At 42.9% G+C, this 143,763-nt stretch overlaps 1 protein-coding gene, 1 long non-coding RNA gene, 14 other non-coding genes and 13 pseudogenes across 17 annotated transcripts; 22 read left to right on the top strand and 7 right to left on the bottom strand.

The window, feature by feature from the left end:
• The first annotated feature begins 1,864 nt into the window (after positions 1-1,864).
• On the top strand, positions 1,865-66,392 carry LOC148668459 (uncharacterized). Of its 2 annotated transcripts, none has more exons than XM_088632548.1 (5): positions 1,865-2,125; positions 64,634-64,734; positions 64,822-64,935; positions 65,041-65,085; positions 65,636-66,392. In XM_088632548.1, the coding sequence occupies exons 1-5, from the start codon at positions 1,870-1,872 to the stop codon at positions 66,101-66,103; spliced, it is 984 nt and encodes a 327-aa protein (XP_088488674.1). In that variant the 5' UTR covers positions 1,865-1,869; the 3' UTR covers positions 66,104-66,392. The 2 variants fall into 2 exon arrangements, with proteins under 2 accessions (XP_088488674.1, XP_088488675.1); XM_088632549.1 differs by lacking the exon at positions 1,865-2,125 and adding an exon at positions 62,517-62,609 and having other exon boundaries at positions 64,587-64,734.
• trnaw-cca (transfer RNA tryptophan (anticodon CCA)) lies at positions 18,241-18,312 on the bottom strand. The gene has a single exon. It is a non-coding gene; the product is annotated as a tRNA-Trp (tRNA).
• Positions 19,482-19,569, bottom strand: trnay-gua (transfer RNA tyrosine (anticodon GUA)). The gene is given in 2 exon segments: positions 19,482-19,517; positions 19,533-19,569. It is a non-coding gene; the product is annotated as a tRNA-Tyr (tRNA).
• Positions 26,058-26,129, top strand: trnaw-cca (transfer RNA tryptophan (anticodon CCA)). Its single transcript has one exon. It is a non-coding gene; the product is annotated as a tRNA-Trp (tRNA).
• LOC148668463 (5S ribosomal RNA) lies at positions 45,645-45,763 on the top strand. Its single transcript, XR_015938817.1, has one exon. It is a non-coding gene; the product is annotated as a 5S ribosomal RNA (ribosomal RNA).
• LOC148668464 (U1 spliceosomal RNA) lies at positions 46,381-46,545 on the bottom strand. Its single transcript, XR_015938875.1, has one exon. It is a non-coding gene; the product is annotated as a U1 spliceosomal RNA (small nuclear RNA).
• On the top strand, positions 48,028-48,136 carry LOC148668465 (5S ribosomal RNA; annotated as a pseudogene).
• Positions 48,674-48,792, top strand: LOC148668466 (5S ribosomal RNA). The gene has a single exon (XR_015937186.1). It is a non-coding gene; the product is annotated as a 5S ribosomal RNA (ribosomal RNA).
• LOC148668467 (5S ribosomal RNA) lies at positions 49,330-49,448 on the top strand (annotated as a pseudogene).
• On the top strand, positions 49,986-50,094 carry LOC148668468 (5S ribosomal RNA; annotated as a pseudogene).
• LOC148668469 (uncharacterized) lies at positions 61,070-62,550 on the bottom strand. The gene is made up of 4 exons (XR_015936957.1): positions 62,503-62,550; positions 62,249-62,395; positions 62,050-62,136; positions 61,070-61,572 (listed from the first exon to the last, which is right to left on the bottom strand). It is a non-coding gene; the product is annotated as an uncharacterized LOC148668469 (long non-coding RNA).
• Positions 66,393-67,695: 1,303 nt separating the features above from the next.
• Positions 67,696-67,814, top strand: LOC148668470 (5S ribosomal RNA; annotated as a pseudogene).
• A 538-nt stretch (positions 67,815-68,352) lies between these two features.
• On the top strand, positions 68,353-68,471 carry LOC148668471 (5S ribosomal RNA; annotated as a pseudogene).
• A 538-nt stretch (positions 68,472-69,009) lies between these two features.
• Positions 69,010-69,128, top strand: LOC148668472 (5S ribosomal RNA; annotated as a pseudogene).
• Positions 69,129-69,665: 537 nt separating this feature from the next.
• Positions 69,666-69,784, top strand: LOC148668473 (5S ribosomal RNA; annotated as a pseudogene).
• A 536-nt stretch (positions 69,785-70,320) lies between these two features.
• LOC148668474 (5S ribosomal RNA) lies at positions 70,321-70,439 on the top strand. The gene has a single exon (XR_015938749.1). It is a non-coding gene; the product is annotated as a 5S ribosomal RNA (ribosomal RNA).
• A 537-nt stretch (positions 70,440-70,976) lies between these two features.
• Positions 70,977-71,095, top strand: LOC148668475 (5S ribosomal RNA; annotated as a pseudogene).
• A 537-nt stretch (positions 71,096-71,632) lies between these two features.
• On the top strand, positions 71,633-71,741 carry LOC148668476 (5S ribosomal RNA; annotated as a pseudogene).
• A 537-nt stretch (positions 71,742-72,278) lies between these two features.
• LOC148668477 (5S ribosomal RNA) lies at positions 72,279-72,397 on the top strand (annotated as a pseudogene).
• A 537-nt stretch (positions 72,398-72,934) lies between these two features.
• On the top strand, positions 72,935-73,053 carry LOC148668478 (5S ribosomal RNA; annotated as a pseudogene).
• A 537-nt stretch (positions 73,054-73,590) lies between these two features.
• On the top strand, positions 73,591-73,709 carry LOC148668479 (5S ribosomal RNA; annotated as a pseudogene).
• A 537-nt stretch (positions 73,710-74,246) lies between these two features.
• Positions 74,247-74,365, top strand: LOC148668480 (5S ribosomal RNA; annotated as a pseudogene).
• Positions 74,366-74,902: 537 nt separating this feature from the next.
• Positions 74,903-75,021, top strand: LOC148668481 (5S ribosomal RNA). The gene has a single exon (XR_015938464.1). It is a non-coding gene; the product is annotated as a 5S ribosomal RNA (ribosomal RNA).
• Positions 75,022-84,891: 9,870 nt separating this feature from the next.
• On the bottom strand, positions 84,892-84,964 carry trnaa-ugc (transfer RNA alanine (anticodon UGC)). Its single transcript has one exon. It is a non-coding gene; the product is annotated as a tRNA-Ala (tRNA).
• A 3,174-nt stretch (positions 84,965-88,138) lies between these two features.
• trnal-uag (transfer RNA leucine (anticodon UAG)) lies at positions 88,139-88,220 on the bottom strand. Its single transcript has one exon. It is a non-coding gene; the product is annotated as a tRNA-Leu (tRNA).
• Positions 88,221-91,721: 3,501 nt separating this feature from the next.
• Positions 91,722-91,809, bottom strand: trnay-gua (transfer RNA tyrosine (anticodon GUA)). Its single transcript is given in 2 exon segments — positions 91,722-91,757; positions 91,773-91,809. It is a non-coding gene; the product is annotated as a tRNA-Tyr (tRNA).
• Positions 91,810-111,208: 19,399 nt separating this feature from the next.
• trnaa-cgc (transfer RNA alanine (anticodon CGC)) lies at positions 111,209-111,280 on the top strand. Its single transcript has one exon. It is a non-coding gene; the product is annotated as a tRNA-Ala (tRNA).
• Positions 111,281-112,357: 1,077 nt separating this feature from the next.
• trnak-uuu (transfer RNA lysine (anticodon UUU)) lies at positions 112,358-112,430 on the top strand. Its single transcript has one exon. It is a non-coding gene; the product is annotated as a tRNA-Lys (tRNA).
• A 2,443-nt stretch (positions 112,431-114,873) lies between these two features.
• trnat-cgu (transfer RNA threonine (anticodon CGU)) lies at positions 114,874-114,945 on the top strand. Its single transcript has one exon. It is a non-coding gene; the product is annotated as a tRNA-Thr (tRNA).
• The last annotated feature ends 28,818 nt before the right edge of the window (positions 114,946-143,763 follow it).

Genomic DNA, 143,763 nt, shown 5'->3' on the forward strand with positions numbered 1-143,763 from the left:
TCTAAAAAGTGTTTAAAAGACCGAGCGCTTGCCAACAGCAAGCGTTTGTACATAAATAAAAGAATTAAACTGGCAAAAGCATGTTTGTTGCGTCGTCAAAGATTCAGAGAGAGGCATCAGATTTCCCAAGGGCCGCCCGAACCACGCAATGAGAATGCCGTGGTAGAAAATAACTTAAGGCCCGAGGTTGTTGTAGCAGAACAGGATGTCGGTAACCGAGAACCGGTTGTACTGAACGATCTGAATCAGGTTGGTAGCGGTGCAGGGGCGAATAGAGACCCCTTAGTTTTCCTGGACCGTATACGTAGTTATAACAGGTCTTATAATAATTTTAGAGCAACAGAGCACCATGAAGAATTTCGTTTTGTTAATCTCGACAGAATAACCTCGTATGTACAGGCTATAGACGCTGTGCATGGTGCAGTCCAGAGAATATTGGATGAACTTTCTCCAAACATCGGGGCGAATGATTTTGTACAGCTGCGTTTGACTGCGGGTGGTTTTAACAAGCCCTTGTTCTCACGCAGGAGACACCCCGGAGAATTAAATGCTGCCGATTTTTTAAGCCACATCTCGGACCTCTTACAGAGCCACACAGAGGTTCTCACCAATGACAGCCACCGCTTAGTGGTGACGATAGTTAGGAATATGCAGGGGGGTGCCCGCTAAACGAATGCACAAAGAGTTGGGTTTTCCAGAGAATCGGAAAATTAGTTTGTCAGACATTACCGCTTTTGAAAAACATTTAAAGGTGGTCATTAAAATTTTGTACCACGACCAGGGTGATTGGAAATATTTTACAACGGGACCCACACCACCAAATTTCTAAAATACTTTTTGTTCTACTGCATGAAGAGCATTTTTATGGGGTTTTAAATATTAAAGCTTTTGTGGGGGCGGCGTATTTTTGCACTAACTGCCATGTGGCGTATAGCCACAAGAACGCACACGCCTGTGTTAAAGCTTGTAAAACCTGTTTAGATCCCCAGTGTTGCAAAATTGATGCCGAAATTCAGAATTGCCCGGCCTGTAAGATCTTTTGTCGTAGCTCTCAGGGGTTGGCAAGACACTTGCGGAATGCAGCGACGGGTGTGAGTAAGTGTGAGCGCAGGGTCTTTTGTGAGAAATGTCGGGTTTATAACCTCGCAAGTCACAAATGTAAAGAGAAACTGCTCGCGTTGTAACAACGTGATCGACACCCCAGACACAGATTTGTGCTACATACCGCCTTTGGACAACCCCAAAATTTCAAACAAGTACATTTTTTTCGACTTTGAATGCATGCAAGAAACAGGGACACACATACCAAATTACGTCCATGCCCTTCATATTGACAAACGAAGCTGGGAATTTTATGGTGAAACTTGTCTAAAGGATTTTGTGTGTAAATTTATCGATAGACGTTTTAAAAACCATACGTTCATATCGCACAATGGCAAGGGATATGACAATTACCTAGTGATCAGACAGTTGTTAGCTGAAAAGATGGACGTTGAACTAATTAATCAGGGTGGCAAGATAATGTGTATGACTGTAAAAGCTCTGAACATCAGATTTATCGATTCTTTAAACGTTCTACCTATGAAATTAAGCAAACTGCCGGCCGCCATGGGGTTCCCTGGGGCTAAGGGGAATTTTCCACACTTGATGAACACTTCAGAAAACCAAAATTATGTCGGACCGATGCCGCCGCCAGAACTTTACGGCGTTAACTACGTGCTGCCGAGCAAGAAAGCCGAGTTTTTGGTTTGGTAAGAAGAATGCAGGGGAAGTGTATTTAACTTACAGAGAGAGTTGAAACGTTACTGCCAGTTGGATGTGGCAATTCTAAGAGAAGGCTGTATCAGGTTTCGGGACGAGGTCATGAATATGACCAGACAGACACGCGTGACTGAGTCAGGGGCCGCCTGCGTTGTCTGCATCGACCCCTTTCAGTTTGTGACCATCGCTAGTGTCTGCATGGCCATGTTCAGACTTATGTTTTTACAGGAAGAGACGATTGCGTTGCTACCCCATGAAAATTACCACCGCCAGCAAAAACGATTTTCTACACCCAGCATTCAATGGCTTATGTACATCGAACACACAGAGCCCATTAAAATCCAACACGCGTTAACCACGGCCGGTGAGTTCAAGGTTGGCCCATATTTTCTGGATGGTTATGCTGTAATTGACGGAGTGCCGACAGCCTTTGAGTTCAACGGTTGCTTTTTTCACGGTTGTAGCGTTTGTTATTGTAAAAACGATTTTAATCCGCTGACAAACACTACTTTTGGTTGGTTGTACAGAAAGACGATGGTGAAAATTAATTTTCTCAAAATGAGAGGTTTTAACGTGCGTGTTTTGTGGGAGCACGAGTTCAGAGACATGCTTGTTGAAAATGGAGACTTGGGTAAATTTCTAACAGCTGCGCAGTTACCAGAGGCCTCTGCAACCGCGCGAGTCGCTTTTTGGGGGGGAGAACAAATGAGATTTGTTTGCATTACACAGCGCAGCCCGGTGAAAAAATCCATTACTATGATTTCACCAGTCTGTATCCATTTGTGAACAAAACTAAAAAATACCCACTGGGGCACCCCCGAATAATTTATAAAAACTTAAATTATTTAAAACAATATTTCGGTTTAGCAAAGGTGAAAGTTTACCCACCCAGATGTTTGTACTTTCCAGTTCTTCCAACCAAAATTGACAAAAAAACTGTCAACACTGTCGTACATGTGGTGAAACAAAACAGACCACCCCCTGTGAGCACGGTGATGAAGATCGCGCCTTGACTGGTGTCTGGTGCGCCCCTGAATTATGGCCTTAGATCTGGGGTATAGAGTGGGTAAAATTTATGAAATTAGGCATTTCGAAAAGGCCTCACACGATCTTTTTACAGACTACATCAAACTGCATCTGAAAGGGAAACAGGAAGCTTCGGGGTTTCCAGAGGGGTGTACAGATGTCGCGAAACAACAAAGATATATCAGCGAATATTATGAAAAAGAGGGTGTCCGGCTGGACCCCAGCAACATTAAAAAGAATCCGGCCAAAAGACAGCTTTCAAAAATTGCCTTGAACAGTTTGTGGGGGAAGTATGGACAAAGAGACAATTTACCACAGACCACCATTGTGAGAAACCCCGATGAATTGTTCAGGTACTTATTTACGCCATATCTTGAGGTGTCAGCCTGCAAGTTTATCAATGAAAACACAGCCTGTGTTATGTGGAAACACACTAAACACTAAACACCACTATATAGGCCATTCAAACACTAACATTTTCATCGCTAGCTTTACAACCGCCTTTGCCCGCTGGGAGTTATACAATCTGCTAAATGCTTTGCAAGGCCGCTGTCTGTACCACGACACAGATTCCGTTATCTTTGTGAGCCGGGAGGGTGAGTGGAATCCGGGGCTGGGTGACTATTTGGGTGAGCTGACCAGCGAAATCGATGCTGGACAACACATCACCGAGTTTGTATCAACAGGACCCAAGTCGTACGGGTACAAGCTGTCTGGTGGGAAAGCCTGTTTAAAGGTGAAAGGCATTACGCTCAATGTGAACAATTGTGAAAAAGTTAACTTTGAGAGTCTGCGGGACTTGGTTTTTGACTATGGCGTTAACCCTTATGCAGAGTGCCGGGAATTTAAACACATTTCTATTCAACAGCCGATGATCGTGCGTGTTAAAAAGGATTGGCGCAGTGAGACCCGGACCTTAAAGAAAACCCAGAAGGTGGTGTACGACAAGCGGGTGCTGCAAGAAAATTTGACATTGTTGCCCTACGGATATTAACACGATGGATGTCAGGTTAAAACACCCTTTTTCATGCATTTTGTCCTGACCCTCGAATTGCGGTAAAAGTTATTTTATAAAACAGCTCTTGGAGAACAGTGATACCGTTATGACTCGTAAACCCGAAAACATAGTCTGGTGTTACAGCTGCTGGCAACCTCTATACGCTGAGTTGCTTGTGAAATTTCCATACATTCAGTTTATAGAAGGGCTACCGACGTCGTTTTCCGACGACCAGCTACTGCCACCGGATAGAGTAAATTTGATTATAGTTGATGATTTGATGGAGTCTGCGTGTGAAAATAATGAGATAGAAAAAGCTTTTACAAAATACGTACACCACCGAAACCTCAGCATCATGTATATCGTCCAAAATGTGTTTTGTCAAGGCCGGAAAAGTAGAACCATAGCGTTAAATACAAAGTACATGGTGCTGTTTAAAAACCCTAGAGATAAACTACAGATTCCAACCCTGTCACGGCATATGTATCCCGGTAAAGCCCGATTTTTTTGGAAGCGTTTGATGACGCTACTAAAAAACCTTTCGGTTACTTGTTGGTGGATTTAAATGCCGACACCCCAGATGACTATCGCTTGTGAACAGGTCTTTTCCCCCCAGATGTACCCGTGGCTTATGTATTTAAAGAATCTAAAAGTCGGTGATCTCGCAACCACAGACTCAGTCAAAAAAACACGTTCGGGCCGTCGTCATGTCTTCACGCATTCGGAGAAACCTGACACTTACATTTTCTGGTAAAAGCCAGCCCCAGTCACCGGAAAGCTATTCTCTGTGGGGCTTCAGATGATCTTGTACAGGGAATAGCTAAGCCTGCTAAGCAGTTTGGGACCCTGAAGAGAAAGCATAAGCTTTTAAAGACTTTGAGTCAAAGGGGTCTTTTTCTTAAAAGAAAGAGACTCTTGGTGAACCAGTCCGGCAGTTTTATCGGGACACTGTTGAGTATTGTAGTACCATTGATTACGGAGCTTCTACAACACCGATAATGGACCACAATGAAAAAAAATGTACCTTGTACCTCAAAAACAGCTCGATCGACTCCTAGACTGGTCCGGCAAAGAAACCGATGTGAGAAAAATAACAACCCGCAGGTTGGATGACGAAATGAGAGACATTTTTTAGAACTCGCATCTGCCTGAATATGAAAACGTGAAATTATATAATCAGCTGTTACAACGGTATTTGACATTAGTATGCCAGGAAGTTTCTGAAGAGGGGACTTTAACTGTTGTACGACCCGAAAATGCACCCGCCGATCTATCACACGCATTACCACAACAGCCGTCATCGACCGACGCTGACTTTGGGTATATTTTAGACAGTGCATCTCAGTGGTTCCAGAGAAATGCCGAGATATTGTTAAAGACTGTGGCACACAATAAACCGTTAATAGCCGGGAATTAAAGAAAATTTGTGTACAAGGGGGCACCCGTTGAGGGCTCTCACATGATTGATCTTGTCAGGGCTCTCACACAACAGCAATCAGTTGAGGCCGGTAAGAAGCTAAAAGATTGGGATGTGTTCACAGGGGCAATGGCCGAAATCAACGTACCGGGCACCTTGCTAGCCAATGCTGGTAACTGAGAGCTACTAAAACTCAAGTCTGCCCCACTGTGGTGTGCAGCGTCTGTCAAAACTTTAAAACCCCATGTCCCACCCCCTTTTCAACCAATGGTGTTGTTATAGGGTGGATGTCCCTCCTTCCCCCACAGAGCAGTAGTGTGATAGAGAGGTTTAACCAAACTATTAAAACAAAAATGTGGAGGTACCTGACACACAAAAACACCTTTCGATATATCGATCTGTCTGATCTTATTTACTTTTATAATCATAGTTACCACATGACTATTAAACGACCCACGGCTTCTGTTACGACTGATAACTCCCTTGAGATGTGGAGAACCGTCTATGGCGAACACTTTAAGCGAAAACCGTCAAAGTTTTCATTTAATGTAGGTGATCATGTGCGGGTGTCCAAAATAAAAGGGAATGTTTGAGAAGGGGTATGAACAGACCTTCACAGATGAAATTTTCATTGTCAAAGAGCGGACCACGGCTCTGAGACTCTATTACAAACTGCAGGACTACGCAGGCGATGACATTAAGGGCTCTTTCTACACAGAACAGCTACAGAAGATAAACCCCAATTCTGAGAGCGTCTTTCGCATCCAAAAGATTAAAGCAGCCAGGGGGCATGAAAAAAACAAACAGATTTTGGTAAAGTGGCGCAGATAGAGCGATAAATTCAATAGTTGGGTAAAGGCTTCCGAGGTCAAAGAAATATAGAGGTGCTGAAAAATGAACCCCAATGTCTTCTAGGTTACGCTGGCCAGTAATTCATCCTCAAAGATGTTTCCAAAGAACACCAGCGCGTGCTTCACAGAGCATCTGGCAAAGGCGATTGACCTGGACAGGGGCTGGGAAGTGGGTCTGGTCGAGCTGCACTATCCGCATACGCTAAACACGTTTGATCAAGATGAAGATTTTCTGTCCATATAGTCTAATCGCTGATGAACATGTACCTTACCTAGAGGGTACTACTGCAATATCGATCAGCTCATACATGAAATAAAACGTGCTGTGGAAAAAGTTCTGTTAAACCTCTCTATTACACTAACCTTCACATCACTGGCCATAATGAATTGTTCAATATTCTCACATTTGAGAAAATTTTGGAAGGTCCTGTTAAGAAATTCTTTTCTGTCATCAGTTTGTAGCATTTTAGGAGTACGACCCTCTTGAAATATATTTCGGAAATCACTTGTCACGACACCTCCAGACTTATAACATGTCTATATGTGAGGAGATGTAACAGAAACCATCGTTGAACTCACTGTAGTCTCTCATGTTCACCAAGTCGGCCTGCCACTGCCAGTCCATTTCAGGTACCAGCGTCCTGCTTCTCTTAAAGCTCACACGTGCTGGCTTGTGTAGAATATAAGCCAGCTGGCCGGACAACCAGTCTGATACCCGGCCGCGGCTGGCGCTCACACCCCGGGAAGTTGTGGCCCTCACCAGACTCCCCACGCTGCCGTAACTTAGTTGGCAAGACCTGGGTTCAAGCCTATACAGTGAGGCACGAACTAGGGCGGGAGCGGCAAGTGCACAAGCCCTAGAACCTGAATCCATTACAATAACAAAAGGACAGAATTAAATGGGGTTAATTTCGAAATCGCAAATATGAGATACCATAGCGCGTTTTTTTTCCACTTCCTGGCGGAAACGGGCTTCCGTAGTTTTGTGTATTCTTGATGCATCACAAGGAGGTACAGATGCAGCCATTCAAAGTGCGCGGTACAGACACGTACCGGAAGTAATTGGCTACGGCGTCGCGCATCGTGACGCATGATGATGCGGGGTACCGCGGTATGTGATTGGTTGACCGACAGGGGCACTCGTAGTCCGTTGGTCTGTCGTAGAAAGACTTACAGTACAGTAAACGTCTTTACTGTGCCCGTTGTAGATATTGAATTTTACCACTGAAGGGAAATCTTAGTAGCTGAGCATAAAAAAAATAGGAGCTCAGTCAATTCTTATGGAATGTGTTTCCTTTCTTCTTTTTTTCAGCATGGAATAAACCTGTTACTTGATTCATATGGATGCCTGGTTCTGCCGGGGATTCAAAACATTTTTTATTTTATTTTTTTAAATCGGGTATCAAAGGGAATAGGCAGTATAACCCTGTTCATGCACAAACTGTGGCATGTTACATTGATTTGGGTGTCTCCTCTTGCCAGAGAGCTCTAAATTGCATTTTGAGCGCGGTTTTTGACTTTTTTTAAAATTGCATTTTGGGCACAGACAGCACATACAATGGTTAATGAACTGCGCCAAGAAATTTAAAATAGTATTCTTTAGGTGTGAGGGTAGGAGTGGACCGCAGCAGGCTTAATCAGCAAACCAGGAAAACAAAGAACAGGACAGGTGAGATGTGTATCCAGAAAGCGAGTGATCAGAAAAAGGAAATGGTGTTACGCCCAGGTTTTCGACCCAATTGTTTTAACTTGCTAATGCATCAGACACATTTCCTGGCGTATTGTGTTTTAAATAAAATAGGAGTGTCTTTCCCTGGCATTAGCTCATCGGTATAGTGTAAGTTTTATCTGTACCATATCATACAGTATATAGGTACAGAATTCAAGCTGCACCACTGTATCGCTTTGGTAAGGAGATGGACAATGACCAAAATCACGAAGACTCTCTCACACCAAATAATGAAGATGAAAAGAAACGGGAAGTCAACACGGGACATTGTACAGCAGTTGGCTTTGATGGACATCTTCGTTTCTGAAAGCACAGTGAGAAGGCATTATAAAGGGGAGAGGAGGCAAAGAGAATCTAAACCGAGGACGATTCAAAGGTAAATACATTTCTAAAAATACCTTTCTTGCATGTAAATACAACTACGCACATTATTTTTAAAACTAACTGTTGATCTCTTTTTTTTCAAGTCCTATTGTGCGAGCTATCGACAAACTGACTGATGAAAATGATGAGCTACCGGCGATGCAAGTCCAAAGACGGCTCTGGGCTGACCTCGGTGCGACCATTAGCCCGACATCGATAAGAAGAGTACGCAGGAGGCTTGGATGGAGATACAGAAAAACCAACACATGCCCCATGATAAGACTAAAAAACAAAGAGGAAAGACTCAAGCAAGCGCTCCAATGGATTGAACAGGGGGAGGCATTTCAGGATGTACTTTTTACCGACGAAACAACAGTGGCTCTGGAACAGTTTTCAACAATGGCATTTTGCAAAAAGGGGAGACATGTGGACAAGCCAAAGCCCAAACATCCACTGAAGGTTCACGTCTGGGGGGGTATATCTAGAAGAGGCCCGGGACCACTTATTTTCGAAGGAATTATGGACCGTGTATTCTTCGAGGAAGTCGTGGTCACACACCATGCCGCCCCATATATCAGGGAGCAGTTTGGATCAAGGCACCGTCTCTTTCAAGACAACGATCCGAAACACACAGCAGCAAGGGCGAGGCTTATAGCAGAAGGAGTGAACTGGGTGAAAACTCCAGCCGAATCACCAGATCTAAATCCGATAGAGATGGTTTGGCATTCGTTGAAAGACTACGTTCGGAAAACTGCTAAGCCCGTCACAAAGCAGGAACTGATCGATGCGATCTATAAATTCTGTGAGGAAGAACTGACCGAACAAAATTGTAACAATTTCATTAACAGGCTGTTTCGTGTTCTTCCTAGGATTGTTGACCAGGGCGGAGGACATTCGGGAATGTAAGTCTGAGAAAGAGTCTCACATTTGTGGACAGTCTGTCCACAAACAAAACATGTAAAAAAAATGTAAAAAAAACAATTACTTTTTGTCAATGAAAACCGGTGTGTGTGTGTCTCTCTCTGCTGGATGTCCCTCTCACTCTCTGCTGAATGAATAAAAGCATTTTATTAAAAACGCATTTGCGTTTGTCTGGTATTTACTTTGGTCCCTTTTAACTGTTTTTCCATCTACTTTATTGCTTTGAGATGCCACTTTTAAAGGTGAAATGTTAAATAAAGTTTATTATTGTTATAGAGAAACATGATCAGATTTTCCCTGGTTCAGAAAAAAAGATCTAAAGTGCTACACATAACTTTCTTAATTCGATGTATTTAAAGCAGTGAACTACTGTAGGTGTAACATAACATTCAGACGTACAATCGAGAATAGTTTTGTGGTGTTTGTTTAGATGAAACGTATAACGTAACAAAATTAAAGACGATTAAAATCTGTAATCTTTCCACTTGTACTGTATGTCATCGGAAAGTTTCTGCTTTGTGTAAGGATGGTATCAAAAAGCAATCTTAAGTGGTGAGAAAGCTGTGCTCAATGTATTTAAGGGACTTAAAAGTAAAAGGAGATGCTTCATATTGCTTGACTAATTTTAAAAACTAAGTTTTAAATGCAGACGCTCCCTCGGTGCCGCGCCGGGTGTAAATATCAAAATATACATTCGCCCCAGGCAGAGGCCGAAGAGCGCCCGGCTGGGGTGCGTGGGGAAGAGCATTACAGGAATGAAAGGCGGGGTATAGGAAGGCGTTCAGTCTGGGCAGGTATAGATTACACTTTTCTAAAACGTACTTGAAAAATAAAAATGATTACAATCTAATCCTTCCACGTTTGATCCCAAAATCCCAAGAGATATAAATCTAAATGGGTAGAAAGTTATGCTGAAAGTTTATTAAGATACTTAGAAGACAAAGATACTGTATCAATTTATGTTGCATTAGCCTGATTATGATAAAAAAAACACAATTAAACACACGTTTGCGATTTAAATCAATATAAATGTTTATATTGTAACGCATACTGTCCAGCCTCCATTTCTCTATAAAAATTTACTCTATTACACACACACACAATAGAAGCAGGAAGCAGAAGCAGGGACCGTTGTCAGAAGGCAAGAAGGTGACTATTCATTGTTATCAAAAATGACTTAGAATCGATCATGTTGTGATATTTTGAAATAAAAAAAAAGTCAATTGACTGTCCATACTATCGCTATTCTATTTTTTTGAAGTAATGTTTGTTAAGAGAAAAGTCCAGCACCAGCTGGATTTGAACACACAACCCGTGAGTTGGTAATCGGGCACGTAGACCAGTAGGCTACAAGGGAAGTCACATGAAGAGAGAGGCGAAACAGCCCTACACAGCCCTGTCGCAGTACACGAATATAATCATATCGTTATTCAATTTTTTTGATACGCGATTCCATATTATATTAGCAGAAAAGCTTAAAACTACCACTTTTTCACATGCTATTTCACATGCTAGTTAAATACTTGGATGCTTAAAATCGTTAGGGAGAAATGGAATACCAGTGTGTATTTTTCCTTTAAAGTACCGATTCCTGGAATCTGACTGGCTGACACCCTTCTGAAGTGATTCCATAAAATCTGGTATACGGAAAAGAAAGCGTTGATACATACAAGTATCTTTTAATACAGTCTTTGCTGTGCTCTTGAGGATCCTTGTGATATTTTGAGCTCTAGTTGAATGATAGGTGTCGCATTTTAAATCATTTTCGTAGTTAGAAATTATGAAACGCCCTGTTAAAAGCAAGGGAGTTTTTATGCCCGTTGAAGTAAAACAAAATGCCTGACAAAGTATGGCTTGGACAGATTCCAAGTGCTTGTACAAATGTGCTAAAGAAATTATACTTTGAGTATACAGCTTGTCCAAAATCATTCATTATTAATACTATTAGTAACATCTTCGGTAAAGGCTTTGATGCATAAATATTTCTGATAAAGGTAGGTTGTGTATTTTTGTCCAACTGAGCAATCTTGCTTTAATAAAATATACGAACATTTTAATGACTGATGATTAACATGCTGTAATACACAGTTCAAAATTAAAAGCTCAAATGCTGTACATGAGAGGTTAAGCTCCCCCCGGCGGTTTTACAAGGTGACGCGGATAGTTTCCGGCATGGCATCAAATGACGCGATTAACCGCGTGATACTGCGTGACACCGCGACACGCCTACCGGGGTATGCTGCGGAATACCCCACCCATTTTGAATGGCTGCATCTGTACTCTTCTCTTTACCGCACGTATGGAGTTTGGGTCTGATCGAGCTCGTTACTCGTCACTCACGCAATCTACTACCTAATCCAATACAGCCCTTTATTTGGCTTTAAACTCCACCTGTTACCCCTCACACTCAATGTTTCAGAAAAAGGGTTTTAATTTAAACTTTGCCCAGCAGTGTTTGAGCAGACAGAAGAAATAGAAGCGCCATTCGCGCCAGTTTAGCATAGTAACCACTAACTCCAATAATCCACTAATTATTATTATTATTATTATAAAAGCAAAAGAATCCCAGCTTCTGCATAAAAAAAAAACTATTGATATAGTGCATCCCCAACACTGGCTGAAGACGCTGTGTGTGTCAGCGGTTATATAGGACAGGACTCGGCGAGCTGCAGGTGAAACTCATTGCTCTGCGCTCCCCGTGCGGAATGCGCGTCTCCTCCCTCCAGACTCGTCACACCGCCTTCTACAGCGGGAAAAAAAACTCCCCTTTACTGTCTTCATACATCCCTCTTAAATCCCAGGAACTGAGTCAGTACTGGGTTTCTCTGTTCGAGATTACAAGCGGAAACAATTAAAGCGCTGAAAGCAGGAAGTTATTTCTGCTCGTAGGCATAAACGTGTAAAAATACATTTTCTGATTCCTAAAACCTAATAAAATCCATGTAAGTCTCCCTTTTGTTCCCAATGCACATAACTGAATATAAACCAGTCAAGTTCAGGTACTTTTCTGATGTATATGAATACACTAGTTCTGGCGCAGCTGTTACAACAAAGATACTTACGAACTATTTTTTTCATACGAGCTCTTGCCGTTTTAAAATTGAATATTTTTTCATTTCGCTAAATCACACGAAACACCAACAACACTCATCATAAGCATCTGACCAATCACATTCCTGAATTTTAAAAGTATTTAGTATTTATTTTTAACTTGTTTTATTTAAAAAAAAATGTATACACCTGTTTTACATATCCTTGCCATTTTTGGCATATTGTAAGTGGATTGTAACTTCAAATTGATAATTCCTGATCTTTATAACTGTGTATCATTTCTTTTTACCTTGTTTTAATATGTTTTAATTTTTTTTGCATTTTATAGAACTTTTTTAATATATTGAGCATTTTAGCATAATTTTAAAATAGGACTATCAATGCTCCTGACTTCTAAAATCTGTATTTATTCTGACATTTTTCTCTCCAACAGCAGATGAGGAGGGATGCATTTGATTTTAAATTGGTTGATTTTAGGGGAAAATGTACATTAATTTCTTTGTACGTATCATCAGTGGGAAACTTGGCATTTTGGGATGAATTGCAATCTTTACTGCGAGACTGATATAGAAATGACGGGAGATTTAAATGACACATTTGATAAATCAGACAGGCACAGTACAACATCTAAACTGGCAGAACCCTCTAAAGTACTGAAATATTTTAGGCACAATCATAATCTATGAGATGTTTGGTGGTTACTGTGTCCTGCTACCCTTTCATATTTTTTAATGTGCATGAATCTGTCCCACTTCTTTTACTAGTTTTTAAGGAAGATTCTGAAATATCTGATTACGAGATCAAGCCAGAAAAAAAATGATGACAATTAGTAAGAAGAAAGATACAATGTATTGACAATGTAATATGCTTTAAAGGATTAAAAGGAAAATAAATACTTTATCTATGCAAACTAATTCAACTGAGCTCCTCTTAACACTATAGCCTGAAGAATTGCCAAAGCACAATGTATCACTTTGGGTGACACTAAGGGAAGAGGAACACAACACTCAAAACCACAAACCACTTATTTTCAACAGCAAAAATATGCTTGAAAATATTTGACAAAAAAAAAGAAACCTTACACGCATGGAAACCAATATTTATCTGCTAGGGTAGAATGCAGCAGAGAACAGTAGGGCAGAAGGTTAGTGTAACTCTATAGTGCATCACAGAGGCCGGTCTCTTTCCCTCATTATGCAGGCTGAGTTGTTCACAGTGAACTGTCCTCCAGCAATAGTCAGCTGCAATCACTGACATCAGACATGATGTTAATACTCTGACAGCACTTTGGCTGATTTGGTTAATGCGTTTTCCTATTAAACAGGAGATCTTGAGTTCAAATCCCAGTGGTGTCTTTCTTCCTGTCTTGTCTTATAGAATGTATCACTATGGATGATCACGTGCGGCTTGATTTTGTTAAATGCAAGTTTTCATTTTCTTTCTAGAACAACTTGCTTTTCATGAAATTCATACAGCTTGCGAAAGATGAAACACAGATCTTGCTTATCAGTGCAAAACAAATATCACAGGCCGGCAAGAATAAAGTATTTTTTTTTACAAAAAGCTTGCAAATGGAGAAAAGGGATGCACGTGAGTCTCTGGGAGCTGTTAATTGAAAGGTTAGTGGTTCGAGCCCATTTCTCATTATTCTACTTAATTGGATTTCTTAGTAAAACCTTAACCCACTTGATATTTGCAGGAAATGCAGTTTTTTTGTGTGACGAACTACAACAAGTAAACAAGTGAGTACATTAGTCATTATCACTGGGAATGACCAGTCATGGCCAACATTCAAGGGAATCGTATTCAGTCACGGACTTTGACCTTCAAATGGTTGGCGGGAGAATTCATTTATACTCTCGTTGCACCCTTAGTTAAAATATTTAAAATTACAACACAGATTTGTTGGAGAACTTGAAAAGCAAAAAAGACAGTTGGACAGCATGATTATGTTAGGACTGTACATTTGTATTTCAATACTTTTGTATATTTATCTTAATTTTAATATAGATGTAACCATAAATGCTGTTCTATATATATATAAAGATTGTTGTATTTTATAATATTTTAGCAGAGGGCACAAGGGGGTCTATTATACCTTGCGAAACATCCAAGACAACTATAATAGAGGCTCATATTTTAATAAAATTTGCTTTAAAAGAAAACCAAAATTTGTATGAAATCATCCCTCAATATCGACGTTCAGTTGAAGGATTTGAAGAAGCAACAGCGATAGGTGAGTACATTGATTTTGGACCCATGTTTGCATCTGAATAATCTTTCCTCCTGGAAAGAATTAAAAACAGGTCTGTTTTGAGTCTCATGATGATTCTCTTCTGGATCTGAAAAAAAAAAAACAGTGCAAATTTGTTTCCAATGTATTTTTCAATTTTATCAGATTTTTTCAGGTGAATGCAGTCGATACGTTCAAGTTTTTATATGATGACAGGACCTACACTTAGGGCTCAGTACTGATAACACTGCTGATATTGATGGAGTAGAAAAAAGTGATGTATTGGCAGCTTTATCTGAGGCGAGAAGTCCTAGAACACCTACAAAAATGTTAGGATTCAGAGGAAGAAATATTTTTCTACCTCACCCAATCCTGCTGCATTAACGAGGCTGAAGTTGGCTGCTTATTCGCCAGCTTCTTATTCGCGTTTTTCGTTCCACCTTAAGTGCTGCTGCTGTGATGTTATGCCGCCTTTCGCCTGTAGATGGCTCTCTATAGTCATTTTTAAAAATACTAATCCGAGTTGATTACTGCACATATCCCCAGTAAAGGGGAATATGTAAGTAATGATTATCCAAATTGCATTTTTGTATGAAACACATTTCAGAAAATCGAAAACCAATTTTCAAAACTCACAATAACACAAACTGGCATGTTAGACAACAAGTAAATAAGACAAAGGCAAAACGTGAATTCTCAAAGTCTCAAAATCTTGCATTTTGCAAGAAATGTTATTATAGCAGTTTAAAATGGGACATTTAGAACATGGCATATGAGAATATATGGTTAACGGAGGATGAGCAAAGGGTGATGACACTTTCTGCTTATTGCTATGACCCTCCCTCCTGATTATAAAATCGTCTCATAATTCTGCCACTGAGGTGTGAGACACAGTGTAACAGACTCTCAAAATCCTGAACTTCAGGAAATGTTGCTGTACCATTTTTAAAATATGACCCTCTGAATGTGGCATGAGAGAATTTATAGGGAAAAGCTAATTGCTCTTTCTGTTGTATTGTGATGGCCCCTGTTTAGAAAAAAACATCTCAGAATTCTGACACAAAGGTGTGAGACACAATGTAACAAATTATGAAAATCATGAAGCATAAGAAAATTTACTGTACCATTTTTTTAATATGACCCTCTGAACATGGCATGTGAGGATTTATAGTCAACAAAATAGCACCCCTTCTGCTGAATTACTTTTTCCCTCCTTCCTCGTTACCAAAACATCTTAGTATTCTGACACTAAGGTAAGAGAGACAAAATCACTCATCACGAACATTTGTAATTACAAAACTTCACTGTTGCATTTCTGCGTTGTGACATTCTGAACATGGCATGTTAAAGTATATAGAAAACCTAGATCAGAACAGGTTAAATGTAATTCATAGTGATTTATATTTTTTTAATTCTTTCTAAATGAAAAAATATGTTTTTCAGTGATTATGACACTTCAGTATTACATAAAATATGCTTCAATGCCAAAATAAATAATAATGGAAAAAATACCCACAGTGGACATTCATAGTTGTGATTATAGGAATGTTATATATCAGGTGGGTAGCTGTGTCAGCATGCGTAGGCTGCATAGGAAAAAGTAAAGGATTATTCCATGCTGAAAAGAGAAGAAAGGAAACATAACGTGTTGGCCGTGGAGCCTTCTTCAGGTGTGAGAAAGACAGGGCTGTAAGCAAAGATAATTTCCTTTATCTTTGCTTACTGCAGTTTAAAGACTTTAGGAAGTTTTACGGCTAACAGCTCCACATCAACTTCCTTTTATAACTAACCTCATCAGATCCCTCAACTCCCAACTCTTCCAATTTCTCACTTCAGAGAAGGATAAAAAACTCAATCATCCTCTACAGAGAAAAACCATCAACACCCCTACCACCTCCACCAATCCTAACCTAATCCTTGTTTTTACTATACCCTCTGACCTTTCCCTTTCACCCCTTTACATCCTCAGCTAACTTATTTTAAAATTACAATAGACTGTATAGTATGTATGTTTAAAATTAAGGTAAATATGTCAAAATATCAAAATCCAACTGCACAGTGCTATCGTAACAATGCTTGTCAAGTTATCAAACAAACCTGCATTGTATTTTTAAAATATTTCAGCAGAGGATTCAACTGGAGTATAAATGAAGATTCGACGATAATTTTTTCTGGGGAGTTGCAATGTTGGGCATTATTGGACATTTCCCGGTGACCCTGACACGTGTTAAACACTCGCATTTCCTGCATATATTAAAATGGTTATGGTTTCGCTGAGAAATCCAATTGACTTAAGACAACGTTTATACTGCAGAAGAATCCCATCCCTGGGTGGACTCGAACCACCAACCTTTCAGTTAAAAGCCAAATGCGCTAACCGATTGCGCCAAGTTTTCGGTTAAAAAAAAAAGCTCTCTTACCGTTTATTTTGCCAGACGGTAATATTTCTTCTGCACTGATAACCAAGAATTGAATTTCAGTTTTCGCAAGCTGTGTGAATTTAATCAAAAACAAGTTTTCCAGAAAGGAAATGAACACATGCATTTAACGAAATCAAGCCCTTTGTGATTGCCCGAAATGATACGTTCTGTACTACAAGATAGGAAGAAAGACATGGCTGGGATTTGAATCTCGGTTCTTTTGTTTAACAGAGAAGCGCTTTAACCAACTAGGCTACGGTGACAGGACAACCATCCCCTTTTACAGCCGCTTGGACACACCGCTCTGAGACATCTGCGTTCAGTAAGCGCTGAACCTGCGCTCAGAACAAATTGCCTCTTTTACATAGCAGCCCCGACACTGAGAAACGAAGAGAACTGGCTTTTATCTGGCATTTTCATGCCCAATGCGTTTGATATCTCCCAAGGGCGACAGAGTTCTTTTGCGACACTAGCTTTGATAAAAAAACGAGAAATCGTGCAAGGGAAAAATGTCTTTTTTTCATAGAGAAAACGTGCACCAGGAAATGTTGTGTTGAGAAGAAATGATTTAACATGATACGTGACCTAATTTATCGGAGCAATTGCTCAACCAGCAAGGTCTGGAGAGGTTGGAGAGTCTGGTGGATGTGATAATTATACGGTGTTGTGAAAGAAAACAGTATTTCTTTGAATTCTCAGTCAATCGGAATTTCAGTGCGAAACATAAACCCCTTGTCTGATTTAAAGAGATTATATTTTAAAACTCATAAAAAATCAGAAAACACATGTTTCTCACTTTGAAATTTTAGACGGAGCGGTGCATTACTAGTAGCGGCGCTGAGCACACTATGGGGAAATTCAGGGTATGTGAAATCCCAGCGGTTTAATAAACAACGCGTCTGATTTCGGATCATAGGATTGTAGGTTCGACTTCTACCTGGCTTGTGTAAATTTTATTCAAGCTCCTCAGTAATAGATGTATATTATGTAATGAACCGCACCTGAAAGCAAACGTTGGGTCTGTTTCCTTTGTTTTCCAGCATGAAATAGCAAATCGTTACAAAAAGCACCTGCTAATGTCCAATAGCGGTTTTTTTTTTCAAATTACATTTTCAGGCTTCAGACACTTTTTAATAAAACAAAAGTGTCCGGAAACTCATTAACTTTCAGGTTTGCTTGAACCTGTATTAAAAAAAGTTATCTGAAACTTCCGGGATTCCATTATCTGATGTAGCTGTCTCTAAAGTTGGACGTGATGTTAAGCAGATGTGAACTGTGCCTTTTCTCTTAAAAAAATACAAAGTTCTTTTTTTCCCCTTCACTCCAATGCTGGAGACTGTAAGCCTCTGTGAGCTCCACACTGCGTGTCCTGTACTGCTCTATGTACTAATCTATGTGGTGTACAGATAGAACTCAACTGCATGGTGTGAATTCCGTGTTCAGGACCAGCAGAACCTGAAAAAGTAACAGCTGACCTCGACGTGATTTGAACACGCAGCCTTCTGATCTGGAGTCAGACGCGCTACCGTTGCGCCACAAAGTCACGGCTGTCTGTGCCTTTGAATTCCCCAAAGGAGACAAATCAGCTTCACAAAAAAAAAATCTCATGTGAAGTGCGCAGCTCTTCCGAAGAGAGTCTTTTCTTCCCAGACCACATTTTATTCTTCCTGCGCAGCTCTTGTGCAGGTGTTGTTCTCAATTACAGATCCAGGAACACTGATTGTTTTTTCTATTTTTTTAAATTAAGTACCCCATGGTGCAACGGTAGCACGTCTGACTCTAAATCCCCAAGTTCATTTTCAAAGTATATCGGAGTCAACTGATACTGATCAGGTTCTGCTGCTACTGAACCCGCAGTCTTCACCTTAAAGTTCAATTCCCCAAGCCTTTTGACCTTATATGTCCATCCCTTCTCGTCAAAACTCGTATTTTCACAGGGTACCCTTCAGAAATCGCAGTATAGAATGAAAAAACTCCAGTAGATCTCGGCCGCTGTTGGTGATTTTCCTTTTAAAATAAATTAATCTCTGGAAATTTTACGGAGTGTATCACTTTCACTGAGACCGAGAAGTGTTAAGCTGTACATGCGTCTTTGTGGCTCAGTTGTTAACCAAAAGGGTGGTGGTTTGAGCCCTTCCAGGGACGCTACGAGCCTTTTAACGTACACACCCTCCTCACTTCATTTCTCCACGGCCGGTCTTGTATCGCTAACAAATACAGAGCCCGTAGGAGGCAGTAAGCTCGCATATATATAGCTCACTGTGTATATAATGAAGAAGCAGAAGTTAGTTTCTCATCTGCGCGTTACAGAGCCTTACGCAACTCGTAGTGTACCAACAGCTAGGGTTTGATCCCTGCACGGGCTATTAGTTGAAAGGCCATTGTAAATGACGTAGATAGATAGATACTTTATTGATCCCGTGAGGGAAATTAATAAAGCTTATCCAGCTGGCTTTTATGTTTCACACTAAATTGCGATCTTGAAACCAAAATGAAATTGACATTTGTACTGTATGTTTTTTTTTTAATTACAAAGCAAACAGAGTATTCCCTTAATTCAAAGATCAGATATTGGCCAAAACAAGACAATCAGACGTGGGCTGACTTTGGAACAGGAGCCTCTGCTTCGTCGTTTATTGAGCTTTTGATCAATGTCTGAGAGAAAAAGATTCGCTCTTTTTACTCTTTGATTAAAGTACACAAAAAGCACCTTCCTTCGAGCCGGAACCGAACCAGCGACCTAAGGATTCCCTGCTGACTCCACTACAGTCCTCCGCGCTACCAACTGAGCTATCAAAGGGTTGTCAAATGCTCCTTGGCACATACTGCCCAATGTAGTGAAATGTTCCGGGTGATTTAAATCCCAGTTCGACATCAAGTTTCCAACTCGTTTCCTTAGTCTTGTTTACCTTGAATTTAAGCCACGAACCAGGATTCTACTGTATAAACTTCCGGGGATATTACAAAATGTTTGATGGGGCATCAATCATTCCAGGCGGAAATGGACTCCTTTTTGTTTCTCGAGGGATCATATTAAACATTGCATTAGTATCGAGAGGAGGATCACCATGAAACACAAAACAAACAGTTTCATTCTGTCTTTTTTAGAAAGTAGCGTTTGTGCTACATTAATTATATTTTCGTGGAAATATAGAAGTTGTAAATGTTAAAATTTATATTTGAATCGAAATGTGGTTTTGAGTTAAATATTAGCGGGATCATGTGATTAGTTTGTTTGTCATTACAATATATATTGCCATTTTACTAGAATTTGTAACTGAAATTTACTAGTTGTGTTTTTATGATGATTAGCCATTTGTTGATTACAATATTGTATATAATGTATAATTTGAACTACATATTTTTCAGGTGTGAATAATTGTATATTTTAAGAATAAATTTCTAAAACAAATCATTGGCTTTATTTACTAGTTTCTACACCTATAAAATATTTATTTGATGTATAATAGACCTTTAACTATATATGTATATTAGTCCTCTAAATTTATCCGTATAATAGAACTCCAACCATTTATATATAATCATAGATGTCTAATTGACATATAACAATATACGTATACTAGAATTTCATTGTAGACCAGTTACGGAGCACATTTATACGTCTAAAGTATGCGTTTAATAGTCGTATATTCTACTTCTTTTGCCAACTGGGATGTGCCGATTTTAATTTAACAAAGCTAGATACACAGTTTGTTTCTCGAAAGCGTGTTATGTAAAAAAGATACTTTGCTAAGGATACAACGGGTGTATAAATGAATTCTCCTGACAGCCAGTTGAAGATAAAATTCCACACGTGAAAATGGTTTTCTTGGACATTGACAGGTACTTAATTGTTTACTTGTAGTTCCACATGAGTAAAATAGATATTTCCTGCAAATTTCAAGAGGGCTTGCGAAGAAATCCCATCAAGCTTTAGCAGAGATTATGGTTACAGCGGAACAGTCTGAAGCTCGTCCCTTAGTGGGTTTGAACCACCAGCCCTTCATTTAACAGCTGCACAGAGACACACTCCCGTTGCTTTTTGCTGTTCACACGTTTGTAGTTAAAGAATTATAAAATACTGACATTTTCCTGCCAGCCGGCAGTATTTCTTCTGCACTGACCATGAATAACCAATAACTTTATTTAATCTTTCGCAGTCTGTAATCCACAGAAAATGAAGTGAATACTTGTATTAAGCTAAATCAAGCCGACGGAGATGCACTGCCGTTGTTTTTCTCCACTTTTCGTTAAAAGGAGAAAAATCACTGACATTTTCTTGCGGTATTTCTTCTGTCCTGATTTGCAAGACTTATATTTTATATAAGTTGTATGAATTTCTTGAAGTTCAGAAACAACTTGTTCCACAAAGGAAATGAACACTTGGTTCAAAGTAAATCAAGACGTATGTATCTCTCGCTGCGTGTGCTCTTATCTGTCCATCTCTCTACTTTTCTTTCACTCTGACAGTCTGTGCAGAGTTTCTGAAGGGGATGTAACACCACTTGGCAAACAGAAAAATTATCAGAGGCAGAATAAAAAATCATTATTCTCTTCTCAGTCAGATTCACAGCTCAGAGACAATCGGACAGAAGCTCCATACTTCTTTTTATCCGTCAATCCAGAACCAGAGGACATTCAGACAATCAGTGCTGTTACATGAATAATATCAGGCAGAACAGCCTGGACTCAGGTTACATCTCCCCATTTTCTCCTTCCTCACAGCCACTTAGAGACAGAGAAGAGCTCCTGGTTCTCCTCTCTGTGAACTGGGCTCAAGACTCACTGATCTGTCAGCTGTGGACTCTGTTCCAGGTCAGAAGCAAGAAGCTTCTATTAACCCTTTCCAAGACCTCCAGCCCTTCAGTATTACTTTCTTTACTGTATGTCAGTCTCCAAACATGTTTTATAAATGTTTTATAACACACGTGAGTGTGGAATTATCTTTTTATGTAATAAACACAAGTAGTGACACTTTGGTCAGTACACTGTATATTGATTATTAGTAGCCAATGGGCCGATGGTCGTGTCTACAGTAGTGACCAGTTGACCAGTCTGTAGCTCTCAGCAGTGGGACTCAGATCACACAGAAGAAGGCCTGTCTGTGTGTGATTCCACACCAGCCCAGGGAATCACCAGCTCTCATATGTCTCTCACAGGTGTCTCACAGTCTTATAAATTTACAATTAGATGAATTATTGTAACAGGTAATCAGACTACCTATGGAACTGAGAGCAGGCTGGAAATAAAACCTCCTGGCTTCTATACTCTGATGATTCGTTTAAAACATTTAAAAGCACTTATTACAGGGACTTGTGCTCGTTCTCTACTGCTCCACACGGGTACGCCTTGTAACACATTAATCTGTGAAGTAAACTATTTTTTTTCCTGTTTAATGAATTTCATTCCTTGGTTTGTCGCTCTCCGTTTACAACTGTTATGATTCGCTTCTCTTCACAGCCCGGTGTGTTCTTTTTTGGGGGGGATGTTATATCTGTAAGAAAAGCCCCCCAGGCTCCGGACAGGAGTCTCCTCCAGCGGAGACGCGCTCTGCTCTGTTACAAAGAGCGCTGTGACATCACAGACACCAGCCTGAGCGCCTGGATCAGAGAGCAAGACCGCGGGAGGCACAGGGTGCGCACGGAGGAGAGTTATTGATCACTTATCTATCGAAAACCAATTAATTCAATTAAAAAACCGTAGAATAAACAATTAGCTTCACCGATTGGTGAGTACTGATTCTTTTTCTGGTTTTGATCCTGTTCTAAATATCTAGAAAACAGTCAATAAAGACTGTATCGATCAATTACTGTAGTGCGTTTAGTGTAAAAAATGTTCAAACCGAAATTAAACAATGATTATTCTTATTATTATTTAGGTAACTGTATCCTAGAGCTAAAAAAATATATTCCAAGTTGATAAATGTATGTAAGTAACAGTTTACATGTATTTTTTCCAGTGTTTATAAATCATAAGTATGGTAACCACGGGGACAGGCGCCATGTCACTGTGCGCGTCTAGGTGTATCGCGTTCGTCACAAAGAGTGATGTGACGTCATGGGTAGCAACAAATACTAATACTAGTGTATTCATATTAATATTAATGAGAGTACAACTGGTTGTTTTAATGCTAGTGTTCATGTGAGTATTAATGATGATAGCGCTACTGATAGTTTTAGTTTTAATGTTCATATTCATGTTAATATTAAATATAATTATAGTGTTACTGTTAGAGAATTAACAGTAGTAGTAGTAGTTTTAATACTACTGTTATTCTAGCATTACTGTTATTCTCTTTGGGGGAATTAAAAGCACATGTGGCGAGTGACCTCGTGGTGCAACGGTAGCGACATCATGTCCGACTTTAGAGACAGTGATATCAGAGAATGGAAGTTTCAGACCTTGTTTTTTTTTACAGGTTCAAGCAAACCTGAAAGTTAGAAAGTGTTTGGTCACTTTTGTATGAAAAAGTGTCTGAAGCCTGTAATTATAATTTGCCCTTTTTTAATTGTGGTTGAAATCCACTCCCATGTACCAAGACCTTACATTATATTCATGTTTACTTAAATGACTAACTATTGGACTATTGGACATTAGTTGGTGTTTTTTTTTTTGTAACGATTTGCTATTTCATGCAGGAAAGAAAGGAACCCAGACCCAACGTTTGCTTTCAGGTGGGGTTCATTTACATAACGGACATCTATTTCTGAGGAGCCTGATTTGAATCACACAACCCCCGGTAGAAGTCGAATCGACAATCTTATAAACCGAAATCAGACGCGTTATCCATTAAACCACTAGCCCGTCACGTAAATTAATTGCACCATGGTGAGTTCAGTGCCGCTACTAGTAATACCCCACCCCCATCTTAAATTTCTAAGTGAGAAACGTGTTTTCTACATTTTTTTTTAGTTTTAAAAAATCATCACTTTTAAGCAGACAAAGCCTTTATGTATCGCTCTGAATTTCTAATTGATTTAGAATTCCAAGACAAAAGCGTTTCGTTCCACAGCGGCGTGAAATGATCACGTCTTTCACTCTACTTCTCTCTAGTAGTAAAGCAGATCTTGCTTGGTGAGCATTTCCTCCAGTAAATTAGGTCACTTTTCATGTTAACTCACTTCTTCTAAACACAACATTTCCCGGTGCATGTTTTCTCCATGAAAAAAGACATTTTCCCTTACATGATTTCTCGTTTTGTTTCATCAAAGTGTACAGAAAGAAGAAAGAAAGGAAAAGTGTCGTTAATGAACTCTGTCCCCCTTGGGAGATGTCAAGCGCATTGGGCATGAAAAGTGCCCAATAAAAGCCATTTCTCTTCGTTTCTCTTATGGTCAGGGCTCCTGTTCCGTGTAAAGGAGGCAGCTTGCTCAGCCGGCAGACTCAGGGCTTCGTGAATGCAGATGGCTCAGAGCGGTGTGTCCAAGCGGCTATAAAAGAGGAGAATTCTGCCGGCACCGTAGCTGAGTCGGTTTAAGTACCTGTCTCGTTAACTGGAGATCCTGGCTCCACATCCCAGCTGTGCCTTTCTTCCTGTCTTTTTGTGCAGAAACTACCATCTTGGACAACCGCATAGGGCTTGATTTAGTTTAAAGCATGAATGCATTTCCTTTCTGCAACAACTTGTTTTTCAAGAAATTCATACAGCTTGTGAAAAATGAAATGTAATTCTTGGCTATCAGAGCAGTAGGAATATTGCCGACTGGCAAGAAAATGCAAGCAATGTTTATTTTTTGACCGGAAAGGTGCGAATGGAGAAAAGCCTCTCTCATCAGTCTCTGTGGCGCAATCGGCGAGCACGTTTGGCTGTTAACTGAAAGGTTGGTGGTTCAAACCCACCCAGGGACGATCTTCTTATTATTGTCAATGTAAACACTGTCTCCGCTAAAGCCGAAACCTTAACCCTCTTCATATTTGCAGAAAATGCGAGTCTTTTGCCCGTGTCCAACAACAACACTTGAGACCGGGGAAGTCCAATAGTGATCAACACCGCAACTCCCCAGAAATCCATATTCACCCTTGAAAAAGTATCTTTGAATGGCTGGCGGGAGATATCATTTATACTCCTGTTGCGTCCTCTGCTAAAAGAGTTTAGAAATATAACGCAGATTTGTTTGAGAATTTGACAAGCACTGTTACAGTACGTTAGCACTGTGAAGTTGGATGTTGATATTTTGATATATTTACCTTAATTTTAACATAAATGTAAACATACATGCTGTACAATCTATGCTGTACAATCAAACACAGGTATATTTTGAGACTCATGCTGATCGTCCTGTGGATCCAAAAGAAAATTTTAAAGCTGATACATTTTCGATTGGAATTTGCATCTAGCTACAACGTCCCTGGATAAGAGATTTTATTAGTTGCGTGCAATCGGTATCGTTTACTTTATGTATGGTAGTGGAAATAGTTTTAAAAATGTTTTCTAAAGAAGATTGTATTGCCAGGACCTGCCTTTAGTGCTCAGTAGCGATGACGCTGTTGATATAGATGGAGAAGAAATGTAAGATGAATTGATGATCTAAGCTAAAATAGCCCTAACACGCCTCCTGTAACAGTGTTTGTATTCATAGCAAGTAATATTTTTTTTCAAACCCGAACGTTGCTTTTGCATTAAGTGTTATGTAACCATTAGCGGTTTCGGTAGCTTCTGAAGACCGCACTTTTCCAAACTGAAGCCTATAAGAACATTATTCAAGACACACCATGGCCCAGAATCATGCATCGGGACAAAGATTAACATCCACTGAAAGTACTCCCAAATAAAAGATTTGACCAAAAAATTAAAAGAGTAGGCAAGTATTAAAACAAAACCATAACTTCTTGACTTCCAACCTCTTTCCTGGTTCAGGCCATGTAAAATGACATATTCAGTGGACTCATGCCAAGGTTGTGAGTTTAAGCCTCACCTGGAGCAGCCTGGTTTTCTGTCTTGACAGGTAAACAGTGTTTTGTGTTATTTGCTAAATGGAGAGAGGATTCTGTGTTAATTGTGCTCCTCCTGGGAGAGGTCAAGATGAGAAGTTCACCAGGCTGGTGGTAAATATCCTGTCCAGGAATATCGGGGCTGTAGGGGGTCAGATCTATAGATGTAGTAAACACATTAGTGGAGACGGTGTGTCTGCTCTCTGTGAGAGAGCCAGGCGGGATGAATAATCTGTGGTCTGGGAAGAAGAGACCCTCGTTGGAAGAGCGGCGCTCCTCACAGGAGAGAATGAAAACAATATTTTTCAGGGACGCTGATTTTTCTCTTTGGGTGAATTAAAAGCACTTGTCGCAAGTGACCTTGTGGTGCAATGGTAGTGCGTCTGATTCCAGATCAGAAGGTTGCGTGTTCAAATCACGTTGAGGTCAGCTGATGTGTTTGCAGGTGCTGCTGGTGTCGAACTCGGAATTTACACCATGCAGTCGGGTTTTAGCTGTACACCACCTAGGTAATCCGAACGAAATAACAGAACAGTACAGAACACCCAGTCAGGAGCTTATGCAGCATTTCATCTTGAACACGACAAGAGAAAAGGCACACTGCACATCCGCGAAACATCACGTCCGACTTTAGAGACAGTGACATCAGAGAATGGAAGTTTCAAACCGCTTTTCTGTTACAGGTTCAAGCAAACCTGAAAGTTAGGGAGTGTTTGGTCACTTTTGTATGAAAAAGTGTCTGAAGCCTGTAATTATAATTTGCCCTTCTTTTAATTGTGGTTGAAATCCACTCCCATGTACCAAGACCTTACAGTATATTCATGTTTACTTAAATGACTAACTATTGGACTATTGGACATTAGTTGGTGTTTTTTTTTTTTTTGTAACGATTTGCTATTTCATGCAGGAAAGAAAGGAACCCAGACCCAACGTTTGCTTTCAGGTTGGCTTCATTTACATAACAGACATCTATTTCTGAGGAGCCTGATTTGAATCACACAGCCCCGGTAGAAGTCGAATCGACAATCTTATAAACCGAAATCAGACGCGTTATCCATTAAACCACTAGCCCGTCACGTAAATTAATTGCACCATGGTGAGTTCAGTGCCGCTACCAGTAATACCCCACCCCCATCTTAAATTTCTAAGTGAGAAACGTGTTTTCTACATTTTTTTTTAGTTTTAAAAAATCATCATTTTTAAGCAGACAAAGCCTTTATGTGTCGCTCTGAATTTCTAATTGATTTAGAATTCCAAGACAAAAGCGTTTCGTTCCACAACGGCGTGAAATGATCACGTCTTTCACTCTACGTCTCTCTTGTAGTAAAGCAGATCTTGCTAGGTGAGCATTTGCTCCGGTAAATTAGGTCACTTTTCATGTTAACTCACTTCTTCTAAACACATTTCCTTGTGCATGTTTTCTCCATGAAAAAAGACATTTTCCCTTACATGATTTCTCGTTTTGTTTCATCAAAGAGTACAGAAAGAAGAAAGAAAGGAAAAGTGTGGTAAATGAACTCTGCCGCCCTTGGGAGATGTCAAGAGCATTGGACATGAAAAGTGCCCAATAAAAGCCATTTCTCTTCATTTCTCTTACAGTCGGGGCTCCTGTTCCGTGTAAAGGAGGCAGCTTTGCTCAGCCAGCAGACTCAGGGCTTACTGAACGCAGGTGTCTCAGAGCGGTGTGTCCAAGTGGCAGTAAAAGAAGAGAGTTCTGCTGGTGTCGTGGCTTAGATGGTTAAAGCGCCTCTTTAATAAACAGGAGATCCTGGGTTTAAATCCCAGCGGTGCCTTTCTTCCTGTCTTCTTGCATCGTTTATTGTTATAGACAACATGCTTCTGCATTAAGTTTAATGGAGGTGTTTATTTCGTTTTTGGCACAACTTGTTTTTCAAGAACTCCACACATCGCGAAAGCTAAAATGCTTGTCTTTGTTATCAGTTCAAAAGAATTACTGCCAGCTGGCAAGAAAATGACAACGATTTTTTTTTTACTTTAGCCAAAAATCTGTGAATGTGGAAAAATATGACATGTGTCAGTTTCTATGGCACACTCAGTCAGGGTGTGCTTCAGTTAAACACAACGTTCGTAGATCAAATGCACCCAGAGACACACTTCGAATTAATCCGATCTAAACATTACCTTCTCTAAATGTGATTGAGTTTCTTTGCACGTCGTTAGCCATCTTGATGTTTTCAGAGATTTTCAACTTTTGACACTAGTCAAACTACAAGTAAATAGTTGAGTACCTATGTCAATATCACCGGGAATGTGAATATAAATGTAAACATCAATATTTCTGCCTTCTCCTGAGAAACACAAGTATAGAGTCAAAACACAATAAATAATGCTAGAAAATTATTCAGTTAACACCCAGATGTGACAAAACACATTTAAGACTTACATCCCCTTTAAATATGTATTTCCTTAATATCAGTTCTCTTCCCTCCCCAGGATACCTGCAAATTCACTATATCATATTAAAAGCTGTGTGTAAGTCTTACATGTGTTCTGTCACATCTGGGTGTTAAATTAATAGATGTGTTGTGTTATTTAATATGATTTGACTCCATGCTTGTGTTTCTCGGGAGAAAGCAGAAATATTGGGGATTTGCGGCTACAGAAAATAATGTGAACTTTACAGGCAAAAGTTAGGTTACGTTAAAGAAACAAAAACTTATTGTCACCCTTTTCAACTTGATTATTTAAGACATTTGTTCGGAATAGTATATCTTCTCGTGTCTGTGGCTGTTATCCTACAATAACGGTGGTGAAATAGCAGGAATGTGCGGAAAGAATCGGAGATAGAACAGAAGACTCATCTAGTCGATAGTAAGGTTGTGTAGGACCGCACACACTTCGATGTCAGTGTTGAGTAGTGTGGTTTAAAAGCTTCTTCACGAACCAGGAAGGAGTAGAAATCTAAAGTCTTCTGATCCGTAATCAGACACGTTATCCATTGTGCCATTGGCGTTTGTATTGCATTCCTATACAGCACCACATTGAGTTCAGAGCCGCTACTAGTAATACATCGCCCCGGTCAAAAGTTTCTTCAATTAGATTCATGTGTTTTGTACGTGTGTCTAATTACTACGTCTTTCATTATGTCTGGTTTAAAATAATGTATCTTAAAAACAGAGAAAGGGTTTATGAGTCTCCCTGAAATTCACACACGAAGAATAAAAAATATCGCGTTTAAAAAGAATACAGAGATGCCGGCGATAGAAAACTTAAGCGCGCGCTATCACTGAACTAAACTCCCGATCGATAAGTTTGCCGGCGGCTTTTTAATTGTGTTAGGAAGAGCAAATAGTCCACAGTGTACATTTTAAAGGTCTGAGCAAAACAATCAGACGTGAGGATTATTCAGAACAGGAGCCTCTACTTCTTTGTATACTGAGCTTTCGGGTGAACGTCAAAGTGAAAGACAAATTCGCAATTCACTTTTTGATTAAGGAACAAGAAAACACCACCCTTCAAACTGGATTCAGACCAGGGACATAAGACATACTCACTGCTTTTTCTACAGTTTTAAGAGCTAGCAACTGAGCTATCGAGAAGTCTAAAATAAACGTTTTGTCACACGCGTAGCCCAATGTAGTGTAGTGTTCCTCTTTATTTAAATCCCAGTTCGACATCAAAATACTCACTCCCATAGTCTCGTTTAGTAGAAGAAATGGACCAGGCTTCTACTCTATAAACGTCAATAGTTCTTATAAAACATTTGAAGGGATATCAGTGCAGGTGGAAATTGACTCTTTTTCTTTATGATTTGGTTTTGATTTTGAATCGTTATATTATTAAGTTTGTGCTTTCTCTGTTTTTATCATATTGTGAACTTATTTTTTAAACAAATGCTTACAAAGGCAAACAGGGCACACAGTACAAGCTACTGTGCACTTTTGGGAGTATACGAGGTTCGATATAAAATCGCAAAAATGTAAAAGGAGAAAATACCCCAGACTGCGTGTAAAGTCCTCCTTGAGGTATGCTTTCAAAATAGCTGCACCAGGCACTTGGAGACAGATAAACATAGGTATTTAAAATTCAGGAATATGAATGGTCAATTGCTTACAGTTGGGTTTTTACGTTTCGTATTTAGCGATTTGTGTATAAATCTTTTAACAATTCATTAAAATGCTAACAATATGTAAAATAAAAACAACAGCAACGTTAAATGGCGGGGAGACGGGCAGTTTTTTTTACAATCAGATTCCAATCTCTAATGCTGTGTTTGAGAGCTGTGTGTGAGAGCTTACTGTACATAACTTTCCTTTTCTCACATTTTCTGAAAACCATTCCAAAGGGGCACCTGTCACGGACGTCCAAAGGGACTAACCATGGGGAGTAGGAGAGTGGAAAAAGACCCATATGCGTAGCGGCGAGACGGGAAAAAGGCCCGGGCTCATTAGTGCAAAGAGTTCAGGAATGCCATATAGAAACCTATGCCCTCAGGGAGCGGACGTGGGGCGCCCTGGTGCTAGGCGGGTCTCAGGACATCCAAACGTCAATGCTGAGCAACGACAGAGTGCAAGACCCGGAAATATATAGCCCAAGGGAAAGAGAGGGACAGGAAGGACAGCAGGCTGGAAACTAGGGACAGGACAGAGAAGGAGCGCCCTCTGGCTGCAGAGGGCGTGACAGTACCCCCCCTTCATGCCAAGCACCCTGTCAAGATGTGAGTCGCTCTTGAATCAGAGCGGGGTGACACGGGCTTCTGTTCTGATATGGTTGTACGAGAAGCAGGAGGAATTGCTTCACTCGTATTGCTTCATGAGCTGAATCAGGAGTGAGACATTTCGTGTGTTTGTGCATATGTCAACGCCTGACCAACATCGTAAAACTAAATTAAAAACTAACATTAAGTTGTCAGAGACATTCATTTATATACAAACAAGAGACAGACAAAGTAATAATTCTTCATTAACTTGTCCTACACTGATCAGACTATTTGAAATTGTCTGATTCAGCCTGTGCAGTTCGTGCTAATTAGAACAACGCCAGTACTGAACCCTCATCACCGAACAGACTATTTAGCACAAGTTCAGCTGCTCGCCAGCTTTGTTACGCACAGTTTTGCATTGCTATTGAGCTCAGAGCAGGAGCTGATCTTCAGACAGTACCGTGTTAAGTAGTCCGCAGCTTCGTGCAAAACAGTTCGACAGTTCATTGCAATTTAGCCAATGTGTTTTCTATAGCTTTCAGCTGCAGTTAATTTACATAAAGAAAATCTACTACTGGTTTAAAAGCAACATGAGTCAGACAGGAGTCAAACCTACAATCTTCTGATCCAAAGTCAGATGCATTATACATTACACCACTGGCCCTAACCTTATGGTGCTCAACAGCACCATAGTGACCTCAGTGCCACTACTAGTAATGCATCACCCCCATCCAAAATTTCTAAGTAAAAAAAAAAACTTTTTCTATACTTGTCTGTTTAAAAATATGATATCTTTAAAAAAGACAAAGGGCTTGTGTGTCACGCAAAAGTTTTGATTCATTTCGAATGCAAAGTAAAACCATTTTCTTCCAAGAAATCATAAATTTGTCTCATCCTCCACACTATAATCCTCTCTTGTAGTAGTAAAGCATTTTGAATTCAACCGAACAATATATTAAAGGAACAAGTAATAGGTTTATTCCATGCTGAAAGAGAAGAGAGAAAACACAACGTTTCAGCTATGAAAACTTCTTCAGGTTTGTTTTCTCTCTTCTCTTTTCAGCATGGAATAAACCTACAATATTACTTGTTTCTTTGCAGATATGCATGCTGAAGTAGCTATCCACCTGAATATATTAAACGATTCATCTATACGATTAACATAATGTTCTCCTGAATAACTACTCAAAAGAAGCCACAGCTCAGGTGTTAGAGAGATTTGAAATCAGATCGATGGATTTAGAGTCCAGACTGCGAACCGACAGCTGACACAGGTCTTTTACAGAACCGTTCTGATTTTTTCTACTTTGTCCCCGTGACATCATTGTCCTGCTTGCAGCCGAGCCCGACACACAGTACCATCTGGTTTCTGTCGCTGGGCGCTCACCCTGTGGTCCATGTGGGTCCTAATGCCCCAGTATAATGACGGGGACACTAAACTGTAAACAGGTGCCGTCCGTCGGCTGATAAGTAAAACTGAGGTCCTGACTCTCTCTGGCCTTTAAAAATCCCAGGTCATCTCTTGAAAGAGTAGGGGTGTAACCCCAGCATCCTGGCCCAATTTTCCAATGGCCCTTACCAGTCATGGCCTCCTAATAATCCCCATCTATGGACTGGCTTCATTACTCTGCTCTCCTCCCCACTGATTGTTGATGTGTGGTGAGCATTTTGGCACAGTATGGCTGCCGTTGCATCATCAAGGTGGGGCTGCACATTGGTGGCGGTAGTGGGATTCCCCATTACCTGTAAAGCACTTTGAGTGGAGTATCCAGAAAAGCGCTATATAAGTGTAAGTGATGATGATAATAATAATAATTATTATTATGTAAATTGCAATAAAAATATAATATTTGTTTCAAAATCGATTAATGTAAAAACTGATAAAGCTAATGCTTTTTTCAGGGCTATATCTACTTTAAAAAAAAAGAGAAGTGAAATTTGGAGAAGATGCACCAGCGGGTGCCTTCACATCTCCAGCTTCAGTCTCGCCTGTAGCTGCGAGAAGGTTAAAAGCACACAAGTGATCTGTAGACGATGTTCGGGGAAGAGATAATTCTGTTTTCAACACAGGGAGTGAGAATGAGCTCAGTCCGGCTCCCAGCAGAATCCATTCTGGTTTGGTTACTGTTAGACTGTGCGTCTGAGGCTCTTTGGATCGCAATGTGAAAAAAAAAAACAATTGCTCACATCGAGAGGAAGGGAAGATATCATGTTTAAAAAATCAGAACCGAAGATTTGGATCTGGGGCCTCATACTTATCAAATTATTAAAATAACAGTTATTAAAATATTAGATTGTGTTTCTGCAACATTTCGTGCACACTACGCCATTTTTATCTAAAAATAAAACAACAGCCACAACAAGGGCTTTACACGCAGTCTTGGGTATTTTCCCCTTTTAGATTTTTGCCACTTTATATCGAATCTGTTATACTCCCAAAAATGCACAGTAGATTGTACTTAATAAAAATGTACAATTCACCGCTGGTATAAACAGATGTGTGCCGTGTCTGCCTTTGTAAGCATTTGTTTAAAAAATAAGTCCACAATACGATAAAAACACAGAAAGCACAAAGTTAATAATACAACAATACAAAATCAATACCAAATCATAAAGCCAATTAAGTACAGATGCAGCCATTCAAAATGCGCGGTAAAAACCCGCGGTACAGTAACCTACCCACAAGCCACCGCAGGGCACCGGAGGGCACCGCGGTAAGTGATTGGCTGGCCAAAATGACCGACAGGGGCACTCGTGGTGCATTGGTTGGTAGTGCAAAGATTTAATCATTTAATGTCTTTACTGTGCACATTTTAATCCGCTTAGTTTTGAATATTTATATGGATTTTACCACTAAAGGGAAATTTTAGTAGCTGAGCATAAAAAGAAGAGGAGCATAACGCATCTGAAGGTCATGAATGATATTAATTTAGGAACATAAACATTACTGTATGTATGTAAACTGTACTGTGTATGGCTGGTCTTGGTAGTTGAAAGAAAAAATACACACCAGTTTTCCATTTCTCCCTAAACATTTTAAGCATGAAAGTTTTATGAAACGGTACCCAAATATGCGATTGCTGTATGGAATGAATTTTAATTTAAAAAAATTATTTAACACGAACATAAAGCTGTTTACATCTTCCGCCTGAGAACAGTCACCCGTTGCTACCCAACGCAGAAACACAGCCACTAACTAGCAAAGAGAGGACATTAGCTACCCAATATGATAAAGAAATAAATGATTATTTTGTTTCTTTCTTTTGCACATTTATTTGAACATTTCCATCGATTGTACAAGCACTTGGAAACTGTCCAATCCCTAGTTCATCAGGCATTTTACTGGTCTGGCACCGGTCTGTGTCTTCCAGGATATAATGCCAGCGAACTCTTGTTTTTATGTCCATTATAACAGACAATCTCCTTTGCTTTTAACCGAGCGTTTAATAATTTCCTAAAATGAAAATGATTTACTTTATTTCCCTCACGGGATCAATAAAAGTATCTATCATCTGTCTAAACTATGGGACAGAATTCTGGGGTCTCCCCATACCAGAGATTATGGTAGGGCTTCAGAATGGTGATTGGCTGACACCATCTGACACCCCTCTGATTGGAGAAAAAAAGACGTGCTGGTTTGCTATACATACTGTACCAGGAAGAGGATTTCTTTCTATTCAAAACGTGTATTTTAAAAGTTTAAGAAGTAAAAACCTTACAGTGTACACAGATTTCTAAACTGATCAGGATCGTTATCTTTGTCTTATGCATAATAATGTTCACCGCTCTGTCCAGCAAATTAATAATAAACTTTATTTTATATAGCGTTTTAAACGAATAAGTAATTAGATTGCTCATAAACCTAATCACTTGCTTTTTCTTTTTATTTAGGCTCAGATTTCAACTATAGATCGTATTATTAATAACCATAATAACAACCAACCAACAAAAACAACCATATAAACATAATACCAACCAAAAACATAGATAACAACCACAATACAAAATCAAATATATCAAACAATTTTACTCTCGCAAATTCCTCAAATTATCATAATCCCGCCCCTTATGCAAAACCAAACCTTCCTCCCATCCCAGTTTATCCTGTTTATCATAAACAAAATCCACCTCAATTTTCAACATAAAGCATTACACAAAATCAATACCTCAACACTCCATACTCAACAACGATAATTCACAAACAGCCAGAACATGTAACTACACATTCCCAAACAGACCAAATTCCCATAGCCCCGCCCCTTATGCAAAACCAACATCCCTCCCCTGTTCTCTCTCTCCCCTGGCGGTTGTAATTGTTTTTATTTTCAAAAAATTTTTAGCAAAGTCATGTATTTTAAAAATCTTAAGATTTTTATATTTATGTCTTTATTTAGTGGTTTCATTAGTGACAAAGGCTAAACTTTCTTGGAAAAATGTCTTTTATGTAAACCATGTTTGCTATTAATTCATTCAGGGCTAAAATATGTTCATTGTCTTCTAATGAAAGAAGGGTTCCTTTCGCCGTAGTCGGGTTGAAATTAGAGGCTTGCCACGCCCGGACTGTTACAGCAACGCATTAGCATGTTAAAGCGATTTCATTGAGGAGCCTAGCCTTTAACTAGTAAGTACTGTACTTACTGGGTTTTTGAGGGGGGGGAGGTGTCTTTCGCTGGAAATCTCGCCTCCTACTTTGAAAATACCCGTGAAACCGGTTCAGTTCGCCAGCACTCCTGCAGAGAGGGGGTTGTACTTGCAGTGTATACAGTACACGCGTTATGCTCTTCGTTAATGTCTAAGCCGGAACATATCATTATATCTCATTTTGTATTTCTTAAAAAAAAAACGTTTTCCCAGCCTAACAGTATTGTTTTTAACCTGTAAAGCGCTTTGAGGAGCCACCTTTAAAGGCGCCATATACAATAAAGTTCATTATTATTACTATTGTAAATTTGCTGGACAGAGAGGTGAACATTATTACACAGAAGACAAAGATAGCGATTTACGTTGCATTGTGTATCGTGCTGCTTTAATACAGTTTTAAATAATTAAAAGTCTAAACAGTATCAGCTTTATTTATGGGTTTTAAATAAAGGTGATTTAAACGCGATTTAAATCAATATAAATGTTTATATTGTAACGCATAGGTGACTATTCATTGTTATTAAAATGACTTAAATTCGATCATGTTGTGGTATTTAGAAATATACATTTGTTTGGTGTGAGTGAAGTTTTATTTAATCTCTGAGCCATACTGATTCTTCTGGAAGCCAGTTTCCACCAGGGAGTAAAAAAAAAAACACACTATGGTATTCTCTCCAATGCAGTGCAGTTAAAAACATACCTCTGATGCTGCTCCTAAATGAATATCGTTTATGACCATCAGAAGCTTTATGCTCCTTTTCTTTTTTCCAGTGGATTGAACAGGGAGAGGCATTTCATGATGTACTTTTCACTGATGAAACAACAGTGGCTCTGGAACAGTTTTCAACCATGTCGTTTTATAAAAAGGGGAGATATGTACACGTTACTGAAGCTAAAAGTTTAGCCTTTGTCACTAATGTAACCACTAAATAAAGACATATAGAAATCCCTACGTTACAGACTGTATATGGCTGGTATTGGTAGTTTAAAGAAAAAATACACACCAGTATTCCACTTTCTCCCTAAACATTTTAAGCATCAGTCTTACATGTGGTTATTTCGGAAACGTTTGTACGTGCTCCTTCTGACCATGTTACTGTTTACTGTTACTGACCATATTAAGTTTAAGTGCCTGTGGGCACTTTTCCTGTCCGTGGGGGGTGGACCGTCTTTCATTAGAAGGTTAGTCTGTTCTACTCTGAGAATGTAGAGGGGGTGGAAAGTGCCCGCGGTCATTTAATTAGTATTAAAATTCGCACTGATTCCCTTGTGAAGATACGGACATAGGAATATTCGTGCGTGGTCAAAAAATGGCATAAAAACGACAAAGTGAAGGCTGTGAAAACATTCACAATGTACTTTATACACAAAGCAAATATACCCCCCCCCCCTCTCAATTCAATTCAAGCTGCTTTATTAGCATGACAGATGGGTACAATCAGTGTTGGGTATTTACTTTGCTTTGAGATGCCACTTTTAAAGGTGATATATAAAATCAAGGCTTTACTTGCTTTAACTCCGCAAGTCTAAGTTCTTGTGTCTGTCCTATTCGAACCCGAAAGTATTACAATATGTATCTTTATAGCAGGTGGTGTACAGCTTTTAAGTATAGATTACACTTTTCTAAAATGTATTTAAAAAATAAAAACGATTACAATCTAATCTTTCCACGTTTGATCCCAAAATAAATCTAAACGGGGAGAAAGCTATGCTGAAAGTTTATTAAGATACTTAGAAGACAAAGATATCAATTTATGTTGCATTTGTCTGATTGTGAATCAAAAAACACATATATTTAAACCCGCATTTGCGATTTAAATCAAAACGTTATTTAAATCAATATAAATTTTTATATTGTAACGCCTAGGTGACTATTCATTGTTATTAAAATGACTTAAATTCGATCATGTTGTGATATTTAGAAATATAAATTTATTTGGTGCGAGTGAGGTTTTATTTAATCTCTGACTCAGTGATGGCCTGGCATGGTGAGGTGCGCTGGCAGCTATGTGGTGTTACGCAGTGGTGGCCTGACACGGTGAGGTGCCCTGGCAGCTCTATGATGCAGTGGTGGCCTGGCATGGTGAGGTGCGCTTGCAGCTATGTGACGCAGTGGTGGCCTGGCACGGTGAGGTGCGCTGGCAGCTGTGTGATGCAGTGGTGGTCGGGTATGTAGAGGTGCACTGGCAGCTGTGTGTTGTGACGCAGTGGTGGCCTGGCACGGTGAGGTTCGCTGGCATATAATGAATATATTTCCATGGATATAATACAACTGTTATTATTGATCACCGAATTATTGTACTTGACATGACTTCATTCAGCCTTTCCTGAACGTCTATGACAGGCAGAGAGAGTGTTGTTTCTGGTGCGATCTTTTGCAGCTGACATTTCACTGTTTTAAACGAACAAGAAATTAGATTGCTCATAAATCACTTATTCTATATAAACACAGCGTAATTGCCCTCCGAAAATCCTCTTTTTCTTGTTCGTTTTAGAGACCTTGATCGAAACTGATTTTAGATGTCAGAAAGGATTTATTTTCTCTGTATTTCCTACATTGCTTTGTCGAGATTTTAACTTTATATCTAACTTTATATCTAGGCTCAGATTTCAACTATAAATCGTACAGTGATTAATAGCAGTAAATACTGATGTTTTGCGCCCTACTACCACAAAAATATATGTTTAAAAAAATGTCATGTTCCCATAAAAAAGTCATGCCTTGGAGTATAGACCCCCAAAGGAATGCCATAGACTCAAACTGCAAAATAAACACATATAGAAAGAAAGTATTTGTATTGTAATTGCAAATCCTGGTACTGTATGAGTGATTGATATGACTTTCCTCATTACAAATCTCTTATTAGAATTTAAATTTCTCTGTAACTCCAGGTCAGAACAGAGAAAATGTAACTGCCTTAAGGAGTTTACGATTATGAAAAATAGAAGGATAAGCATGATACGTATGTCTTCTGTCATTTTCTAAGTCATGTTACTGAGCACCAAATCTTATTGAGAATATGAATCCATTTAAGGTTTATACCATTAAAGTAACGGTTTATTCCATGCTGAAAATGTTTGTACCAGACTTTTTTGAGGCCTGTTTAATTGTGTCTGAAGTCTGATGTTGTAAATTTTATTGTTAAAAAGATCCATGAAAATGTCACTACTAAAGTTAGCTGGTACTGTTGGTATTGTAAGTGGCAAGTAGAGCTCATATTTTAGATTTTGTGTAGTTGCTAGCGTTGAACTGTGTGTTGGATGCACATGAATTGAAGGAATGGGCAAACATAGCTGATGCGGATCCACAGAGCCAGCATATTAAGATGTTTATAATTAGAGGCAATTTGTTTAAATAACTAGGTATGGATACTGATGTGCAAGAGAGGTGGAAAGGCTGTTTCCTTAAGCCAGCACTATAAAATATTTTATTCTCAGTGAGATGCTGCCATTTCATAGTGGGTTTCTAACACCGTGTATAGTTCCATCAGCACAGTGCCTTTACTTCCATTTCTAATCTCTTTATCCAGTACAGAGGATTTGGAGCCTATCCCAGTAAGCAACGGACACAAGGCAGAATACACCCTGGACATAGCGCCAGTCCATCACAGGACAGACAGACACAAACACACACACACCAGGGCCAGTTTTCCCATAAACCAATTAACTTACCAGTATGTTTTGGAGTGCGAGAGGGAGTCATATCACACATATGGAGAAAAACCAGAGAGAACATGTAAACCCCACACACACAGGATGGCAGGAATTGAACCTAGGACCCCAGTGCTGCAAGATAGCAATGCTAACCACTTTGCCACCATTATAAATGGATGGATATCTTAGTTATCTTTCTAGTTCACAGGTTTGCATGCATAATTTAATTTTGAAAGCCACTGAGACATCAGGTACTACTGTTGTATTTATGAAAAAGAAACAAAACAAAAAACATACTAACAACTGTGCCATCCTACTCCTTAGTTAATACATTTTATTATTCATAAACAGTTAACATTGTTAGCAAAATATTTAAAATTATATTTAACCCTATTTTTTCTTTAGTTTTGTATTTAACTTATTATATGATAGTCAGACTTAATGTATATTTGAACAATGAAAATATATTTTTACAAGATTTTACATTAAGCACTTAAAATTAATATGGTTAATAATAGTAAACTGTAACATGCTGTAACAAGATCGGTTAAACTGCGAAGAAAATGCTTTCAGAGAAAATGCTTTCAGAGAAAATGTTTCAGGTGTGAAGAACATAGATCTCCAATGCAATTTCAACCAAAGCTGTTCCCACACACCCTGCCCCCACTACCATTAGAATATACACAAACATTTTAGCGTTTCATTCTGAGCAGAAGACCCTCACACCTGAAGAGTGCTGGCTGTGACGAATTAAACCGGTTTTACAGGTTTCAATCACAGACCATGGATTTTTAGAAACATCCCATCAGTGACATCACTGAAGTCAACTCCTAGGTACTGTAACTGTCGTGTGGGTAGTTTCACAAGAATCAGACAAAGGTTTAAGCATCGCTTGTTCTAGATAAAACTGCAAAAAAAAAAACAACAACCAATAATGTACTTCTTTGCGTCTCTGTTTGCCCAAATCATATATTCACAACGTGAAATCTAGAAAATAATATTACGTAACCAAAATCCGCAATATGGAAACAGAACCTGTGTAATTGTTGATAGATGATGTACTCGTAACATTTTTTCAAGACGAACTACAACATTTAAAAAATGACTTGAATTTACTTGATATCTCTAATCAATCCACGGGTCCCAGCACAAAACGAAACTAAAACGCATACCGTTTCGCGCTTCTTATTAGTTGCTCAAAAGTAATTTGATCGTATGAAATGCATAATATAAACCTAGAAACATATACGTGAGCAGTACTTAAGCACTGTAGTATCGGTGTTAAGACATACCTCTCAAATACTGTAAATCAAGTTAAAAATATCTCAAGACCGATTCTGGTCATAATGAAACCATGTTTCGTGTATGTTTTCTTTAAAGTACTGAGACCAGCCATATACTGTATGTTTATGTTCCAAAATTAATATCGTTTATGGCCTTCACACGCGTTGCAGTATGCTCCTATTCTTTTTATGCTCAGCTACTAAGATTTCCCTTCAGTGGTAAAATTAGATATGAATATTCAATACTTAAACGGGCACAGTTAAGACATTAAATATACATATACATACTGTATACAGTACAGTTTTCATACAGTAATATGTTTATGTTCCTAAATCAATCTCTTTTATGAGCATGTGAAAGGCATGGTGAATTGATTCTCAAAAATTACTGTACTTTGCATGATTGGAAACAAATGCGTGATTGCGAAATGCTGTGGTGTTACTTTTACAAAGACGGTCAATGAAAAAAAGAATGTTGACCAGGGCAATACTTTGAGTTTACACTTACAGCTTGTCCAAAGTCATTCATTATTAATACTATTAGTAATATCTTCGTTAAAGACTTTGATGGCCACAGCTCAAACATGAGAGGTTGAGCTTTATTAGCTCCACCTTGCCGAAATTCCGGATACTATTATTTTGCTTGTCATATTATAGGAGAATTTACGGTAACTAGCAGTATTTACCGGTAACTCGCGGTATTTACCGGTAACTTGCGGTAGACTGCGTACAGCGTACCGGAAAATAATGCAGTATCGCCCACGCATTTTGAATGGCTGCATCTGTATGTCCCCCAGCTCTGAGCCCATTGGGCCTGCTGGTGTGACCAGAGCTGCAGCGTCGCCATGCTGGTGGGGGTCAGTTCGGCTTTTCTGTTGGAATGAACAGGGGGGTTACATGATGGTGCTGTCTGTGGTCTGGCTGTCCTGCTGGTCTGGATGAGGGGTGCGTAGTGTGGTGCAGGTTCTTGTCCCATCCTGCTCTTGGTCCAGGTTGGAGGGTTGCACCGATTCTGAGTCTTGTTAGCTGGTATGGATGGGTTTGGGGGTGTTGATACCAGAGTGGTCCGAGGGGGGTGCAGGTGTCTCGGGGGCATTCTTGTTTTTCTGTGAGTTCAGGTTGATTCTGTTGGTTTTGCCACGAATCTCCCTCACGCAGGCAAGTGCTCCCGCATTCCTACGAGCTCTCCCCGTACCAAACGTGCACGTGTCAATCAGGCCTCTGCTTAAACCTTCATCTGCCCCCCGGTCATTGCTCACGATTGAGATTCTCTCCCGGAGCTTACGTACTAACTACACCTTTGCCTTACTACGACTTCTCCCCTGGACCTCGACCCCGCTTTAGCCACTCGATTTTGTACCTTCGCCTGTTTTACGCTTTCTCGGATCCTGACCCCAGCCTGACTTTTCGTTTACGCCTCTGCCTTCTGAATCCACACCGACGCAACTTCTACGCCTTCCCGGACTCCGACCCCTGCCAGTCCCTCGACTACACTTTCGCCTGTCGATTCTGTGCCTACGCCTGTGCTACGTGTGGAAGACCGAGTCAAAAGGTCAGGACAGTGACTATGCGTGGGAAAGGTTTTCTGTTCGCACCTAAGACCACTGTCTTAGGTGCAAACTAAAGCCTGTGATTCCTCACACCCATTCAACCAGAGAAAATTGAAACAGATTGTAGGATGCCAAATGGCACCCCCCTGTCCTGTTTGTTTGACTTCTGACACTGCCCCTTTCCCTGTATGTTCCTTTGATATGTTAAAGTATTGCCTACTTTTAATGTATAAAAAAGGACAGTATAACTTCAGTCCAGTGAGCATGTCTTGAGTGCTAGGGGAAACCCTTTCTCTGTGATATGCTCCCCTTCAGCTGATTGTATTAAAGATCTCTGTTGACAATCTCCCAACCTGAGTGAAGACTGAGTTTTCTTCGACATACGCCTTCCCGGACTCGGACCCCTGCCTGTTTTCTCCGACTATGCCTGCGTCTCGCGCCAACCCTACCAAGGGCACCGCATTGGATCCCTATCCTCAGCAGTCAGCCCCTGCGTGACAGGTTCTGAGTGTCTTGGTTACATCCGTTTGTGTGTATAGATGAAAAAGCTATTGAAGAGCACCCCGACACCCCCCACCCATCTCGGTGGAAGTTGCCATGTTCAAAAAATCCTAAAAAGATAATTAAAGTTTCACACAACAAAGCATGACTGTGAAAGGTCAGGAGGCCTGCCTAATGGTTGTGCTGGCCCCACTAGCACCTCTTCCAGAAGCAACCTTAGTTTTTCCCAGGAGGTCTCCCATCCAGGTACTGACCAGGCTCACACCTGCTTCAGTACTGAAGGCTGCTGATTATGGCCAGCAGCCATATCACCCTGCAACTCACAACTGGCAACCCACTGAAGCTAAGCAGGTGTGAGCCTGGTCAGTACCTGGATGGTAGACCTCCCGGGAAAAACTAAGGTTCCTTAGTTCCTTAGTGGGGCCAGCAGGGGGCGCTCACCCTGTGGTCCATGTGGGTCCTAATGCCCCAGTATAGTGATACTGACAATATCCCCAAATTTCCCCATTGGCCCTTACCAATCATGGCCTCCTAATAATTCCCCTCTTTGAATTGGCTACATTTCTCTTCTCTCCTCCTCACTGATAGTGGTGAGTGTTCTGGTGCACTATGGCTGCCGTCGCATCATCCAGGTGGATGCTGCACATTGGTGGTGGTGGAGGGGAGTCCCCATTACCTGTAAAGTGCTTTGAGTGGAGTGTCCAGAAAAGCGCTATATAAGTGTAAGCAATTATTATTATTATTATTAATGAGCACAACACTTGATTACAGTAAAAAAATCATTAAAAAATAAAGAAATGTTCCACATCTCAAAGCAAGGTTGTATAAGGTTAGGGGAGCTGTCTGATGTGTAAAACACCTGTTTGCAGCACTGTGGCTGTTGTGCTTGAAGAGCTATTGACTCGTGAATAGCACCCTCCTATCACCATGTACGGCCTGTCTAATGGTGCCATATTGAAAACATCATAAAAAAATAAAGAAAAGGGACACAGCCACAGCAAGATTGTATAAGGTTAGGGGGCCTGTCTGGTGTGTAAAACACCTGGTTGCAGCACTGTGGCTGTTGTGCTTGAAGAGCTATTGACTCGTGAATAGCACCCTCCTATCACCATGTACGGCCTGTCTAATGGTGCCATATTGAAAACATCATAAAAAAATAAAGAAAGGGGTCACAGCCACAGCAAGGTTGTATGAGGTTAGGGGGCCTGTCTGGTGTGTAAAACATATGGTTTCAGCAGTGTGGCTGTTGTATTTGAATTGCTATTGTAGCGGCAATGCTTGTTAATAAGACAGAATTAAGTGTTGGTATGCTGTCCTAAAGGAGGCCCCATCTCACCCTCCATCTCTGTGGTGCAGCCACAGAGAAAGTATTCATGCAGGCTGATTTAAGATGTTTTGTTTTGATAAGGAACAAGCTCCCAGACAGGGATGCACTTAGCTAAGCCTGGCTATCATGATCAATGGTCATTCATTGGCGCCTATCAGTCTAGGGAGTGCCGAATGGACATCTGGACTGCATTCCTAAGTGTCAAGAGTAAGTGACTTATATCTCATCTTGACCAACCAATCAGGGACTGGAAGGGCGTGGTAAAACCATGTGGGTCTCCAATGCCCGCCAAACTCTCAACCAATCAGCACACATCTGGGTCTTGGCCAAAAAGGGAGCGCAAGCTCAGATCTGGGCTCTCCTTGGCCATTTTCGTGCATCCTCAGAGACAATCACGTGACAACTGCTGTTGTCTGCAAAAGGACTTGGACTTTGTTCTAAGCGCGAGGCCTAGGATCCCGTACGTACTCAGAATTCTACCAACGTGAATGCTCCGCTTGCTCAACGGCAGCCTACAGTTGGACCCTCGTCGACAACCTGAATAGCTTATTCAGAAGCAGCGCTGGACCGGGAACGAACCAGCTTCTTCCCAGGCAAAAGAGTGACTTGTGAGGACTCGCGGTCACATCTGTGCATAGAGACTTTCTACTAGCCAGCCGGACTGCTGGTAGATCCCCTCGGAGCAACGACTGCCCTGCGCGCCGCAGTCAGATTCCTCCGCCCGTCCTACTCCGAGCTACACCTTGACTGGTTGGCCGGTAGCCAGAGAACGCCGACACAACGCCCATTGGACAACCGCTGCAACAGAGGCTGCAACAGAGCCTGTCAGCTGGTTTGGTGTTCGTGCCGGGAGATTCCAAAACCATACACAGTGGATAAGTAAACCCCATGTTCTACATTGCGGCTCGAGAATTCAATTGTACCTCAACACAAGTTGTTATCAATTTAATTCATGAGTAATGTATTTACTTCCGAGTTTAGAGTAACAGTGGGTAATAACACTGATTAGCGATTTGGTAACCGAACGATATATATTGACATATATTCTCTGTTGTGTATCTCTTTGTGTTTGCATCTCTTCGAGATTATATACCTTGTATATTGATAACCCTCACAGTAAGGTCTGCCACTCGTATCCTGGCAGACTAGTATATGTTTGGTGCACAGTTTATATTAATAAATGTATCCCGTGTATTGAACCCGCGTGTGTGCGTTGTTAGTTGTTCTGACGATTGATTTTCTAAAAGCCCCAACGAACAACCTCGTGATTACTGCTACAATTAATAATTGTCTCAGTAAACCCATCAAACCACTACAACATTCAGGTACATTCAGCTCCGGCGGGAACAAGTCATTTGTCTGTCTTTTCAAGTGCTGGGAGCCGAGTAATCCTTTGCTTGTATCGTTTCTCCCCGGTGACTAGATCTCAACCTGCGACTCTCGACTGGGCTCACCCATGGCAGCCCAGCAGGTGTGAGCCTAGCCGGCACCCGGATGGGAGATTCACCCCGGAAAAGCTCAGGTTGCTGCTGCTCCTGCAAGAGGTGTGACTGGGAGTAGGGAGCGCTCACCCTGCGGTCTGTGTGGCTTTCCTGATGGCGACACTCTGCTGCACAAACAGGCGCCGTCCTTCGGGGGAGGCATAAAACCGAGGTCCCGACCCTCCTTGGCCATTAAGAAATCCCAGGGCGTCTCTCAAAAAGAGACGCCGGGGGTGTCACTCTGGTGTTAGTGTTCCCCTTTACCAATCAGTCGGGGTCTCCTCCTAATCCCCGTCTCATATGTAACAATCAATGACGAGGCCCCCCTGTCCCGCGATATTGTACTTGTCTCCTGGCCGCTGGCTGGCGCCGTGAGATTTAGTACTCGCGCAAGAGACCGGGGGCAGAGCGCGAACGCGGTCCCCCGCCCCCCACAAAGTGTGCGCTCCAGGTTCCCTCTCGGGGCTCTGCAACACAGCGGAAAGGCAGCGAGAAGGAGCCTCTCGCTCTGACGCCGCGCGCCCGGCCGACGTGTTGGACTGGTGCGCTTTATGTGCTGAAATAAACACGCGACAGCCCAGAAATGTTTTGAGTGCTGTGCACTGGAGGTTTTTGTCTTGTGAAGACTTGCCTTGTGCTCCTCCGAGCAGTTTGTTTGTTCTCCTCCAGTGCGGGACAAGCCAACACAAGGGAGCACATTCGCCAACATCCAGGTACGCAATGCGATTTGGAAAGAGGCTCCTTTCCAAAGAGTTGCACAAGAACGATCCTTCAGTCCAACTCGGGGGGCACAGAGCCCCAGCCACACACAGCTTCAAGTAGCGAGTTAGGCGCCACGACTTTCGCTTGCGGCCACACCACCCTGAATGTGCCCAATCTTGTCTGATCTTGGAAGCTAAGCAGGGTTGGGCCTGGTTAGTACTTGGATGGGAGACTTCCTGGGAATACCAGGTGCTGCAAGCTTTCTCGGCCAGCAGGGGTCACCGTTGGTGCCGTAGGCTTTGGGAGGAAAACCTGGAGGATGGAAAGGTGATCTATAGCCTCATCTCTAGAGATGTTTTGTTGCTATGGCATGTGTGTGACCCATATAAAAAAAAAAACGTTTGTTAAACGAATATCGAAGCTGCCTCTAAATCTGCAAATGAAGATGAGTCGATAAACCACTTGTTTATCGTATAACTATACATATATTCATTTATTACTGATTTCATTCATTGAGCACGGATACAATAGAGGTACAGCCATTCACTGTTTGACATGTCTGCACTGGTACAGAACCTAGCAATCAGAAAACGGGTGAAACTGTCTTGAGAATTAGCATACAGTACCGAGGCCCCCATGACCAAATAAAGGCTAACCTCGATAATCAGCCTAAATAATGCAGACTACAGCAAAACGACTGACTTTGAAAAGGGAATGAATGTCCGGAAGGAGTAGTGTAACCAGCTTGAAATGCTTCTCCAGACCTCTAACTAAAAGAAACCGGGAACCAGCAGTGGCATCGACTCCTTTCGAACTGGGATCCTATCGCAGCACGTGGTGTCGTAACTCTTCCGTATCCGATATTGGAACAAGCACATCAGGGGAGAGCGCGAACGCAGTCCCCCACTACCAGAAATAATGCAGTCGAGATTCCCACATTTGGGGAATTCGCAGGGGTCAGCACAGCCGGAGTGCAATGGCCGAGCCTCGCCCTGGGTGAATCGATTTTTTAAGAACTTTATTTTCTTTTCACAAATAAATACAGGACATCACAAATTAGAAAGCTTTACATTAATATACATACTTAAAACAGTATATATGATCACATCTCATTACATTTTGACACGGTACCAGTTACATAGCAACAATTTCTTTTTTTCTGGTGTAAATCACATTCTTTACTTAAACATGATAATGTTTTTCACAGTTTCTTGAGATATTGACCTATGCTCTCTATTTCCCACAGATTTTCTGCTTCCTCCCTCCTTTCTCTCCACAGATCTCTGAGGTAATAGTTCTCTTGGGTGATGAACAGGGCCAGGCTACCTGCTGCCTTGACTGGGACCTCGATGCCTTTGAACAGCCCCATGTTCCTCACTCTCCACAGGGCGTCTTTCCCACTGTTCACCACGGCCCAGATCCTGTCAAACAAGTCAGGAGGAAGTTTGACAGGAGAGATGCCGTTGTAGCGGCAATGCTTGTTAATAAGACAGAATTAAGCGGTGGTATGCTGTCCTAAATGAGGCCCCATCTCACCTTCCATCTCTGTGGTGCAGCCACAGAGAAAGTATTCATGCAGGCTGATTTAAGATGTTTTCTTTTGATAAGGGACAGCTCCCAGATGGGGATGCACTTAGCTAAGCCTGGCTATCATGATCAATGGTCATCCATTGGCGCCTATCTGTCTAGGGAGTGCCAAATGGACATCTGGACTGCATTCCAAAGTGTTAAGAGTAAGTGACTCATATCTCACGCAGGGCGTGGTAATACCACGTGGGTCTCCAATGCCCGCCAAACTCTCAACCAATCAGCACACACCTGTGTCTTGGTCAAAAAGTGAGCGCAAGCTCAGATCGGGGCTCTCCTTGGCCATTGTCGCACATCCTCAGAGACAATCATGTGACAACTGCTGTTGTCTGCAAAGGGACTTGGACTTTGTTATAAGCGCAAGGCCGAGGATCCCGTACGTACTCAGAATTCAGAAAGCTTTTAAGCGCAGGAGGCGCCCTATCCCCGCTCGCTCGCTCATTCCCCTGTTCACACGTGCAGTGCGGCTTGTCCGTCTGTTTATTTGTCAGCTTTGGCGAGACACGGGTGCTTGTGTATTAGCGTGAGCGTTTTTTATTCTGATCAGGAACAGTTTTACAAGTCCGCAAAGGATCGAGGAAAGGTTTATCGCCAGCTGAAAAGAGACACAGCGCTTTGGCTGTGGAGACTTGTTCGGCTGGCGTTCGGAGAGTCGCGTTTTTCAGAATTGTATTGAGATCGTTTTCCACAGAGCTCAGATGTCAAAGCACAGCAGCAGCTCTCCACAGCGATCCTCTATAGCGCCCTTTCTCCCGCAGCTCCGTCCTCATTGGAAGGAAGCAAGAGTGAAAGGCTGAAGTGAAATAGAGCGGGGACGAAGGCAGTGAAGAGAGAGAACGTGGGAAGAAGAGAAAAACGCAAGGGAAAAAAAGCAGCGTCGTAAAAGAGGTGACGGAGCTGTCCTCTCAATAAGAAGGGTGCCAGCGAGCCTTGCTCTCGCTTACGGCCACACCCCCTTGAGCACACCTGATCTCGGAAGCTAAACAGGGATGGGCCTGGTTAGTACTTGGATGGGAGACCGCCTGGGAATACCAGGTGCTGTAAGCTTTTAAGCGCAGGAGGCGCCCAATCCCCGCTCGCTCGCTCATTCCCCTGTTCACACGTGCAGTGCGGCTTGTCCGTCTGTTTATTTGTCAGCTTTGGCGAGACACGGGTGCTTGTGTATTAGCGTGAGCGTTTTTTATTCTGATCAGGAACAGTTTTACAAGTCCGCAAAGGATCGAGGAAAGGTTTATCGCCAGCTGAAAAGAGACACAGCGCTTCGGCTGTGGAGACTTGTTCGGCTGGCGTTCGGAGAGTCGCGTTTTTCAGAATTGTATTGAGATCGTTTTCCACAGAGCTCAGATGTCAAAGCACAGCAGCAGCTCTCCACAGCGATCCTCTATAGCGCCCTTTCTCCCGCAGCTCCGTCCTCATTGGAAGGAAGCAAGAGTGAAAGGCTGAAGTGAAATAGAGCGGGGACGAAGGCAGTGAAGAGAGAGAACGTGGGAAGAAGAGAAAAACGCAAGGGAAAAAAAGCAGCGTCGTAAAAGAGGTGACGGAGCTGTCCTCTCAATAAGAAGGGTGCCAGCGAGCCTTGCTCTCGCTTATGGCCACACCCCCTTGAGCACACCTGATCTCGTCTGATCTCGGAAGCTAAACAGGGATGGGCCTGGTTAGTACTTGGATGGGAGACCGCCTGGGAATACCAGGTGCTGTAAGCTTTTAAGCGCAGGAGGCGCCCTATCCCCGCTCGCTCGCTCATTCCCCTGTTCACACGTGCAGTGCGGCTTGTCCGTCTGTTTATTTGTCAGCTTTGGCGAGACACGGGTGCTTGTGTATTAGCGTGAGCGTTTTTTATTCTGATCAGGAACAGTTTTACAAGTCCGCAAAGGATCGAGGAAAGGTTTATCGCCAGCTGAAAAGAGACACAGCGCTTCGGCTGTGGAGACTTGTTCGGCTGGCGTTCGGAGAGTCGCGTTTTTCAGAATTGTATTGAGATCGTTTTCCACAGAGCTCAGATGTCAAAGCACAGCAGCAGTTCTCCACAGCGATCCTCTATAGCGCCCTTTCTCCCGCAGCTCCGTCCTCATTGGAAGGAAGCAAGAGTGAAAGGCTGAAGTGAAATAGAGCGGGGACGAAGGCAGTGAAGAGAGAGAACGTGGGAAGAAGAGAAAAACGCAAGGGAAAAAAAGCAGCGTCGTAAAAGAGGTGACGGAGCTGTCCTCTCAATAAGAAGGGTGCCAGCGAGCCTTGCTCTCGTTTATGGCCACACCCCCTTGAGCACGCCTGATCTCGTCTGATCTCGGAAGCTAAACAGGGATGGGCCTGGTTAGTACTTGGATGGGAGACCGCCTGGGAATACCAGGTGCTGCAAGCTTTTAAGCGCAGGAGGCGCCCTATCCCCGCTCGCTCGCTCATTCCCCTGTTCACACGTGCAGTGCAGCTTGTCCGTCTGTTTATTTGTCAGCTTTGGCGAGACACGGGTGCTTGTGTATTAGCGTGAGCGTTTTTTATTCTGATCAGGAACAGTTTTACAAGTCCGCAAAGGATCGAAGAAAGGTTTATCGCCAGCTGAAAAGAGACACAGCGCTTCGGCTGTGGAGACTTGTTCGGCTGGCGTTCGGAGAGTCGCGTTTTTCAGAATTGTATTGAGATCGTTTTCCACAGAGCTCAGATGTCAAAGCACAGCAGCAGTTCTCCACAGCGATCCTCTATAGCGCCCTTTCTCCCGCAGCTCCGTCCTCATTGGAAGGAAGCAAGAGTGAAAGGCTGAAGTGAAATAGAGCGGGGACGAAGGCAGTGAAGAGAGAGAACGTGGGAAGAAGAGAAAAACGCAAGGGAAAAAAAGCAGCGTCGTAAAAGAGGTGACGGAGCTGTCCTCTCAATAAGAAGGGTGCCAGCGAGCCTTGCTCTCGCTTACGGCCACACCCCCTTGAGCACACCTGATCTCGGAAGCTAAACAGGGATGGGCCTGGTTAGTACTTGGATGGGAGACCGCCTGGGAATACCAGGTGCTGTAAGCTTTTAAGCGCAGGAGGCGCCCTATCCCCGCTCGCTCGCTCATTCCCCTGTTCACACGTGCAGTGCGGCTTGTCCGTCTGTTTATTTGTCAGCTTTGGCGAGACACGGGTGCTTGTGTATTAGCGTGAGCGTTTTTTATTCTGATCAGGAACAGTTTTACAAGTCCGCAAAGGATCGAGGAAAGGTTTATCGCCAGCTGAAAAGAGACACAGCGCTTCGGCTGTGGAGACTTGTTTGGCTGGCGTTCGGAGAGTCGCGTTTTTCAGAATTGTATTGAGATCGTTTTCCACAGAGCTCAGATGTCAAAGCACAGCAGCAGCTCTCCACAGCGATCCTCTATAGCGCCCTTTCTCCTGCAGCTCCGTCCTCATTGGAAGGAAGCAAGAGTGAAAGGCTGAAGTGAAATAGAGCGGGGACGAAGGCAGTGAAGAGAGAGAACGTGGGAAGAAGAGAAAAACGCAAGGGAAAAAAAGCAGCGTCGTAAAAGAGGTGACGGAGCTGTCCTCTCAATAAGAAGGGTGCCAGCGAGCCTTGCTCTCGCTTACGGCCACACCCCCTTGAGCACACCTGATCTCGGAAGCTAAACAGGGATGGGCCTGAGTAGTATAAAGCGACACCTTTCGTCAAACTTTTGACAGGTACCACGCCCCCTTTTCCATCCAATGGTCGTCCGCGGTGTTTGGTTGTCCCGCCCCCCAGCCATCCAATGGCGTGTTGTTATTTGTGCATGTCCCGCCCCCTCAGGAGCCAATGGTGTGGGTCGGAACCCCCTACCGGCCGGTCGCCCCGACGCCTCGGGGTCCCAAAGCCCCCAGCCGGCGCATCCCTGGTTGTGTGCGAGTGTGTATTGGTTTGGAAGTGGGAGCATGTCTGCCGCGGGGTTGAGTGCGCTCTATTATAACCCTAGGAAATCGGGCAGTTACGGCGGCGCAGGGGGTCTGTTGCGGGCCGCGAGATCCCGGGGTGTGCGCGGCGCCAGCCGCGGGCGGGTGGTCGAGTGGCTGTCCGGCCAGGCTGCTTATACGCTGCACAAGCCGGCGCGCGTACGTTTTAAGAGAAACAGGACGCTGGTGTCCGAAATGGACTGGCAGTGGCAGGCCGACTTGGTGGACATGAGAGAACACCAAGCGTTCAACGACGGTTTCTGTTACATCTTAATGTGTATAGACATGCTGTCTAAATACGCTTGGGCCGTGCCGCTGAAAACCAAGACTGGTGGGGCCGTGACAGGCGCTTTCCGAAATATGCTGCAAGAGGGGCGGACTCCTAAAAAGCTACAAACGGACGAGGGTAAAGAATTTCTTAACAGGACCTTCCAAAATTTTCTCAAACGTGAGAATATTAAACATTTCGTTACGGCCAGCGATGTGAAGGCTAGTGTGGTCGAAAGGTTTAACAGAACTATTAAAACAAAAATGTGGAGGTACCTGACACACAAAAACACCTTTCGATATATCGACGTCCTTTCAGATCTTATTTACGCTTATAACCATAGTTACCACACGACTATTAAACGAACCCCGGCTTCTGTTACGCCCGACAACTCCCTTGAGGTGTGGAGAACGGTCTATGACGCTCACTTTAAGAGAAAACCGTCAAAGTTTTCATTTAATGTGGGTGATCGCGTGCGGGTGTCCAAAATAAAGGGAGTGTTTGAGAAGGGATATGAACAGACCTTCACAGATGAAATTTTCATTGTCAAAGAGCGGTCCGCGGCTCTGAGACCCTATTACAAACTGCAGGACTACGCAGGCGATGATATTAAGGGTTCCTTCTATGCCGAAGAGCTACAGAAGATAAACCCGGATGTTGAGAACGTCTACCGCATCCAAACGATTTTAGCAACCAGGGGTCGTGGCAAAAACAAACAGCTTTTGGTAAAGTGGCGTGGCTGGAGCGATAAATTCAATAGTTGGGTGAAGGCTTCTGAGGTCCGAGACATATAGAGGTGGTGAAAAATGAACCCCAATGGTTTCTATGTGACGCTGGCCAGTAATTCATCCTCAAAGATGTTTCCAAAGAACACTAACGCCTGCTTCACAGAGCATCTGGCAAAGGCGATTGACCTGGACGGGGGCTGGGAAGTGGGCCTGGTCGAGCTACACTATCCGAATACACTAAACACTTTTGATGAAGACGAAGTTTTTCTGTTCATCAGCGAGGAGCTCAAGACTATCTGGACCTGTACCTTACCGAGAGGGTACTACGGCAACATCGAACAGCTCTTGCATGAAATGAAACGGGCTGCTGAAAAATCCAAGTTAACGGCTGTAAGTCTTAAATACAACCCCATTAGCCGTTCGGTAAGAATTGTTAGTGATAAACGGTTTGTTATGCAGCTGCGTAATCGCCTAGCGCGGATGTTGGGTTTCAATTCGGGTGTCGCGGGTGTAAAATCACCGCACCCCGTCGATATGACTGGCGGATTTAACACCATGTATATATACACCGATATCATAGAACACCAGTTAGTAGGCGACGTCTACGCACCGCTTTTGCGTTGTGTGCCCTTCAGAGGCGTGGATGGTGAATTCGTCACAGTATTGTACGACAAACCCCATTACGTGCCGGTGAGCATCGACCATTTTAACAACATCACTATTGAAATAAAGACGGATCAAAACGAACACGTGTCATTTGCATTTGGAAAGGTCATCGTCAAGCTGCATTTCAGACCTGTGAAAGCGTCAAACATCTAAAAGGATGACGGTCATCAAGAGCTACGGGGATCCTTCTCTGTATACCCACTACTACAAACAACAGGCTGGTTATGGATTACCAGGATTTTCAGGGCTACCGGTTCAGTACGGCGCTGGTATCGGTGGTATTTTCAGAGCGCTATTTAGAAAAGCCGTGCCTTTTCTGAAACGCGGGTTTGAAATAGCTAAGCCGCACATGGCATCGGCTGCTAAAAACATCGCCAAAGACGTGGTCGGCAACGTTACAAGCGCGGTCATGTCTAAGGTGGGTGCACATCAGCAGGAAGGTTCGGGTCTAGCATACATCCGCAGGGGTGTCGGTAGAAAAAGACAGACGTCATCATCCCACCGTCGGGGGCCGCCGAAACCTGATAAAAGAACGGCTAAGCGCAGACAGGCAACTCATAGAAGCTTCAGGTCGACCAAGAAGAGCGTGACACACCGCAATCAACGCGACACGAAACGAGACATATTTTAAACATGGCATTTGTTCACGGCGGGTCTGCAGAATGCGCCAAGTCGGAGCTGGACATATTTCAATTAGCGCCTACCCAAACAAGCGTCGAGAAAAGTTTTTACATAGAAGTTCCACCCCTCACGGCCCTCACGGAAAACGCACCTCTGGAGTTCTACGTCGCAGGCAACGGTGAAGATTATTTAGATTTAAACAACACGCTGCTCTATCTGACCTGTAAAATAACGGAAGCAGACGGTCGGGACATTGATGCGGCAGCCCGTGTGAGCCTGGTGAACTACCCCATCGCTGCCATCTTCAGCCAGGTTGACATCACCGTAGGAGACCGATTGATCAGCCAGAGCAACAACTGCTATCCTTACAGAGCCTTTATAGAGTCGGTCCTGAACTACAGTGAAGAGACGCTGAAGACGCAGTATTCAACAGGTCTCTTTTACAAAGACACAGCCGGTGAACACGAGTCCACAATTTTGGATGGTCCCAATCAGGGGTTCCGAAAAAGAGCATCATACACGACGCAAAGCCGAAAACTGGAGCTCCTGGGACACATTCACGCCGACCTGTTTTTTCAGGACAAACTACTACTGAATGGCGTAGACCTGAAAATAAAACTCACGCGAAACAGAGATGCTTTCTGCTTAATGAACAACGCCGGAGAACACAAACTGAGCGTACTCTCTGCATCTTTGTTTGTGAAAAGAGTCAGAGTGTCACCCGGGGTCAGACTGGGACACGCCGAAGCACTCCTGACGGCCAACGCTAAATACCCCATAGACCGCGTACAGATGAAAGTCTTCAGCCTGCCTGCCGGGAGCCGTGTGTGTAACCAAGAAAACCTATTTCTCGGGCAGCTACCCAAAGTGGTCATTTTGGGGTTTGTGGACAACGCGGCATTCAGCGGCAGTTTTACCCAAAACCCCTTCAATTTTAAACACTACAACGTTAACTTTCTGGCTCTCTACGCGGACGGGGAACAAATCCCCACTAAACCGCTTCAACCAGACTTCCAGAATGGACATTGCGTCCGTGAATATTTTAATCTGGTGGAAACAGCCGGGAAGCGTCTGAAAGACAAACCTGTTCTGGTGGACCGCGAGGAGTACGCGCGCGGTTACACATTGTTCGCTTTCAACCTCAGCCCCGACGACGAGTGCACAGGACATTATTCACTTATCAAATCGGGTAATCTGAGAGCTGAAATACGCTTCGCGACCCCGCTACCCACAACCGTTAACATGGTTGTGTACGCGCTGTTCGACAACGTGATAGAGCTGGATATGAGACGTCAAGTCATTTACGACTTCAGCTAAAAAGCGCTGGGAGACCACACAACCTGCACATAAAGACTGAACACCAAACAGCTGGAAGACATTCTAACCCGAGACCGCTATACCCGAGACAGTTTTCTAGGCGTGTTCCCCAGTGATGCCCTACCGAGCGAGAGACTGGCGCGGCGCCCTCTGAGTTTAATAGTTAATACTCACCCACACGACCGCCCCGGTGAACACTGGCTGGCTATTTACTTACCCGACGACGAGGGCGCAGAATTTTTCGACTCCTACGGATTTTCACCCGAAGCCTTTTTCTTTCCCAAGAACATTAATGATTTCTTAAACAGAAATGCTAACTCCATATTTTACAATAACAGACAATTGCAAGATTCTTTTGCAGTGACCTGCGGTCTACACTGCGTCTTTTTTCTATACCATAGATGTAAAGGTTTATCTTTTAGAAACATTTTAGAACTTTATTCTACGGATGCAATCCAGAATGACCGCATGGTGGAAATGTTTCTGAAAAACCGACGTCGTGTGAGACGGAGACCCCGGTACCCTTTCAACCCCTTTGAAAATACGAATGTTCAATTATGTGGGTGTTTACGACAATTTAAAACATGTCATAAATGTTAATCGGTCGTCTAAAATAAAAATGAAATCGAACCATTTCGACGTCTGTGTGGTTATTATTTAAAAAGAACACAAAACATGGATGAAAATCAACACAATATTTTTATTATACATTCGCTGTTACAGCGCTCAAGCTTTTTTTAATACATGTTACAGACAAACCATTTTTAAACATATTGCGCACGCTTTTTAATATACATTTCAAGTCATTTAACACAAACACACAGACCCGGAGAAAAAAATGTTACAAAGACAGCCATGTGGGTCTAGGTATTAATGATCGTCTCCTTTCAGCGGTTATCTTAGAGACCGGGTCGACCGTCGACATCTCTACCGGTTGTTTTAAAGTTTTGGCCGCCGCGGCACACCCCGGCGGGGCAGCCTTGAGTTTTTCAAGTAGCTCTCGGTTACCAGCGTTGGCTAGCAAGGTGCCCGGCACGTTGATTTCAGCCATAGCCTCCATGAACACATCCCAACCTTTAGGCTTCTTACCGCCAGCAACTGCTTGCTGCTGCGTGAGAGCCCGGACAAGATCAATCATGTGAGAGCCCTCAACGGGTGCCCCCTTGTACACAAATTCCCCCTTTTCATTCCAGGCTATTAGTGGTTCATTGCGGGCCATGGTCTTTAACAATATCTCGGCATTTCTCCGGAACCTCTGAGACACGCTGTCCAAAATATACCCAAAGTCAGCCTCGCTCGATGACGGCGGTTGCGCGAACGTACGTGATAGTTCGGTGGGTGCATTTTCCGGTAGTACAACGGTTAAAGTCCCCTTTTCGGAAGTCTCCTGGCGTACTAATGCCAAATACCGTTGCAACACCTGGCTGTACAATTTCACTTTTTCATATTCGGGCAGATGCGAGTTCTGCAGAATGTCACGCATTTCATCATCCAGTCGACGGGCGGTTATTTTTCTTACATCGCTTTCGACCCCAGACCGCTCTCGGAGTCGCTCGAGCTGTTTCTGAGGTACCAGGTACATTTTTTCAGCGTGCTCCATTATCGACGTTGTAGAAGTCCCGTAATCAGTGGTACGGCAATACTCAACAGGGCCCCGATAAAACCACCGGACTGGTTCACCAAGAGTCTCTTTCTTTTAAGAGAAAGACCCTTTCGACTCAAAGTCTTTATAAGCTTACGCTTTCTCTTCAGGGTCCCAAACTGCTTAGCAGATAACGGTATGTTCCCTTTCAAGGTATTCAAGGCGATTTCAGCTATGGCCTGTACAAGATCATTTGTAGCCCCGCAGAGAATAGCTTTCCGCTGTTTGGGGGTGGCTTTTACCAGAAAATTTAAGAGAGTCAGGTTTCTCCGAACGCGTGAAGACATGACGACGCCCCGAACGTGTTTTTCGACTGAGTCGGTGGTTGTGAGATCACCGACTTTTAGATTTTTTAAACACATAAGCCGTGGGTACATCTGGGTGGAAAAGACCTGTTCGCAAGCGATAGTCATCTGGGGTGTCGGCATTTAAATCCACCAACAAGTAACCGAAAGGTTTTTTAGTAGCGTCATCGAACGCTTCCAAAAAAAATTTGGCTTTACCGGGGTACATCTGCCGGGACAGGGTTGTAATCTGTAGTTTATCTCTAGGGTTTTTAAACAGCACCATGTACTTTGTATTTAACGCGATGGTTCTACTTTTCCGACCTTGACAAAACACATTTTGGACGATATACATGATGCTGAGGTTTCGGTGGTGTACGTATTTGGTAAAAGCTTTTTCTATCTCATTATTTTCACACGCAGACTCCATCAAATCATCCACTATAATCAAATTTACTCTACCCGGCGGCAGTAGCTGGTCGTCGGAAAACGACGTCGGTAGTCCTTCTATAAACTGAATGTATGGAAATTTCACAAGCAACTCGTCGTATAGAGGTTGCCAGCAGCTGTAACACCAGACTATGTTTTCGGGTTTACGAGTCATAACGGTATCACCGCTCTCCAAGAGCTGTTTTATAAAATAACTTTTACCGCAATTCGAGGGTCCGGACAAAATGCACGAAAAAGGGTGTTTTAACCTGACATCCATCGTGTTAATATCCGTAGGGCAACGATGTCAAATTTTCTTGCAGCACCCGCTTGTCGTACACCACCTTCTGGGTTTTCTTTAAGGTCCGGGTCTCAATGCGCCAATCCTTTTTAACACGCACGATCATCGGCTGTTGAATAGAAATGTGTTTAAATTCCCGGCACTCTGCATAAGGGTTAACGCCATAGTCAAAAACCAAGTCCCGCAGACTCTCAAAGTTAACTTTTTCACAATTGTTCACATTGAGCGTAATGCCTTTTACCTTTAAACAGGCTTTCCCTCCAGACAGTTTGTACCCGTACGACTTGGGTCCTGTTGACACAAACTCGGTGATGTGTTGACCAGCATCGATTTCGCTGGTCAACTCACCCAAGTAGTCGCCCAGTTCCGGATTCCACTCACCCTCCCGGCTCACAAAGATAACGGAATCTGTGTCATGGTAGAGACAACGGCCTTGCAAAGCATTTAGCAGATTGTATAACTCCAAGCGGGCATAGGCGGTTGTAAAGCTAGCGATGAAAATGTTAGTGTTTGAATGGCCCGTATAGTGGTGTTTAGTGTGTTTCCACGTAACACAGGCTGTGTTTTCATCGATAAACTCGCAGGCGGACACCTCATGATATGGCGTAAATAAGTACCGGAACAATTCATCGGGGTTTCTCACAATGGTGGTCTGTGGTAAATTGTCTCTTTGCCCATACTTCCCCCACAAACTGTTCAAGGCAATTTTTGAAAGCTGTCTTTTGGCCGGATTCTTTTTAATATTGCCGGGGTCCAGCCGGACGCCCTCTTTTTCATAATATTCGCCGATATATCTTTGTTGTTTCGCGACATCTGTACACCACTCTGGAAACCCCGAAGCTTCCTGCTTCCCTTTCAGATGCAGTTTGATGTAGTCGGTAAAAAGATCGTGTGAGGCCTTTTCGAAATGCCAAATTTCGTAAATTTTACACACTCTATACCCCAGGTCTACGGCCTTCTGTAATTCGGGGGTGCACCAGACACCAGTCAAGGCGCGATCTTCATCACTGTGCTCACAGGGGGTGGTCTGTTTTGTTTCAGCACACGTACGACACAGCGTGAAAAACAGTTTTTTGTCAATTTTGGTTGGTAGAACTGGAAAGTACAAACGTCTGGGTGGGTAAACTTTCACCTTCGCTAAACCGAAATACAGTTTTAAATCTCCAAAGTTGTTATATATTATTCGGGGGTGGCCCAGTGGGTATTTTTTAGTTTTGTTCACAAACGGATACAGACTGGTGAAATCATAGTAATGAATTTTTTCACCGGGCTGCGCTGTGTAATGCAAACAAATCGCATTTGTTCTCCCCCCAAAAAGCGACTCGCGAGGTTGCAGAGGCTCTGGTAATTGTGCGGCTGTTAGAAATTTACCCAAGTCTCCATTTTCAACAAGCATGTCTCTGAACTCGTGCTCCCACAAAACACGCACGTTAAAACCTCTCATTTTGAGAAAATTAATTTTCACCATCGTCTTTCTGTACAACCAACCAAAAGTAGTGTTTGTCAGCTGATTAAAATCGTTTTCACAATAACAAACGCTACAACCGTGAAAAAAGCAACCGTTGAACTCAAAGGCTGTCGGCACGCCGTCAATTACAGCATACCCATCCAGAAAATATGGGCCAACCTTGAACTCACCGGCCGTGGTTAACGCGTGTTGGATTTTAACGCGCTCTGTGTGTTCGATGTACATAAGCCATTGAATGCTGGGTGTAGAAAATCGTTTTTGCTGGCGGTGGTAATTGTCATGGGGTAGCAACGCAATCGTCTCTTCCTGTAAAAACATAAGTCTGAACATGGCCATGCAGACACTAGCGATGGTCACAAACTGAAAGGGGTCGATGCACACAACGCAGGCGGCCCCTGACTCAGTCACGCGTGTCTGTCTGGTCATATTCATGACCTCGTCCCGAAACCTGACACAGCCTTCTCTTAGAATTGCCACATCCAACTGGCAGTAACGTTTCAACTCTCTCTGTAAGTTAAACACACTTCCCCGGCATTCTTCATACCAAACCAAAAACTCGGCTTTCTCGCACGGCAGCATGTAGTTAACGCCGTAAAGTTCAGGCGGAGGCATCGGTCCGACATAATTTTGGTTTTCTGCAGTGTTCATCAAGTGTGGAAAATGACCCTTACACCCGGGGAACCCCATGGCGGCCGGCAGTTTGCTTAATTTCATAGGCAGAAAGTTTAAAGAATCGATAAATCGGATGTTCAGAGCTTTTACGGTCATACACATTATCTTACCACCCTGATTTATTAGTTCAACGTCCATCTTTTCAGCTAACAACTGCCTGATCACTAGGTAATTGTCATATCCCTTGCCATTGTGCGATATGAACGTATGGTTTTTGAAACGTCTATCGATAAATTTACACACAAAATCCTTTAGACAAGTTTCACCATAAAATTCCCAGCTGCGTTTATTGTCAATATGAAGGGCGTGGACGTAATTTGGTATGTGGGTCCCCGTTTCCTGCATGCATTCAAAGTCGAAAAAAATGTACTTGTTTGAAATTTTGGGGTTGTCCAAAGGCGGTATGTAGCACAAATGTGTGTCCGGGGTGTCGATCACGTTGTTACAACGCGAGCACAGTTTCTCTTTACATTTGTGACTTGCGAGGTTATAAACCCCACATTTCTCACAAAAGACCCTGCGCTCACACTTACTCACACCCGTCGCCGCATTCCGCAAGTGTCTCGCCAAACACTGTGAGCTACGACAAAAGACCTTACAGGCCGGGCAATTCTGAATTTCAGCATCAATTTCGCAACACTGGTGATCTAAACAGGTTTTACAAGCTTTAACACAGGCGTGTGCGTTCTTGTGGCTATACGCGGCGTGGCAGTTAGTGCAAAAATACGCACAAAAGCTTTAATATTTAAAACCCCATAAAAATGCTCTTCATGCAGTAGAACAAAAAGTATTTTAGAATTTGGTGGTGTGGGTCCCGTTGTAAAATATTTCCAATCACCCTGGTCGTGGTACAAAATTTTAATAACCACCTTTAAATGTTTTTCAAAAGCGGTAATGTCTGACAAACTAATTTTCCGATTCTCTGGAAAACCCAACTCTTTGTGCATTCGTTTAGCACCCTGTAACATTTCCCCATCGGTACAACCCTCATTCAACAAACCGTACACACTCCCGGCGAAACACAGATTACCGCCCGTGTAATGTAAGTCGATAAGGTGTGCTTTTTTCTGCGCAATTACCCGGCTGTACAGAACGGATTTAAATCTTCGGCGGGCACCCCCCTGCATATTCCTAACTATCGTCACCACTAAGCGGAGGGTGTCATCGGTGAGAACCTCTGTGTGGCTCTGTAAGAGGTCCGAGATGTGGCTTAAAAAATCGGCCGCATTTAATTCTCCGGGGTGTCTCCTGCGTGAGAACAAGGGTTTGTTAAAACCACCCGCTGTCAAACGCAGCTGTACAAAATCATTCGCCCCGATGTTTGGAGAAAGTTCGTCCAATATTCTCTGGACTGCACCATGCACAGCGTCTATAGCCTGTACATACGAGGTTATTCTGTCGAGATTAACAAAACGAAATTCTTCATGGTGCTCTGTTGCTCTAAAATTATTATAAGCCCTGTTATAACGGCGTATACACTCCAGGAAAACCATGGGGTCTCTATTCACCACGGCACCGCCACCAACCTGATTCAGATCGTTCAGTACAACCGGTTCTGGGTTACCACCATCCTGTTCAGCCACAACAACCTCGGGCCTTAAGTTATTTTCTACCACGGCATTTTCATTGCGTGGCTCGGGCGACCCTTGGGAAATCTGATGCCTCGCTCTGAATCTTTGACGACGCAACAAACATGCTTTTGCCAGTTTAATTCTTTTATTTATGTACAAAAGCTTGCGGTTGGCAAGCGGTTGGTCTTTTAAGCACTTTTTAGACCGCATGTTTAGTCATTTATCACCGGGGATTTCCACCGATGAAGCATGAAATAGCATCAACAGGTTCTGAAATCCAGAGGTTAGATCGGCATCCTCTTTAGAAATTATATCTAAGATGTTAGCGCTGAAAACCTGGATCGGTTTTGGAAACAAGGCCTGTACACCGGGTAAAACCGCTCTTAGACGCTCTAAAACTCGTTTTTTGGTCACCTCACTACTGCGCACCGTTGTTAGTATCTGTGTAATACCGCGCACGGAGTCTAGCACATCACCCAACACCAAGTCTTTAGGCGCGTTATTATTTCGCTCCGCAGGCTTGACACGTCTGGCTTTGGTCGACGTCTTAACAGTCGTCTCGGATGCAGTCACCACCTTGGGTTCCGACGTTTCCACCGCATTTGTTTCACCGCGCGTCGATACAGATGCTGTGTGAAAAAATAAGACTTTTTATTACCACGCCAATGCTCCACATCTCAAAATCTGAAAACAACACTGTGATAAAAATAAAAGACTTTTCAACACAACAATCAATGAAATCTAAACTGTCAAAGTCAGAAAACTACGATAACTATGATAAAAACGCCACGCATATGCTGCCCCCTTACACAAAGGGCTGTGGGTGAATGGAGCAAGTTACCCAGGCCATGTTGTTACACCGGTTTCCTTGACGTCGGTGGTGGCGCTACTGGGTCAAGCGGCGTGCTAGCGGCATGTAGACCCACGCACACACCAGTCGCTTTTAACTTTAAAAGCTAGGCAGTTTTAAAATAAGGTTTTTTAACACCCCCAAACAGAAAACTCCGCGAAGTAGGATCTTTCAGCGAATTAACAGCCTAACAAAAGAAGTAACGTTTACCGTAAGTGGATCATAACACATCTTGACCACGCTTAATTATATTAACCTTTGCCGGTTGGTTTCAGTCGTTTTGAGCTCGATGCCCCAGTTAACTTGTTGGCGCGCCGCAGTTTATTTTTTGAAGGTCCGGGGTCTGCACGGCGTGGGAAAATACCATTAGTGAAAAATATAGAAAAACGGTATGTATTTTTATTATAGACACGTTTAAATGACCAGGCTATAAGAATGTTTTATAGAATACCAACCTCTTCTCTCAGGCGCTCTGATAATATCCCCCGCACCGTCTGGTATGATGTGAACATCGGCCTGTGTCACCACAAGGTTTTGGGTTGGTAATGCAAACCCCAAACGGGGTTTTTTAAATGTGTGGCGACTTGTCCCTTCGCCCGCATCTGTGGAATAGACACATGCGCGTTTTGGTGCGGCGTATATACCCCATGTGTCTTTAAGACTCACATGGTCGTAAAGCGTTATTCAAAACATTGTCGTAATTACTCACCGGTGTTGTGCTGCATCGTAACTGGTCTTTTTACACCCGTGGTTTTCGGTGCTATTGGAAATGAATGGATACATACAGTCACGACCACATTACGGCACCAATCGCGGGTAATTCCATTATATTCATTCAATATTGCCTAGTATACAAATATTATACAACGTTTTGTAACTATAGCTAACACGAGACATGCACCGCGACGTTGTAATTGTCTCACAATAAGCCAGATATACATACCGCTGAAATTCGCTGAATCCACGGCTTCGTCTATCAAGTCGAACAGTTCTATTTCTGTAAACAGACTATCTTCAGACTGTTGCAATTGATCGGCGTGGTCCATTCTGACGAGTTAGGCGATAACGTGAGACTGTAGGAATTGGAATGCAGCTAAAACTTCGTCTGTTAAACCGCTGGTACTTATACACAAGCCGCTAAACATTCTCTTCTAAGAAACACACATGGTCCCCCCATAAAACCATTAATCTTAGCTATCGTTGGGGGGTGCACGTACTGGTCTGTAGAAATTATTTTAAGAAACATTTTAGAAAACGTTTTAGACCGTTATAATGTTAAAATCTATATTATTTTAAGACATACAACGGTGTCTAAAATTTCATAGCTGTTAAAACGTGGCGAAAATGTACCGCGTTGTCTTTGTTTGATTCACCAACAGACCGCTAAGAATATTATCAAGCAAAATGTTTTTTATTATGTATCTGTTCTTTATAGGGCCGTGTTCACAAACCAAGCTTGACGTTTTGAGGTTTTATTTTTCAGCGCTGCGCTGTTAAGAACATTTTTGCGTGAAATACACGTGGTGTTTGTAAATTAGAAAACTTTACATGAATTTAAAATGTTTGTAAACTTTCACTGGTGTCAATTTTAGCCCCCCCTGCATTCCAGAGCCTGTAGCTAACCCCTCCCCAACCCCCCGTCTCCAACATCATCACAATGCATCTCTACCGGGAAACAATTTTAAAACTTTAAGAACAATCCGTTACAGTCTGTAGAACAACACCCCACCATTTGTTGTCTGTTAACACCTTAAAGCCTTTTATGCTGGCGCTGTGTGGAAATTTATCCCAAACTTTCGAAAAAAGCTGTCGCGAATGTGTTATTAAAAATAAACTGTGTCTTATTACGTTATTTTAAAAACTTTAAGGCCAACCACGCGTTTAAAATTTCTTGTCGGGTGAAACACATCATTTGTGTTTGCGTTGTGTGTTAATACTTTTAAAGTTTAAAACTTATAAACTGATAAGCGAATATAGCGCGTTATAATGTTAAAATCTATATTATTTTAAGACATACAACGGTGTCTACATTTCTTAGCTGTTAAAACGTGGCGAAAACGTGCCGCGTTGTCTTTGTTTGATTCACCAGCAGACCGCTGAGAATATTATCAAGCAAAATGTTTTTATTATGTATCTGTTCTTTATAGGGCCGTGTTCACAAACCAAGCTTGACGTTTTGAGGTTTTATTTTTCAGCGCTGCGCTGTTAAGAACATTTTTGCGTGAAATACATGTGGTGTTTGTAAATTAGAAAACTTTACATGAGTTTAAAATGTTTGTAAACTTTCACTGGTGTCAATTTTAGCACCCCCCTCGGCATTCCGGAGCCTGTAACCCCCACTCGGCATTCCAGAGCCTGTAGCTAACCCCTCCCCAATCCCGTCTCCAATATCATCACAAATCATCTCTACCGGGAAACAATTTTAAAACTTTAAGAACAATCCGTTACAGTCTGTAGAACAACACCCCACCATTTGTTGTCTGTTAACACCTTAAAGACTTTTATGCTGGCGCTTTTATGCTGTGGAAATTTACCCCAAACTTTCGAAAAAGCTGTCGCGAATGTGTTATTAAAAATAAACTGTGTCTTATTACGTTATTTTAAAAACTTTAAGACCAACCCCGCGTGTTTAAAATTTCTTTTCGGGTGAAACACATCATTTGTGTTTGCGTTGTGTGCTTATACTTTAAAACTTATAAACTGATATGCGAATACTTCTCGCTCTCGATAAATCGGGGGGGGGGGGGGTGGGGGGTCATCACAACCAATTGTAAAATGTCTTGTGTTATGTAGGCGTGTTACACCATTGGCGCATATTCTTAAACGCTCCGACCTGACAGGGCCGCAGTGCGTGCTTGGCGCTGTCAGACACCACAGAGCTGCTGAGATGGCTTCTTTGTGTGGAGAAACAACGGGGTCCGCTACTCTACAAAGCGATGAGGTAGGCGGCTAAAATATTTTTTCGACTCGTGGAATTGTTGTATCGGTGCTTAGCGTATGTCATTTTAATACTTGGTCTTCTTTTTAGCAAAACCCTAACCCACCCTCTGAACCCGGTGACAGCGGTGGGGGTGTGAGTTCAGCTGGGGTACCAGATGCTGAAGAACAGCCGGGTGCTAGCGATGATACCACGCTACAAATGGTAAATATTAACGAAAAACCTTAGCTCAAAAGTGTAAATGCTCGGTATTTTAGGTGCAATGCATGTCTATTTTGTTAAGCCTTCCTTTTCTTTTTCCTTTAATAGAATAAAGAGGATGTGGACGGGTCAATCTTCAGCCTGCCGACACATGTGAATGTCTCGTGTCTATGCTTGGGTGTTCGCCCAAATGTTAATAAAGATGATGCCCCAGACCCTAATGAGCCCGATGTTATGCCCCAGATTGTGAAAGCAGTAGTTTATTGCATCTTCAAGCACTGTTTAAAGGGGGTCCTGGTTGATGACTGCCCGGCCTGTTTGATTGACCATCCTGGGCAGCGGGGTCACACATGTCTGTCTGTCGGCTACACAGATGGGTTTGAAGATGTGACGTTTGCCGCTTTAGAAATTTATAAGTCTCTCAGTTTAGCCTGAATTTTATCGGTTGTTCTGTACACCGCCCGGTGTCTGGGTTCGTACACCATTACAAATGACACTGAGCGGGGCATAAAACAGTTGCTAAAAAATATAATTGAGGACCACTCCCCATACGAGCATGTACACGCCACCCTTGAACAGCTGGATGAAAAATTAGTAGACGTGACTTTTGATGTGTTGCAAAAGAAACACTATTCTTATTTTTACAGACGCAAAAAAAAAGATCTATGTAAAATGTGAATACAGATTTCACTCTGTTTTACAGACCCGGGTGTGCCATCGACCGAAGAATGAAGAATTTCGAATGTATACGTCTGAATTCTTACTAAGAGTGCTTTACACACTTCTCTCTACAAAGCTTGATATGCAAAACAAAGAGTCGAATGCTAATGTCCTTAAATTTGTTAAAGAGATAGATGCGTATGTCGAGAACTTGAGTGAAATTATTACAGATCTGATGTTTTCAGATCAGAAAAGGAAGCCTGGGGGGTTCTACAGTGTGTATTCCAAAATACAGCGTGTTTTGCACAGAACCTGTGGTAACACCATCCCGCTGGTTACGCAGGCAAATTTTTTTGCCCTGCTCGATCGGATCGCCCAGTGTGGTTCGCACGGCTTTAGACACGGTGAGCGGAAGGGGGTTATGAATGCTTTTTCAGATGCCGCAAAGTTTCTCAGCAGCGTAGGGGTGGTGGTTACGTGTACCGAACTAATTTTCCGCACCAACATTTAATTGTTGAATGCAAACAGGAGCCGGTAACGCATGTGTGCTGCGTTGTTTCACTGTTTGAAAACCCCTGTTGAAATAAAGCGGTTCACATTTCACATACTTGCAAACTGGAGTCTGTAACTTGTGTAAAAAGTGCTGCTGCGCTGTTTCGGTGTTTGAAAACCCCTGTTGAAATAAAGCGGTTCACATTTCACATACTTGCAAACTGGAGTCTGTAACATGTGTAAAAAGTGCTGCTGCGCTGTTTCGGTGTTTGAAAACCCACTGTTGAAATAAAGCGGTTCACATTTCACCTGGTGTTTGCCCGGCGATTTCTTTCCGTGAGACTTTACGCAGTCAGTGTGTGTGTGTGTGTGCTTGCACCCCGGCTGTTTTGGAGACACGGCTTCTGCAGCATATAAGCAACCACGGCCCAAGCGTATTTAGACAGCATGTCTATACACATTAAGATGTAACAGAAACCGTCGTTGAACGCTTGGTGTTCTCTCATGTCCACCAAGTCGGCCTGCCACTGCCAGTCCATTTCGGACACCAGCGTCCTGTTTCTCTTAAAACGCACGCGCGCCGACTTGTGCAGCGTATAAGCAGCCTGGCCGGACAGCCACTCGACCACCCGCCCGCGGCTGGCGCCGCGCACACCCCGGGATCTCGCGGCCCGCAACAGACCCCCTGCGCCGCCGTAACTGCCCGATTTCCTAGGGTTATAATAGAGCGCACTCAACCCCGCGGCAGACATGCTCCCACTTCCAAACCAATACACACTCGCACACAACCAGGGATGCGCCGGCTGGGGGCTTTGGGACCCCGAGGCGTCGGGGCGACCGGCCGGTAGGGGGTTCCGACCCACACCATTGGCTCCTGAGGGGGCGGGACATGCACAAATAACAACACGCCATTGGATGGCTGGGGGGCGGGACAACCAAACACCGCGGACGACCATTGGATGGAAAAGGGGGCGTGGTACCTGTCAAAAGTTTGACGAAAGGTGTCGCTTTATACTACTGGCCTGGTTAGTACTTGGATGGGAGACCGCCTGGGAATACCAGGTGCTGTAAGCTTTTAAGCGCAGGAGGCGCCCTATCCCCGCTCGCTCGCTCATTCCCCTGTTCACACGTGCAGTGCGGCTTGTCCGTCTGTTTATTTGTCAGCTTTGGCGAGACACGGGTGCTTGTGTATTAGCGTGAGCGTTTTTAATTCTGATCAGGAACAGTTTTACAAGTCCGCAAAGGATCGAGGAAAGGTTTATCGCCAGCTGAAAAGAGACACAGCGCTTCGGCTGTGGAGACTTGTTCGGCTGGCGTTCGGAGAGTCGCGTTTTTCAGAATTGTATTGAGATCGTTTTCCACAGAGCTCAGATGTCAAAGCACAGCAGCAGCTCTCCACAGCGATCCTCTATAGCGCCCTTTCTCCCGCAGCTCCGTCCTCATTGGAAGGAAGCAAGAGTGAAAGGCTGAAGTGAAATAGAGCGGGGACGAAGGCAGTGAAGAGAGAGAACGTGGGAAGAAGAGAAAAACGCAAGGGAAAAAAAGCAGCGTCGTAAAAGAGGTGACGGAGCTGTCCTCTCAATAAGAAGGGTGCCAGCGAGCCTTGCTCTCGCTTACGGCCACACCCCCTTGAGCACGCCTGATCTCGTCTGATCCTGGAAGCTAAACAGGGATGGGCCTGGTTAGTACTTGGATGGGAGACCGCCTGGGAATACCAGGTGCTGTAAGCTTTTAAGCGCAGGAGGCGCCCTATCCCCGCTCGCTCGCTCATTCCCCTGTTCACACGTGCAGTGCGGCTTGTCCGTCTGTTTATTTGTCAGCTTTGGCGAGACACGGGTGCTTGTGTATTAGCGTGAGCGTTTTTTATTCTGATCAGGAACAGTTTTACAAGTCCGCAAAGGATCGAGGAAAGGTTTATCGCCAGCTGAAAAGAGACACAGCGCTTCGGCTGTGGAGACTTGTTCGGCTGGCGTTCGGAGAGTCGCGTTTTTCAGAATTGTATTGAGATCGTTTTCCACAGAGCTCAGATGTCAAAGCACAGCAGCAGCTCTCCACAGCGATCCTCTATAGCGCCCTTTCTCCCGCAGCTCCGTCCTCATTGGAAGGAAGCAAGAGTGAAAGGCTGAAGTGAAATAGAGCAGGGACGAAGGCAGTGAAGAGAGAGAACGTGGGAAGAAAGAGAAAAACGCAAGGGAAAAAAAGCAGCGTCATAAAAGAGGTGACGGAGCTGTCCTCTCAATAAGAAGGGTGCCAGCGAGCCTTGCTCTCGCTTACGGCCACACCCCCTTGAGCACGCCTGATCTCGTCTGATCCTGGAAGCTAAACAGGGATGGGCCTGGTTAGTACTTGGATGGGAGACCGCCTGGGAATACCAGGTGCTGTAAGCTTTTAAGCGCAGGAGGCGCCCTATCCCCGCTCGCTCGCTCATTCCCCTGTTCACACGTGCAGTGCGGCTTGTCCGTCTGTTTATTTGTCAGCTTTGGCGAGACACGGGTGCTTGTGTATTAGCGTGAGCGTTTTTTATTCTGATCAGGAACAGTTTTACAAGTCCGCAAAGGATCGAGGAAAGGTTTATCGCCAGCTGAAAAGAGACACAGCGCTTCGGCTGTGGAGACTTGTTCGGCTGGCGTTCGGAGAGTCGCGTTTTTCAGAATTGTATTGAGATCGTTTTCCACAGAGCTCAGATGTCAAAGCACAGCAGCAGCTCTCCACAGCGATCCTCTATAGCGCCCTTTCTCCCGCAGCTCCGTCCTCATTGGAAGGAAGCAAGAGTGAAAGGCTGAAGTGAAATAGAGCAGGGACGAAGGCAGTGAAGAGAGAGAACGTGGGAAGAAAGAGAAAAACGCAAGGGAAAAAAAGCAGCGTCATAAAAGAGGTGACGGAGCTGTCCTCTCAATAAGAAGGGTGCCAGCAAGCTTTGCTCTCGCTTACGGCCACACTCCCTTGAGCACGCCTGATCTCGTCTAATCTCGGAAGCTAAACAGGGATGGGCCTGGTTAGTACTTGGATTGGAGACCGCCTGGGAATACCAGGTGCTGTAAGCTTTTAAGCGCAGGAGGCGCCCTATCCCCGCTTGCTCGCTCATTCCCCTGTTCACACGTGCAGTGCGGCTTGTCCGTCTGTTTATTTGTCAGCTTTGGCGAGACACGGGTGCTTGTGTATTAGCGTGAGCGTTTTTTATTCTGATCAGGAACAGTTTAACAAGTCCGCAAAGGATCGAGGAAAGGTTTATCGCCAGCTGAAAAGAGACACAGCGCTTCGGCTGTGGAGACTTGTTCGGCTGGCGTTCGGAGAGTCGCGTTTTTCAGAATTGTATTGAGATCGTTTTCCACAGAGCTCAGATGTCAAAGCACAGCAGCAGCTCTCCACAGCGATCCTCTATAGCGCCCTTTCTCCCGCAGCTCCGTCCTCATTGGAAGGAAGCAAGAGTGAAAGGCTGAAGTGAAATAGAGCGGGGACGAAGGCAGTGAAGAGAGAGAACGTGGGAAGAAGAGAAAAACGCAAGGGAAAAAAAGCAGCGTCGTAAAAGAGGTGACGGAGCTGTCCTCTCAATAAGAAGGGTGCCAGCGAGCCTTGCTCTCGCTTATGGCCACACCCCCTTGAGCACGCCTGAACTCGTCTGATCTCGGAAGCTAAACAGGGATGGGCTTGGTTAGTACTTGGATGGGAGACCGCCTGGGAATACCAGGTGCTGTAAGCTTTTAAGCGCAGGAGGCGCCCTATCCCTGCTCGCTCGCTCATTCCCCTGTTCACACGTGCAGTGCGGCTTGTCCGTCTGTTTATTTGTCAGCTTTGGCGAGACACGGGTGCTTGTGTATTAGCGTGAGCGTTTTTTATTCTGATCAGGAACAGTTTAACAAGTCCGCAAAGGATCGAGGAAAGGTTTATCGCCAGCTGAAAAGAGACACAGCGCTTCGGCTGTGGAGACTTGTTCGGTTGGCGTTCGGAGAGTCGCGTTTTTCAGAATTGTATTGAGATCGTTTTCCACAGAGCTCAGATGTCAAAGCACAGCAGCAGCTCTCCACAGCGATCCTCTATAGCGCCCTTTCTCCCGCAGCTCCGTCCTCATTGGAAGGAAGCAAGAGTGAAAGGCTGAAGTGAAATAGAGCGGGGACGAAGGCAGTGAAGAGAGAGAACGTGGAAAGAAGAGAAAAACGCAAGGGAAAAAAGCAGCGTCGTAAAAGAGGTGACGGAGCTGTCCTCTCAATAAGAAGGGTGCCAGCGAGCCTTGCTCTCGCTTACGGCCACACCCCCTTGAGCACACCTGATCTCGTCTGATCTCGGAAGCTAAACAGGGATGGGCCTGGTTAGTACTTGGATGGGAGACCGCCTGGGAATACCAGGTGCTGTAAGCTTTTAAGCGCAGGAGGCGCCCTATCCCCGCTCGCTCGCTCATTCCCCTGTTCACACGTGCAGTGCGGCTTGTCCGTCTGTTTATTTGTCAGCTTTGGCGAGACACGGGTGCTTGTGTATTAGTGTGAGCGTTTTTTATTCTGATCATGAACAGTTTAACAAGTCCGCAAAGGATCGAGGAAAGGTTTATCGCCAGCTGAAAAGAGACACAGCGCTTCGGCTGTGGAGACTTGTTCGGCTGGCGTTCGGAGAGTCGCGTTTTTCAGAATTGTATTGAGATCGTTTTCCACAGAGCTCAGATGTCAAAGCACAGCAGCAGCTCTCCACAGCGATCCTCTATAGCGCCCTTTCTCCCGCAGCTCCGTCCTCATTGGAAGGAAGCAAGAGTGAAAGGCTGAAGTGAAATAGAGCGGGGACGAAGGCAGTGAAGAGAGAGAACGTGGGAAGAAGAGAAAAACGCAAGGGAAAAAAAGCAGCGTCGTAAAAGAGGTGACGGAGCTGTCCTCTCAATAAGAAGGGTGCCAGCGAGCCTTGCTCTCGCTTACGGCCACACCCCATTGAGCACGCCTGATCTCGTCTGATCTCGGAAGCTAAACAGGGATGGGCCTGGTTAGTACTTGGATGGGAGACCGCCTGGGAATACCAGGTGCTGTAAGCTTTTAAGCGCAGGAGGCGCCCTATCCCCGCTCGCTCGCTCATTCCCCTGTTCACACGTGCAGTGCGGCTTGTCCGTCTGTTTATTTGTCAGCTTTGGCGAGACACGGGTGCTTGTGTATTAGCGTGAGCGTTTTTTATTCTGATCAGGAACAGTTTTACAAGTCCGCAAAGGATCGAGGAAAGGTTTATCGCCAGCTGAAAAGAGACACAGCGCTTCGGCTGTGGAGACTTGTTCGGCTGGGGTTCGGAGAGTCGCGTTTTTCAGAATTGTATTGAGATCGTTTTCCACAGAGCTCAGATGTCAAAGCACAGCAGCAGCTCTCCACAGCGATCCTCTATAGCGCCCTTTCTCCCGCAGCTCCGTCCTCATTGGAAGGAAGCAAGAGTGAAAGGCTGAAGTGAAATAGAGCGGGGACGAAGGCAGTGAAGAGAGAGAACGTGGGAAGAAGAGAAAAACGCAAGGGAAAAAAAGCAGCGTCGTAAAAGAGGTGACGGAGCTGTCCTCTCAATAAGAAGGGTGCCAGCGAGCCTTGCTCTCGCTTACGGCCACACCCCCATGAGCACACCTGATCTCGGAAGCTGAACAGGGATGGGCCTGGTTAGTACTTGGATGGGAGACCGCCTGGGAATACCAGGTGCTGTAAGCTTTTAAGCGCAGGAGGCGCCCTATCCCCGCTCGCTCGCTCATTCCCCTGTTCACACGTGCAGTGCGGCTTGTCCGTCTGTTTATTTGTCAGCTTTGGCGAGACACGGGTTCTTGTGTATTAGCGTGAGCGTTTTTTATTCTGATCAGGAACAGTTTTACAAGTCTGCAAAGGATCGAGGAAAGGTTTATCGCCAGCTGAAAAGAGACACAGCGCTTCGGCTGTGGAGACTTGTTCGGCTGGCGTTCGGAGAGTCGCGTTTTTCAGAATTGTATTGAGATCGTTTTCCACAGAGCTCAGATGTCAAAGCACAGCAGCAGCTCTCCACAGCGATCCTCTATAGCGCCCTTTCTCCCGCAGCTCCGTCCTCATTGGAAGGAAGCAAGAGTGAAAGGCTGAAGTGAAATAGAGCAGGGACGAAGGCAGTGAAGAGAGAGAACGTGGGAAGAAGAGAAAAACGCAAGGGAAAAAAAGCAGCGTCGTAAAAGAGGTGACGGAGCTGTCCTCTCAATAAGAAGGGTGCCAGCGAGCCTTGCTCTCGCTTATGGCCACACCCCCTTGAGCACGCCTGATCTCGTCTGATCTTGGAAGCTAAACAGTGATGGGCCTGGTTAGTACTTGGATGGGAGACCGCCTGGGCATACCAGGTGCTGTAAGCTTTTAAGCGCAGGAGGCGCCCTATCCCCGCTCGCTCGCTCATTCCCCTGTTCACACGTGCAGTGCGGCTTGTCCGTCTGTTTATTTGTCAGCTTTGGCGAGACACGGTTGCTTGTGTATTAGCGTGAGCGTTTTTTATTCTGATCAGGAACAGTTTTACAAGTCCGCAAAGGATCGAGGAAAGGTTTATCGCCAGCTGAAAAGAGACACAGCGCTTCGGCTGTGGAGACTTGTTCGGCTGGCGTTCGGAGAGTCGCGTTTTTCAGAATTGTATTGAGATCGTTTTCCACAGAGCTCAGATGTCAAAGCACAGCAGCAGCTCTCCACAGCGATCCTCTATAGCGCCCTTTCTCCCGCAGCTCCGTCCTCATTGGAAGGAAGCAAAAGTGAAAGGCTGAAGTGAAATAGAGCGGGGACGAAGGCAGTGAAGAGAGAGAACGTGGGAAGAAGAGAAAAACGCAAGGGAAAAAAAGCAGCGTCGTAAAAGAGGTGACGGAGCTGTCCTCTCAATAAGAAGGGTGCCAGCGAGCCTTGCTCTCGCTTATGGCCACACCCCCTTGAGCACGCCTGATCTCGTCTGATCTCGGAAGCTAAACAGGGATGGGCCTGGATAGTACTTGGATGGGAGACCGCCTGGGAATACCAGGTGCTGCAAGCTTTTAAGCGCAGGAGGCGCCCTATCCCCGCTCGCTCGCTCATTCCCCTGTTCACACGTGCAGTGCGGCTTGTCCGTCTGTTTATTTGTCAGCTTTGGCGAGACACGGGTGCTTGTGTATTAGCGTGAGCGTTTTTTATTCTGATCATGAACAGTTTAACAAGTCCGCAAAGGATCGAGGAAAGGTTTATCGCCAGCTGAAAAGAGACACAGCGCTTCGGCTGTGGAGACTTGTTCGGCTGGCGTTCGGAGAGTCGCGTTTTTCAGAATTGTATTGAGATCGTTTTCCACAGAGCTCAGATGTCAAAGCACAGCAGCAGCTCTCCACAGCGGTCCTCTATAGCGCCCTTTCTCCCGCAGCTCCGTCCTCATTGGAAGGAAGCAAAAGTGAAAGGCTGAAGTGAAATAGAGCGGGGACGAAGGCAGTGAAGAGAGAGAACGTGGGAAGAAGAGAAAAACGCAAGGGAAAAAAAGCAGCGTCGTAAAAGAGGTGACGGAGCTGTCCTCTCAATAAGAAGGGTGCCAGCGAGCCTTGCTCTCCCTTATGGCCACACCCCCTTGAGCACGCCTGAACTCGTCTGATCTCGGAAGCTAAACAGGGATGGGCCTGGTTAGTACTTGGATGGGAGACCGCCTGGGAATACCAGGTGCTTTAAGCTTTTAAGCGCAGGAGGCGCCCTATCCCCGCTCGCTCTCTCATTCCCCTGTTCACACATGCAGTGCGGCTTGTCCGTCTGTTTATTTGTCAGCTTTGGCGAGACACGGGTGCTTGTGTATTAGCGTGAGCGTTTTTTATTCTGATCATGAACAGTTTAACAAGTCCGCAAAGGATCGAGGAAAGGTTTATCGCCAGCTGAAAAGAGACACAGCGCTTCGGCTGTGGAGACTTGTTCGGCTGGCGTTCGGAGAGTCGCGTTTTTCAGAATTGTATTGAGATCGTTTTCAACAGAGCTCAGATGTCAAAGCACAGCAGCAGCTCTCCACAGCGATCCTCTATAGCGCCCTTTCTCCCGCAGCTCCGTCCTCATTGGAAGGAAGCAAGAGTGAAAGGCTGAAGTGAAATAGAGCGGGGACGAAGGCAGTGAAGAGAGAGAACGTGGGAAGAAGAGAAAAACGCAAGGGAAAAAAAGCAGCGTCGTAAAAGAGGTGACGGAGCTGTCCTCTCAATAAGAAGGGTGCCAGCGAGCCTTGCTCTCGCTTATGGCCACACCCCCTTGAGCACGCCTGATCTCGTCTGCTCTCGGAAGCTAAACAGGGATGGGCCTGGTTAGTACTTGGATGGGAGACCGCCTGGGAATACCAGGTGCTGTAAGCTTTTAAGCGCAGGAGGCGCCCTATCCCCGCTCGCTCGCTCATTCCCCTGTTCACACGTGCAGTGCGGCTTGTCCGTCTGTTTATTTGTCAGCTTTGGCGAGACACGGGTGCTTGTGTATTAGCGTGAGCGTTTTTTATTCTGATCAGGAACAGTTTAACAAGTCCGCAAAGGATCGAGGAAAGGTTTATCGCCAGCTGAAAAGAGACACAGCGCTTCGGCTGTGGAGACTTGTTCGGTTGGCGTTCGGAGAGTCGCGTTTTTCAGAATTGTATTGAGATCGTTTTCCACAGAGCTCAGATGTCAAAGCACAGCAGCAGCTCTCCACAGCGATCCTCTATAGCGCCCTTTCTCCCGCAGCTCCGTCCTCATTGGAAGGAAGCAAGAGTGAAAGGCTGAAGTGAAATAGAGTGGGGACGAAGGCAGTGAAGAGAGAGAACGTGGGAAGAAGAGAAAAACGCAAGGGAAAAAAAGCAGCGTCGTAAAAGAGGTGACGGAGCTGTCCTCTCAATAAGAAGGGTGCCAGCGAGCCTTGCTCTCGCTTACGGCCACACCCCCTTGAGCACGCCTGATCTCGTCTGATCTCGGAAGCTAAACAGGGATGGGCCTGGTTAGTACTTGGATGGGAGACCGCCTGGGAATGCCAGGTGCTGTAAGCTTTTAAGCGCAGGAGGCGCCCTATCCCCGCTCGCTCGCTCATTCCCCTGTTCACACGTGCAGTGCGGCTTGTCCGTCTGTTTATTTGTCAGCTTTGGCGAGACACGGGTGCTTGTGTATTAGCGTGAGCGTTTTTTATTCTGATCAGGAACAGTTTAACAAGTCCGCAAAGGATCGAGGAAAGGTTTATCGCCAGCTGAAAAGAGACACAGCGCTTCGGCTGTGGAGACTTTATTAATAAGGCCCCTCAGTAGTTGAGATCTCTGTTATTCCCATCTAGAAACATGCAATCAGCATGTTATTGCTGAAGCAATAGTCACAACATTATTCCACACCTGGGTGAGATGCGGGTTATGATGACAGTCATGCTTTCTACACCTTATACTGAGCTCAGAAATGGACCAAGCGGACATCTCACGAGCAGATCCCTCCGCGTATAAGAAAGGCAACTTGTCTCAGCAAAAATACAAAAAGGCAAAAATCCCACACTTGGAATGCAAACGTACCCTAAAAAGGAAACACGGTTTTAAAACGAACTTGATTTTCCCCTGGAGAAACCTTTTTATGGACACACATCGCATCTATTACACATGTAGAACTAAATATAAAGATAAAACTTAATATAAGAAGTCATGACATATCACACATGACGAAGTCTGGTCCAGAATAAACAGTTTACACTGACCCACCTTTATTTACCCTGGTCACTCACTTCTATTAACTGTTTAACTGGGTAACAAATTAATATTTGTTTCAATTTGGGATCTACACCTGGGAGCCCTGAAATGTTGGCCAGAGGGGAGAAGCTGATATTCAGACGTGAGAATATATTAAAATAAAGGATCTGATGTTGTTTTTCACCTGTCTAATCAAAGCTTGTTCAAAAATTATCTGATTATAGGACACACGAGTTTATAATCATACTCATTCCACTTTTTAACCCCGTATATATGCACAATATGAAACGTATATACACTAAATCTCACGTGTGACTCCCATAATATACATTTCTTTACGAAAATTAGGAACACTTACTACAATTATCAACCCCCCATGACGAGGCAATATTTCATACCTTTGTTTCTTTGTGGGTTCAAAGTTCTGTCCTGTCGTTTCACACGTAATGTTTTGGTAGTTATCTCAATTTTCCTTTGCAATTATCTCCAAGATCATCATCAACTTTTTGTAAAACGCTATGCACAACTGATATTTAAAGAAAGTCCTGTACCAAAACGTCTTCGTAGGGAAAGACAACTTTTTTTCCTTACGTTAGTCGCTACACGGTTACTCAAAAAATCCATTCACCGCCTTTAAAAAAAAAGTTTCGTTTTTTATTGTGGTTCCCTGACATTTCTGTCACAATTCTGAGGGACCCCAAATAAAATTCACTTGCCGGTATAAAGACACCGGCGAGGATAAGACAGGTATCGAGCCACCTGCGTATCTAGCGGACGTTTAAAATAAAAAAATGGCGTGTAATCTTGCGAAGGGCTACTGTTTTTTTTATAGTTTGTCGATTGTAAGGGACGTGGGCCGCGACAGAAATACTGGACGGGGTGGGAAAAGGTTTATTGATGGTTTATTGTACCGCAACGGTCACAATTGACTCACCAGCAAAGATGGCGCCGAGGCCACATCGGCTCCCTCCCGCCCTGCCTCGCACCGAAGCTCGAGCTGCGGAGCGCGACGCCAAACCGCCAGTCCACGGGCGCGGGCGCCGGACATAGACGTCATAAACCCTTCCGAGGCGCAGGAATTATAGATCACTGTAGTTTCTTCTGGACCCGGGTTAGGGACAGTGTGCCCTCCGTGAGAGTCTTCTGAGGAAGCCAGTGTCTCATGGGTGTCCAGGCTTGGTACCATCTGTCCATCACAGGACACACAGACACACACACTCACACACCCTGGACAGGACACCAGTCCATCACAGGACACACACACACTCACTCACACACCCTGGACAGGACACCGGTCCATCACAGGACATACACACACCCTAGATAGGACACCAGTCCATCACAGGACACACACACTCACACACCCTGGACAGGACACCAGTCACTCACAGGATACACACACACACTCACACACCCTGAACAGGACACCAGTCCCTCACAGGACACACACACACAACCTGGATAGGACACCAGTCCCTCACAGGACACTCAGACACACACACTCACACACCCTGGACAGGAACCAGTCCATCACATTCTCTCCAGACACAGCTGGGTGAGCTCCTCCAGTCAGTACAGGGGGCTCTACTGTACACAGAGGGTGGCGGGGGTGTGGAACAACTCCTTTGTTCGGGGCCTTGGGGCATTCTTGTTGTGAAAGGCGCTATATAAAAAAAACTGAATTGAAATTGAATCTTACAGGTTTGGGTTTTTCAGAGATCTTGTCAGAGATCTTGTCTGACGTGCCCGTTTCAAAAACGTAACGACACTCCTCACGTCCGAGCGCCGCCGGTCTGTGACGTAACGTATCCTTACACAACCATGACGGTTTCATCATGGACAGCACGAAAGCCCGAAAAGTGGTTGACATTTTAATTTGGCAACGCCACGATGGATCCCAGTTTTTTTTTTTATTTTGGAGGCCAAAAAGGACAAAAAAGGAAACGTCCGGAGTGGATCGATGGTCATCTCTGCGGTTGTTCTGATGTTCTGAAAAAACAAAACAAAAAAAAAAACGGCTCGCTTGCCCGGTCGTGTAGTGTTTCCACACCCCACGCAAATCAACTTCTCTTCGCCCCCGGGGGCTCGTCGCCCGCAGCACCCCTCTCACGTGATAGGGGCTTCCCCCGGCTGTGACGTACTTACCCTACCCTATTCCGCCAACGTCATACCGAAGGTCGCGCTTCGGGCCGCGGCGATGTTGACGGACTGTCTTGTAGCGTGAGAAGGGTTTAAATTTCGACTTAAGGAGTTGGCCATCGTTATATTTCGCGAGGTATCATACGGGGGGAAAAAGAACATTTATATTTATCAACCTACTAGTAATACTGGGTGGATGTCACGTTCCCCAAAGTTCAGTGCCTCTCTCTAATAAAGTAGAAACGTGACATTGAACTCCGTTCGAAACAGGAGAAATCACCAGGACACGATACAACTGACGTCCGGAAAAGAAAAAAAGAACTCCTATTCCCATTTGTAATGACCCCGTAGTGTTTTTCCCGGTGTGCGCTCATCTTTCGGAGACCCGTTTCTCTCTGGTGTTTTGCTGTTGGAATAAATGCCGAGGTGACCCTTCTGTGTGGAGTCTGCGTGTTCTCTCCAGCGGGTCGTTTCCTACACCGCAGGGGCTGATCGAACCGGGGTCTCCCAATCGTCACAGAAGTGTGTGTCATTTTGGGTGGTGGTGGGGGGGTGCATCGGGGATACTGCGCCCCGAGGGGATAACCTCTCACCTTACTCCGGACGAAGGGAGAAGACCTGTACCTTCACGAGTCCGGGTTGTGAAAACTTCTTCTGGCAGTTCAAAACGTTTCGAAGAGACTACAGCGCTACCCTGTTTTCCATTTCTATCGTGTATTATTATACAGTCATAAGTATCTGTACTGATCACAGATCCCCCTCTCACTACCAGGACTGAAGCCCAGTGCAGCACGAATAATAATAATAATAATTAATCCGTCTGGACTCTCCACTCAGAGCTCTTCCCAGGTCAGGGGGATCCCCTCCAGCCCCCCCAGTGTGCAGCCCCCACGTGGATGATGCTCCAGTCCGCTCAGCACACAGCAGCTCTCAGTGGGGAGGAGAGCAGAGGGATGGAGCCAGTTCAGAGAGGGGGGGTGATAAGGAGGCCATGATGGGTCAAGACCAGGGGGGGAATCAGGCCAGGACACTGGGGTAACACCCCTACTCCTCTCCAGAAACACCCCGGGATTGTTAATGAGCACAGAGAGTCAGGACCTCGGTTTGACGTCTTATCCGAAGGACGGCGCCTGTTTACAGTCCAGTGTCCCCCGTCACTATACTGGGGCATCAGGACCCACACAGACCGCAGGGTGAAAGCGCCCCCTGCTGGCCCCACTCACACCTCTCCCAGCAGCAACCTCAGTTTTTCCCAGGAGTCTCCCCTCCAGGTACTGACCAGGCTTCTACCTGCTGGGCTCCAGTGGGGAGGGGGCTGCTAGCTGGGAGCTGCAGGGTGAGATGGCTGCTGGGCAAACGATGGCTAAAGAGCTTCCTAGGACACCCTGGAGTTCGTGGTCAACTTCCTTCTCTTCAGACGGAGGTGGCTTGAAATCTGTCTCGTTTCAAGGAGTATTGGACACGATGCCCCCCCTGCTTTAGCCCCGCTAACTGGTGGCACGCCGACAACGAGGGCTCTCGGCCTCAATCCATCAACCACAAACTCTCCGGGATGAAAGAGAAAGACAGACTCTGTTTGTTCGTTTCGGGGGGGGAGGGAAAAAACCAAAAGCTTTTTTTAAAAAACATTTTAATGATGCTTAACAAAAGAACAAAAATTACAATACAGATTAATGTCAAGGGACACACCCCCCCCCCCATCTTACGATCATCACAGGACCTTAAAATAATACTTAATAATACAAGGTCATGCAGACGATCTGAGGACTCAGGTGGAGATAATGTGAAAGTTTTCCACAGTCCAGTCTGGGGTCCCTCAGCTTCAGTCCAGACTGGGGTCTGGGGTCCCTCAGCTTCAGTCCAGACTGGGGTCCCTCAGCTTCAGTCCAGACTGGGATCTGGGGTCCCTCAGCTCCGGTCCAGTCCAGTCTGGGGCCCCTCAGCTCTGGTCCAGTCCAGTATGGGGCCCCTCAGCTCCAGTGCAGTCCAGTCCAGTCTGGTGTCCCTCAGCTCCAGTGCAGCCCAGTCTGGGGTCCCTCAGCTTCGGTCCAGCACAGTCTGGGGTCCCTCAGCTTCGGTCCAGCACAGACTGGGGTCCCTCAGCTTCAGTCCAGACTGGTGTCCCTCAGCTTCAGCCCAGCACAGACTGGGGTCCCTCAGCTTCGGTCCAGACTGGGGTCCCTCAGCTCCAGTGCAGTCCAGACTGGGGTCCCTCAGCTTCGGTCCAGCACAGACTGGGGTCTCTCAGCTTCGGTCCAGACTGGGGTCCCTCAGCTTCAGTCCAGCACAGTCTGGGGTCCCTTAGCTTTGGTCCAGTCCAGTCTGGGGTCCCTCAGCTTCGGTCCAGCACAGCCTGGGGCCCCTCAGCTCCAGTCCAGTCCAGTCTGGGGCCCCTCAGCTTTGGTCCAGCACAGTCTGGAGTCCCTCAGCTTCGGTCCAGCACAGACTGGGGTCCCTCAGCTTTGGCCCAGCACAGACTGGGGTCCCTCAGCTTCGGTCCAGCACAGTCTGGGGTCCCTCAGCTCCAGTCCAGTCCAGTCTGGTGTCTCTCAGCTCCGGTCCAGTGCAGTCTGGGGTCCCTCAGCTTCGGTCCAGCACAGTCTGGGGTCCCTTGGCTCCAGTCCAGTCCAGTCTGGTGTCCCTCAGCTCCAGTCAAGTCCAGTCCAGTCCAGTCCTTGGTGGGGAAGGCGACTCCGATCTTAGCTGGCACAGAACCAGGAAAGGAACCTGGAAAGAATATTGTTATTGCAGGTGTGAGGGACACAGACACGGACATCACCATGACATCAAACAGCAAGAGGAGACTCCTTCTTGAATCACAGACACGACCGGGCGGCGTCCCCCTGTCTGCTCACCTGCACCTCCTCTTCTTCTTCTTGTCCTTCCCGGCAGCCTGCTCCTCCTCTCCCTCGCTCTTCCTCTCCTGACACACGGTCTCCGCCGCCTCCATCGGCTCGTCCTTATCATCTGTCTCCACCGACATGCAGCTCAGGGACTTTAAAAAGACGCACCAGCACTTCTGAAGCAGAGACAGGAGAGTCACGTTAAGAGTCGGACTGGACACTCCAGGACATGAACACTGCACTGAGAGAGAGAGGGGTTCATACACACACACTGACTGGACACTCCAGTACATGAACACTGCACTGAGAGAGAGAGGGGTTCATACACACACACTGACTGGACACTGGACAGGAGTAAAGAGAGAATCAGAGCATTACCCACTTTCTTTTTCTTCTGTCTCACAGGAGGTGGTGATTGGACCTCCTCCAGCTGGAGTCCGAGTAGGGAGAGAGGGGGCAGGAGAGGGACAGCACAGGGAGAGAAAGAGAGAGACAGGTGAGTCAAGTGTCCCAAGAGTACAGAGACTCTGCTGAGATCACACTCGCAGTGAGTGAGCCTGGGTGTAGCCCACTAATACTGACCCACTGTACACCATAGGACAGAGAAGAGGAGGAGGAGAGAGACACACTGCCTAGACACCACAGGACAGAGAGGAGGAGGAGAGAGACACACTGACTGGACACCACAGCACAGAGAGGAGGAGGAGAGAGACAGTGACAGACAGGGCTGACAAGACAGACAAGATGGCGAAACTCCACCACAGACAGGACAGGAGGCAGGGTGGGACCAGCACTGACCTTCTTCCTCTCTCCTGCCGGAGGAGCTGTCTCCACCTCCTCTTCCTCCTGCAAGTCAAGAGACAGGCTGAGAGAGAGACGGGCTGGTGGGACATCGGCGAACAGAGCTGAAGGCAGAGAGCCGGGGAGACAGGCCCAGCTGGGACAACGCAGGACAGACAGAGAGACAGACAGAAAGGAAGGAGAGAGAGACACAAAGATGAAGGCACAGAAAGACAGCAGGCAAAGAGAAAGATTGAGATTGAGGGACAAACAAACCGAGAGAGAGAGCGGAAGGAGAGAGAGAGAGGAAGGAGAGAGAAGGACAGACAGACTGACAGACGGGGCTGAAAGAGAGAGAGACAGAGAGGCAGGGACAGACAGACAGCAGGACGAGAGAGAGACAGAGATCGAGGGACAATAATTTGGTTTCGAAATTTATTCTGAAAATATACAATCATTCACTCCTGAAAAATATCGAGTTCAAATTATACATTATGTACAATATTGTAATCAACATATGGCTAATCATCAAAAATAAAAAAAAACTGTACTGGGGGACACAGCTGGCTGTGCTGTTCTGGACAGAACACACTGAGGTCCAGTTTCCACCTCCTGCAGGATCAAACAGCACCTCCACTGGCTCTCCAGTGAACAGAGGGACAGACAGAGAGGCTTCAGGCTGCAGGGTGACATTGTCTCTGTGAGCTGAAAGACAATCAGGACAGAGGATGATATAAGAACACACTCTGTCAAGAATATAGAGCCCTCTAGTGATCCTACTGTAGACCTGCTCACCACCCACAGTGACGATCACAGTGCTGATACTGCTTCCATTAAGGTCCCTCACTGTGTAGTTGCCCTGATCAGCTGGAGTGAGGGAGCGGAGTGTCAGAGAGCTGTTCTGCACTGACACTCACTGTTCGTACCTGGGGCCAGGGAGCCCTGCGCTGCTCAGTAAGACTATACGATTCCGGACAGATCGTGCAGGATCAAACAGCACCTCCACTGGACCAGCAGTGTGGAGGGGGGAGACAGAGAGGCACCAGGCTGCAGGCTGTGGACTTCTGAGTGAGCTGAAAAGGGACAGGTAGAAACATGTTGAATATTTAGTTTTACAACAATACCTTGAGTTTGGACTGCGATCAGCTTCATTTTGTATTTCAGCTGTGAAAATGCAATTTCAAAAATGCACGCCACAGTCATGTTAGGTTCAAGTTACAGTTGCATCACAACTCAATACATTTGCAATTCACTTCTGAGATAATTGTTCCTGGTGTTTGTGTTGTGTATGCCTTGCAATGGAGGGGTGAGAAATAATGGACTTATTACATTATAATGAATAATAATTGCTTACACTTATATAGTGCTTTTCTGGACACTCCACTCAAAGCGCTTTGCAGGACATGGGGACTCCCCTCCACCACCACAAATGTGCAGCATCCACCTGGATGATGGGACGGCAGCCATAGTGCACCAGAACGCTCCCCACACACCAGCTATGAGTGGGGAGGAGAGCAGAGTAATGAAGCCAATTCATAAATGGGGGTTATTAGGAGGCCATGATTGGTAAGGGTCAATGGGAAATTTGGCCAGGACACTGGGGTAAAACCCCTACTCTTTTCGAGAAACACCCCGGGATTTTTAATGACCACAGAGAGTCAGGACCTCGGTTTTACGTCTCATCTGAAGGACGGCACCTGTTTACAGTTTTTCCAGTGTCCCCGTCACTATACTGGGGCATTAGGACCCACATGGGCCACAGGGTGAGAGTTCCCCCTGGTGGCCCCACTAACACCTCTTCCAGCAGCAACCTTAGTTATTATTGTGAAGAATGAAAGAATATTAGGAACATGAAAAGGTTGAATGTTTTAAATGCGTTTTTTTACTGAAACATCCGCTACAGAGATGCGCACACACGTCATTACAAACGCACACCTGCACAGAGACGTCCTCAAGCGCCTTGTTCACAATTATGGGCTCCAATAGGAACAAAAAACGCCAGCCTGACAACTCGAGCATTCAAACCAAGAACCCAACACGTACTTATGTTGGCAGCCTGTGCAGAAAAGCAGAAAGAACCACAAGCCTTCTCTATTGGGAGGAAAAACACACACTCCCTCTCTCACACTCCTGATTTCCTTAAATAGCTCATTCTTCATCTCTGGCTCCTACATACAGTATAGCAGCGCTCAGTCTGCTTTGAATAAGCCATAAATCTAAGATTTGTTTTATCTGTTCCTCTTGTCTAGGCCTAGAGCTGCTTTTCATAAAAGAGCTGTTTGCATAAATAGCTAGGGTTACAGCTGAAGACACCAGCTTCATCCCCCAGTGTGTTATACGTCGGGAGCAAGAGAAGAGGGCCAGGCCGTGCCTTTTCATAGATTTTTCTTCTGAAAAGTCAGTTTCTCAGAGGCAGATTTAGCCCCTCATGCATTGTAGAGAGATAGACACGCCCGCGCGCGAACAGTTAGAGCTGCACCCTCACACAGAGTCAGACCCGCACAGACACATCCTCTTGTTTAAACAAATACACAAACCTGACGGCGCTCACAATGATCCAGACACACACACACACACACACACACACACACACACACACACACACACACACACACACACACACACACGACATCAGTAGTCACACTTGCACACTGGACCCCAGCTCAGTCCTCACCTCCAGCTCCTGCAAACCGCTTCGAACAAACTGCATTAAGAAAATTAGGTTGCGTTCCGGTAGCAGGCCATCCTGGGCACCAGTGTGAGTTACACACTCATTTGTAAAAGCCCTTCCGCATCGTCGGGCATGCTTCACAGTGCTGGACCTGGGGTGTGGGTGCTGTCTGTGTGGAGTTTGCATGTTCTCTCCCTGGTCTGTGGGGGTTTCCTCCAGGTGCTCCAGTTTCCCACAGTCCAGGGACAGGCTGCCACTTTCACTGGGCAGTGCACCGTCACCGTGGCAGCATGGTGGGTCGGATCTGATTTCAGTCTTTATTTCCTTTTTTAGAGATCCTGTAACCAGGACCTGTTCACTGCCATGACGGACATAAGGAACAATAAAGCCGAAGTCTTGTTTCCCACAAGAAACAACAAAACCGAAGTATTGTTCGATGTGCCGGTACAAACTTTTAGGTTATATAGTCCTTCCTTGCTGCTTCAGACATCATTCGGTGTTATGGTAAGGGGGGGGTCGTGGTATTTGGCCAGTTAAGAGACCCTGGCCAAATGGTCAGTTTAAGATTATGCCCCCTCGCATCTGGAATCCTTATCAGTTAACCCCCTTTCCTGCCATAAACCCCTGTTGCTTAGAAGTCTAATTTTCAGGCAGAACTGACTTAAGTTAACCCTATTTACATCTTGTCTCTTACTTCAGCCCTCTTCCATTTGCTAGTTTAAAGTTGTACAACCCATTTGTATGCGACAAAAGAAGCCAGTCTGTTTCCGCCCGGTTTCGAACCGAGGGCCTTTCGCATGCAAGGCGAACATGATAACCACTACACTACGGAAATGGTGGTAAGATGTGCCCAGCGGCCCAGTGCTGAGCTTCGCCAATGCGTTTCAGCTGCCTCCAGTGCCTTTATTGGAGTGCGCTGATGGACCGTGCTCTCTCTCCAGAGACCAGCACGCCTGTCATGGACGGAGCAGGAAAGGCGGTGCCACATTCTACACCCCTCTCCACGCAATCGGGCTACTGAAGTGGAGAAAATCGCCTCTCCAGAAAGTGCAAATATCATAGAGGTAGAGGTAGGGAGAGAGGAGGAGTACAAATTCAAGCAGAGGCCTGAGTGGAGCACTGTCGTATGGCCCTGACATCAATCCCTCAACTCTCTGCATAAAGCAGTGTCTTATGGCCATAACATCCCACCCCCACCACTCTCAATGGAAAGCACTGTCGTATAACCATGACATCCCACCCCCACCACTCTCTGCATAAAGAAGTGTCGTATGGCCCTGACGCCCACCCCTCCACTCTCTGCGTTAAGCAGTATCTTCAGGCCCTGACATCCCACCCCCGCCACTCTCTGTATAAAGCAGTGTCATATGGCCCTGACATCCCACCCCCACCACTCTTTGTGTAAAGAAGTGTCGTATGGCCCTGACACCACCCCTCCACTCTCTGCGTTAAGCTGTGTTTTCAGGCCCTGACATCCCACCTCCTCCATTCTCTGTGTAAAGCAGTGTCATATGGCCCTGACATCCCACCCCCACCACTCTCTGCGGAAAGCACTGTCATATAGCCCTGACACCCACCCCTCCACTCTTTGAATAAAGCAGTGACGTCAAGCCCTGACATCCCACCTCCGCCACTCTCTACGTTAACCCCTGTTAACTCGCTTGCTGAATGATCTCTCAAGAAATCCCTGGTGAGATACAACAGGTGTTTTCTTCAACAGCCACTAAAAGTCTGATGACCTTCTCTGGATTTCCTGAATATGATGTAAAATTAGTTCAAATCATTTGGTAGTTAACAGAACAAAATGCTTTGGAGGTACATTTAAAACAGCAGAGCAACACTGTAGCACTTCGTGTGTGACTGAGTTTAAATGTGTAAACCTGTCTCTCTATGAACACGAGCAAAGAGTTCTCACTCAACAGAAGATTGCGATGTGAGCACAATAATGTAAGACATCTGGTGATGCCAGGGATTGAACTCGGAACTTCATACATGAAAAGCACGCACGCTACCACTGAACTACATCCCCTATAGCACAGATGGTGGAACTGACTTAAAGATGTGCATATGTTCACTGACCACAATCCACCCTTCATGAATAATTGAAATGAATAATTTATTTTTATATCCAGTCACATGGGCGACGGTGGTTGATTCTTCAACGGGGGAGAACGTTTTTCTACCTCCTTACTCGACTGTCTTTCAATTATGTTTTCTTTGAAATCTTTTTGCATCTTTTAAGTGCTTGCGATTAAATTACGCATAGAAAAACAGCAGTACAGTTGATGTTCATGGACCGATGCACACAACTCCAGTGATAAAGCCGTCTGTAAATATTGTAGAAGAACGTTAAAGGGCGAAACAACGCTCCAACCACGGGAATGGTAACAAGAAGGATCGTGTTCTTATTTAATATGTGCTTTTGAATTGCCTTGTCAATACACACAGGCTTTAGAGATGGACAAATAATTTACAGTGGTGTTTGTAAACAAAGATGGAACATGTTTTTTTCTATACCAGGAAGAAAGGAGCAGAGTCTTAAACTTTAAGAGACAGAAACAATACCTCATCACAGCTAACACTAATTAAAACAACATCACAACAGAAGAGTGAAGCCTTGGGTGAATCAAATTAGTTTTCATTGGTCGTCTGTGTCTTCATAACTTTGTAGGTGAGAGAGAGGATTGCGAAAATGTGCGGGTGCTTCTTAGAAGTGTGTTGGTAGTACAGGTGACTTCCAAATAATTGAGCCGGGTTTTAATCCCGGCCAGTGCATCCCCAAACCTTTTCAAGATAATCATTTATCCGGTAGCACATCTCCTGAAACTAACATTCGAGGTAGGAAGCGTGCTCTTAAACACCAAAACACTCAAAAAGGAAGAAGCAGATCTCTGTACACAAGACAGTAGTGCGATATTAGAATTTCTGAGTTCTTGATGGATTCAGGCTCCTTCTCAGAGGTCCTTGCTCGCCAAATAACTTTACATCTGAGGAAGAGCACCACGGAAAAAAAACCCAACTCAACAAGCGAGCGTGTTGGTTGCTCTTGCTCTTAATGCAAGGAGCTGTTTTTTTTTCCTTGCAATAATCATTATTAACCAAAAACAGTAGCACAGGTAAGTCGCATTTGTGATTATGTCACTTCTCTGCTTCAGCAAGGTCAATAAAAGACTCTGAAAGTAGTAAAGCAAAACTGAACTCAAAATCATATTAGGAATTCTGAGCGATATCTCCATACAGGTAATCCAATAAGAACGTTGAAATATTTGAATATAATCTCTCTATATATTTCGCTGCTTTTTACCCGGAGTAAAACTATTGGATTGAAGGAATGCTAACCGCTGGGTTAAAATGTATAGTTGTTATTTGGAGAAATCTGTAAACTCGTGATCTTATATGTTTTAAAAGACAGCACAGGGAAAAACGACAGTGCTGATTATTTTCCAGAGACAGAGCACTGATGACCTCTCCGAGCTGACTGATAAAGCCCACCCAGTGGATACTCTAGCAGAACGTCAAAGAACATTCACCTTTGTATCCAAAGAAACGACAGGAACAACATCAGGAAGCACAATCAATTCCCCTTTTAAATCTTTCCTGTAAGGTATGGTATGTGAATCCATGAAGTTAATCCTCTGATCTCTTTTGATCACGAACAAAGTATTTCTGATGGAGCGCTATGTTCAAAGATTTAATAAGCTTTACCCCTGCCAACGATTCGGCGTGAAGAATTAAAAGTTTCACAGACAAAAGCAGCTCACCACCACAGCCAATATTAAATGTACTTGCCGGTACACTATCATGTGCACTGCCTCAAAAGTGATCTCGGCAGACGTTGTTCCCTACATAAAGCTGAACGTGCCAAAGAGAATTTCTGTTGAGAAAACAAAATATTTTTTCTGCCTTGATGTTAAGCCTGTCTTTTAGAAAGTCTATCTCTAAACACCTCCCGCAGCCTAACAAAAAGCGCTTTTACTGATTGTATTGCAGGTCTTAAAACATTAATATTTGGCAGCAGTGGGATTCAAACCCACACCCCCAGAGAGACTGGAGCCTAAATCCAGTACCTTAGACCACTCAGCCACGCTACCTTCCTCCATACCCATCTTCACATTGCTGGCTTGGACTAGGGGGGGCTTCAGCTCTTGTCGTCAGATCTAATGATATCATGACATGTGGAAGTGACTGCACCTTCATCTTCCGAGATGCTTTCAATAACACAAACGCTACTTTCACTGGCACAAACACAGCAATAATGAAGGTGGTGGGATTCATCCTTTGTGCTGTTTGTAGGGGTGCAACTCTACGGTGATCTGCTGACTTGAAGAGCAAAAATCAAAATCCTCTGCTATTACTGTTGCTTTTTTCATAGTTTCTTCAAATCCTTCATTTGAACGTAGATTTTGAAGGATATTGATGATAATACCACATAAATTGTGGTTTTCTTGTGATCGCCAATTTTATTCAAATAACAGCCTTTTTTACAGTTCCTTGTGTGTTTCACAAGGTATAATAGCCCCCTTCGCATCCTCAGCTAACATATTTTAAAATTACAATAGCTTATACAGCATGCATGTTTACATTTATATTAAAATTAAAGTAAATATACAAGAATACATACAGTGCTAACCCAATAATTCTTGTCAGGTTCTGCAACAAATCTGCGTTGTTATTTTAACATGTTTCAGCTGAGGGTGCAACAGGAGTATAAATGAATTTTCCCGCCAGCCATTCAAAGACCAAATTCCATGAGTGAACATTATTTTCTCAGATGTTGCCGGCATTGGACTTTGCCGGTGGTATTGAATTATGTCCACAACTGTTGTAGTAGTTCCTTCTTGAAATTCGACACGTGCAAAGCACTCGTAATATCATAGGTGTTAAAGTTCGCTGAGTCTATTCGAGTCATGGTGTGTATCCCTGCCTATCATTGGGAGACGGGTAACTTTTTTACACTCAGATTCCAATCTTCAATGCTTTGTGTGAGAGCTTACATAACTTTCATTTTCTCACAATTTCTGACGATTGTTCCAAAGGGGCACCCTGTCAATTCCGAATACTTTTCAAAAATCTGCCTGCATGTTTGATTATTGTCATTTCATTTAGAAAAAGTTCAATATTGATCATAACTAAAGAAAATAATGATCACGAACAAAAAAGGGATAAAGATGCAAGTCGATCTTGAATCAGAGTTGGGTGAAACGGCTTCGGTTCTGATATGGTTGTATGAGAAACAGGAGGAATCACCAATCTCCTATAGAACATGAGTTGAATCAGGAGTGAGACATTTCATATACTCGTGCATATGTCAACGCCTGACCTACATCGTAAAACTAAATTAAAAACTAACATTAAGTTGTCAGAGTCATTCATTTATATACAAACAAGAGACAGACCAAGTAATAATTCTACATTAGTTCAGGTGGGTAAACTTGAACTAACTAACTAATAAACCTTTTAATAATTCTACATTAACGTGTCCTACATTGATCAGACTAATTGACATGGTCTGATTCAGAGCCTGTGCAGTTCGTGCTAATTACAACAAGGACAGTTCTGATCCCTCATCACCGAACTGAACACAAGTTCAGCTGTTCTCCAGTTTTGTTACGCATGGTTTTTCATTGCAATTGAGTTCAGAGCTGGAGCTGATCTCCAGACAGTACAGTGTTTTGGGTAAGTTGTCGAAATTCGCATGAGGCTGCAGACAACTTACCCAAAGTGTTTTCTATAGCTTTCAGGTGGAGTTCATTTATATAAAACAACGTAAGTGGTATAAACGCAACAAGCCAGACGGCAGTCCAACTTATAATTTTCTGACGCGAGGCCTGACGCGTTATTCATTATGCCACTGACCCTGCTATTGTAGTGCTAAAAAACACGTTTTCTACATTTATGTCTGTTCACTCTAAAAACTCTAAAAAGGACAAAGGGTTTGTGTGTCCCGCTAAAATTCCGCTTCATTTCGAATGCAAATAAAAACCGTTTTGTTCCAAGAAATCATAGATTTGTCACATCCTTCATACTATACTTCTCTCTTGTATTAGTAAAGCATTTTGATTTAAACTGAACAATATATGAAAGGTTTCATCTATACACTTACACATAATAAGTATACGAATAAATACTCGGAAGAAGCCGCAGCTCAGGTATTATAGAGATTTAAAATCGGATCGGAGGATTTAGAGTCCAGACTGCAAACCAACAGCTTACATAGGTCTTTTATAGAACCCTTTTGATTTCCTCTACTTTGTCCCTGTGATGTCATTGTCCTGCTCGCAGCCGAGCCCGACACACGTCTGGTTTCTGTCGCTTGACGCACACCCTGCGGTCCATGCGGGTCCTAATACCCCAGTACAATGAAGGGGACACTAAACTGTAAACAGGTGCCGTCCTTCGGCTGAGACGTAAAACCGAGGTCCTGACTCTCTGTGATCATTCAGGAGAATGGTGGTGGTGGAGGGGAGTCCCCATTACCTGTAAAGCGCATTGAGTGGAGTATCCAGAACAGCGCTATATAAGTGTGCGTAATAATAATAATAATTATTATTATTGTAATGTAAAATGCAATAAAAAATAAAAAAATATCAAACTTTGATTCAAAATAGATTAATGTAAAAACTGATAAAGCTAATGCTTTGTTCAGGGCTATAGCTGTAGCTGCGAGAAGGTTAAAAGCGCACAAGTGATCTGTCTTTCGTCAAAGTAATTGCCGGAGCAGTAAGACGCAGAGCACCATCCAGCAGCTGTAGACGATGTTCGGGGAAGAGCTAATTCTGTTTTTAGCACAGGGAGTGAGAATGAGCTCAGTCCGGCTCCGAGCAGAATCCATCCTGGTTTGGTTACAGTGCGCCTGAGGATCTTTGGATCGCAACGTAAAAAAAACAATTGCTCACATCGTGTGACTTCCACGACAGGAAGGAAAGATATCACTTAAAAAAATCAGAACTGAAGATTTGGATCCTGGGCCTCAATTTGATCAAATTATTAAAATAATAATTATTAAAATATCAAATTGTGTTTCTGCAACATTTCGTGCACAGTACGCCATTTTTATCTAAAAATAAAACAACAGTCACAACGAGAGCTTACACGCAGTCTGGGGTATATTCCCCTTTTATATTTTTGCCACTTTATATCGAACCTGTTATACTCCCAGAAGTGCACAGTAGCTTGTACAAATGTACAATTCACCACTGGTATAAACAGATGTGTGCCGTGTTTGCCTTTGTAAGCATTTGTTTAAAAAATAAGTTCACAATACAATAAAAACACAGAAAGCACAAACTTCATAATACAACGATACAAAATCAATACCAAATCATTATGCCAATTAAGTACCTATCCTTTGAAAACAGAGAACACCTTTATATCTACAAAAAACTTGACATTTGTATGTATTTTTGAATTACAAAGCAGACAGAGTAGTCCCTTAATTCAAAGATCGGATCTTGGCCAAAACAAGACAATCAGACGTGGGCTGAATTCGGAACAGGAACCTCTACTTCGTCGTTTATTGAACTTTTGATAAATGTCTGAATGAAACAGATTCGCTTTTTTAACTCTTTGATTAAAGTACACAAAAAGCACCTTCCTTCGAGCCGGAATCGAACCAGCGACCTAAGGATTCCCTACTGACTCCACTACAGTCCTCCGCTCTACCAACTGAGCTATCGAAGGGACGTCAAGCAATGCTCCCTAGCACATACTGCCCAATGTAGTGAAATGTTCCGGGTGATTTAAATCCCACTTCGACATCAAGTTTCCAACTCGTTTCCTTAGTCTTGTTTACCTTGAATTTAAGCCACGAACCAGGATTCTACTGTATAAACTTCCAGGGATATTACAAAATGTTTGATGGGCCATCAATCATTCCAGGCGGAAATTGACTCCTTTTTTTTCTCGAGGGATCATATTAAACATTTCATTAGTATCGAGAGGAGGATCACCATGAGACACAAAACAAATAGTTTCTTTCTGTCTTTATTAGAAAGTAGCGTTTGTGCTACATTAATAATATTTTCGTGGAAATAAAGAAGTTTCGAAATGTGGTTTTGAGTTAAATATTAGCGTGTTCATGTAATTAGTTTGTGTTTGTCATTACTATATATATATATTGCCATGTTACTAGAATTTGTAACTGAAGTTTACTAGTTGTGTTTTTTATGATGGTTAGACATTTGTTGATTACAATATTGTATATAATGTATAATTTGAACTACATATTTTTCAGGTGTGAATAGTTGTATATTTTAAGAATAAATTTCTAAAATAAATCATTGGCTTTATTTACTAGTTTCTACACCTATAAAAATCTTTCTTTGATGTATAATAGACCTTTAACTATATATGTATAGTAGTCTTCTAAATTTATCCGTATAATAAACTACAACCATTTATGTATAATAAACATATAATCAATTTCATTCTAGACCAGTTACGGAGCACAGTTACTCGTGTGGTATGCGTTCAATAGTCGTATATTCTACATCTTTTGCGCACTGGGATGTGCCGATTTTAACTTGGCAAACCAAGATACACATTTTCTAATGAAACCTTAATTAAAAGACAGTTTGTTTCTCGAAAGCGTGTTATGTAAAAAAAAGAGAAAAACGAAAATATATGGATGGTAATCTTTCAAAGCTGAAGATTTTACTTTTGAAAAATTGACATTTTATGTACTGTATGCAGATGCATTCGCTGGTTTTAGAACTTTGCTGTACTTCCTGAATCATTTTCAGTATTATAAAGTGGGTGTAGATTTTTCTTTCAGGTTAGGACGCGAGTGTGTACATGTGTTTGATTTTCGTTTCACTGATTCTCATTGAAGATTTGGGAATTAACGACGAAAGAATCAGTTGCCTCGGAAAGCAGAAGGTTTGGTTCTCAACGATATTGAAGACACGCCCATGTAGAGCAGCGGGTGATGATTTGTGCTATAAAAGACCAAGTGCTCAAAGTGACGTCTGCGTTTACCGTTTAGACTTTTCATCTCGGGCGCACTTTTAGAAAGCAAAGATAGAGCAGTTGTGTTGAATCACATTATAACAGCTGTCAGCAGAGTGGCGCAGCGGAAGCGTGCTGGGCCCATAACCCAGAGGTTGATGTATTGAAACCATCCTCTGCTATGTACACTTTATGCACGATTGATAAGCATACCATCAGTTTAATGAAGTGCATTAAAACTGTTTTTTTTCTCTCGTGTGTATGAAAGCTTCACACTTAAGGTACTCTTTCATCTTTACCAATAGCAGATGCCCAAATGTATCTTTGGTTGTTCTGCGATCCTTCATAGTTTCCTCAATTCCTTCAAATGAACATCCATATCAAAGCAATTATGTATATATATTACAATTAAGGTACATATTAAAAATATCAACGCACATTTGTATAATGCTCATTTAATAATGATTGTCAAGGATTGTCAAGTTCTCCAACAAATCTGTGTTCTAATTTTAAAATATTTTTGCTAAGGATACAACGGGTGTATAAATGAATTCTCCCAACAGCCAGTTAAAGAAAAATTCCACACGTGAAGATGGTTTTCTTGGACATTGACTTAGGTACTTATTTGTTTACTTGTTGTAGTTGCACACGAGTAAAACACGAAGATTTCCTGCCACATTCAAGAGGGTTTGCGAAGAAATCCCTTCGATTTTTAGCGGAGATTTTGTTTACATCATCACAATCTGAAGCACGTCCCTGAGTACGTTTGACCCACCAGCCCTTTGTTTAACAGCTGCACAGGGACACATTCCCGTTGCTTTTCACAACTCACATGTTTGTAGTAAAAGAAAATAAAATACTGTCATTTTCTTGCCAGCTGGCAGTATTTCTTCTGCACTGACCAGGAGTAACCAAGAAGTTCATTTCATCTTTCGCAGGCTGTAATCTACAGAAAAGGAAGTGAATACTTGTATTAAGCTAAATCAAGCCGACGGAGTTGCACTGCTGTTGTTTTTCTCCACTTTTCGTTAAAAGGAGAAAAAATCACTGGCATTTTTTGGAAGCATTTCTTCTGTCCTGAGAAGCAAGATTTGTATTTTATCTTTCAGAAGTTGTATGAATTTCTTGAAGTTCAGAAACAAATTGTTCCAGAAAAGAAATGAACACTTGCTTCAAAGTAAATCAAGACGTATGTGTCTCTTGCTGTGTGTGCTCTTATCTGTCCATCTCTCGCTCCTCTTCTCTCTGGCAGTCTGTGTAGAGTATCTGAAGGGGATGTAACACCACTTGGAAAAGAAGAAAAATTCTCAGGAAAAATTCTCAGGCAGAATAAAAAATCATTATTCTCTTCTCAGTCAGATTCACAGCTCAGACTCACACTCAGACAGGATCTCAACTCCGTACTGCTCTCTATCCTCACAATCCAGAACTAGAAGATATTCAGACAATCAGTGCTGCTACATGAACAATATCAGACAGAACAGCCTGGACTCATGTCACATTTCCCCCTTTTATCCTTCCTCCCAGCCCTCTTAGAGACATAAAAGACCTCCTGGTTCTCCTCTCTGTGAACTGGGCTCAGGGGTCACTGATCTGGCAGTTGTGGGCTCTGTTCCAGGTTGAAAGCAAGAAGGTTCTATTAACGCTTTCCAGGACTTCCAGCCCTTCAGTATTACTTTCTTTACTGTATGTCAGCCTCCCAAAATGTTTATAAATGTTTTATAACACATATGAGTGTGGAATTATCTTATTATTTATATATAGTATTTATGTAATAAACACCAGTAGTGACACTATGATCAGTATATTGATTATTTGTAGCCGATGGTCCGATGGTCGTGTCTACAATAGTGACCATTTGACCAGTCTGTAGCTCTGGGCAGTGGGACTCAGATCACACAGAAGACCCGTCTGTGTGTGATTCCATACGAGCCCTGGGATTCAGCTACTCTAACAAATGTCTCATAGACCGTCTTATAAATTTACAATTAGATGAAGTCATGTAACAGTTTTACAGATAATTTAAATAATCAGACAGCAGTTTTGGCAGTGGATACATCTCCACATGGGGAAAAGAAACTGAAATATATGTGCTCACTGTGAAGTAGGAAGAGGTGGTCAGACAAGCAAAACAACTTTGCAAATAATGTGAAGTGACATTGTTTTGTGTCAATCAGCTCACAGATTTCGCTTCATGTGCCTTAAGCTGTGCAATTTGTATGGTTGTTGAATGAGATTGGTTTCTTCACAAGCCCAGTCAATTGCCCAGCTTGCCGACGCACACCTTCATGAAGACTCTCTTTAAGATTTCATTGTCAAGTCGCCTCCTTTGCATACAATAGTAGCACCGACACTAAGAGAAAGGATGAGAAATGGCGTTTATCAAGCGATTGCAGTGTTTGTTTGACTGAGGATCCTTGTGTGCTGAACTGGCCTCTGGAGAAGTGTAGTGCAGTAAAACAGAAGGTTTGTGTCACTCAAGATTGTTACAGAACAGAACAATACAATTACAATACTTTTGTGAGAGTAAATATTACTGGTGCATCACAGTTCTTATAATGGTGAAAACAGGAGCACCTTCTCTACATTTTTGACTGAAGTATTTAAACGGAAAGAAATAATATCACTATGCAATTCATAAATGCAATTGAGCTCCTCTAAATGTTCTAGTCTGATGAAACAATGTATAGAATTAGGTGACAATATCGGAATTAATTCAAATGCACAAGATTAATTTTCAGCAACAAAAAAAGTGCTCGGAAATATTTTACAAGAATGAAACCTAACATTCACCTAAATAAACATTCACCCTCTACATAAGTAGAGAACAGTAGGACAGAAGGTTAGTGTCACTGGACACTGCATCAGAGAGGCCGATCTCTTCTCCCTCATTATGCAGGCTTACCCACTCATGATGAACTGTCCTCCAGTGATACTCAGCTGCCATCATCGACTCAGACATGACGTTCATGTACATATTATACCTTAATATGGCACTGCGTTACAATAATTTGATCAAAACAACTGGTGAAAAAATAATAATCAAATATTTCTTTCCTTCTTTTAGTAAAGATAAAGACTTTGTCCAAAAAAGAAGCATTTATACCTTTCCTCTCCTACCAGCCCTTACAAGTCACCCAGTTTTTAATTTAGAGCTGGATTAAAGCTCTAGTCTCTTTGGGGGTGTGAGTTGGAATCCCACTGCTGCCAAATATCTCCAACTATCTCAGTGTTAAGAAGCAAAAAACCCACATTTGCTGCAGAAGTAACAGGAGAATTTGTGCCATTCAGCCTTATAGCGTGATGTCATTTTCTCATGCTCATTTTTAGATGCTTGTGATCGAATCTATGATTCTTATGAGTGTGCCCTCCATAAAGGTAGCAGATATAACGTGCCACGTTTTCAGAGAATCGCATTAAATACAGTTCAGAAGAAGGCGACAAAGTGTCCGCTAGGCAGTTCAGCGATTTCAACAGTGTTCTCTGTTGATTAGGTCCAGAATGACACCCGTTACAACACACAGTGTCAGGCATCAAAAAGACTTCCCAAAACCCTGATCCTCTCCTTGATCCGGTGATGGCATCCAGACATTTCCTGCAACAAAGCCAGGATACGATCTTCAACAACACGAGTGAAAGGCTAATTCCCAACCTTTGCAATCCTTTGCAAAGAAGGACCGCATGTGCTCAGTGTTAAATGCACTGTTCATTATTATTAATCATAATAATAATAATCTTTACATTATATAGTGCCTTTAAAGGTGGCTTTCCAAAGCGCTTTACAGAATGAAACCAATAAAGTTAAAAAATACACAAGATAAGCAGGATGAGAATACACAGTTAGAGGAGACAATAGATGGTGGTATTAAATACAGTAGGAACAGAGGGGTAAAGAATAGTTCATTAAAGGCTCTTCTTTGTCAATTCAATGAAATGTTTCAGAAATGCTGAACGATTGATGTGTTTCACGCGCAGCGCGGGCTCTCCTTTGCTTACAAATATTTTTTTTCCACCAATTTACTCAACTACGATTTTTGCTGAGCATTTTGTTTGATTGCTTCCTATTGTATACTGCACTGATTTCTGTATTGTTCAATTTCCCTGTTGATTTTAATTTCTTGTTTTCTAAGACAATCAGACCAGCTGTTCTGACCATACCTTGCACTGGAGCCACTCTTTTCTTTCCAAAGGCGTGGAGAGAGATGCTACTGCAGGTAACACCCCATGAGAAACATCATGAGCATCTGTAAAAGCTCTCTACCTGCCCGCTCCCCACACCGACGTGTGTGAGCAGGGATTTAAAGGGACATTTTGAAGTGTAGAAACATTTTATTGTTACATACTTTTTCTGTGCAGTTAGTTCTCCTTCAACTCCGCCCAACAACAGAGGTCAGTTTTAATACAGGAGTAAAGGCACATTGCACATCTGCAAAACATCACATACAGGTTTAGGGAGAGCTACATCAGTGATTGGAAGGTAGGAAGTTTCGGGTCACTTTTTTATTATAGATTCAAGCAGCCCTGAATACCTTTTCAAGAAACATTTCAGAATCCCAGTCACGTCCAGTATGATTGCTACACAGGTCTACAGTATACAATCAGAATACTGTTTGTGCGTTATATAAAACACACCGCCCAAAGTATTTCTAAAACAGGAATTACACGTTTCTGAATGCGCCCTCCTTTATAAATAAAATAAAAGGTCTGAAGCCTGCTCCAAAGAAGCACTATATTCAGAGCTGACAAAGAAGTGATAGGAAACATCTCGGAAAACGAAGGTGCAGTCATTTCCAAGCATCGCACAACAAGAGCTGAACCCACCCGACGTTCTCCAAAAGAGTAAGGTGTTGGGAGTGTGGCTGGGTGGTCTAAGTGCTGGGTTTGTGCTCCATTTTCTTCGCTGGGTTAGGTTTGAATCTTGCCGCTGCTAAGTGTTGGTGGGTTAAGACCTTCCTTCTATTGCGAGTTCAATGGGTAAAAGCTTTGCTTGACAGTCTGTCGAGAGACTGAACTAGGTGTTTCAAGATAGTCTTTGTCAGCTTAACATCAAGGCATAAAAAAGCCTCATTTTGTGTTCCCAACAGCAATGCTCTTTGGTCCCTTCAGCATTATGCAGGGAACAACATCTGCCGTGATCACTTTTGAGTCAGTGTGAATCGTAGTGTGCCGCAATTGTTTTTTAAATTGGTTTTGTAGGCATGGTGCATTTTTCTGTGAAACTTGAATGCTGTGCTTTTTCACGCAGAATCATCGGCAGGAGCAAAGCTTATTCAATCTTTGCGCACAGCACTCCATCAGAAATACTTTGTCCAAGTTTTGAAGAGATTGTGGGATTCTCTGCACACGTTCACATTGCGTACCTCAGACAACAACACCATTCGATGGGAAGTTGATTCTGCTTCTTGCAGTTGTCCCTGTGGTTGCAGTAGTTACAAAGTTGCACTTTCCTCCACCTTCTGCTATAGTATTCACTGGGTGAGCTTCATCATTTGGCTCAGAAAGGTCAACTGTGCTTCGGAAAAAATCAGCTGCAGTGTCGTTATTTTGTCGGTGAGTATGGCTGTCTTTTAAAGCACATGAAAAACACGAGTTTGTGGATTTCTCCAAATAGCAACGAATTCAGTTGTGCAGTGCTTTACTGCTTTCAGAGGGTCTTTTATCAACGCTGCTATAGTAGAGAAGTGACATAATCACAAACACAGCCATTTGTGCTGGCTGTTTCTATCACATGATTTTAACTAATTTATCATCATCTCCAGGAGAGCACCTCGCACTGCTCACTGAGCTGATGTACAGTATGTGCCCATTTCTCAAAAATTAAATATCATCTGAACTGATTTTTTCTATTTTAAATGCTTTCCTACTCTTTTAATATTTCAGTTAAATCTTGAAGTACTTTCCATTGATATTAATCCTAGTCCCGATGAACGATTCTTGGACATGGTGTACCTTGAATAATGTTCTTATAGGTTCCAGTTTGGAAAAGTGCGCTCTCCAGAAGCTACCGAAACCTCCAATGGTCACACAAAGCTTAATGCAATAGCAACGTTTGGGGTTGAAAAAGAATATTACTTGCTATGAATACGAACACTGTTACAGGAGGCGCGTAAGGACTATTTTAGCTCAGATCATCAATTTATCTTACATTTCTACTCCATTAATATCGCTATTGAGTGCTAAAGGTAGGTCCTGGCAATACTTCATGAGATCTTCTTAAGAAAACTTAAAAAAATAGATTTCCAGTGCTGAACAAAAAGTAAAAAATATCGATTATGTGCAACTGATAAAATCTCTCTTCCAGGGATGTTGTAGCCACATGCAAATTACTTTATCAGCTTTAAAAGTTTCTTTTGCATTTATAAGACGATCAGCATGACACTCAAAACATACCTGTATTCAGTAAGCGCTGAGTCTGCTGGCTGAGCAAGTTGCCTCCTCTACACACAATAGCAGCCCTGAAGCTAAGATAAATGAAGAGAAATTGCTTTTATTGGGCACTTTTCATATCCGATGAGCTTGACATCTCCCAAGGGCGATGGAGTTTTTTTGCGACACTGCTTTTCCCTTTTTTCTTCTTTCTGTACTCTGATGGAAAAAAAAAACGAGAAATCATGTAAGGGAAAAATGTATTTTTTTTCATGGAGAAAACCTGCACCAGGAAATGTTTTGTTTTGAAGAAGTGATTTAACATGATACATGACCTAATTTACTGGAGTAAATGCTCACACTGCAAGGTCTGCTTTACTACAAGAGAGAAGTAGAGTGAAAGATGTCATAATTTCACTGCGTTGTTCAAGAAAACATCTTTTTCTTTGAATTCTAAATCAATCAGAATTTCAAAGTGACACACAAACCCTTTGTCTGTATTAAAGAGATGATATTTTAAAACTGATAAAAATGTAGAAAACACGTTTCTCACTTAGAAATTTTAGATGGGATGGTGTATTACTAGTTGCAGCGCTGAACTTACCATGGTGCAATTCAGTTACATGATTGGCCAGTGGTTTAATGGATAACGCGTCTGATTTTGCATCATGAGATTGTAGGTTCGACTTCTACCGGGTTCGTGTGTTTTTAAATCAGGCTACTCAGAAATAGATGTCCATTATGTGAATGAACCGCACCTGAAAGCAAACGTTGGTCAGGTTTCCTTCTTTCCAGCATGAAATAGCAAATCGTTACAAAAAGCACCAGCTAATGTCCAATAGCATTTTAATTAACATGAATATACTGTAAGGTCTTGGTACATGGGATTGGATTTCATCCACAATTTAAAAAAGGGCAAATTATATTTACAGGCTTCAGACACTTTTTAATACAAAAGTGACCTAAAACTCTGTAACTTTCAGGTTAGTTTGAACCTGTAATGAAAAAGGGGCCTGAAACTTCCATTCTGTGATGTAACTGTCTCTAAAGTCGGACGTGATGTTTCACGGATGTGTAGTGTGCCCTTTCTCTTGTCGTGTTCAAAATGACTTGCTGTGTAATTTCCTGAATGCGTGTTCTGTACTGCTCTGTTATTTCACTTAGATTATCTATGTGGTGTACAGATAAAACCAAACTGCATGGTATAATTTCCGGGTTCGGCACCAGCTGAACCTGAACATACATCAGCCAATCTCGACATGATTTGAACACACAACCTTCTGATGTGGTATCAGATGCACTACCGTTGCACCACAAGGTCACTCCCCGTAAGTGCTTTTAATTCCCCCAAGGAGAAAAATCAGCGTCCCTGAAAAAGATTTTTTTTTCATTCTCTCCTGTGAGAAGCGTCGCTCTTCCAACGAGGGTCTCTTCTTCCCAGACCACAGATTATTCTTCCTGTCCGGCTCTCATACAGAGAACAGACACACTGTCTCCACTAATGTGTTTACTACATCTATAGATCTGACCCCCTTACAGCCCTGATATTCCTGGACAGGATCCCATATTGAGCAGTATTTCTCGCGTTGTGAACTTACAGTGTGTACACAATGTACTTTATACATAAAGTAAGTGTTTTCGTAACTCTTGGACGTTTTGTGAAAATATTACTGGCATGTCAAAATCGCCCCCTCAACTGAACAGTTCCACCCCCCTCAGTTTTGGATAAAAGGTTTGGATAAAAAGTTTTTGAACACTTTCACTTACTGAACTTGAGCCGTAAAAAATAGTTGTACTTTGTCAATGGTCAGATAACTATACTAACCCCGAATTCACAGTTACTACATCAGACTGTTTGATGTGCAGGGGGCTATCCATCCAGGAACAGCACGTTACATAGTGTCTATGTTTTGGGGTGTCAACATTATTATGACCTTATTTGCTCAGGTGGACCAATGGCTTGCAGTAGTTTATCCTTATACTTACAATCGTTATATAACTAGGACTGTAGTTATAGAAGTTTGTACTTTCTGTTGGTTTTACAATGATTTCTTAATGATTCAGATCCTCGTTACCGTTGATGTTGTTGAAAAAATGAACACATATGGTTGATGCTCCAGGCAAAAATAATCACGTGAGTTCTGATGAACGTGGAACTGTTCTTTATCACTAAATACCAGATTGCTTGTCGTTATCTTCTAACATGAAATACTAATCAGTGGCATGCTTACGAGAATTCACTTGGATGGTTGCAACGGCTCCGTTTAAACCAAAATATCACTGCCCCCCTCAGGATTTCAGACCCCCCCCTACAGATCATTCCCCTGGCGCCAGTCCTGGGTATAATGATGAACATAGCTGCCTTGCAAGCAGTGAATCCGGGTGTGATTCCCACCTGACCCATCGACAAACCTTTTCCAATGAATCTTTGATCGATTTAAAAAAGTCTTGAAGCTGGTAGGCTAGGGAAGAAGCACTGTTTGAGTGCACTGAGGAAAATGTGCTACTGTGCTGTGCTGCTCCAGTAGCGCAATTGGTCAGGTTGTGGTGCTTTTGTAGTGGAGTCATACCAAGGTTGTGAGCTCAATCATCACGTGGAGTAGGTTCCGTTTTCAGCTGCAGAAACGTGCTGTTGAATTTAAGTTGGTTCTTGTGTTACTTTTTCCTCTCAATGGAGCTGTATTAATGCAGGCACACCTGCTTCCATGTCAAGTTATTTTATCATTGCTCACAAACCAACACACTGCAGACACCTCTGATATTGTCACTGTTTGTGGGCCACATGTTCCTGCTGTCAGCCTACCATGATCATACACCTATAGAAATATTATTGCTGTAGTACAGGAGCGAAGAAACGAAACGAAAGCACACCAAGTTTAAAAAGGTCAAAATGTGTCAAAGCCCTTCCTCGAGGAGGATGGGGTTCAAACCTACTTGTGTAGAGTATCATGTACTAAGAGAAGAGTGCTTTAACCACTAGGCCACCTCCATACACACTTTATCCCCCTCCGGACATGAGTTGGCCTCTTTCCCCATACTCAAGGGTAATTTTCCTCTTCCACCTACAATTTCAACATTTACCTTGCGAGATGTCAAACCACAGAGCCTGTGCTGCGCTTCAGTGTTAGCTGTAGTGGACAGCCCATTGAACATAAAAAGCATATTGAACTCCTTTGACATAAGCCATTTCTCGTCACTTGCTCAGCGAGCAGGCTCAGCGCACACTGAATGCAGGTGTCTCAGAGCAATTGAGATGTGTCCAAGTGGCTGTAAAAGGGATATCTGATGCCAATGCCATGGCTTAGTTCTCTGGTTGGAGTATTCTCGGTCGCATTTAATGGCAACGTCATGGCAACGTCAGCTCAAACCACCAAATGGAGACGGGCGTGCCGACAAGCTGACCCTGCTGATGCAGGATTAACACTAGGATGCGAGAATGCTGTGGCTTAGTTGGTTAAAGCGCCTGCCTAGTAAACAGGAGATCCTGGGGTTGAGTCCCAGTGGTGCCTGTCTTGCCACACAGTTTATCATTATGGACAGCAACATGCTTCTACATTAAATTTAATGGAAGTGTTCATTTAATTTTTGGAGCAACTTGTTTTTAAAAAAATCCATACAAATTGCAAAAGATAAAATACTCATCTGTTTTGTCAGTGCAGAGGAATTACTGCCAGCTGGCAAGGAAACGAAAAAGATTTTTTTGTCTTTAGCCAAAAACCTGTGAATGTAGAAGAAAGGTGATGTGCGTTAGTTTCTATGGCACAGTCAGTCACCGTATCCTTCAGTTAAACATAACGTTGGTAAATCAAAAGTCCCCAGAGACGCATTTCAAATTAATCCGACCTCAACACCGTCTCCCCTAAATGTGATGGGGTTTCTTTGGATGTCCTTAAGCATCCTGATAGTTGCAGAGATTTCAAACTTTTGGCACAAGTCAAACTACAAGAAGTTAATAATTGAGCGCCTAAGTCAATATCACGGGAATGTGACTATGTAAACTTAAATAGTATTCAAAATATTGCAATTTTGTTGTAGTTTAAAAAGATATTTTAGCTGGGGATCCTCAAATGATGAGGGTAGAAAAGAGAACTATTCGACACCATCAGGAGTGCTTAACGTGATAAAAGTGTTTTTTAATCACAAAGTGAAAATAGTGAATTTGTCTTTCACTTAGGCGTTCATTAAAAGCTCATTAAACAATGAAGGAGAGGCTCGTGTTCCGAATTCTCTTCGTGTCTCATTGTCTTGCTTTGATTTTTAAAATGTAAACTGTTGGCTATTCACTCTTCCTAACACAATTAAAGAGCCGAGTTTAGTTCAGAGGTAAAGCATCTCATGCATCGTTTTCTATCACCAGCATCTCCACTCTGGATTTCTTTTTAAGCGCGATATCTTTTCTGTGATTTCTTTCGTTTGAATTCCCTCATGTGTGAATTTCAGCGCGACACATAAACTCGTTTGTCTGTTTTAAAGAGATGCAATTTTTAAAACAGACAAAATGAAAGACTGTTTAACTAAATACACATAGAAAACGTACACCTAATTGAGAAAATTTGGACTGGGGCGATTTATTATTGTAGCGGCACAAGCTCACAGTGGTGCAATTGAGGAATGCGGTACAAGGGCCAGTGGTACACTGGATAACGCATCTGATTATGGATCAGGAGACTGTAGGATCGTAATGCTCTTAAACCCAGTACCATAACCGTAGTGTGTTCAGTCCTACACAACCTTTCTATCGACTGAATAAGCCTCCTGTTCCATCTCCATCTTCTTCCCACACATTCCGGCTATTTCAGCACCGTTATTGTGGGACCACAGTCACAGATACGTAAGGGACACTATTCTGAAGAACCGTCTTAAATAAATAACGTTGCAAAAGGTAACAATAAGGGTTTCTTAATGTAACCTTACATTTGGCCGTACAATACAATTTTCTGTACCCTCAAAAAACTAAAAAAAAAATATTACTGCTTTCTCCTGAGAAAAACAAGTTTAGTGTCAAATCACAATAAATAATACAACAAATATACTAAATTAACACCCAGATATGACAACACACAGCTATGACAGAACACATTGAAGACTTAAAAGCCCTTTAAATTTTTATTTCCTTAATTTCCATTCTCTTCCCTCCCCAGGATAACTGAAAACTAACTATAATAAAGACTTATGCATTACTTGTAATACAGCTACTAATAAAGATATACATGGAAGTTAATTATTAATAAATAACACTTTTATTAATAAATACGTGTTAATATTTATATATATAAATATTTGTGGTGTCTGCAAATTTTTGTCGTTAAATATAATAATAATTTTCAAGCAAGTGGTGCATAACCTTGTTACTTAATGAGTACATTATTTCCATTACAAGACAGTTCTGATGTGATCAATTGTTCTGCTTAGTCCGCTACTGAGTTGCTTAAAACCTATGAAGAGGTGGTTTAAGCTAGACTCCTAATGCAGTAACATCTAACGGGCAGCAGCTGTTATTTTAGGTTTGTTGCAATTGAGAACAGGTTTAGTACAGAGTTGCTGACAAATTTCAGCGGAGTTTATTGAATATAAGTTTATTGCAATTGACCCATTGTAGCTACCAATCAGCAGCAAGGAAAAACAAACTTCACTTGTGCCTGTCAAAAAAATGGAAACAGAGTAGTAGTTTATGTGGTAATTTCAGGTACTGTACAATGTAAGAACTAATGTTAACTACTCCCATAGTAATGCGTGGGGTCCTATCAATAGAAAAAAACAATTGTTGTAACCCGAAAATACAACAAACACAAAACAAGAAGTCTTCCAGGAACCTAGGTAAATCCCGGTAGTTGTCTAACAACTACGAAAAAAAAACAAACGCAACAATTTCAAAAGAAAAAGAACATTAAAAACAAATCTGGGGAACAACAAAAACACAGAGTCTAATGCGAGAGCTTTTTCAAGTCTTCAGTGCTCCTCTCGTCTCAGTAGACCTCTCTCATATATTTGTGTACAGGTCAGCTGGAGATACACAGCTGATGGTAATTTAAGTAGGGAGCTGCGTCAGCATGCATGGGCTTCAAAGGAAAAAGTCAAGGTTTATTCCATGCTGAAAAGAGAAGGAAACACAATGTTTCAGCTGCGGAGCCTAATTTGATTGTGACTCGAAGTAAACCTTTACTTCTTCGTTTGATGTTAATTTATCTTCATCAGATACCTGATAGTATCTAAACTTAACAGTTGCTTTCAGTAGCTAAAGACACTAGGTGAGGCTTAAACTCACAACCTCGGTATAACTCCGCTGTGCACTGTTGTATAAGTACCGCGTGCTGACCAATTGCACCACTGGAGCTGTGCAAGGTGTGCAGAAACACAGGGTGAAAACGGTTTCGGTTGTGGATCCATCTATACATGGGGAACACTAAAATAGCAAGGAAAATACAAGAAAAGAAACTGAAAGAATTGTGCTAACAGCAAAGGGGGACGGAGGGAGGTGGTCGGACAAGTAAATCAGCCTGGCAGATTATTTGTATCGACATTTTTTGAGTCAATCAGCAAACAGATTTCTCTTCATGTGCCTTGAACTGTGCAGTTTGTATCTTCGTTGTAGATAGGTTTCTTCAGAAGTCCAGTAAACTGACAATAATGGAGAACTAGCTGACGCACCCCGTCGTGAAGACCCTCTGTAATGTGATTACACGTTTCATTTTCAAGTCGCCTCCTTTACACGCAATTGCAGCCCGGACACTGAGAGAAAGCAGGAGAAATGGCTTCAATTTCAATGTGAAAGCGCAGTACAGGCTCGATGGCTTCACATCTCCCATCAATCAAATAAAATTACAGTAAAGCGATCTAAATATGACTCTGAAGTACTGGGAAAGACGATTATTTTGAGCGTGCCTACCAGGGTCTGCTACGAGGCTGAAGTTACAGTAGCTTCTTATTCACCAGCTTCTTATGCGTGTTTTTCGTTCCACCTTAAATGGTGCTGCTGTGATGTTATGTCACTTTTCGCCTGTAGATGGCTCTCTTCAATCAGTACTAATCCGGCTGGAATACTGTAGACATCTTCACTGAAAGGGAATATCCAAATAGCGACTGTCCAAATTATATTTTTGTATGGAATATATTTCAGAAAATCGCAAACCAATTTTAAAAACTCACCACAACACGGACTTACACTGGGAAAAGGTGATTGCACTTTCTGCTTATTGCTACAGCCTTCCCCCGATTATGAAAATGTCTCACAGTTCTGACACCGCCGTGTGAAAGACAATGTAACAGACTATCAAAATCCTGAAGTACAAGAAATTTTAATGCACCAGTTTCTTTAAATATGACCCTCTGATCCTGGCATGTCAGAATACATTTCGAAAAAGTATGGCACGAATTGCACGAATTGCAATGGCACAAATTGTTGAGAATATCACTGACCTTGCCGATATTTGCAGGGGATACGAGTGTTTTGCACATGTTGAACTACGACACGTCAAAATTGAGCTCCTTAGTCAATATCACCGGGAATGTCCAATAATGACGAACATCAGTAGCTTCAAGGAAACTTAGACTCGCACATGGAGTTTTATCTTCGAATGGAGGTTGGGAGAATTCATTTATACTCTCGTTGCTCATTAGCTAAACTATTTAAAAAATATATGACACAGATTTGTTCGAGAAAATTGTAATTGCCTTAAAGAGAGTCTTCTTGAAGATGTGCACCAGCTAGCTCTCCACTGTCAATTGACAGGACTTGAGAAGAAACTGTTCTCATACAACCAACATACAAATTACACATCTTAAGGAACATGAAGAGAAATCCGTGTACTAAATAACATAAAACTGTCGCTGCAAATTATCACCAAGCTGTTTTATGTGTCTGACCACCTCTTTCCTACTTTGCAGCGAGCACAAATCTTTCTGTTTCTTCATCGCTATTTTACTGTCTCTTTCCCCCATGTGGAGATGGATCCACAGCCGAAACTTTAGGTCAGTTCCTGTTATTCTGTCTGATTGAAAGAGCTTTATTAAAGGCACTCCCATCTCTGCAGGAAAGTTATTGCTGCTCTCAACACAATATACTGCAACCAAATATAGCGATACTGTCACTGCCTGTGGGCCACGTGTTCCTGCTGTCAGTCTATTATGTCATGTTCATCCACACCCAGAAACATTACTGCTGGAGCACAAGAGTTATATAGGCGCAGTCCATAGAGCAAGAATCTCTTAATCTCAGAACTGTGGGTTCAGCCCCCACATTGGGTCCCTCTGTGTCAATTTCATCCCCCCAATCCTCCTAGCATGACCTGATGGCGTAACAGTGATACCCAGTACCCAGCGTAATTCAGCTTTCTTTCCACTTGATTCAGATTTTGATCTGAAATCATCGGCAGAACAAGAGTTTGTCTAAATCGAGGGAGATCTGCTCACAAGCAAGTATTAAACACTTCAGCATTTTCTGTTCGAATACCACACTTTGTCAAAACACTGCCGCTTCTTAAGCTTATAAGTAACGGTTTTTGAGCACGCATTGTATTGTTAATGCTTATATTAAAAAAGCATAAATTCACATAGTGGAATTTGGACTGAACAAAGTAGTCCAGCCCCTTTACAACATTACATACCCACTGATTAAAGCTTAAAACTACAGCAGCAGGAGTAACAATAATGACAACAACATGTTTGGAGTTCGGCATTTCATTTATTCTGCGGAAACATCGTATCGGAATGAACTGCCCGAGATAAAAGAGTAATTGCGGCTTCAGATCGTTTTTACAGAGCATTGCGTTGTTCTGTTCATGCTGACTACACACTTTAGATTTGTCATTTACTGCAGGCGTTGCTTTTCCAGGTTTTTCTGAAATTCCTCGCATTTGAGCCAGCACTAAAACATTTCATTCCCGTCGCTGAATACATCGTGGAAACGGTATTTGCAACGGAATGCTGTCACACATGAAACCTTTTTGTTATTCGGTTCTGAAGTTTGAAAATGAAAATAAAACGGGGGTCAATTCATAGGCTTGAAAGAAGTCCAAGCAGCATAAAACCCCGCGAATTCTCACAAAGGCTGCACCTTTCTTCTGCTGCTTTTATAAATCTGCCTTAAACATTTGAATGCATACCTTACTGCTGCTAATCACATTCACGTGTTTACAAAGCTTTTTTCTGTCCGTTATGTTTTTGCTAAGCAGTTTCTCCGTTTTCCTCGTACTGTGATTGTCAGCGAGCACAACAAGACTGAAACAGTGTAAAGGCAGGTAAAAAAGACAGGGTAAAACGCCTGATTGTCGGGAGTGGGATTTGAACCCGTGCGTCTATTTGGAGAGTGAAACACAAAGCTTAAAAGACACGAAGTTGTGAATTTGCTGTTTTAAACTGCTCGACTGTCCTGAAAAAAAATGTGTGCTGATTGCTTCTTTCTTACCAAAAACCCAAACACACATTGAACATTTACCTCTACCATACATGTCAAAAGCTCACTCCCCATCATTTCTATCCCTTTATTTCATTCTTTTGATGCGTGTTTTTGCACATAACCTGTTACCTTTTTGTTGTTTTGCACACTGCCTGTTGTTGTTTTTTGCACATCGGCTGTTGTCTCTGTCTTTCTTTTGTTATACAATTGTATTGTTGTTGTGTTTTTTTTCTTTGTACTACTTATGTCCGAGAGCTAGCTAAATAGCATTTCGTTATACCTTATACCTGCGTATGAGTATAATGACAATAAACTTGAACTTGAACTTGACATAGTCTTGCAGGCAATATATTATTTTATCGTTTACTCGTTTAAAAAAACACGGTCTTCTCGTTCCTAAGTCAGATTTTTAGTGCTTTCGAACGTTACTTCCAACCTGGACTGACAGCTCACCAGATCTGTTTGTGATCAGACCATGGAGTCAGGGGCTGTACCAAGCGCACGTTCCTTCCCAATGCTGAGGCGATCATTCAGAAGATGGGTGTGAAGAGAGACAAGCTTTGTCGACTAAAAAACAAGGCAGGATATGCACGGATACTAATCACTGGCGATAGTTATGTTCTCTTACTATTGAGACTCCTACATTGCAAGTTTTTTTGAAGACTTCGAAATAGGCACGGGTGGGGTTTGATAAAACGATCGTCGATTTACGAGACTGACGCCTTACCACTTGGCCACCGCACCTTCGAAAAAACGTGGGAATAATGTTGTTCAAATTATTTTTTTTCTGAATCTGGTTTACATCGCCTGGAGGTAGCAACAACAATAAAAGGGATACTTAACAAGGCGATACACTGTAGCAGTGTGACTCCAACAGATGCTCCTGAAGAGGCTGGAGGTTTAAGCCAGCTCCTTAGAGCGCTCGGCCGTGTTACTCTCAACAGCGGCTCTTCAGCTCTTGTTGTTTGACCTAGTGGTTTTATGAGGCGTGGAAATGACCGCAACTTCGTTTTCTGAGATGCTTTCTCTCACGTGGTGAAATCTCGACCTCTTTGGCATCTCTGGCTATAGTTCTTCTGTAGAGCACCTCTGCTTATAGTGCCCTTGAAGTCATTTTATTTTTACAGGAAGACGCATTCCCTAACAATCTCTCCTGTTTTAGAAATGCTTCATAAGGCGTGTTTGATTCAACGGACAAACAGTATACTAATTGTTCAATGCAGATCTATGCAGCATTCGTACTGGATTTGACTGGGATTCTGAAATACTTCTTGAAAAGGTATTCAGATTTGAGAACCTATAATAAAAACACAGACCTGAAACTCCCTAGCTTCCAATCCTTTACTCTTCCTTTACTCTCGTAGTTTTCAAAACGACCTCCGTTGTCGGGCGCAGTTAAAGTGGAACTGGCCTGACTGCACAGGAAAGTACGGAATGCTAAAATGTCCCTTTAGACCCTCGTCATGTCTCTGTGAGGAACGGGTAGGTAGAGAGGTTTAATAGATGCTCATGATGTTTCACACGGGGTGTTACCTGTTGTAGTGTTTCAAAAGATGTGTTAGCGGACCACAGATTATCTTGAAAAGATTTGGGTTTGCACTGGCTGGGATTAAAAAACTGACTCAATTATTTGGAAGGCGCCTGTACCACCAACGCACTCCCGAGAAGCACCCGCAAATTATCACAATCCTCTCTCTCACCTACAAAGTTATAGAGACACAGACATCCAATGAAAGCTCAAGGCTCCACTCAAGGCTTTATTCACTCAAGGCTCCACTCTTTTGTTGTGATGTCATTTTAATAAATATTAGCTTTGACAAGGTGTCATTTTTGCCTCTTAAAGTTAAAGTCTGCTCCTTTCTTCCTGGTATAGAAAGAACTAAAAGTAAATTATTCAGCTCTACCGCCTGTGTGCATTGACAAGACATCCCAAAAGGACATATTAAATAAGAACACGATCCTTCCTGTTACCATTCCTGTGGTTGGGGCGTTGTTTCACCCTTTTACGTTAAATCATCAGTACTGCTGTTTTTCTATGCATAGTTTAATCAAGAGCACTTAAAAGATGCAAATAGGTTTCAAATAAAATAGAATTGAAGGACAGTCGAGTAAGGAGGTAGAAAAAAAAGCACTCCCCCGTCTGGGAATCAACCACCGTCGCCCATGTAACTGGATGCAAAAATAACAGATTAATTTGTGCCCAGCCTCTTGAAGCTTCGATGCGATTATTTTTCCTTCCTTATTTTTTCATTCCTATGAATTTACTCTGTAGTAGAAGAAACGCGAAAGTGGGAAACTGCAGGCATTCTTCGTGAGTGGTGTGATCAGTGAGCACTTGCACATCTCTAAGTCTGTTCCATAAACTTTTTCATCGGGGATGTAGCTCAGTGGTAGAGTGCATGCTTCGCATGTATGAGGTCCCGGGTTCAATCCCTGGCATCTCCAGGTGCTTTATATTACAGTACTCACATCGCAATCTTCTGTTGAGTGAGAACTCTTTGCTCGTGTTCAGAGAGAGCCAGGTTTACACAATTAAATGCAGGCACACTCGACGTGCTGCACAGTTGCGCTGCTGTTTTAACAGAACATTTAGTTCTGTTAAATCCTAAATTATTTGAACTAATTTAGTTAAGGAAAATGCAAAAGAGCATGACAAGTATTGATCGTATAAAATATCCATGGCACAACTCGAGAAAGTACTGAAGGACTACACATCGACTTTTGATGATTACAAGAGATTCAAGAAACACAACCGTCCGCACCTGGGTTTGGATCCTGAACGCTAGAGTTAAAGGAACATAAGCGACGTTTATGACCTATAAACTCTCTAAATTGTCTTATAGTTTATGAAATAAAAAAATTACTTACTGATGATAGACGATTTATTAAATTTTAACAAAATCACAATTACAAACTTTTTCGGTTAAACTGTTATTCATATACTCTAACGTAAATAAACGTTAGTGTCTTCCGGTGTGTGAGCCAATTTCTCCCAAAAATATTCGTTAGTCTGTCGGGAGGCTGTGCAGGGTGTGAAGAAATAGAATTTCTAAAAGACAGGCTCCCTAAGCTTAACATCAAGGCAGAAAAAATGCTGTTTTCTCTACAGAAATGCTCTTTACATTTCAGCACTGTTGCAACTCCCTTTATAAAGGGTGTGCACACGTATACAACCAAGGCATTGAAAGATTTTTTTTTTAATTATTGTTCCAAAAAATGTTCCATTTGTTTTCTTTTTAATGTTGTTGATTAAAAGATTTTATTAAATGAGAAAAAAATCTGAATGTGAAAAAAGGTCAAAATGCTATTGAAAAAAATCAGTAATGTGAGGAAAGATGGATTGTGGGAGCCCCTTAACTACCCATGTCATGCTGTATTTCTCACTCATTCTACTGGGAGTGGTGCCGTCGCTTCATGATAAAGTCTGTCAGTGGTCATTCCAGACGGGTCAGGTATGACTGCTCTTCGGAACAAGAGACACGTGACTTGCGAGGATCCCGACAGTGTCGACTTTCTTTCAGAGCCCGGATAGCTCAGTCGGTAGAGCATCAGACTTTTAATCTGAGGGCCCAGGGTTCAAGTCCCTGTTCGGGCGGATGTGCTGTTCTTAAGTCTATTGTGAATGTCATTCTAAATAGTCTTTAATCTTTCACTGTTCTAGCTGTACTTGGTTATTTTAAATGTCCATTACTTGTCCATTACTTGTATTTACTTGTATTTACAGTAGTGTATTTAGTGTTTCATTTCACAAACCGAAAGTGTTCAAGTAGATCTTGTCACTCTACTCCACGTAATAAATTAAATCACAGTAGAGTACAGAACACGCAGTGAGGAGCTCACACAGTGAGTACTCTTGAATACAAGAGGAAAGGCACACTGCAACTCTGCAGAACATCACGTCCGAGTTTACAGTGACAGCAGAGGTTGGAAGCGACGTAGTTTTTTAATACTCGCTCGCTGAAGATCTCTCAAGAAACCTCGGTGGAGATTTAATGGGTGTCTAATAATCACGTTCAAAAAGGTGACGATAAGTTTTTTTTTTAACTAGGTAGCCTTAATGGCAACACGGTGTGAGTAGATCTTAAAGCAGCTGCAGAGTACCCGTAATGGCAACACAGTGCTTTGAGTTTGGCTTTTCTTATTTCTTCTGCAGAACCAGTGGAATCGGAATATACTGATCCGCATAAGAAGCGCTTTCGGGTTCTGATCATTTTTATTGAGCGCTGCTCTAAGTACCACAGGCAAGATGGCTGGTGGTCTTAGGCGTTGCGTTCAGGTCGCAGTTAACCCTGGAGACGTTTGTTAAAATCTCACTTCTAATAAAGAGGTCTTTCTCGTTAGAGTAGAAACGATAAAAGCCTTAAGCGGGAAAAAAATCACAACATCTCGCATTTCACGTGTTTAATGTTAACTGTCTCAGTGGTTGCCTCGGTGATTGATGGCTCTTCTCCCTCGCAGGGTGACAGCAAACTTCTTCAGAGAGGGAGTCTCCCACGCACGGCTTTTCTTTATCAAGAGCTGAGACAACAGAAACAGACTTCCAACTGACATGAATTACTTCTTGAGCGTTTATGACTGTCTTGAAAAGCTGAGAGCAGGTGAAAAAGTCTTTGGAAATGAGGCAATGACTGCTGACAGTAAACAGAGCTGACGCTCAGCTGCAGACAAGCGCTCCTCGTTAGTATAGTGCTGAGTACCCCCGCTTGTTGCGCGGGAGACTGGGGTACGTTTCTGTGACAGGTCGCTGGTTTAATTTTTTAACAACCTGACTTCACTTAAAAAGTGTGTACTGTGTCCTATGTTTCGGACTTGTTACAGCGGTAGAATATGGAGATCATCTCCAGTTTTGAGCTCAACTGCAACAAGAAGTCATGCTAAATGTAGTATAGTGAGTAGACATCGCGAGACAACAGAACGAGAGAGTAGAAGGCGGGAATATATGGTGTAAGGGCATGATCTGTGTAGTTAACAAAATAGTTAAAATAATATAAAAACGTATTTTTATTAAGATACAAAACATTTATTGCAACGAGAGATGAGTGCTTGACGGACTCAAAGCGGGCAGAACACTGCAAATTTTAGTTCTCTTGCTGGTAGAAACGAACTTTTGAATTTTAGGACTTTTCGTTTAGCTAGCGCCATGGAAGATATGGCAGCCGCGCCGAGAAGCTTTGCTTATGCCCAGCTTTTTCCACCGCTTCCACTGAACCTCGGAGCTCCGGATTTGTATACGGAATACAAGATATGGATGGAGTCGTACAGATTTTTTTTAAATAGCCAGTGGATCTACAGAAGCTCAGGATGCTGTGAGACGTGCTACATTACTGCACTGTATCGGGGCTCCCGTGCAGCGGATTTTTGCCAACCTCCCTGGAGAAAAAGACTGTAGCTTTCTTAGACGCTTCCTTTACACCGCGGAGAAAAGTGGTTTTAGAACGGCATAAATTTAGGCAGAGAACTTAGTCTCAGGACGAATCTGTTGATGCTTTTGTGACTGCACTAAGAGAACTGGCTAAATCTTGTGACTTTGGAGTATTGGAAACTGACATGTTAAGAGATCAACTTGTGGAAAAATGTGCACATAAGAGACTATAAATTGCTGCAGGAGGAAGGGCTGACACTAGAAAGAGCTCTTACAGTCGCTAGAATTCATGAAGCAGCTCAAGCAGAATCAAGAATGCTTTCTGACCACAGTGACAAAGTGACACTGAACGGGGCGCTCGCTCAAAATTTACAATCAAAAGCCGAGCAGCAGGACACAGTCATGCTAGAGAAATAGAAGAACAGGGGACGGCTGACATTACATGTTACAGGTGCGGACTAACAACGCACAAAGCAGATGAATGCGGAGCGTGAACAGCAAAATGTCTACACTGCAAGAAAACAGGACATTGTGCACATGTCTGCAGAACATCACGTCCGAGTTTAAGGACAAGTATCCCTTTTATTGTTGTTGCTGCCTCCGGTTTACATTTGGCGATGTAAACCAGATTCAGAAAAAAATAATTTGAACAACCTTATTCCCATGCTTACAAGTAGGCACGGTGGCCAAGTGGTAAGGCGTCGGTCTCGTAAACCGAAGAGCGTGGGTTCAAACCCCACCCGTTCCTGTTTCATTTGTCACCGCTTTCCTTTAGTTTCAAAGTCTTAAAAAAACTCACAATGTAGGGATCTCAATAGTAAGAGAACATAACTGTCGCCAGTGATTAGTATTCTTGCATATCCTGCCTTGTTTTTTAGTCGACAAAGCTTGTTTCTCTTCACACCCAACTTCTGAATGATCGCCTCAGCATTGGGAAGGAACGTGCGCTTTGTACAGCCCCCGACTCCATGGTCTGATCACAAACAGATCGGGTGAGCTGTCAGTCCAGGTTGGAAGGAACGTTCGAAAGCACTAAAAATCTGACTTAGAAACGAGAAGACCGTGTTTTTTTAAACGAGTAAACGATAAAATAATATACTGCCTGCAAGACTATGTCAAGTTCAAGTTCAAGTTTCAAGTTCAAGTTCAAGTTTATTGTCATTATACTCATACACAGGTATATGGTATAACGAAATGCTATTTAGCAAGCTCTCGGACATAAGTAGTACAAAGAAGAAAACACAACAACAATACAATTGTATAACAAAAGAAAGACAGAGACAACAGCCGATGTGCAAAAAACAACAGGCAGCGTGCAAAACAACAAAAAGGTAACAGGTTATGTGCAAAAACATGCATCAAAAGAATGAAATAAAGGGATAGAAATGATGGGGAGTGAGCTTTTGACATGTATGGTAGAGGTAGATTTTCAATGTGTGTTTGGGTTTTTGGTAAGAAAGAAGGCACCGTGAGGTTCAGATCATAGGTGAGAGGTGAGGAGAGAGTGAGAGAGGCTGGGAGTTTAATAGTTTGATAGTGCGGGGGTAAAAACTGTTTCTGAGTCTGGTAGTCCGGACCCGAATGCTCTGGTAACGTTTTCCATGTCATGCTAAATGCCACAAATTGTGTTTGTCCAGTCGTATCAATCATCCTAAAGTTACAGAAAATTGGATGCGACTGGTGCAATCAGCACACATTTTTTCAGGATAGTCGAGCGGTTTAAAACAGCAAATTCACAGCTTCGTGTCTTTTAAGCTTTGTGTTTCACTCTCCAAATAGAGGCAGGGGTTCAAATCCCACTCCCGACAGTCAGGCGTTTTACCCTGTCTTTTTTGCCTGCTTTTACACTGTTTCAGTCTTGTTGTGCTCGCTGACAATCACAGTACGAGGAAAACGGAGAAACTGCTTAGCAAAAACATAACGGACAGAAAAAAGCTTCATAAACATGTGAATGTGATTAGCAGCAGTAAGGTATGCATTCAAATGTTTAAGGCTGATTTATAACAGCAGCAGAAGAAAGGTGCAGCACAATGCAATTTGTGAGAATTCACGGGTTTTTATGCTGCTTGGACTTCTTTCAAGCCTATGAGGTGACCCCCGTTTTATTTTCATTTTCAAACTTCAGAACAAACAAAAAGGTTTCATGTGTGACAGCATTCCGTTGCAAATACCGTTTCCACGATGTATTCAGCGACGGGAATGAAATATTTTAGTGCTGGCTCAAATGCGAGGAATTTCAGAAAAACCTGGAAAAGCAACGCTTGCAGTAAATGACATATCTAAAGCGTGTAGTCAGCATGAACAGAACAACGCAATGCTCTGTAAAAACAATCTGAAGCCGCAATTACTCTTTTATCTCAGGTAGTTCATTCCGATACGATGTTTCCGCAGACTAAATGAAATGCCGAACTCCAAACATGTTGTTGCCATTATTATACTCCTGCTGAAAGAAGAAAGAAAGAAAGGTGTCCTAAATGAACTTTGTCGCCCGTGGGAGATGTCAAGTGCATTGGACATGAAAAGTTCCCGATAAAACCCATTTCTGTACGTTTCTCTTAGTGTCGGGGCTCCTATTGAATGTAAAGGAGGCAACATGCTCAGCCAGCCGACTCAGCGCTAACTTAACGCAGGTGTCTCAGAGCGGAATTATTCAGAACAGGAGCCTCTACTTCTTTGTATACTGAGCTTTCGGGTGAACGTCAAAGTGAAAGACAAATTCGCAATTTTCACTTTTTGATTAAGGAACAAGAAAACACCATCCTTCAAACTGGATTCAGACCAGGGACATAAGACATACTCGCTGTTTTTTCTACAGTTTTAAGAGCTAGCAACTGAGCTATCGAGAGGTCTAAAATAAACGTTTTGTCACACGCGTAGCCCAATGTAGTGTAGTGTTCCTCTTTATTTAAATCCCAGTTCGACATCAAAATACTCACTCCCCATAGTCTCGTTTAGTAGAAGAAATGCAGGCTTCTACTCTATTAACGTCAAGAGTTCTTCTAAAACATTTGAAGGGATATCAGTGCAGGCGGAAATTGACTCTTTTTCTTTATGATTTGGTCATATGATTTTTCTTCATATGATTTGGTTTTGATTTTGAATCGTTATATTATTAAGTTTGTGCTTTCTCTGTTTTTATCGTATTGTGAACTTATTTTTTAAACAAATGCTTACAAAGGCAAACAGGGCACACAGTACAAGCTAAATACCCCAGACTGCGTGTAAAGTCCTCCTTGAGGTATGCTTTCAAAATAGCTGCACCAGTCACTTGGACACAGATAAACACAGGGATTTAAAATTCAGGAATATGAATGGTCAATTGCATACAGTTGGGTTTTTTACGTTTTGTATTTAGCGATTTGTGTATAAATCTTTTAACAATTCATTAAAATGCTAACAATATGTAAAATAAAAACAACAGCAACGTTAAATGCCGGGGAGACGGGCAGTTTTTTTTTACAATCAGATTCCAATCTCTAATGCTGTGTTTGAGAGCTGTGTGTGAGAGCTTACTGTACATAACTTTCCTTTTCTCACATTTTCTGAAAACTATTCCAAAGGGGCACCTGTCACGGACATCCAAAGGGACTAGCCATGGGGAGTAGGAGAGCGGAAAAAGACCCATATGCGTAGCGGCGAGACGGGAAAAAGGCCCGGGCTCATTAGTGCAAAGAGTTCAGGAATGCCGTAAAGAAACCTATGCCTTCTCGGCCTTTTGGCTAAGATCAACTTCAAGTGGCATGCCCGCAGTTCTTGTCTTTCCAAAGGTCTAGAAGGCGATCGAAGATTCTGAAGAGTGCTTGAGCTGGTATCGCTCTAGGTTGAGCCTAGGGGGTTAAGGCCAAGCAGCAGCTGAGCTGGGTGGGATCCGGCAGTAACGTTCTCTCTCTCTGCTCTCTCCTCTCCTCTCCCCTCCCCCTTTCTCTTGCTCTGCCTCCTTGGCCTCTTGGCTGGAAGTGGGTACACGTGGCCTGCCCGCGGTGCTTGCTTTCTTCCTCGAGACTCGGAAGCGCTATCCGCTCCCTCTCTCTCTCGCTCTCTCTCTCTCCCTCTCTCTCTGCCTCCTTGGCCTCTTGGCTGGGAGTAGGTACACGTGGCCTGCTTGCGGTGCTTGCTTTCCACCTTGAGACTCGGAAGCGCTATCCGCTCCCTCTCTCTCTCGCTCTCTCTCTCTCTGCCTCCTTGGCCTCTTGGCTGGGAGCAGGTACAGGTGGCCTGCCCGCGGTGCTTGCTTTTTTCCTTGAGACTCGGAAGTGCTATCCGCTCCCTCTCTCTCTCGCTCTCTCTCTCTCTGCCTCCTTGGCCTCTTGGCTGGGAGCAGGTACACGTGGCCTGCCCGCGGTGCTTCCTTTCCACCTTGAGACTCGGAAGCGCTATCCGCTCCCTCTCTCTCTCGCTCTCTCTCTCTCTGCCTCCTTGGCCTCTTGGCTGGGAGCAGGTACACGTGGCCTGCTCGCGGTGCTTGCTTTCCACCTTGAGACTCGGAAGCGCTATCCGCTCCCTCTCTCTCTCGCTCTCTCTCTCTCTGCCTCCTTGGCCTCTTGGCTGGGAGCAGGTACATGTGGCCTGCCCGCGGTGCTTGCTTTCTTCCTTGAGACCCGGAAGCACTTTCCGCTCTCCTCTCTCTCTCTCCTCCTGCGCCTGCACCTAGCTGGGCTTTGCCCACAAGGACAAAGGCCAGGGCTCCCTCGCTGCTCCCTTTGCTCTCTCTCTTTCCCTCCTTTTTTTTTTTTTCTCCCTCAGAGATGGCAGACAAGAGGACATTGATCCGGTTCCACTGGACAAAGAAGACGGAGCCGATGCCGACTGCAAAGGCCTTCTTTATGACCTTCCTGCGAGGGATCTTGCAGTTGGTGGCCGGAGATCTCTACTGCCTCCAGGACAACAAGGCAGAGAGATACATGGAGGCCTACATGGCTACGGACGCATCGTACGAAAAGGCAACGAGACTGATCAGGGAGAAAGGTAAGCACCCTGGTTTCTCTGATTACAGGCCGGAGCCGATGAGGAAGACGAATCAGAGGACCATCACGGTTTGCACATACAATCCCTACGTACCAGCGGAACGGGTAACAGCGTACCTAGGGAGGTATGTAACCGTGGAGTACCGTGAAAAGACGGGGAGTCTTTCATGATCTGGCCTCAAAGTCTTTCTCAGTTTGTTTCTTACAGGAGGTCCACCTGAAGGATGAAAGCGACAAGCTGACATTCACCAGGGAATGGACGAAGGGAGAATCATGCTGGAGCGTAGGAGGGGTCCACTCTTCCGGAGTGGGAATCCTCCTCGGAAACCCAGAGATGACGCTGGTTTCCTCCTTCTCGGTGGTGCAGGGCCGGATCCTGGTCGCAGACATTGACTTTAGGGGGCAGAAGTTGAGAGCGATTAACGTCTATGCTCTGACGGAACCCTCTATCCGGAAGGAAGTGTTTGCTGACCTGGTCTGCTGCTGCACCACCAACAGACAGATGGTGCTCGGCGGGGACTTCAACGTCGACCGGGAGAAGGGGAGCGACGCTAGCTCGGCAGAGCTGGAGTTGCTACTCAAGCAGTTCTCCCTGGTAGACGGCTTCAGACGGTGCCGCCCTAACGACGCCGGAACGACCTGGAAAAACTCCCGGGGACTGTGCAGCCGCCTGGACTACATCTTCCTGCACACGACCTGCTCCCTGGAGTCGGCGACGGTGTCCCCGGCGTGGTATTCCGACCACGGTCGCTTGACGGTGGTGGCTAACCCCAGCCTGCCGGCATTCGGTCGTGGGTACTGGAAGCTGAACTGGGAGATACTGGAGGAAGACGACTTCAGGGCACTGTTCCGGAAAGACTACGCGAGCTGGGTTGATCTGAGAGACGGCTTCAGCTCCGTGGTGGAATGGTGGGAGTCGGTGAAGGACAGGACCCGAACACTGGCGCAGACGTACTGCAGACGGAAGGCGGCCAGGGAGAGGAAGGAAGCTGCACGTCTCCAGAGGCAACTCGAGGAGGAGTACAGCTCGGCTAACGGGGGAGGAGCCTTCAATTCAGCCCGGGCACGGGACCTGAAGGAGAGGCTCCGCAAACTGCACACTGAGAAAGCCAAAGCTTTCCTGGTCAAGGCACAAAGGGAGCATTATGAAAATAATGAAACCTGTTCCTCCTATTTCTTCAACCAGGTCCGGGGAGCCCAGAAAAAGAGGGTGATCCACAGCCTGAGACGGGGAGATGGAGAGGAAGTGCTGGACGAGAGCGACAAAGTAGAAGCGGCCACCGCTTTCTACACGGAGCTCTTTTCAGAAAAGCAGACGGAGGTGGAGGCAGGCGATGCTTTTCTGGAGGGGCTGAAGGCACGAGTACCGGAGGAGGTGAGGGAGAACTTGGAGGGTCCGATAACGGCCGAGGAGCTGAAGGCGGCGTTCTTGTCCATGGAGAATGGCAAGGTGCCGGGGCCGGACGGACTCCCCAAGGATTTCTACACCTGCTTCTGGGACACCCTGGCGTCAGATCTGGTGGAAGTGGCGCAGGAGATCTTCCGCCGGGGGAAACTCGGAGACACCATGAGGGAGGGCGTCATCTCCCTGCTCTTCAAGGGAGGAGACGCCGCCGACCTCAAAACTGGAGGCCGATCACGATGCTCTGCGTGGACGTAAAGATCCTGTCCAAGCTCCTGACCGGCAGACTGAGAACCGCCCTCCCCCACATCATCCACAGCGACCAGACGTGTGGGGTGGAGGGGCGATCCGTCAGCTGGAACCTCCAGCTGACCAGAAACGCCATCGCCTGGGCCGAGGACCGGAACGTGCCCATGATGGTGGTCAGCCTGGACCAGGAGAAAGCCTTCGACAGAGTGAACCACAGCTATCTGTTCAGGGTGCTGGAACGCTTCGGTTTCGGAGAGAGTTTCAGCCGCTGGATTCAGATTCTGTACTCTGACGTGGGCAGCAGAGTGAACGTGAACGGAAACCTGGGGGATTTCATTCCCCAGGAATCCGGAGTACGACAGGGCTGCCCCCTTTCACCCATTCTCTATGTTCTCTTCACAGAGCCCTTAGCAGAGGCGGTGAGACGGGACCCCGTCATCGACGGCCTGGAGATACCGGGAGGCGCGGGGGAAACCCTGAAGAGCTCTGCACGGAGCCCCTCAGAATACTGGGGGATTCCTTCCAGAGCCGGGACAACGAGACCAACAACTGGACCGAGAGGATCGCCAGGGTGAACGCCAAGCTGGGTCTGTGAAAAACGCGGTCGCTGTCCTACACAGGGAAAGTGATGGTGTTGAAAGCAGACGTCCTGCCGGCTTTTGTTTACCTGGCGGTGGTGTACTCGCTGCCGGCCAGACTCAGACGAGCGCTGCAAGGGATGATCTTCGGCTTCGTCTGGGGCGGCAGGTACGAGTACATCACGAGAAACCGGATGTGTCAGCCGGTCGAGGAAGGGGGTCGAGATGTCCCCCATTTCCCCCTGAAACTCGACTGCATCTTTTACTGCAACCTCTGTCGGGCGCTGCGGGAGCCTATCGGCCACAAGTACCAGTACTTTGTCAGGCTGTGGCTCTCCATCCCGATGAGGCACTTGGTCCAGTGGTCAAACACTGGGCCCAAGGCAGAGAGGCAACCAAAGTGCTACACCCACGCTGTCAAGTGGAGCAGGAGGTATGAGGCCACGAGACAGCCAGAGCTCTGCACCAACCACAGACCTCTGTACAAAGAGGTGAGGGGGCATCTGGTCGCCGACGAAAGGCTGCAAGTTCCCAGACAAGTCTGGGAAAGGACGCAGCCTAAAGAACTGGACAACGAACTGAAGGACCTCAACTGGATGGCCGTACACAAGAGACTGGCTACCAGAGAGGTCCTCTACAGACACTCGCTTACCAGGAACCCGCATTGCCCCCGGGACACGTGTTTCGTCGAGGAGACTCAGGAGCACGTGTTCTGGAGCTGCCCCTTCGCCAAGGCGGTGTGGGGCAGAATGGACAACACCATGCAACTCCTGGGGACGGGTGCGGTGCTCAGTTACCAGTACATTCTGCTGGGGCTGGCACCTACCGGACTGGACAGAGGGACGCAGTTCCTGATATGGCTGCTGCTGTCCCTCACAAAAAAAGGCCTGTGGGACGTGAGGAACAATCTCATCCGGCACAACATGTGTTTTTTTCGGAATAAAGTATATTTTATAAGAAAAAAAATATGCAAGCTTACTGCCTCCTACGGGCTCTGTATTTGTTAGCGATACAAGACCCGCTGTGGAGACATGAAGTGAGGAGGGTGTGTACATTAAAAGGCTCATAGCGTCCCTGGAAGGGCTCAAACCACCACCCTTTTGGTTAACAACTGAGCCACAAAGACGCATGTACAGCTTAACACTTCTCGGTCTCAGTGAAAGTGATACACTCCGTAAAATTTCCAGAGATTCATTTATTTTAAAAGGAAAATCACCAACAGCGGCCGAGATCTACTGGAGTTTTTTCATTCTATACTGCGATTTCTGAAGGGTATCCTGTGAAAATACGAGTTTTGACGAGAAGGGATGGACATATAAGGTCAAAAGGCTTGGGGAATTGAACTTTAAGGTGAAGACTGCGGGTTCAGTAGCAGCAGAACCTGATCAGTATCAGTTGACTCCGATATACTTTGAAATTGAACTTGGGGATTTAGAGTCAGACGTGCTACCGTTGCACCATGGGGTACTTAATTTAAAAAAATAGAAAAAACAATCAGTGTTCCTGGAGCTGTAATTGAGAACAACACCTACACAAGAGCTGCGCAGGAAGAATAAAATGTGGTCTGGGAAGAAAAGACTCTCTTCGGAAGAGCTGCGCTCTTCACAGATTTTTCTTTGTGAAGCTCATTTGTCTCCTTTGGGGAATTCAAAGGCACAGACAGCTGTGACTTCATGGCCCAATGGTAGCGTGTCTGACGCCAGATCAGGAGGCTGCGTGTTCAAATCATGTTGAGGTCAGCTGTTACTTTTTCAGGTTCTGCTGGTCCTGAACACAGAATTCACACCATGCAGTTGAGTTCTATCTGTACACCACATAGATAATCGAAACAAAATAGAGCAGTACAGGACACGCAGTGTGGAGCTCACACAGGCTTACAGTCTCCAGCATTGGAGTGAAGGGGAAAAAAAGAACTTTGTTTTTTTTTTTAAGAGAAAAGGCACAGTTCACATCTGCTTAACATCACGTCCAACTTTAGAGACAGCTACATCAGATAATGGAATTCCTGAAGTTTCAGATAACTTTTTTTAATACAGGTTCAAGCAAACCTGAAAGTTAATGAGTTTCCGGACACTTTTGTTTTATTAAAAAGTGTCTGAAGCCTGAAAATGTAATTTGAAAAAAAAAACATTAGCAGGTGCTTTTTGTAACGATTTGCTATTTCATGCTGGAAAACAAAGGAAACAGACCCAACGTTTGCTTTCAGGTGCGGTTCATTACATAATATACGTCTATTACTGAGGAGCTTGAATACAATTTACACGAGCCAGGTAGAAGTCGAACCTACAATCTTATGCTCCGAAATCAGACGCGTTGTTGATTAAACCGCTGGCATTTCACATGACCTGAATTCCCCCATAGTGTGCTCAGCGCCGCTACTAGTAATGCACCGCTCCGTGTAAAATTGAGAAACGTGTGTTTTCTGATTTTTTATGAGTTTTAAAATATAATATCTTTAAATCAGACAAGGGGTTTATGTTTCGCATTGAAATTCCAATTGACTGAGAATTCAAAGAAAGACTGTTTTCTTCCACAACACCGTATAATTATCACATCCACCAGACTCTCCAACCTCTCCAGACCTTGCTGGTTGAGCAATTGCTCCGATAAATTAGGTCACGTATCATGTTAAATCATTTCTTCTCAACAGAACATTTCCTGGTGCACGTTTTCTCTATGAAAAAAAAGACATTTTTCCCTTGCACGATTTCTCGTTTTTTATCAAAGCGTACAGAAATAAAAAAGAAGAAGAAATAGTGTCGCAAAAGAACTCTGTCGCCCTTGGGAGATGTCAAACGCATTGGACATGAAAATGCCAGATAAAAGCCAGTTCTCTTCGTTTCTCAGTGTCGGGGCTGCTATGTAAAAGAGGCAATTTGCTCTGAGCGCAGGTTCAGCGGTTACTGAACGCAGATGTCTCAGAGCGGTGTGTCCAAGCAGCTGTAAAAGGTGATGGTTGTCCTGTCACCGTAGCTTAGTTGGTTAAAACGCTTCTCTATCAAACAAAAGAACGGAGATTCAAATCCCAGCCGTGTCTTTCTTCCTATCTTGTAGTATAGAACGTATTTCGGGCAATCACAAAGGGCTTGATTTCGTTAAATGCATGTGTTCATTTCCTTTCTGGAAAACTTGTTTTTGATTAAATTCACACAGATTGCGAAAAATGAAATTCAATTCTTGGTTATCAGTGCAGAAGAAATATTACCGGCTGACAAAATAAACGGTAAGAGATTTTTTTTTTTAACCGAAAACTTGTGATTCGAGAGAAGGACCTGCCAGTCAGTGTCTGTGGTGCAATTGGTTAGCGCGTTCGGCTATTAACTGAAGAGTTTGTAGTTCAAGTCCACCCAGGGACGGGGTTCTTTTGCGATGTAAACGTTGTCTTCAGTCGATTGGATTTCTCAGCGAAACCATAACCATTTTAATATTTGCAGGAAATGCGAATGTTTAACACGTGTCAGGGTCACCGGGAAATGTCCAATAATGCCCAACATTGCAACTCCCCAGAAAACCATATTCACCCAAGAAAAAGTATCGTCGAATCTTCATTTATACTCCAGTTGAATCCTCTGCTGAAATATTTTAAAAATAAAATGCAGGTTTGTTTGAGAACTTGACAAGCATTGTTACGATAGCACTGTGCAGTTGGATTTTGATATTTTGACATATTTACCTTAATTTTAAACATAAATACTATACAGTCTATTGTAATTTTAAAATATGTTAGCTGAGGATGCAAAGGGGTGAAAGGGAAAGGTCAGAGGGTATAGTAAAAACAAGGTTAGGATTGGTGGAGGTGGTAGGGGTGTTGATGGTTTTTCTGTAGAGGATGACTGAGTTTTTTATCCTTCTCTGAAGTGAGAAATTGGAAGTGAAGTCATAATCACTGAAAAACATATTTTTCATTTAGAAAGAATTAAAAAAATATAAATCACTATGAATTACATTTAGCCTGTTCTGATCTAGGTTTTCTATTTACTTTAATATGCCATGTTCAGAATGTCACAACGCAGAAATGCAACAGTGAAGTTTTGTAATTACAAATGTTCGTGATGAGTGATTTTGTCTCTCTTACCTTAGTGTCAGAATACTAAGATGTTTTGGTAACAAGGAAGGAGGGAAAAAGTAATTCAGCAGAAGGGGTGCTATTTTGTTGACTATAAATCCTCGCATGCCATGTTTAGAGGGTCATATTAAAAAAAATGGTACAGTAAATTTTCTTATACTTCATGATTTTCATAATTTGTTACATTGTGTCTCACACCTTTGTGTCACAATTCTGAGATTTTTGTTTTCTAGACAGGGGCCATCGCAACACAACAGAAAGAGCAATTAGCTTTTCCCTATGAATTCTCTCATGCCATATTCAGAGGATCATATTTTAAAAATGGTACAGCAACATTTCCTGAAGTTCAGGATTTTTTAGAGTCTGTTACATTGTGTCTCACACCTCAGTGGCAGAATTGTGAGACGATTTTATAATCAGGAGGGAGGATCATAGCAATAAGCAGAAAGTGTCATCACCCTTTGCTCATCCTCCGTTAACCATATATTCTCATATGCCATGTTCTAAATGTCCCATTGTAAACTGCTATAATAATATTTCTTGCAAAATGCAAGATTTTGAGACTTTGAGAATTCACGTTTTGCCTTTGTCTTATTTACTTGTTGTCTGACATGCCAGTTTGTGTTATTGTGAGTTTTGAAAATTGGTTTTCGATTTTCTGAAATGTGTTTCATACAAAAATGCAATTTGGATAATCATTACTTACATATTACCCTTTACTGAGGATATGTGCAGTAATCCACTCGGATTAGTATTTTTAAAAATTACTATAGAGAGCCATCTACATGCGAAAGGCGGCATAACATCACAGCAGCAGCATTTAAGGTGGAACAAAAAACGCGAAACGAAGCTGGCGAATAAGCAGCCAACTTCAGCCTCGTTAATGCAATAGGATTGGGTGAGGTAGAAAAATATTTCTTCCTCTGAATCCTAACATTTGTGTAGGTGTTCTAGGACTTCTCGCCTCAGATAAAGCTGCCAATACATCACTTATTTCTACTCCATCAATATCAGCAGTGTTATCAGTACTGAGCCCTAAGTGTAGGTCCTGTTATCATATAAAAACTTGAACGTATCGACTGCATTCACCTGATAAAATCTGATAAAATTGAAAAATACATCGGAAACAAATTTGCCTGTTTTTTTCAGATCCAGAAGAGAATCATAATGAGACTCAAAACAGACCTGTTTTTAATTCTTTCCAGGAGGAAAGATTATTCAGATGCAAGCATGGGTCCAAAATCAATGTACTCACCTATCGCTGTTGCTTCTTCAAATCCTTCAACTGAACGTCGATATTGAGGGATGATATCATACATATTTTGGTTTTGTTTTAAAGCAAATTTTATTAAAATATGAGCCTCTATTATAGTTGTCTTTGATGTTTCGCAAGGTATAATAGACCCCCTTGTGCCCTCTGCTAAAATATTATAAAATACAACAATCTTTATATACAGTATATATAGAACAGCATTTATGGTTACATGTATATTAAAATTAAGATAAATATACACAAATATTAAAATAGAAATGTACAGTCCTAACATAATCATGCTGTCCAACTGTCTTTTTTGCTTTTCAAGTTGTCCAACAAATCTGTGTTGTAATTTTAAATATTTTAACTAAGGGTGCAACGAGAGTATAAATGAATTCTCCCGGCAGCCATTTAAAGGTCAAAGTCCATGGCTGAATATGATTTCCTTGAATGTTGGTCATTATTGGCCATTCCCAGTGTTAATGACTAATGTACTCAATTGTTTACTTGTTGTAGTTCGACGCACAAAACAACTGCATTTCCTGCAAATATCAAGTGGGTTAAGGTTTTACTAAGAAATCCAATTAAGTAGAATAATGAGAAATGGGCTCGAACCACTAACCTTTCAATTAACAGCTCCCAGAGACTCACGTGCAACCCTTTTCTCCATTTGCAAGCTTTTGGTAAAAAAAAAAGACTTTATTCTTGCCGGCCTGTGATATTTGTTTTGCACTGATAAGCAAGATCTGTGTTTCATCTTTCGCAAGCTGTATGAATTTCATGAAAAGCAAGTTGTTCTACAAAGAAAATGAAAACTTGCATTTAACAAAATCAAGCCGCATGTGATCATCCATAGTGATACATTCTATAAGACAAGACAGGAAGAGAGGCACCACTGGGATTTGAACTCAAGATCTCCTGTTTTAATAGGAAAACGCATTAACCAAATCAGCCAAAGTGGTATCAGAGTATTAACATCATGTCTGATGTCAGTGATTGCAGCTGACTATCGCTGGAGGACAGTTCACTGTGAACAAGTCAGCCTGCATAATGAGGGGAAGAGACCGGCCTCTGTGATGCACTATAGAGTTACACTAACCTTCTGCCCTACTGTTCTCTGCTGCATTCTACCCTAGCAGATAAATATTGGTTTCCATGCGTGTAAGGTTTCTTTTTTTTGTCAAATATTTTCAAGCATATTTTTGCTGTTGAAAATAAGTGGTTTGTGGTTTTGAGTGTTGTGTTCCTCTTCCCTTAGTGTCACCCAAAGTGATACATTGTGCTTCGGCAATTCTTCAGGCTATAGTGTTTAGAGGAGTTCAGTTGAATTAGTTTGCATAGATAAATTATTTATTTTCCTTTTAATCCTTTAAAGCATATTACATTGTCAATACATTGTATCTTTCTTCCTACTAATTGTCATCATTTTTTTTTCTGGCATGATCTCGTAATCAGATATTTCAGAATCTTCCTTAAAAACTAGTAAAAGAAGTGGGACACATTCATGCACACTAAAAAATACGAAAGGGTAGCAGGACACAGTAACCACCAAACATCTTGTAGATTATGAATGTGCCTAAAATATTTCAGTACTTTAGAGGGTTCTGCCATTTTAGATGTTGTACTGTGCCTGTCTGATTTATCAAACGTCTCATTTAAATCTCCCGTCATTTCTATATCAGTCTGAAGGCCTTGCAGTAAAGATTGCAATTCATCCCAAAATGCCGTTTCCCACTGTTGATACATACAAAGAAATTAATGTACATTTTCCCCCCAAATTAACCAATTTAAAAATCAAATGCATCCCTCCTCATCTGCAGTTGGAGAGAATAATGCCAGGATAAATACAGGTTTAAAAGTCAGGAGCATTGATAGTCCTATTTAAAAATTTTGCTAAAATGCTCACAATATATTAAAAAAGTTCTATAAAATGCAAAAATCATTAAAACATTTTAAAACAAGGTAAAAAGAAATGATACACAGTTATAAAGGTCAGGAATTATCAATTTGAAGTTACAATCCACTTACAATATGCCAAAAATGGCAAGAATATGTAAAACAGGTGTATATTTTTTTTAAAATAAAACAAGTTAAAAATAAATACTAAATACTTTTAAAATTCAGGAATGTGTTTGATCAGATGCTTACGATGAGTGTTGTTGGTGTTTCGTGTGATTTAGCGAATTGAAAAAAGATTCTATTTAAAAACGGCAATAGCTCGTATGAAAAAAATAGTTCGTAAGTATCTTTGTTGTAACAGCTGCACCAGAACTAGTGTACTCATATTCAGCAGAAAAGTACCTGAACTTGACTGGTTTATATTCAGTTATGTGTGTTGGGAACAAAAGGGAGACTTACTGTACATGCATTTTATTAGGTTTTAGGAATCAGAAAATGTATTTTTACACGTTTATGCCTACGAGCAGAAATAACCTCCTGCTTTCAGCGCTTTTATTGTTTCTGCTTGTAACCTCGAACAGAGAAACCCAGTACTGACTCACAGAAACGCCCCGGAGTTTCTGTGTTTCTGGGATTTAAGAGGGATGTATGAAGACAGTAAAGGTGAGTTTGTTGTTTTTTCTTCCCCAGCTGAAGAGTATGAAGGCGGTTCAAATGGAATGTACAGAACAGAGGGTGCAGACCTAAAAGGTCTGCTGAGACATCTGATTTAGAAAATGATCTTACTCTGAGTGGAAAACTGAGGGAAGATCATTTTCAGAGTCCTCAGATGGCTGGTTCTCCCATGGGATTAGTTCTCTCCAATCCTACTGATCCAGCTTTAGAACTAGAGACTCAAGGAGGGCAGGTGGAGAACCATCCTATTGATGGTGGGAGTGGTGGCGGAGGAGGCAAGGAGAGCAAATGGAAAAAGAAAAAGGCCTGTATAGTAGGTGTCACAGACTGAATGATTCTAGCCAGAGCTTTTAGTCTTCCCTGGTCTAACTTTAAGTATGGCTCTGAACATTGTGTCCATAAATGTGAGAAGCATTCGATCCAAGTTAAGGGCAAGGACTATATTATCATTTGTGAGTAAGGTAAATGCTGATATTATGTTGTTACAGGAGTGTGGATTACCTTTTAAAAACACCTATAAGGATATGGAAGAACTGTGGACATTGGGCCCATCAATTTGGAGTGGGTCCAATGAGAATAAATCTGATGGTATAGCTGTTTTAATTAAAAATATGATGGTAGAGGTACGTCAGTACCTCGTAGTGAAACCAGGGAGAGCACTGGTGTTGTATCTGGGTTTCATTAATGTCAAATTTAAACTTTTAAATATGTATTGTCCGAGTTGCCCACATGACCGATATGTCCTAATTCAGGAATTGAGAGAATATTTATTGGGATGGGAACCACTGGTTTTAGCTGGGGATTTTAATTGCCTTTTAGAAAGAGAAGGAAGAATGAGGGGTGAGATACAGGTCCAATTTGATAAATGATCAATATTATTGCAAACGGTATGTAAAGATTTTAAACTGAAAGATGCCCTCAAACTTCATAGTCAGGGGAGGGAAGGCTTCACATGGCACAAGTCTAATGGGACCCAAGCCTCACGTATAGATTTTGTTTTGATACGTGATTTTACTTGCACAACTGCAGGCTTAACCCCTGTTTTTTTTTTCTGATCATTGTTTACTGTCATGTACACTTGCTATTCCAAAGGCTGTTACTGTGGGGAAGGGTGTGTGGAAGCTGAATATTTCACTTCTGGAGGATGAGGAAGTGAGGAGCAGGTTCAGGGAAAGATAAGGAATGGCAGTCTTTGTATGACCTGTTTGGCACAAGAGCACAGTGGTGGGAGGAGGTGAAGGAGCGAACAAAAGCATTCTTCATAGAGATGGGGAGGAGAAAACAGGCTAGGATACGAAGGGTTGAAAACGGATTACAAAAGAGATTGCAGAGGTATGTTAAGTTATTAGAAGAGGGGTGGGACTTCAGTGAGGAAATCAAAGAATTAAAGAATGAGCTTTTAAATCTCTCTAGAGAAAAGATAAAAAAAATCATGTTTCAAAGCAAAGTGAAAGAGCTTGAAGAAGATGAAAAATGTACAAGATTCTTTTTCAAGAAAAGGGTTGCAGGGAGGGGACTAATGTCAGCATTGAAGGGACGAGAGGGGGTTTTGCAAACTTGTATGGAAGACATGTTGACTGTAGCTGAGGATTTCTATGGGGAGTTGTTTGGAAAGAAACAAGTGTCTAAGGATTTGTTAGAAACATTTGTGAAAGTGGTTCCAAAGAGTGTAAAAGACTATACTGTTTTGTCAAAAGACCTTTATGTAGAAGAGTTAATGGAAAGTTTGAAGACCTTCAAAACGGGTAAAACTCCAGGGTTGGATGGTCTACCCATTGAGTTTTAGAGGGCCTTTTGGGATATTTTAGCATTGGATCTTTTAACCATTTTTAAAGAATTTGAGTTTTTAGAAGAACTGCCGGACAGCTTTAAGACGGGAGTTGTGATCTTACTATTCAAAAAGAATGATCGCACAGACCTGACAAATTGGCGACCGATAACTTTATTGAATTGTGATCTTAAACTGCTTTCCAAGTGTTTAACGCTTCGATTAAAATCTGTCCTGAGTGAAGTCATTCATCCAGATCAAGCTTGTGGTGTGGCTGGGAGGAGGATCACGGACAGCCTGATACTGATTAGAGATACCATAGGTTATGCGAGAGAGAGGAATATTGGATTAGCGGTCTTAAACTTGGATTTTGAGAAAGCTTACGATCGTATCTCTCATGAGTATATGTTTTGAGTACTACAACAGATGGGGCTTTCAACCAGGTTCCTCACTTGGGTAAGGTTATTATATAAGGGTATAGGAAGTAGAATAATGATTAATGGAAGCATGTCAAATGTGGTTAATGTGAATTGCGGTGTTCGCCAAGGCTGTCCGTTATCCCCACTCCTTTTTGTTTGCTGCATAGAACCACTGGCACTAGCCTTAAGAATGGAGAATGGGATTGAAGGCATTAAAATCCCTGGGAGTGGGGCCCAAGAGGTGAGAACTGTACTATACATGGACGATGTAAATGTTTTTTGTACAGATTATAAGGGAGTCAGAAATAGCTTGGAGATGACAACCCAGTTTTGCGGAGCATCAGGGGCCAAGCTGAATAAAAACAAATGTGTGCTGATGCAATATGGAAACTGGAGTGAAGAGGAAAATGTGGGAATCGCAATTCGTAGAGATGAAATAAAGATCTTGGGAATAAACTTTGACAGAAATGGGATGGGGAGTAGGAATTGGGAGAGGGTGGTAGGGAAAGTCAAAAGCAAGATCGGTCTGTGGAGTTTATGGGAATTGACAATGGTAGGCAAGGTTTTAGTTGTCAAGACTGTAATTTTACCATTACTGTTGTTTGTCAGTGCTGTTTTTATGCCATCAAGGTCTGTTTTATTGGTTTTAAAGAGGGCTATTTTTTTTTCTGGAGGTCGAAATGGGAGAGAGTAAAGAGGGTGGTTGTAGAAAAAAAGGTGGAAATGGGTGGAAAAGGTATGCCTGAATTGTTCACTTTCCTAATATACAAATATGTATCATTACATTTGTCTTTAGCGGTAGGGAACAGGGGGAAAGTATCCTTTATGTCTCGCTTTTTGTGTGGTTTTTATTTAAGGACATTGAAAGTTTTAGAGATCCCTTTAACAGCACCTGTTGCTTTTAACCTCCCATATTCATATTTTATCATAAAGAAATTTTTAAGGGAATGGAATTTGGAAAATGAGGCACTGGATGTGTTGACAAGTGCAAGAAGGTTGGAACTTGTTGTGTGGGGTAGAGGTGCAGTATGTAGTATGTCATATTCGTGGCCTCGTGGCTGGAGATCCCAGCCATGTTTGGAAAAGGTTTGGCCACATGGTTTTGTTGAATAGACACAGAGACATGTGCTGGTTGATTGCACATGAAGTTTTACCAACAAGGGCTGTGATGCATTCGAGAGGCATGGGGAAGACATCAAGGTGTCCAGTGGAAGGATGCGGACAAGAAGAATCCTTCCGGCACGTCCTGTGGGACTGTGGCATCGCAAAAGAGGTGTGGACATTGGCTAACAGCTGGATAAGGTGCTTTCTGGCTTGCGGTATAAGTGACCCCCAGGTAGTGCTCTATGGATATGGACTTGAGAAGCTATCGAAATCAGAAGAAAGCAAAGCCTGGCAGGTCATCTGTTGCCTAAGGGAAGCTTTATGGAAGACTAGATCTACATTGGTATATAGAATGGAAAAAATTCGGCCTCTGTCAGTGATACAGAAGACTGTGTCTTATTTGAGAGACTACATTTTGATCCACCGGAGAAGATTTGGGGAGAAAGAGACTGAGAGGGTCTGAGAGTTGACATTATGGCCCAAGCATGTTGCAATCATGGATCACAAGTCATGTTTCAGCAGGTCATGTTGGAAACTTTTTTTTGTGATACCTCTTCCCTTGCACAAAAACTGTCTAGTGTTTTTATTCTTCGCTTTTGTATCTTATTTAATTTTATGTAGAACTTAATAGTGTAAGTTGTTATTGCTTGTGTATCAATAAAAACTTTAAAATTTAAATTTCCTTTTGAGCTGATGCTGGGTTCTTTCTCTAAAGTTATTGGAGTTGTTGGTTACTGTGATAGACCGTCGGGAATAGCGCTATTATTTATTTCTTCTGCTCAAACAGGGCCGGGCAAAACTTAAACTATAACCCTGTTTCAGAAAGATTGAGTCTGAGGGGTAATAGGTGGAGGTTAAAACCCCAAATAAGGGGCTGTTGTTGGTGAAAGCAGTAGATTGGGTCTGATTTTGCTCGTTATTGACCTCACTCACGCAAACTCCGTACGCATTAATGTAGGCGGGGCTATGTGAGATAAAGATAAGAGTGTCCCTTTGTGGGGAGTCCCTTCCCCTGCCCACTCTCCCACTAGGGTCTGTTGTAACCCAGTGTGAAATTCAGCATATTGCAGTTCACCTTTTGATCGCTCAGCTGAGAAGCCCTGGAAATATAGGGCAAACACAGGAGACACCCACCAGCCTCAAAGGAGAGTTTTTATCCCCAAAGGATGACTTGTTTTACAACAGCAGACAATATCAAGAAACAAAAACCTCTATTCTGCTGCTCCAGGCTGGTTTCACTGGGAACAAGTGGGGCTGTTTGTAGAGGGGTGGAGGAAGTTAGATGTAAAGTGTCCAGTCTTGTCAAGGGTAATAAAGCTCATTAGATCTGATTAACCAGTTAAAATGAAATGGTCTGCTTTCTACACAGAAGCCAGTTGTCTCTTCTCAATGTGGGGATGAGTCAGTCAGTCAGTCAGTCAGTCAGTCAGTCAGTCAGTCACATTACAGCGAGGCAGGACTGACAGTCTTGTGTGATCTATTTCATCTCCTGTTACCCCATCTTCCAAAGACAATGGTCCAGTCCAGCCTGGAGTGTCCCAGACTGCTCTGTCTGTGACAGTGGAAGGCTTATCTTTTGTCTCTTGTCCAGCCGGGATGTGACAAATAATGACCCCTCAATGAAGGAAACCTTGGCCTTTGTTGGTGATTACACCCCCTGGCAATGTTACAGGCATTGGGGGAACCTCGGTGATCCCACAGTCCCCCATAGACACTGGCCAGTCTACACAAACCTCATTCATCATTCATCACAGCCCTGACCCCTGTTGTGTCACCCAGGTCTTCTCTGTGAGACAATGATTATTCAGGGAAATTTAAGGAATATATTCCAAAACAGTCAATGGAAGTATGGAATTAAAATTAGTCAAATCTTTATAGATGGAGTATGTCACCTGTTTAATATACTTTTACATTGTGACAAAATTGGACAAATTTTTAGTCCACCATATATACATGCAATGTTTTAAAGACGGGTCTCTGCACTGCACAGGAATCTCGGTTCACTTACAAAAACTTCAGCTTATAACCCATCTGAAGTGTTTTTTTTTTTTACTGCTTGTTCTTTAAGGTTAAGATACTAACTCATTGACATTGTTGATTAAAATAAGACTATTGACAAAGTATTCATCACAAAGGTATTATGCCAAATAAACTCTAGTAATCAACAGCAATTAAGAAAAGAAAACAAAGACATCTTCTGAGGATGCCAGATGGAAATACAAACACACACACTCACACTTAGGGCCAATTTTACCAGAAACCAATTAACCCACCAATGATCTTGGACTGATGTCTGAAAACCAGAGCCCGTGAAGGAAACCAAAGCAAACAGTGCAATATAAAAGTTCTTCAGGTATTAGTAGAACAGACCTAGCTTATCAATATAATACTGATGTCTGAACTTCATAGAATGGTGACACTTCAATCTTTCATATTCAATGTTTTGCACAAAATCAACAGCTGAAAACAGACCATCATATACCTTTATCCACTGGTTTTCAGAGCAGAGACATCCATGTGGACAAGAGTACTTTCCCTGTGGTCCGCCGCACTTCAGCTAGCCACGTTCTGGCAGGGTTGTGTGTACTCCTCTGAACGTGGCCTGGTTTGAATATCGGGCATTTTGTGCAAATTAATAATGTGAGCATATTAGTATGATTTGTGTTGAAGCCAAACAGAAAATCGCTGTAAGAACTTTAATTTAATCTCCAGTGTCACTCCTAAATGCTGACCATCACCCATCTTCTGATTTGTAGATGCATGTGTTAATGGATATTTCTTGTCTTCTTTTATTCACCCATATGCTCTTCTCTGCATCATTAAGTACTTCTGGGTCATCTCTTGTACCTTGTGGCATCTTGGCTGGTGGTGAATGGCAGGTTGCTGCTATAAAAATAACGTGCCTACTAATATGATTATGTTGAAGACAAAACCAAAACAATACAACTGTTTTGCACTGTACAATTTACACTATCACAAGCTTGTCATATTTACAGTCATCAAATGATTTGGGATGCTGTTCCCGTGAACAATGTTGTTGGTTTAAGAAACAGATTCAATTTCAAATCTTTAGATTTTAAATATAAACCACTGACAATATGGTAATCACTTTTGCAACTTCTTAAAAGTTATAAGATAGCTGTAGAGCCATGTTGTCTTTAACCTATTCAGAAACTACCACTTAAATTGTAAGAAATTGTTCTCTAGACACATCTTGTGGGCTCTGTTCTCGATGAATTGGAAAGGTGTCACTCATGAATTCCAGTACTCTGTCGATCTCTCTCTTATCAAGAGACTACCCATCTAACGCTGCAGGAAACTCCAGTGCCTGGTCTGGGAATGCTGTGCTATTCAGATTCTGTCAATAAATTTCAAGAATGGTTCACTTCTCAAAAGCTTTTTTTTGTTTACACGATGTGGCATTTCTTTGCAGTAACAATTGAGTGGGGTAGTTATCTGCCTTCTATGCTCTTCTGAAAATTATGTATCTTTTTGGCAGTCCCATATCCCTTCCTTATATCCTTGCTGGTGAGAATGAGAAATGCCATTTTTAAGACAATAACACAAACATAATTCTAACATTAATTTTAAGCTACAAGAAAATATATATCTTCAAAATATGCACTTTAGTACACTTACTGAGTTTCTGTTTTTGAAATGGTCAGTGATCCAACCACTCCAGAACTTGTCCTTTTGCCTTGAAATGATTTTCTGGAAATGCTATAATCAAAGAGGAGCTCCTCTCCCTCAACAATGTCATTTTTTGTCACAGACAGGATTATGACAGGCTGTTCGTTTATATAAATGACCCTCTTACAGCCTTGATGTATTTATTTTCTTTGATGGATTTATCCACCTTCTGATCGTCTCCACATCCGTGAGGCAGGAACAGTGTTCTTCACGAGCATCAATGCACGTTTTTTATGCAGGTCCATCAAAAAAAGAAAAGATGTATCTTCTCTCCCTCTGCCATCTGTGCCGTTAGGGCTTCAGCGGCTGTCTCTGTGATGATCTTGCCATGATAATCACACACCACCTCTCCTTTCTGAAAACCTGGAAGTCGCAACCTTCTTCCCCTTCACAGGATTGTCACTGATGCTCAGGCCTTCCCAGATTTGATGCTTTTCTATCTTTTTAATTTGCTTGTCATTTGGTGGCAGTTCTGTCTTGGGCTTCCACTTCTCAAACACTTCAGAAACTGTTGATGCATTGGCTGAGCAGTCCATCTTTTGAATATAGTAGGTTACATCTAGTGTAAAGGTCTAGAAGGAAAACCACATCATAAATCCTCAGAATATATTCCAAACTTAGTGTTTGTCAGTGAAGATAATTGATTTGTAAACTTGCCATTAACGGTCTGCAGTCTCACTTCCTCTGTTCTGATTTCCACCTGTCATGACTTCTAGTCAGTTTCAGATGCTCCTTTTTTTGTTAAGCTGACCATATAATAACACTGGAAACACCTTTATCAGCTGCTGAAAGGCTGTAGCATCATCCATCTTCGGACATGTAAATCCTGCAGCTGCTGTTGTGGATCTTGGCCTTGATCCACTGTTGTAAAATTTATAAATAAAATATCACAGGTCTCTGTAACACAGTCAAAAAATAACTGAAGAGGTGTACTGTATTTAAACTTACTCCACAGCAGGCATGCATTCTTGTCCAGAGTCTGATGATTGATTGCTTGACCTGAAGTTAAAAAAAAAGAAATGAATGATTGTTTTGTGAGAGACTTATTTTGAGATTGTGATGATGCTTACTAAACTCCTTGTCCTGCAAAGCCTTCAATTACTTTGATTGCTGAGCAGATGCTGGCTGAGTCGGTATTCTATAATGTTTCTCTGCGGGCACATTGGGTCATCTCAATTGCCCTCCTGGCTGGTAATGAATGGCCGGAGGTATCTACAAAAGAAACAAGCAAGCATTTGTGATTGTTTCCAACCCACAGAAATATAAAGTAATATATTATTCTGTTTACTTCTCATGCAGTCTTCTCAAGTCGTTGGAAGGACTGTGAATTGGCTCTCCCGCAGATGAACTGAAAAACTTTCTGTCTTCCTTCACAGCTGCTGACCTGGGCATTACAGCTTAGTTTAGTGAAGTAAAGATGAAACAGCTGATAAAACACAAATAAAATGCAATTAAGGTAAATTGGAGATTTTCTTAAATACTATACATGATGGGAGCTATGCAAGTGGAGGTCTTTTGTTCTGTATTAACATGGATTTTAATGGGCTTCTATGAAAATTGGCCATGGTGTGAGTGAGTCCTGTGATGGACTGGTGTCACATTATGGGTGATACAGTACTTTGCATCCACTGCTTGCCAGGATGGTTCCAGTTCTACCATAACCCTGAATTGAGTGGATGGGTATATCAATGTAGCCATCAACTTGCATGTTCCTCTTCTTCACTCAACGCAAAGGAAGCCACCTGTTGTTTGAGGTTTTGTGCTCTTTAACAGGAATTATGACCATTTTTGTGCCCACTTGTTGAAACAACACTTTCTTTGCACCCATTCCTCAACCTGTAATAGCGAGAAAATAAAAATGAATACACCAAACTGTAAAAATCCCATATATGTGTTGTAACAGAAGGAATAAAGTTCTTGATCCCGAGATGAAGTAAAACAGATGAGTTTATTGCATGCAAGGAACAATAAAGCCGAAGTCTTGTTTCCCGCAAGAAACAACAAAACTGAAGTATTGTTCAATGTGCCGGTACAAACTTTTAGGTTATATAGTCCTTGCTTGCTGCTTCAGACGTCATTCGGTGTTATGGTAAGGGGAGGGGGTCATGGTATTTGGCCAGTTAAAAGACCCTGGCCAAATGGTCAGTTTAAGATTACGCCCCCAGGGGGTTCCTAGCTCGCATCTGGAATCCTTATCAGTTAACCCCCTTTCCTGCCATAAACCCCTGTTGCTTAGAAGTCTAATTTTCAGGCAGAACTGACTTAAGTTGACCCTTTTTACATCTTGTCTCTTACTTCACATGGCTAAGCATGGGTTTAAAGTATATTCAACAGTGCAGGTGCATCCAAAGAAATAGATTTTCCCAAGCCCTCGGAAAGAATTACCATTTCCAAAGATGTCTAGTTTCAAGCATTAACATCCAAAGTACCTGTCTTAGCTGGGGCAGGAAGTTTGCCAAGCCACCTGAAAGAATTACCATTTCCAAAGATGCCTGTTGTAATTTACACACCTTGCCCCAAGGTCCTGTCAGTCAAAAGCATCTTTATTAATAAGCCTCAGTGCCTTGGTATTTTTTATTAATCTAATATCAAGAATCTCACCATGTGCATGCTGAGCTGTGGAATATATGTATTGTTTTATATACTGTAAAATCGAAATACCACCTCTTCCTGTTTACTTATCCTTTATTGCATAATCAGGGGCAAATAAAACTAAATCAATGTCACCTGCTGGGTTCAAAATGCCTTCAGGGGACACCAAACAGGAGCCACTGGACTATAAATACCCATCCATGTTATAACACACCCACCAAGGGTTTTTTAGTTTAACTCTGAGCTTTGAGAGATTTAATACCTATGGTACCCATATTCATCCTTTATTTAAGGGAAGTACACATCCTAGACACACAGGAAACCCTTTTGCCCCAAGGGAAGACCGATACTTTGAATGGTAATGAGTGAACCTGGCTTACAACAGACATCTTTGGAAATGGTAATTCTTTCAGATGGCTTGGCAAACTACCTGCCCCAGCTAAGACAGGTACTTTGGATGTTAATGCTTGAAATTAGACATCTTTGGAAATAGTAATTCTTTCCGAGGGCTTGGGAAAATCTATTTCTTTGGATGCACCTTCACTGTTGAATATACTTTAAACCCATGCTTAGCCATGTGTTTAAAATTAAATTATAACAATTTCTGTGTTTGATAATGGCAGCAGAGGCTTCCTCCACCCACTGCTTTGCCAAAGGGGAGTGCTGTTTTCTGGGAGGGGTGGAGTCTTTGCTCGGGGTAACTTTCTGCTGAGTGCAATATACCTTTCACTTTTCACCTGCAATCGAGACAGTAGGTACAGTAACTCTGAGACTTGACTAAGGTCCTGGATATTGAATCACTACTACGATCAAGAGGCAAGACTTTACATTTTTACTTTTAAATGCATTTGCTGATAACCTTTTAAAACTAATATGCAGTCAGGCAGATGCATCTTTATTCTTAAGCGTCTCTCAGTGCATTGATATTGTTTTTACTAATCAAATATCAAGAATCTCATCATGTGCATGCTGAGGTGTGGAATATATGTTTGTGTTAAATGGTATTGTTTTGTATATTGTATAATTGAAATACAGCCTCTTTCTGGTTACAAGTATTGGCTTAGAAGACTTCTCCTTGCATTGTATAATCAGGGCCAGTTCAATGGGGCATTTAATTAATTGAGAGCTCTTTCTAGTAGATATGAATGCAGAATGGAGACAGATTAATTGCAATAGTGAAACTGCAAATGAATATAAATGAGAATGTTCACTTTTTTATGAAACCATTATTTATTTTGGAGCAATGAGCAATACAATAAAATCATTATGCTCAAACTATGAGAGAGAAAATTAAGGATAATTTAAGAAATCAGTCTTAGCTTGTTTCTATACACAAATTATATTATTTATTTTCGAAGGAAACCCGTGAGGATTCCCCTGGTGTGCAAGATGTGCCTGAATACTTTTGATCAGCTTCCTGCTCACTTGAAGAGGGCGTGTATGAAGCACGCCTTGGCAGAGGAGATCAGGATGGCCTCTCAACAGGCGAGGAAGGACATGATGAATCACCTGAAGAACGGGGTCATCGTGGATTACAACAGAATAGAGATCGTGTCTGGTGAGGCAAACAGGACAGTGGTTGTAAGACTGCTGGAGTCCTTGGGCCTTTTTGTACGTGGGAAGCCTGAAGACACATTGGCAAGGTGAGATATTTTTAATTTGTAAGGCTTCTGTGGTTTCTTTTGAAATCATTGTTACAACATATTATGTAAAAGCATGTTGAAAAGAATCTACCTGTATTCCAGTGGCCCTGAGCAAGAGGCCGCTGTCCAGGAGGAAGAGATGCCAGAGGCTGCTCCAGAAACTGAAGCAGAAGCGGAGGAGGAAGGGGAAGATGGGGAACAGTAAGACTCTCTGCTCAATAGGGTTTCTAGTGTTTTATTTTTTATTTGCACATTGTATGTATAAAAATTGATTTTGTTTCACAGAGGCAAGACAAAATGTAGCCTTAATTGGGATGTCAGTGAATTAATAGATATACATATTCACACGGGGCCACATCTAAAGCCATTTTCTCCCAGAAGCCAACTAAGAAAATGGAAACACTTATAATACATGTAATTGTCCATGTGCCTTATATCTACAGGGTGTCAGTTAAAGGTAAACTAAAAGCTCTCCGAAAAAGAGTTGCCCTGGCTGGACTTTACAGAAAACACTCTTGATTCTCCTCTCCTGGCTGGCTTTAAACAATACCTTATCCAGGGCCTGGGAATGGTAAACTGCTCCAAGGAGGTAGGTATTTGGTACATGGTTTTACTCGGCTTAAATTTTACATACCACGGATGTTGGTCATAAAAATAATGACTTTCTCTATATATGTTTTTCAGGTTGAAAATGTCTCCAGGTTCCTGTTTTTTATGGATCCATCGGAAGTTTCCTTAAGTTTTCTGAAGGACATTTCCAAAATGCAGACATTTGTTTCCCAGTTGAAGATGACTGGGCTGTCTCACCAGACCATTGCAGGTTATATCATTAATATCAGCAGATTCCTGCTCTTCATCCTAAAAAAACACTAGCCTGCAAGTGGAGGATCCCAGTCAAGCTAAGAGTTTAAAAGACTTCAAGAGCAATCTAAAGGATATAAAAAAAGAGAAACAACAAGAGTGTCAGACAGGAAATAACCAGAAAGAGGTACTTTACTTATTAAATGTTGGTTCAACTTGTACTTGCTTTTCTATTCAAACACATGAATGTTGCCTTTTGGAGGCTGATAGTATTGCTCTATCTCCCCCAGACAAACACAGCTGCAGAGTCCTCCACCTAAACTAAGCGATTGCTTGAAGGTGTTGAGTGTTGCAAAGAAAGATGTGCAGCGGATACTGGGCAAGACACACACCTCTGCAGACATCACCACAAGTGAGCGGATTGTTGTGATGCTTTACCTGCAGGCCATTCTCCAGCTGAAGCACCTTCAGCGCCCAGGGGTGGTAAACAATATGACAGTAAGCATACAACCGAGAATTTTGATTATAGATGTTCTTTTTGAGAAATTGTATTTAATTAATATTTGTATAAAAAAATCTTCTGAATTCAGGTCCTGGATTGGATACAGCGAAAAATTGTTGTGAATAAAAGTGGGCAAAACAGGGTAATAATCTTTGTCAAAGAGCACATGGCTGCAACTCAGCGACTAACTTCCTTTGCACTAAATGAAGAAGAGGAAAAGGTGAGTTGAAGGTTTTATTGATATTTCATTGCTAAAAACTGTCTTTAGCATTCAATGGTATGTGAAGAATACTGCATTTAAACTGCATTTTTATTTTTTTTATTTTCTCTTTTTGTTTTACTGCTACTTCATTAACTTACGCTGTGATGCAAACTGCAGAATGGAAATGGAACATTTTTTTGTGTATGCAGGAGGAGAACCAGTTCACAATCCTACCTATGATCTGCGAAGACTGCATGAGAAGTAAATTGAATTATATAATTATTTTGATGTATTTTCTTTTTACTTTTCTGTGGCTTGAAAACAACTATTTTATATATATGTTTGTTTTGCAGGTACCACCTACCACTGATTACTTGCTATGTTGCAAGAAGGGCATTTGAAATGGAAATAAAGAAGCTACCTATTGATCAGAAAACTGTCCTGAATGATTATTTAGGTGTTTCAAACGGAACTGTTGAAAACCTAGCCAGAAGGCTGACAGATGAGGACATGTGCTCAGCCAGCGAACTAATTCATGGCATTGTAGAAGCAGGATCTCTGTAAGTGTCACAGTGATATCTAAATTCAGTATTTGAAAGTCAATATTTAAGATAAACATAAATTTCTCATATTTTTTTAAACTTCAGTTCAGGATCAGGAGAGCAATCTTCAGGCTATGGACAAGAACGTACAGCTGCTATACGGTAAGTTTTAATTCAATATTCCTCTTTCAGTTACCTTTTAGCCACTCTGTCTTAGATCTGAGATATTTAAGTTTTCTTTTTACAAATAGGTCCACTGTGGCAGCTGCTGCATATAGATGCCCAAAGATGGTTGATGCTGCAGCCTTCCAGAAGCTGATACAGATGTTTCCTGTGACATTAGATGGCCAGCCTCCCAGAAAGAAAGAGCGCCTGAGAGTGACCGGCGTTCACAATCACCACTGTTACAATAGATGGAGAGCTGAGCAGAGGAAAAGGAGGCAACAGAACATATTCGGTAAGAACAGGATTTCTTCCCTTTTTAAAGAGTAATATTTCAAGAGTCTATTACTGGATATATTCTTTGGGTGGATTTCTGATTTTTCACTACAGATCAATACAATAGACGGTTACCAACAGAAAGCCAAGTGACCCATTATATAGAAAAAATGGGATGGTCAACCAATACACCAGCTGTGTCCGAGGTACTTCAGAACTGGAAGCCGCATGTAGAAGTCCAACCAAATGGCAAGGACATTGAAAATCTGGTAAAACTCTAAACCTGGAGAGGCCTGCACATCATTGACGATCCTGTGAAAGGGAAAAAGGTTATAACTTCCAGGCGTTTCCAGAAGGGAGAGGTGGTGTGTGATTACCATGGCAAGGTTATCACAAAGACAGCTGGAGAAGCCCTAATGGCACAGACGGCAGAGGGAGACATGGGATATCTATTCTTTTTTGTTGGACCTAAACAAAAAATGTGCATTGATTCGCGTGAAGAACACTGCACCTGCCACCTGGATATGGACACAATTGGAAGGCGCATAAATCATTCAAACAAAAAAGCCAACCTCAGACCAATTAAAGAATCTTTTGTAATTGACGAAAAGACTGACATAATTCTGTTATTGGTAAAAAGAGAGATTGCAGTGGGAGAAGAGCTCCTATGTGATTATGGTGTCTCCAGGAAGTCGTTTAATGGAGAAGGACAATCTCTGGAGTGGTTGGACGAATGATCATAAAATAAAGCTTTTATTTTAATTCGATTTGTTGATT

Source organism: Lepisosteus platostomus, chromosome 5 (assembly GCF_059453375.1).
Source record: "Lepisosteus platostomus isolate fLepPlt1 chromosome 5, fLepPlt1.hap1, whole genome shotgun sequence".
Classification (NCBI taxonomy): Eukaryota; Metazoa; Chordata; class Actinopteri; order Semionotiformes; family Lepisosteidae; genus Lepisosteus; species Lepisosteus platostomus.

Coding starts and splice junctions, on each gene's coding strand:
- LOC148668459 (XM_088632548.1), top strand. CDS start 1,870: ATGACCAGACAGACACGCGTGACTGAGTCAGGGGCCGCCTGCGTTGTC. Junction 64,735..64,821: donor CTACTCTACAAAGCGATGAG/GTAGGCGGCTAA, acceptor TCTTCTTTTTAG/CAAAACCCTAACCCACCCTC. Junction 64,936..65,040: donor ATGATACCACGCTACAAATG/GTAAATATTAAC, acceptor TTCCTTTAATAG/AATAAAGAGGATGTGGACGG.